The sequence below is a fragment of the Castor canadensis genome, chromosome 8 (genome assembly GCF_047511655.1).
Source record: "Castor canadensis chromosome 8, mCasCan1.hap1v2, whole genome shotgun sequence".
Taxonomy (NCBI): domain Eukaryota; kingdom Metazoa; phylum Chordata; class Mammalia; order Rodentia; family Castoridae; genus Castor; species Castor canadensis.
The window spans coordinates 139,037,291-139,181,469 of NC_133393.1; the positions used below are offsets into that span (position 1 = coordinate 139,037,291).

General features: G+C 39.0%; 1 protein-coding gene across 2 annotated transcripts; it reads right to left on the reverse strand.

Annotated features, from left to right (window-relative positions):
* Nucleotides 1–18,457: 18,457 nt before the first annotated feature.
* On the reverse strand, nucleotides 18,458–92,575 carry Igf1 (insulin like growth factor 1). 2 transcript variants are annotated; one of them, XM_074084252.1, is made up of 4 exons: nucleotides 92,214–92,575; nucleotides 87,092–87,248; nucleotides 38,875–39,056; nucleotides 18,458–23,800 (listed from the first exon to the last, which is right to left on the reverse strand). In XM_074084252.1, the coding sequence occupies exons 1-4, from the start codon at nucleotides 92,274–92,276 to the stop codon at nucleotides 23,741–23,743; spliced, it is 462 nt and encodes a 153-aa protein (XP_073940353.1). In that variant the 5' UTR covers nucleotides 92,277–92,575; the 3' UTR covers nucleotides 18,458–23,740. The 2 variants fall into 2 exon arrangements, with proteins under 2 accessions (XP_073940353.1, XP_073940354.1); XM_074084253.1 differs by lacking the exon at nucleotides 92,214–92,575 and adding an exon at nucleotides 90,419–92,164.
* Nucleotides 92,576–144,179: the final 51,604 nt, after the last annotated feature.

Sequence of the window (144,179 nt, forward strand, 5' to 3'; positions counted from 1 at the left end):
TTCTTTTTTTAAAAATTCTTTTGGCAGTGGTAGAGTTTGAACTCAGGGCTTCCCATTTGCTAGGCAGGCAGTCTACTCTTTGAGCCACTCTGCCAGTCCCCACATTTTCTTAACCCATTTATTAATTGAAGGGCATCTAAACTGATTCCATATCTTGGCTGTTATGAAGAGTGCTGTAATAAATATGGGAGTGCAAGTGGGTGTATTGTGTCCTGATTTAAATCTATTTGAATATATGTGCAAGAGTGGCATTGCTGAATCATGTTGACACAATATTTCTTTATGTCACTCTTAGGTTTTTCTGCTTCTCTTGTCCATTTTAATCATAATTATTTTAAATTCCTGGTCCACTAATTCCAATATCCTTGCCATCTCTGGTTTTGATGCTTTCTCTGTCTCCTCAAATTATTTGTGGTTGGGCCTGGAATGTAGCTCAATGGTAGAGGGCTTGCAAAGCATGCATAAGGTCCTAGGTTCAATCTCCAGCACTGGCAAAAAAAATTTTTTTATCTTTTGCTATGCCTTGTAATTTTTTGGTATATGATATACTTGATAAACAGAACTGCTACAAATAGGTCTTCAGAAATGCAATGGGAAGGGAAAGCTATCTATAATTCAGGTTAATTTTCATTCTTTTAGCAAGCCTATTCCCCTTGGCTGTGAACTTCATAGTGTTTTTCAATTTTTTTCCTCTCACTTTAGGTATGGCACAATGGCTAGAGTGAGTATTTCCCTTTTTCTACATGGAAGGCAAGACCTGGCTGGAATTGAGTATTTCTCTTCCTCCTGGTATCTTAAGCTCTAATAATACTTCAGAAGAATAGGCTCTGGTTAACTAGCTTCTCCTGAGGCCAGGCCGTTTTTGAGGAATGGTCTGGTGTATTTCACAATGCGGAGAGCATAAGGGTATTTTTCTCTGATACTTACTGTGGGAACCTGGTCAAACTCCTAGAAAAAAATCTCATGATATCCCTGAATTGTTAGCATGGAGTCTCCAGCAATTTGTCAATTACAGTTCAGGTTTTTCTACTCCTGCTTTGGTTCTCTTGACAGTTTCTGCTTGTGAGTCTTTGCTCTAATAAGCTGGGGCTGTCTGTATTCACTTGCTCCAATCTTGGGTACAATGGTTTGTCTTGGGGCCTCCCCTCTTTGAATCCAAGAAGAGTTGCTGATTTTGCAGTTTGTTCAAACTTTTGATTGTTTAGGATGGTGTTTCAACTTCCAACATCCTTAAATACAGAACCTGAAGGACCTGTGTTAAGAATAGAGTATGGAATTCAAAAGGGCACTGCATTAGTTTGCTAGAGCTGTCATAATAAAACACCAAAAGCTGCGTAGCTTAAAGCAATAGACATTTATTTGCTGGCATTCAGTTCTGGGGGCCGGAAGTATGGAATAAAGGTGTTGGCAAGTCCATGTAAAGGTGTGGTGGAAGACTCTTTCTTTACCTCTACCAATTCTGGTGGCTCCTGGCATTTGTTGGATTGTGGCAACATCACTCCAGTCTGTCTCCCTTACATAGCCTTCTTTCCTGTATCTATTGTCTCTGTGTCCAAATCTCTCTGTTGTTGCTCTCATAAAGTTACCAGTCACTGAATTTAGGGCCTGCCCTAGGACCAGGATGATTACATCCTGAGAGTCTTAAATAATGATATCTGCATAAACTCTATTTCCAGATGCTCACATTTATAAGTATAAGAGGTGCCTAGGGCTTAAACACATCTTTATTGAGGGACACAATTCAACCCATTCAGTAGTAAAGAACCAAGTTAAAATTTTGATGCACTATGGCAGGCTCTACATGATGGTGTACATATGAGAATTGTGGCAAGTTAGATTTGGGTTATATATTTTTTTATTGTTTTATTATTCATATGTGCATACAAGGCTTGGGTCATTTCTCCCCCCTGCCCCCACCCCCTCCCTTACCACCCACTCTGCCCCCTCCCTCTCCCCCCCACCCCCTCAATACCTGGCAGAAACTATTTTGCCCTTATCTCTAATTTTGTTGTAGAGAGAGTATAAGCAATAATAGGAAGGAACAAGGGTTTTTGCTGGTTGAGATAAGGATAGCTATACAGGGCATTGACTCACATTGATTTCCTGTGCATGGGTGTTACCTTCTAGGTTAATTCTTTTTGATCTAACCTTTTCTCTAGTACCTGTTCCCCTTTTCCTATTGGCCTCAGTTGCTTTTAAGGTATCTGCTTTAGTTTCTCTGTGTTAAGGGCAACAAAACTAGCTAATTTTTTAGGTGTCTTACCTATCCTCATATCTCCCTTGTGTGCACTCGCTTTTATCATGTGATGAAAATCCAATGCCCTTGATCTAATGTCCACATATGAGGGAGAACATACGATTTTTGGTCTTTTGGGCCAGGCTAACCTCACTCAGAATGATGTTCTCCAATTCCATCTATTTACCAGCGAATGATAACATTTCGTTCTTCTTCATGGCTGCATAAAATTCCATTGTGTATAGATACCATATTTTCTTGATCCATTCGTCAGTAGTGGGGCAGTTGGCTGTTTCCATAACTTGGCCATTGTGAATAGTGCTGCAATAAACATGGGTGCACAGGTGCCTCTGGAGTAACCTGTGTCACAGTCTTATGGGTATATCCCCAAGAGTGGTATTGCTGGATCAAATGGTAGATCAATGTTCAGCTTTTTAAGTAGCCTCCAAATTTTTTTTCCAGTGGTTGTACTAGTTTACATTCCCACCAACAGTGTAAGAGGGTTCCTTTTTCCCTCATCCTCACCAACACCTGTTGTTGGTGGTGTTGCTGATGATGGCTATTCTAACAGGGGTGAGGTGGAATCTTAGTGTGGTTTTAATTTGCATTTCCTTTATTGCTAGAGATGGTGAGCATTTTTTCATGTGTTTTTTGGCCATTTGAATTTCTTCTTTTGAGAAAGTTCTGTTTAGTTCACTTGCCCATTTCTTTATTGGTTCATTAGTTTTGGGAGAATTTAGTTTTTTTAAGTTCCCTATATATTCTGGTTATCAGTCCTTTGTCTGATGTGTAGCTGGCAAATATTTTCTCCCACTCTGTGGGTGTTCTCTTCAGTTTAGAGACCATTTCTTTTGATGAACAGAAACTTTTTAGTTTTATGAGTTCCCATTTATCTATGCTATCTCTTAGTTGCTGTGCTGTTGGGGTTCCGTTCAGAAGTCCTTACCAATACCTATTAACTCCACAGTATTTCCTACTCTTTCCTGTATCAACTTTAGAGTTTGTGGTCTGATATTAAGATCCTTGATCCATTTTGAGTTAATATTGGTATAGGGTGATATACATGAATCTAGTTTCAGTTTTTTGCAGACTGCTAACCAGTTATCCCAGCAGTTTTTGTTGAAGAGCTGCTATTTCTCCATCGTATATTTTTAGCGCCTTTATCAAAGACAAGTTGGTTATAATTGTGTGGCTTCATATCTGGGTCCTCTATTCTGTTCCACTGGTCTTCATGTCTATTTTTGTGCCAGTACCATGCTGTTTTTATTGTTATTGCTTTGTAATATAGTTTGAAGTCAGGTATTGTGATACCTCCTGCATTGTTCTTTTGACTGAGTATTGCCTTGGCTATTCGTGGCCTCTTGTGTTTCCATATAAATTTCATGGTAGATTTTTCAATCTCTTTAATGAATGTCATTGGAATTTTGATGGGAATTGCATTAAACATGTAGATTACTTTTGGGAGTATCGACAATTCTACTATGTTCATTCTACCAATCCATGAGCATGGGCGATCTCTCCACTTTCTATAGTCTTCCTCAATCTCTTTCTTCAGAAGTTTATAGTTTTCCTTGTAGAGGTCTTTCACATCTTTTGTTAGGTTTACACCTAGGTATTTGGTTTTTTTTGAGGCTATTGTGAATGGAATTGTTTTCATATATTCTTTTTCAGTTTGCTCATTATTAGTGTATAGAAATGCTAATGATTTTTCTATGTTGATTTTATATCCTGCTACCTTGGTGTATCTATAGATGATGTCTAGAAGCTTCTGAATAGAGTTTTTTGGGTCTTTAAGGTATAGGATCATGTCATCTGCAAATAGGGATATTTTGACAGTTTCTTTACCTATTTGTATTCCTTTTATTCCTTCCTCTTGCCTAATTGCTCTGGCTAGGAATTCCTGTACTATGTTGGATAGGAGTGGAGATAGTGGGCATCCTTGTCTGGTTCTTGATTTTAGAGGGAATAGTTTCAGTTTTTCTCCATTGAGTATAATGCTGGCTGTAGGTCTGTCATGTATAGCTTTTATAATGTTGAGTTATTTTCCTTCTATTCCTAGTTTTCTTAGAGCTTTTATCATGAAATAGTGTTGGATCAAAGCCTTATCAAAGGCTTTTTCTGCATCTATTGAGATGATCAAGTGGTTTTTGTCTTTGCTTCTGTTAATGTGGTTTATTACGTTTATTGATTTTCTTATGTTGAACCACCCCTGCATCCCTGGGATGAAGCCTACTTGGTCATGGTGAATAATCTTTTTGATGTGTTGCTGAATTCGGTTTGCCATATTTTGTTGAGAATTTTTGCATCAATGTTCATTAAGGAGATTGGCCTATAGTTCTCCTTTTTGGGGTGTCTTTGCCTGGTTTTGGGATAAGTGTAATACTGGCTTCATAAAATGTGTTAGGCAGTTTTCCTTCCCTTTCTATTTCGTGGAACAGTTTAAGGAGGGTTGGTATCAGTTCTTCTTTAAAGGTCTGATAGAATTCAGCAGAGAATCCATCAGGTCCTGGACTTTTCTTTTTGGGGAGACTCTTGATTGCTGCTTCAATTTCATTTTGTGTTATAGATCTGTTCAGGTGATTAATGTCCTCTTGGTTCAGTTTTGGATGATCATATGTATCTAGAAATCTGTCCATTTCTTTAAGATTTTCAAATTTATTTGAATATAGGTTTTTGAAGTAGTCTCTGATGATTTCCTGGACTTCCATGGTGTTTGTTGTTATCTCCCCTTTTGCATTCCTGATTCTACTAATTTGGGTTTTTCCTCTCCTCATTTAAGTCAGGTTTGCCAGGGGTCTGTTGATCTTGTTTATTTTTTCAAAGAACCAACTTTTTGTTTCATTAATTCCTTGTATTTTTTTTTTTTTTGGTTTCTATTTCATTGATTTCAGCTCTTATTTTTATTATTTCTCTCCTTCTATTTGTTTTGGGATTTGCTTGTTCTTGTTTTTCTAGGAGTTTGAGATGTATCATTAGGTCATTGATTTGGGATCTTTCAGTCTTTTTAATATATGCACTTATGGCTATAAACTTAACTCTCAGGACTGCCTTTGCTGTGTCCCATAGGTTCCAGTAGGTTGTGTTTTCATTTTCATTGACTTCCAGGAACTTTTAATTTCCTCTTTTATTTCATCAATGACCCATTGTTCATTAAGTAATGAGTTATTTAGTTTCCAGCTGTTTGCATGTGTTTTGTCTTTACTTTTGTTGTTGAGTTCTAGTTTTACTGCACTGTGATCAGATAGTATGCATGGTGTAATTTCTATTTTCTTATATTTGCTGAGGCTTGCTTTGTGTCCTAGGATATGATCTATTTTGGAGAAGGTTCCACAGGCTGCTGAGAAGAATGTATATTGTGTAGAAGTTGGATGAAATGTTCTGTAGACATCAAGTAGGTCATTTGATTATTGTATATTTTAGATCTTGGATTTCTTTATTGATTTTTTGTTTGGATGACCTACCTATTGATGATAATGGGGTGTTAAAGTCTCCCACAATCACTGTGTTGGAGTTAATATATGCTTTAGGTCTTTCAGGGTATGTTTGATGAAATTGGGTGCGTTGACATTGGGTGCATACAGGTTGATAATCATTATTTCTTTTTGGTCTATTTCCCCTTTTATTAGTATGGAATGTCCTTCTTTATCTCATTTGATCAATGTAGGTTTGAAGTCTACTTTGTCAGAGATAAGTATTGCTACTCCTGCCTGTTTTCAGGGGCCATTGGCTTGGTAAATCTTCTTCCAGCCTTTCATCCTAAGCCTATCCTTATTTCTGTCAGTGAGATGGGTCTCCTGTAAGCAACAAATTGTTGGATCTTCCTTTTTAATCCATTTCGTCAAGCGGTGCCTTTTGATGGGTGAATTAAGTCCGTTAACATTAAGTGTCAGTACTGATAGGTATGTGGTGATTCCTGTCATTTAGTTGTCTTAGTTGTGTGAAGGTTTGATTGTGTGTACCTAAGTTGAGGTTACTCTCTACTTTCTTGCTTTTTCTTTTCCTATAGTTTGGTGCTGCCTGACCTTTCATGGTTATGTTGGGTTTCACTTTCTGTGTGCAGAATCCCTTGAAGAATCTTTTGTAGTGGTGGCTTTGTGGTCACATATTGATGGAGTCGGTGAGTTCTTGCATTTTCTTTTCACAGGTCTTGAGTTGTTTAATTAAAATAGTTCTTCAGTTTTTACTGGATAGGGTTGACCCTATCCAGTATCATCTCTATAAAATTCTCATTGAGTTCCTGTAGTATGTCTTCTTTTAAACATTCTTGTGGGCTTCATTGGGTTCTTTGGCATAGTTTATCTTCATTTTGCTGGAGTCTGGATCTGAGTATCTGTTTTCTTCATTCCCCTCTGGTTCCTGTACTAATTTTTTGCTGTTGGGGAACTGGTTTCCCTGTGTTTTCTGTCTTCCTATCATTGCCCTTGGTGTTGTTATTGTCCCTGTACTGTGTGCAATTAAGTATTTTCTAGCTTGTAATAATAACAATGGTGATATTTAGGATGGAAGGGTGAGAGGGGATGGAAAGCAAAGAAGTTAAAGGAAAAGGGAAAAACAAATAATGAAGTAGAAAGAATAAAAACAAAACAAAGAGACAAACAAAAAAGTTTCAAAGATATAAACAGGGAGAGACAGTGTACTAATCAACTGTAAGCTGAAAAGGCATTAGAGAGACAGAGAAAGGATTGAAAATAAAAAATAAAAAGAATAAAAATAAAAAATAAGTAAATGAAAGAATAAAAATTATATATATATATATATTAAATAAAATAAAACAAAAGAAAAATAGAAAATAAAAAACCCCCTCCAAATTCAAATGTAATGAAGTTTCAGTCTTAATAATTTTGGTGTTCGTCCCTCAGCCTTCAATCCTGGAGATGGTGCCTCAGATGTTGTTCTGTAGTTGTCCCATCAAAGGGGACGCATAAAGTAGAACAAAACTGCACACACACAAAAAAACAAAAAACCCCACAAAGTGTCCCAAGTTCAAATGCAATACAGTTTCAGTAAGTTTTTCAGCATGCAGGTGTAGTTTGGTTGTTTTCTCATCAAAGGTAGGGAGAGAGAAAAAAAAGAGTCTGGAGACAGTTCTGTGAATGGTATCTGTGGCTGTGGCTTGCCTGCCAGCTGCTGTCAACCTGCTGTTGCTGGTGGCGTTATTTATGCAGATCTCAGGAGTGAGCTTAGCACTCACCTGGCCCTCCAGGCTTCATTTACTCAGAGTTCTCCTGGGCATGAGCCTCTGCTAAAAGCTTTCCCCTTTCCAAGCACACTGGGGGAGGTGACACGGCACCCGCTTTCTCAGGCCTGTGTGTTTATTTACAGCTCACGTGGGAAGTGGGTCTTCCCCCCTCTCCTGTGGAGTTTTCCTCCCTCCACCACTCTCACAAGCTTTCCCGCTCCTGGTTGCTGGGCACGTGCCCCTGCTCCCACCGGAGCCTCTCCGGCCAGGCCCAGCTTGTTTATTTACAGTTCCGGGAAGGATTCCCTTCCTCCCTCTTCCATGCTCAGGGCGCCCCACCCTCTTTGCTATGTGTCTTTGTTGCTCTTATTGCTTATTACTCAGTTTCTCTTTTTCTCCTGGGTGAAGGTCAGTCTGTCCAGGGGGCTATGCTGCTCTGGCCCAGGCTTGTCTGTGGGAGTACCACGGTACCGTGAAGCTCACCTGGTCTGCATCTTCCCAAGCCATCTGGGCACGTGCGACTGGCAGCCCAGGGGCTCTCCTGGTTTCTCCATTTAACGTGAAGTGGAGATTCTCTGTGCCGGCTGGAGGTGTGGAGAGGTCAAAGTTATGCCTGTTCTCGGTGGTTTTGCCTGCAAGGTGTGTCTCCAGCGTCTCTCCAAGATTTCACTATAGGAGGCTCACTTTCTGCTTCCTCCCTCTAGCCGCCGTCTTGGAATCCTCCAGGTTATATATATATATTTTTTGCAGTACTGGGGCTTGAACTCGGGACCTACACCTTGAGTCATTCCACCAGTCCTTTTTTTATGTTAGGTATTTTTGAGATAGGGTCTCATGAACTATTTGCCTGAGCTAGCATTGAACTGCAACCTTCCTGATCTTTGCCTCCTGAGTAGCTAGGATTACAGTTGTGAGCCACTGGCTCCGGCTTGGGTTATATTTTTTTAGAGAGAAACAGCCAGCTGTGGTGATGCATGCTTGTAATCCCTGGTATTTGGGAGGCATGGGTAGGAGGATCTCAGTCTATGGTCTGCTCAGGTCAAAGTGAGAGAGAGCCTATCTGAAAAAGAAATTAAAAGCAAAAGGGGATTCTGTTTAAGCAGTAGAGTGTGAGGCTCTGAGTTCAAACCCCAGTATCTGAGAGAGGTGGAGAGAGATAGATAAATAGATAGATAGATAGATAGATAGATGATAGATAGATAGATTATGGAATTTGCTTATGACAAGATCCCTTCAATTGGAACATTCTTGGTTCTGGTAGTGGATTAGGAAATCTGATGTGGCAGCAGCATGTAGAGAATGGAGAGAGAAGGAAGTGAGAAGTCTGGGGAATTGTCCATGTCAAGGCCAGTGGCATGAAATAGAAGGGAAGGAGAAAAGAGAACTGCACAAGATGTGGCAAAAGGTGAACTGTAAGAAAAGATGAAGATGTATGATTTCTTAATTCTAGAAAGTGGGAACAGAGTCTTCGATGGAAGTGAGAAAGCCAGTGTGTAGAAGAGCTTTGGAAAGAGAGAGCACATCAGTTTTATTCTGTTAAAATGCTGGTAGTATGAGAAGTTGGACACCAAGTAGAATGATGGCATGCTGCAAAGTGCTCCATGTCTGAATGGTTGATAGATACCCTCAGTTAACACTGTTGAGTAGAAATATGAAAGCCACAAGCACAAGCCATGTGTAAGGTTTTGTGGTTGTCACATTAAAAAACCAAAAAAACCCAGATGAAACTAATTTTGATAATATGTTTTAAAATCAACAAGCTAAATATCATTCTAATACACAGTCAATATAAAATATTAGTTATGTTGTATTCTTTTTTTCATGACAGGTCTTTGAAATCTTGTATGCATTTTATAATTACAGCACATGTTAATTTTCTCCAGCCATATTTTGGGAGTTCTATGGTGCTGTATTGGAGGTACAATTGGAGGTGGAGGTAGACAGGGGATTGTAAAGGCCAATTTTAAAAGAGGAAGTAAGTCTGGCAAGGTCTGCATGGCAGAATAGACTGGAGAATGGGATGGTTTTATAAAGGAGAGAATGCTACAGGATAAGGGAATGCAAGAGTATTGGGGAATTTTATTTTGTAAAAGTTTGATTTCCCCATTACTCTGCCTGGCCCCAGAAAAGAGGTGAATTAGTAGTAGTGATTTAATTCATTCTTGTTTTCTTTATTCCTCTATTTGAAATTACCTTGTTTATGTATTTTATCATCTATCTCTCCATTGCTGTAATATAAATCTGACTTCCCTATGACTACTCCCAGAGCAGTACCTCTCACACATTAAGATTCAAGAGATGCCTAAGACATAAAGGCCAAATCACTGCCTGCCAGAATTTACAATATCATTGGTAGAGGAAAATTACAGAGAAGAAAAACAACCTAATATTAGATTTGTAGAGAACTGGACTCCCAGTTAATGATATGGAAAAATGTAGGATATAGAAGTTCAATGAAAGAAAGATCCATAGGGTTTGAAGTAGCCTAGAAAGACAGAGTTGGATTGTGGGCTCTGTCTTATCAGATGGCTGCCCTTTGAATATTTGGAAGGAAAGGAGACTTTCCAGGTACGTGAATGACATGCAAAGGCAGGATGCATGTGGATAGTTTAGTTGTAATAGATATTGAGAAAAATAAGATATCAAACTACAATGGTAGCCACAGAAATTTTTGAGGTATGCTAAGCAGAATTTTAAGAATAGTATTTATTATGATTTGGAGAGAGAAGAACTGTTGGGTAGCTAGTGCAACTGTCTAAAAGATGATAAATGTTAGGCTAAGATGATGCCTTTGGAGATAGGCAGGAAGCAAGGAGAGATATGATAGTTATTTGAGCACTTGCTTCAGTGGACTTTGCTTTGATCTAAATATGCATTGGATGATTGAATGTGTTGCTAAGAACAACTTCAAGATTCTAAACTTAGTTTACTGTGTGATGGTGCCATAGATTGAAGGTTCCTTGTAGCAAATTGCTTTTAGAGGTAGGAACTAAGAGAGGAAAAATAGGTTGAAGTCAAAGTGCTGGAAGATATCCAAGTGGAAATTTCCAGTAAGCGTTGAGATGACTAAGGGATTCAGAGAATGTAGGATCTTTCCAAATCTTCTGTATTTTTTGCCTATATCGAAAGTGTTTACCTTATGTGTTTCCTTGGGGCTTGGTTGATTACATTCTTACGTGTGGTTTGAAGCTCTTCTGGCTTCAGACCTATATTTGTTTTGGGCATGGTTGGAGTAGAGTGCTAACGAGCCCAAGGTCATGAGTTTGATCCCCATAAGGGCCAGTTAGTTTCATGGAGAGGAAAATTGTTTCCATGGTTCACAGATTTTACCCCTAATCCTGTCTACTATGTAGTTTTGTCCCAAGAGGGCCTGGTGAGAAAGTGTGGTGGTTGTGTGCAATCCATTAAAACTACTGGAAGAAAAGTTCCAAGTGGGTTTATGTAGGCTGATTTTGTAGGAAGCTGTGTCTGCCTTCCTCCCTCAGCTCTTGGAACAGAGATCACATTTTCAGAGACAGCATCACGATCAAATGCACGTGGCACTGTCACATGCATATCCACTTACATCTGCCTTCCCACATTCATTTGCTTCTCTGGTAAAGGGCAGTGTGACGATCTAGAAGTGTGTGGTTCTTTGCTTCGTCTGCTTGCAAGTATTTGGATATTATCAGTTTGACTTTGAAAACTGGCTTTCCAGCATACAAATAAACACTGGAGAGTGTGAATGTGTCCAAAAACTGTAAGGAAAATGTTCACCGACAGATTTTCCTTATCTTATCAGACTGATTTGGTTTGCTGGATACTCTTACCGAGAAATCCAAGTCCACACTCAAAACTCTTGTGGAGTAGTCATGCAATGATACAGCATTGAATGTGAGGGTGCTGTGTTTTTTAAAGAAATGATGAGCCCCTAGAAGGCATCTTTGACCCAACTACAGTCACCAGTACTTTCCAGGGTAGCATCTAAAGTCTGTTTCTGTGGATACTGCATTTTCATAAATCAATCCTAGAGGTTCTCAAATTGCTTTTACTGTTGACTGATACACCACAGGGTTGCATAGGAATGACCCTGAAAAGGATTTGGAATAATATTGCATATATCTTGAAAGACTCAAAAGAAATCCTCACAGCTTTAGCAGGACATGAAAATAGGTTCTCTTTTCTTTCAGGGAATTGCAGTTTGCCACATCAAGGATATTACTATTATTTGAAATTATGAAAAAAATTTAAAGGCGAAGGAGCAAGAGACCAGACCATTAAGTACCATCTCAGCCATCAAATATCATTTAATAGGTTACTAAGAATAGGAGTGCTGTCTTAGAAGAATATGCTCTGAAATAAATATGACTAAAAGTAAAAGGCAGAATAAATACACTAATCCACAACTCCATTAAAACTGGTTGAAAACTTATTGGTATTTGGCTTGGGCAAAATGACAAGCAATTGATTATTTGCATTGTTCTTTTAAATTGGTTACATTGACCAGAGTAATTATTTGGCAGTATATAGAGAGCCAGAAATTATCAAGTGAATAGTTAGAAATCACGATACAGAAAGTTTGTAGTTCGGCTTACTGGGCTAGGCTGAGTTGGGGTAAAGAAAGAGAAACAATTATAATGCCACAGCAAGACGACGCTGGACTTGAAATTTTATGTTTGCTTTGTGATGCAAGGATTTGCACCAACACTTTCCCTCTGATTTTGCCAAGTGAGACTCAGATTAGGGGGCAAGGTAGTCACTTGTCAGTGTCAGATAAAATGAGGCCATGAGTCAGAGTATACATAGAAAATGGTGTGACAAAGCCAATGCAGAAAATTCCACCTTGGGAATCTTAGGTCCTTATTTTTCTCATTCTTAATAATGACAGTACAAGCAGTGATAATAAAAGTAATGACAAAAACTCCAGAAACCACACAAACAAGAGCTAATTAGCAGATGAGTGCTAGACAGTGTTAGTGGTTTCACAGCCACAGAGGAACTAGGAACATGAGAATTAAAACAATGTGTTGAGTTTTCCATAAAGCCAAATTCATTCAATGTAAAGAAATACCCTTTATATGGAGAATATATCCTTGACATGTACTTAAAATTTTTTTCCTGGGGGATAGGTGAGGAGGGGGTGAGGTGGCATAAACAATGTATACACATGTAAGTAAATGTAAAAATGATAAAATAAAAGGAGAAAAAATAGAAAAAAAATTAATCTACATCTCCAAAAGAAAAAAAATAAATAAAAAACACTTCCCTTTCCATGACAAATGGTAATGATAGATGATCATTTTTAATGTCTTTATTTTAGCCAAATGATGTGTTTTTGCCATCCTATGTCAATTTCTCCCAATTTCTTTTATTTTATAAAGTTTCACTATTATGAGAGATTTAGAAGTTGAAGAGCTATTGCATGATAATGTTTAATCCTCAGAATAATACGTCAGCTATTACTATTACAACCATTTTATAAAAGAAGAAATGGGGTCTCACAGAAGTTGTTTTAATTTGACCAAAGCACCTGGCTAGAAGTGTCAGAGATGACACAACCCCACATCTGCCCCATTTTAGAATTTATGTTTCTTACCACTACGTTATCCTTATTTGTAAGCACAAACCATTTCATGTATTTAGGTATTTAAGCAGAGAGAAGTTAATGGAGCGATGAAGAGATGAGTAGCTAAATAAGGCAGAGGAGCTAACCCAGAGATTAACAACACCAGGAAGTCACTATGCCTAGAGCTAAAGGGTCACTGAGAGGAGGTAGGTATTTCCATTTGGGAAAAAAAACATCTGGATAGATCTAGGTTCATCAGGAGAGACAGTGTGCTTCTTGGGCTGTGGGCAGGGAGCATGGACAGAAGAGTGGCAACTTCTGCTGCTGAAGATGGTACTGTGAAGCAGAGAGAGAAGGGGACCATCTTTTGCTTGTGCCCTACATTGGCTACTCTTGCTCAAAGCCTAGAGACCACAGGTCCTGTAAATGTTCCTTGTGAAGCAGAGCAGATCAAGGGAATGTTGGGAAGTAGATGTGAGAAAAAACAGGTAAGCAAGGAGCATATTCTCACATAAATCTGTAACGAATTATTTCACTGCAGCTTATTGAGGTCTAGAGATACCAGAAGAGACTTTTCAATAGTAACTGTCTAAGACAATCCATTTGGCTATGGGAGAGGAAACGGAATGTCTCTATTTCCAAATGACCTTTAAAGCAGAGAGAGGATGAAGAAATAAAGAGAGAAATTTGACTTTGGAGGTAGCTCCAACTTTTACAAGGGTGGCTGCAGTAGAAGTTCTGGGCCAAATAAGATAGAAAAGCACAATCCTGGGTTATGCTTCTGCTTCTTAGTGCTGTCTCCTTCCACCGCTTAAGCAACAACGTGCTCCCTTTCACCTTTTAGAAATTTGGGGTTGGGAAGAACAATTCCATGTTTATGGGGTGGAATGATGAATGCAACTTCAGCACTCCTATAGAGAAGTTGCCATGATTAGAGGCTCTGACTCCCAGGAGACCCTCTTTACTGTCCCTTCTGAAAGAGGCTGGAGGCTAGGCTTACCCACTTTACTTTAAGAAGTAAAGTAGAGTTAGGATATTATAGAACACTTACTTAATCTTTAACTGTCCCTCTTTTTAACTGAACAGTGGAACCTCCTGTCCAGGCCACATTGTCTACCTAACTTGAAATCCAAGGTCAAATTTTACTTCTGATGTACTGCTTTAATTGTCTCAAATCCAATTTACATCTGTTTCTGTTTTTAGTGATTGCTTTATTCTTTTCAAAGTCATCTCATCCCATCTCAGGGTGAAGGAAAGAACATTTAGAAACCAGATGTTGTATTAACCATAACCATTATCCTTTATTGGATGTCAAAGAGGTTTAATCTGTACCCATAAGCAGGTAAGGAAGAGACCAGTTTTCAGCTCAGCTCTAGACTTAGGATTCATCACTGCAGAGAGAGGAAAGGCCTTGCCATCCATCTGCCACTATAACCCAGGGGAGATTATAACTAATAATATCTCAGGGGTTCAACTATATTAGAGTCAAAGTACCCCCCTTTTTTTTTACAATGAATATTTTATGATATGCTGTTTAATATCCCAAAGAGAAATTCAAAGACAATATTAAGAAACACAATTTCCATAGAAAATCATTGCAATGATGTCAGGATACAATTTCAGGAAATAAAATGAGGCCAGTATGGTGGCTCAAGCTTGTAATTTCGTCTATTTGAGAAGCAGAGGTTGGGAAGATTGTGGTTCCAACCTGGTAGAGAAGTAGAAAGTTCTCAAGACCCCATCTCAACCAATGGCTGGGTTTGGTGGTATATACCTGTCATCTCAGCTCTGTGGGGAAGCACAAATAGGAGGATTATGTTTCAGGCTAGCCCAGGAATAAAGCAAGACTTATTTCAAAGTAACCAATTCAAAACAAAACAACCACCCCCCAAAACAAGGGCCATTGTAGTGACTCAAGTGGTAGAGCACCTGCCTAGCAAGCATTAGCCCCTGAATTCAACCTGTAGTACTATTAAAAAAGAAAGAAAATGAAAAGAGGTTAAAATAAAATAGCACACATTACAAGATAGAAATGCTCAGACACAGCTCTTTCAAAAAACATGATGAAGTAGTCCAATGTCTGTAGCATGTAGAGAATCATGATTGTGAGTGCCACATGTGCAGACTGATACAGGTACAGAAGAGACAGTTTGGAATAGCACAATGGGCATTGCCATTGTTGATGTGATGGTGGGCCATACAAATGGTGGGCAACACTTGGTAAATTTCCAAACAAAGGATAGTATATCCTTTCCTTAACTTACAGGGTAATTGCATTCCCACCAAATTCAGTTTAGGTTAAAATCATGGAAAAATATTTTGAGCTTATAAATAAATTGAAGTTACGTTCTAGAGCTACAAGAAAAGTCTGAGGGCCTAGACATGCCCAACAAATGCTAGTAACACTTTCCCCAGTCATTGCCAACAACCCCAAGTGTCCCCACATGTTTTCAAAATACCATGTCGGTCTATGCTATTCCTACCGGGGCCCCTGACCATGCTATGACTGAAGCTGTTTTAAAGGGAAGAGACTGTGGTAAGGGTGCATTTTTTTCTCTGGAAGCTTTGATTCAACCATTTCTCTTGAGATCACACTGCCTTTGATAAGCTGTCGAGGGATAAGCAGCTGGATTTTCGCCAAGGCTCTTGCTAAGATATTCTTTATGATCAACTTGTAACTTTGCTCATGTGGAAATTGTTTATGCCTAGATCGTATGAGGCGCCAAGGCATAACCTTGCTTTCTGAGATCTTCTGAGATTGGTTTACCCTTGAATGATCCAAACACAGTGCAAAGCACTGTCAAGAAATGACATTGCAACCTGAATAAGTGGAGGAGGGGCAGTGGGAATGTTGGAAGCCCAATTAGGTACATTGGCTGCTGTGCAGAAATGGTTATTTATTTTGATAGTATCAAACTCAAATATGGTTTATCACTCAAAGATATAACTGGCAATATTTCTGCCCATAGCATAGAAAACAAAATTTGAATGAGAATCTATTAGTCAGTATATACCATGCTGTTCCTAAGTCTGGGTTGTGGCATAAATGACAAAGTAGTAAAAACACAGGTTATATTATCTTCAGCTCTATATTCAAGTTTTTTTTTGCCTGTTTGTTATCCCCATTTCTAGTCTTTAAAATACAGTTCATAGTAGTGACTGATACACAGGGTTTTTTTTTTAATGAGGATGAATGAGTAAGACAAAATAGGTAGATCTGTTGGCATAGGGACTGACTTCCAGTTGCCCTCAGAAAATATTAGACACCATTATGGTTATACTGGTGGTAATATTCACTGATAGAGATCCAAAAGGAAGAAAACAATGTTATTTTTAAGAGAGGCAGTGATTTGACCAAGATGACCTTGAAGGAAGATGAAATTCCTCTAAAGGTAGAATTTCTCTTTTGTTTTGGAAAAAACACCTTTTGTATATATTCAGTAGTAAAAGGCCTGAGCCAATCCTGCTCCAACACCTATGGGCAAAGCCATGATGGAGGAAGATTGCTTGGCAGAAGAACATAACAGAATTTTCTTTCTAAGGAGAACGTAAGGATTGGGTGGGAAGTATTGTAGCTCCTGGGGGAGTTACAGAAGAGAAAGGCCACAGGAGTCCTGTGGAAAGCCAAAAGTTCTTTGATGGATTTGTGGTAATAGTGATGTTTGACACTAAGTTGGAAGCTGTATTCTACTGTGTGCGTTATTGCCTCCCACTGCGTTATCTATGAATCCTTTAACAAAAGGGTGTAACTAGATTAGCTAAGTATGACTAGAGGAAAAAGGGTATTACCTAGGGTGGAGAAGACCACCCTAGAAGACCATGGACACAGTTGATAAAATACCAAATGCATGGATAGAACATTGGGAAGAAGAGGGGCTAAAGAACATTAGTTCAGGGAAGAACTATGGAAATGGTGAAGGAGTGAATTGGGAGTCTGGATGAGCTGAGCTACCAATAGTCATGTAGAAAAATATGTGTTATTTCCTTAAAACCAAGTACAAAGCTTATTGGTCTTTTAAAAAATATTTGAGTAACTTTCTAAATAGTTAATGGCAGGTTAACAAAAAGGAAAATGGAATTAGATGTTTTACACAAGGGGAAATTTCTAAACTTTACATCTTGTATGTCTACAAAGGCTGTTGTCAGTTTGATATCTGCAGTATAAAAGTATTAGAAAGATTTATTGAAATAACAACTCAAAGCTGAGAGATCACATTCTTATAAAATTTCTTGGTAGGGGAGTGTATTAAATGCTATTTGTATGTTGTGTAGCCTCTATGATATGTTTGGAGCTTTTGTCAGAAAATCTTTTCCCATGAACTTTGCATCGTGGATTATAACTCACTGTTGGGACACAGTGAGTAGGGTCAGTCTCATAAACCTACTTTATTCTTCATGCATACTTATATTCTTCAACTCATACATCTCTTATGCATTCTTTGTACAAGTTCTTTCAATCATGTTTATTTTTAACTATAATCTGTAAGTTCTATAAGCTAGCTCCATCTGGTTGTATGATTAGTTTAATTTTTCTAAGTAAGTTTTCATGTTTATTTGTTGCAATGAGCTTAATTAATAAAAATGCTATCTAACAGTGGACTTCTTAAGGAATGACATGTTGTACCAACATTATACAAAAGAATCAATTAATCAAACATGATTAATTTTAATGTAATTACTAAAGAAAGATATACCATTTTATTATGACACTCTAGCCATACATTTTCAAAATGTGCTTATTAAACAATAAATGTAAGATAATGATTCAGTTAGTTACATTTTTAGAAGTCATTAGGATTGATATTCCTTTGCCATAAATGAATTGAATAATAATTTCAAATACAATCAACTTAATTTAATAAAAATATGCTTTTGAACTAAAACAGATACAATGAATGACCAATCATTATTTTCTGGTTTCGAAGTAGCAAGGAAAACTAATTCAGTGTCTGTAAGTTTATTTATCACACTTGGCCTATAAATGTGATAAAAATACATGAAGCAAAATACATGATGTAATCCCAATTCTCATAGTTCATTAACTCTCTTTGCAAAAAAAGAGATCTGACATGCTATTTGGGGCTTTTATGTCAACCAAATATAAGCTGCATGGTGTTTTTGATATTTGGAAGAGACATTTTAATGATACATCTACACAGATAGAGATGGGAATAGACAGTTCAAGGTTTCAGGGTCCCTCCTGCTGTGTGTTTAGCAGCAGGTATAAGATAAATATTCAAATAAAATCAGATTAAGGGATCAACAGAAGTGACTTTGCTATGAGTTTGGGAGTGGGATCAGTGGGTAGCTTGGAAGGGATTTTAGAATGTTATTTTCATTTTTTCTACTTTACATCAGTGCATTTCGGGCAAAAGAAATGAGTAATGTTGGTTTTTAGGCCTGGGCAATTTAAACCAAGGCAAATTCTAAGGATTGTGAAAGGTCATTTTGAAGGTGATTCAGCCTGAGTTTTTAAGTAGGAGAAACTATTTCCATCTCAATTGGCCAATGACATTCGTACCTTTTTTTTTTTTTGAAAAATTTAAAAGCAGAAAAATTTCCTTTTAAATCCATATCAATAACAGTTGAAAAATAGGGAGAGAAAGGACCATTTTTAAGCTTAGTGTACTCATACACCAAGGGAACATGTGAAATGCAGTTTTTAAAAAGGTTCCTTTAATTCTAGGGTTTCAGCCTTGTTCAGCCCTCTATAAAATTCTGAAGCGGATATTTAAAAAAAAAAAAAATAAGGACTTGGAGGAATAAAGATGTTTTCAAAAATCCCCTGGGTCTCTGTCTTACCTGTGAGAGTTTTGTTCCAGATAAGATTTGCTGATTTCAGTTGATACTTTTATCCTGTACCGTGTGTACTTAAAGCTTCAGACAGTCTTTTTGTTTCCTTTTTTTAAATAGAAATCACACAAAAACATATCTATGTATCATTTTCTAATACCTAACAGGAAAATCTTATAGAATATTAAAATAGCCACAAGCAAATATATACTATTGGATTAAACACTAGCATTGAAAACAAAACAAAAAAACCCCAAAGAATCAACAAAATTTCTTTTTGTTTTTGCTTTATGATCATTGCAGGGGAAGGGCATATTCACAATTCTCTATTGTATTGTAAAGTAAATGATGCCATAGCAGAAGTCAGATATATCTTTTGAAAACATTGGTGGGAAAGCCCATGTGATTTAAATGGGAATGCTCTTTCTATGAGGAGAGCCAAACAGGTTCTACTCTAATAAATTAGGACAATCTTTTAAGATTGAAAATAGAAAAACATTTTAAATAGTCTGATTCAGTAAGTCAAACATACATTTCTATCTAGACTATAGTTTAAAGAGTCTATGTGGGATTAATTTATCATCCTTCATTCCAATATGAAAAAAGAAGAAAAGGACCAAGTTATTTTGAACATTAAGATATTCTTAAAGACTATATAAAGAAAAAGCAAAAACCCAAAAACAAAAAACCAAAAAATCTTCACAGATTGTTAGCCATCTCTTTCAACAATTTCTTGTAAGTTCTCTTTTTTGTTAGTAGATAACCCCCATCTCATGAGGAAATACTTTCCAGCATGTCCCAATGAGATTTGTGATTGTTTTTTTTTTTGAGAGTGACTGCTCTTTGAGATGTGTGTGTGTATGCATGTGGAGGGAGAATGTCTTCTACAAAGTGGTAGTCAACACCAAAGAACGCTCAAGGAGGATGCAGCAGAAGGTATTTTTAGTAGTAGGTGAACCTATGTATTTTTTCTTTTTGTTTTTATTTTCTCCTCTTGCTGAAAAAGTGTTTTAGAGCAGAGCGCAAGCACACGCGCACGCATACACGCGCACGCACACACACACACACACACACACACAAATCCTCTTTTTAGTTTTGCTATTTGCTTATAAGATCTTCCCTCCATTTTTACTCCAAATTCTTCATTAAAGTGTTCAGATTGGAAAATATATTGCTAATTTTGTTCAGCTTGAGAGCCAACAAAATAATGGAGCCTTCTAATTAAAAAAAAAAAATCCATCTTCTGTCCCTGAACCCCCAAACTCACAATTTGGTGAACAATATTCTACTTGTAAGTGATAAAAAGTTGAAAGGTGATGGTGACTAGATCTAATGCTATTTTACTAAGCCATCTATCTATAGAATTGTTGTTTTCATACTTTAAAAAAATATGTCTATGCTTTCTTTTTTTTTCTTTTCTTTTTTTTTAGTCAAGTACTTTCTTAAAGAAACAATAGCACCACATTGGCATAGCCGGCCAAACAATAAATGGGAAAGCAAAATATGCTACATCTTTCATGTCTAGTATTCTCCCAATTGCATAAACTAGTAAGAGAAACCCTGGAGCCACAGGGCACTAGACAGTTTGATCTACACAAGCATTGACATTCCAAGGAGGGGAGGATTCTCAAAGGAGGCCTGGCTTTTTTGTTGTTTTATTTTAAACCATATTTTTAAAGGAAGTGTTTTCTTTTCAATATTCCATTGGACTCAGTGTGAGTAGGTATATGAGGGTGTGTGTGGGGGGGTGGGTGTGGAGAGAGTTTTTCTTTTACCCTAGAAGGGCAGATTCTGATGGAAAAATGCATTAACTTTTTCAGAGTAACACCTCATCTTAAGATGTTCAAATAATGCTTTATACTATTTGGGGAACTGGGATCAAAATTTGATATAGGTACTGAATATTTGTTAATTAAATTGGAAATGAAGTCTTACTAGGTGAAAGCTCACGCTCACCAATGGTTGCTGTTCTCTTGCCTTGTTTCTAAGTTCTAAAGCAATGTAACGCCATAGCAAAGCTTACAAAGCTTTGAGTTAAAGTTTAGGGTTCTTCCTTCTATCAATCCTGGGTCATTCTCCTGTGACATTGGATTATCAGTTGACTTCCAGAGTTTATGCAGATTTGTCTTCTAGTGTTAATTCATTTGAAAGTAAAATGGTGTGTTAGTACAATTAATTTTTATTAGTTGATTTATGATTTAGTTGAAGAGGATTTTGATTGAAAAATGGTTAAAAAATAACATGGTATTTCCTATTTAAGCTTTTGTGCATAATAAATGAATAAAACAGACCATAGACACTCAGAATTGCCATACCCAACTATGTCAGGAAACCCATAATTCTGTGGAAGGTTATAAAGTTTTTCTGGGAGTCAGCAATTTAAAAAGGTATACATTGGAAGCATGAAATAAAATTCAGAAGTGCCATCTTGGGGGAGGGTCCAGCATCTCCTTCCACTACATGTCTGGAAAAGAGGCAGAGGGTGATTCTTTTACATCTCTTCATAGTGATCAGGGGCTCCATTCAAAGGGAGTACTGAGGACTGGGAATTAAGATGCTCGCAGGCTGAACAGCCACACTCCATTGACTGGGATCCTCTTTTTGCATCTCTTCAGAGAGCCAGATCCCAGAAGCCACTTTTTTTAACCTTCCTGTTTTCTGAACTTTGAGGCAACTCAGTGAAGGAAAACTAAAGATGTCATTTCATTTTTCATTAACATTTCACAAGTATATAAAGGATAAAATTTGCATAAGATAACCAAACTGCTGGCTTTTCACTAAAAACTCTCAGGCAGATAAAAAGATTTAAATGTTCGATAATTCATTGATCTAAAAAGAAAATCTTGATCCATAGAGGGGGAACATTTGTGAGGTAACCATGAATTACTTGTCTTCATCACTGAATTTTCTTGATACCAGTGTTCAGTTGAATGTATAAGACACATCCACAGAAAGCTACAGGTCACTCTTCTTAGTGGCCATGAGGGAAACTTCAGGGTTGTGAAGGAAATTTTTGCAACTGTTGTTAGCATATCTTAACAAAATAAAATTAGTATATGTATATACAACCAAGAATAAGAAGTGAAGCCCACTAAAAAAAGAAACTTCATTACTTCTAATTAGATATTATTTCAGTATTTAAAATCTTGGGTCATTTCTATTATCTAAAGAAAAGGAAAATGCATTTCTCAAAGTGAATAGAGTATCATTTATAATATTAAAAGAGGTCTTAATAGATTGATAGTAACTGCCTGGAAGAATAAGTGAGCATTAACAAATAGAGTAACTAACTACCCTATCACTGGTAGAAATCTTTTTGTTTTTCTACTTTTTCCTTTTCTTTTCTCTCTTTTCACTTATCTTCATATTCTTAAGTTCAAATGCAGAATTTAAAATCAAATTGTTAAGTCAAATGTGTCTTCTAAAAGAGATTGAGCTGTGAATTTTAGCAATTAGTCATCCAATTGTTAGTTGGATAGCTTCACTGACAAGCACTAGAATATTAGGTGGTAATGCTTCTCTACCAATGATTTGTGTGAATATGTTGCTTATAAAATTCCTTGCATCCAACAATTCAAGGGCTCTGATGTTGTATCCTCTTAACCCAGGGTAAAAATCTGAAGTGTTATCTTTTAATCCTCATACCACCCCTTTGAGGTAGGTAGATGACATATTGCCCCCACTTTGCAGATGAGGAAACTGAGGCACAGAGAGGTGAAATGACTTGCCCAAGGTCACACAGTTCGAGTCCAGGATAGAGCTGGCAGGTGTTTGTTGCTTCAGTGATAAAAAGAAAACAGGATTGTTAAAATTCCTAGCCTTCTGCTATTTCTATTTCAAGGCTCTTCTCTGGACTTGCCGGTCAACTTTACATCACTGGACTTTGCGTCTTAAGTTCCTCTCAGAAGGCATAGTTAGGGACATTTTGCCTTCTTTCCCAAATGGATTTTTCAGTTTCCTTCCCCTTTTGCCCCCTTTGGCTCCAGGCTTTCCCTTTTGTTTTGCTTTCACCTTTTACCATTTTGACCAGACTCTTTCATATAACAAACTACAAAATAGCACCATTGTACTAAAAAACAGAGTTTTACATACTGTTTGATATATCCTGTATTACTGATATGCTAAATTTACATAGTGCTCTATATGGAAAAAATTAAAGAGAAGTGACTAATCAGGTTGTACACTAACTCATTTGAAGGAACGATTGAGCATTTAAGAGACTTTCTATGTTTTGAACATAGATCTAAAAATGGTTGGCCTCAAGTTGCAAATATTTGCATTATTTTTTTGTAGTATGATGTGGGAAAATAAAGATTCATGTCTAAAATAAATGCATCCAACTTATATTTGGTACAAACGCCACAAATGGAATCATGTGGATTAAAAATTTGTGGGCCCCTTGGCCACTCCTGGCTACTGCTTTTGCGGAGGCCAAATTTAGCAAATACAAATGCTATGACAGGAGGTGACACGGAGACAAGACTGTTAGACTGTAAAACAGTTTATGACGTGTAGAAAGATGTGCAAATAAGAAAACAATTCATAAACCACTTAGACAAGGTTGCTGAATGAATGACTCCAGCAGCCAAGATTCAGAGAGGAATTTAGTGCAACTGGATCTATACAACACCCATGCATTTGTGGATCTTGAGAGGCAGGGACTAAGATATATATATATATATATATATATATATATATATATGTATATTTCTTTATAGAACATTATTGATAAAGGATCAACAGTCATCTACCAACTCCAGGACCATTTTTGCAAGATGCAAAGCTTTGAACGATCACTCCTAAAGACAATGTTGGGATGTTTACTTATGTACTTGTGTATTTCATTGGGGGAAAATGCCCATCTCTGAAGTGTTATTAAACTTATTATTTTTTTTTTTGGTAGGTGTTCCAATGTTTCACAGGTAACTCGCGCAGAGCCAAGGATCCTGCGGTGACATGTCCTTCTTCACTCCTCAGGAAGGTCTTCCTACATTCTGTAGTTCTTGTTTCCTGCACTCCCTCTACTTGTGTTCTTCAAATGTACCTCCTACAAATAAGAGAGAAAAGGTGACATTAATTTGATAAGAGTTTATATACTCATTTGTATCTTTAAAAAGTAATTTATGTTTTAAATTGTATATATTATGGAGTACAACTTGGTAGTGATTCAATGTATGTATACAACGTGAAAGAACAGAGCAGTTAGCACTTTCATCTTAAAAATTTATCATTTCTTTATGCTGGGAACCCACAAACTCTGTACCAGTTCTTCATAAAATAAAAATAAATTGTTGTAGCTATAATCACCCTACTGTGCTGTAGAAAACTAGAACTCATCCCCCTAATTGTATCCAGCTATTTCTAACATTGGATCTCAACCTTTTATATCTTTTGCCTTACCAATCAAATTGAAAGGAGTTTTGAGCCTTAGTTTCTTTGAGAAAGACTTATGTAGTCATCCCAAATTTTAGTTAATTCTTCAACTAAGCCTCACTTGGGCTACTTCTATGTACACCTGGTGGTGTGGATATCATAGGTTGTTTATGATCATAAGGTGAGGAATAAGGGTAAAGAATTAATGTACATAACAGCACTTATACTAGACTGACACAAGATAAACACAACGTAAGTCCTAGCTGTTATACCCAGAGATGTGTTTCTACCCATCTGTGTCTATCATAGACTCATTGCTAGGAAGGGAATCCTAAAAATTCCAGTCTTCTGGCCTGTGGCATCTTTTTCTAGTGAGAAAAAAATATCAATCAGATTCTGCAGTTTTATGCTTTAATTTTTGGAAAACAGGGTATTTGTTTTTCTTTTGTTCTTTCTTTCCTCTCTGGAGAGAGGCAGAATTTTAAAAACAGAAGACTGGGAAGTTTTATAAAATCATAGACATCCTGAGCTGATCTCTTTTATTTTGTAGTGATATGAACTTGTACAAGTAATAATAGTCCCTGGTGCCTCAGTTTCTTCATCAATAAAATAAAGTAATAATGGTATTTGCCTTAGGGTATTAAAGGTTGAAGAGTTAATGTACATAGAAGCACTTATACTAGGACTGACACATGATAACACAAGTATTACTGTTATTATTATTATTTACTCGTTTCTGCTCTTATGTCATCTTTACTGGAAAGTACCAATTCCAAGGCCAAAAATCTTGAATTCATGGCTTTGGTGCTACCATTCACTCAACAATCTAGGGTATTATTATAAAAATACTGAGTTTTGTTTTGAATAGAAACCCTACAAGGGCAGAAACTTGTCTGTCTGTTCTCTGTTACAGCTCCAGTGCCCAGAACAGTGACTGGGATGCTTAATAAATACCTGTGGGACAAATTAAAATGAATGAACGAGTCTGAGGGACCCCCTCATGATGCATAGAACCAAGTCATTGTACTTTTCTTATAGTTTTTATTTTAGTCTTGAATATATTTAAATAGCAAAGTAGTTAGATAAATGAGTATGAGTTTGAAATAAAACTGAGAAGAAAATGGCTTTTACATGTACACACTGACAGTACTTCTTTGCTTGGTTTTACCTCTTGGCAAAGGATGTAATGGACAACTATTGGTACAGAAGGAGGTATCCCTTTATCCTTACAACACATTTCCATCAAGACCAAAACCAATACTTCTCCCATGATGTCTGGAATCTCTAAGCTTTTCCTGTGGCAAAGGTAATGAACACCCACTCAATCATGATGACGTTAGGAGTGTCAGACCTGAGACCTGGAGTGGGTGAGCAGATTTAATACTGAATCTGGGGAGAAACCACCTGCCATTCCTTGGAAGTAATACCTACTTGCCAAGATTCATAGAGATTTGGCAATATTTCTTAAACATGTTGTTCAGTTCTACCTGAGACAGGAGAGTTTTACTACTGAGTCTGTCATGAAAAGCAGATAGAACTATATTCTGTTTTGATGAAATGGAAGGAAGGAGGCATTGTTGTTTAAATACATGTATGAAGATAATGAACTCAGTGGCCATTACAAAAAAAATGGTATTGAGAAGAAACTGGGCACTTATAGAGTAGCTACAAATGCCATTTGTTTAAAATCCTGGCATTTTCCCTCAAATAGCATATAGCATTTACCAAGTCCATTTAACATGCATTTGTTGCTGTGCAAAGCATCTACCAGTAAACTTGTATTCCTAGTCTTGTATCCTTTGCTTTCTTCCAGTAGTTTTCTAGAAAAATGAAAGAAAGATGCATGGGACCACACAGTAGAATTACTAATGCTCCCAAGGTCCTCAAAACACTTCTGTGTGGATCTCCTGATGGTATAGGGCTCGTCAAAGTCCCCAAATAGCTTTAATTAGAGATACTACTTCCTGTCAAACTACTAACTGATATAACTATCAGGAAGCAAAATACACTAATTTGAGTTTTGTCTTTTATACTTTTTCCTAAGCATCCTAGCTTAGGGAAAAAAAAAAGATTTTTAAGAATCTGAAATCCTCAAATTAAGAAAATGCTCAAGAATGAAACAGTAACAATGCAAAGAAAGCCTCATGAGCTGTCTAATCACCAGTTTTCCTCTCTAGCTGAATCAATTACAGACTTGTAGAAGAAATCATTCGAGCATCTTCTGGGCTTCATTTTTCAAATTTATGAAGGCTGTAGAAAAATAATTGCAGTTAGATTGACCAATCATATAGATGTTTATCTTCTGATTCTTTTTTTTTTTTTAACAGAAGGTAAAGTTGAGCAGAGGTATCTTCTGTCTCTTTCTATTTTAGCATCACAGCAGAGGTATGGGCTGAAACTCACCCATGGCTACTCCAAGAAGCATGGTTCTCATGCGCACACGTTAAGTGGAGGCCATTCAAAACCAGCTGGAATGTCTTCTGGTTTGCATTTGGCTCACTTCCCAGGCTCTCACATGTGACTTCTTTGTTGCAGACAATAACAGTGACAAAACAAAAGCACTCAGGGACTTGGTCTCAGTTGCATCTGTTGCTTTGCTCATTGTCTTAATTTAATTACTCCAGCCACCCTTGACAATGGGCGACAAATGGAGGTACATTAGAAGCTGCGGGCCTCAGAGCTGGCACCATCTTCAGTGCACTTCTTCAAGGGTTATGAAACTGTCCCACATTCAGCCAAGCAAAAACTTTTCACTTCAACAGCTTGTCCAAGACAAACAAACCAGCTGAAACTGTTTCTAGTATGCAACTAGACAGATTTTTGAAAGGAAAACAGTAGTGAGTAAATAGTGTTTCCTTTTGACACCAGGGAAGGTAAGATTGTTATTTTTTTTTAATGTTGGTCTTCCAGTTCACTGGAGTTGGTTGAAGAAATTTGTCCTTCTGATGGAGAGGTTATCCAACTCATTAGGGAATAAACTGGGGAAGGGATTAATTTGCAAAGTACTGTTATTACACATTATGTACATATGCCCTGAAGAGCCTGTTCACTTTCTCCTGTTCCCTCTTGGTTCTTATTCTTGCTCCAAACGTTCCTCTGAAAAGGTTTCCACAGCCTTTTAGATGAAGAAGATCACTGAAGGCTAATAACAATGACAATAATAGTAATCTTGCCCAGCATCTGAAGAGGCTTCACAGTTGACTGAATACTTTGGCTTCTCCCACCCACTTGGTGAGGTGATATTATTCACATCAATCCCACATCCAAGCTGAGGCTTGCTAAGAGTTAGTGATGTGCTTGAAGTTACATAGGAACAAGATGATATACCTATAACTGAAGTAATAATAGTACCCATTACTTGAATATTTACTATGTGATGAGGATTAAATCATGCGTATTCATTGTATATGTTTTCTGATTTAAATCTTAGGGATAGGTACTAGTAGCTTGACCATTTGACTTTTAAGGACTCTGAAGCTTCAGTAGGGTAGAAAACTTGCCTAATTTCTTATAGTGAAGATGGGATAGTGGTTGGGATTTGCTCCAGTTCCTTCTGACTCTGGAGCTGATTGGCCACTCTGCTAACTACCTTCCCAAGAGGTAAAACAATACCTGATACCCCAGCATCAAAATCTCTTTCCAATAGCAAGTGAGAGATGTCATGAGGGACCCATGATGCCAGCCAGTGGCAGATGCCCGTTTAAAGAGAAAGCAAATGCCTTGGGGGTAGAAGACTTGAACTTAGGAGGGTGGGTGTCCTTCCTTACCACTAGTGTCATTTGGACCCTATTTGTATGGTTATTTATAGAGGTCTCATAGCACAGTATTCAGTTCGCAAAAGTGAACTCCCTGCTGGATATCATAACTGCTTCTTTCTTCTTCCCTGTCTTTATGAAATTTTGCCTAAGAGACAGAATCTTAAAGAAGAATGATAATAGGCTCTTTAAATTCTGGGGAGGAAGCAGTAATAGTTTCAATAGACTATATTTCCATCTCCACCCACTCCAAACAAGTTAAGTATTGTGTGACATAAAGTCTAGGAAAAGCCCAGCATCCTATAAAAAATACTGGGGAAACACAGTCTAGCATGGAATATTAGCAGCCTATTGTACAGTATAAAGTACTAACTTGACATTGACCTTCTCCCTAAAAGGGCAAAACAGGGAGAAAAGAGCAGTGTGATTGAGATGGCCCAGACATGAGCTCTTCACTTGTTCAAACTATATGCTATAGGTCTTTTGCTGGGTTGGCCGGTTGCATGTGAAACTGTGGAGGATGATTTAGATGTCTCAGAATCAACTTTGATATCTTTTTACTTCAGGGAGTCACAAGTTCAAATTCCAGGAGAGTTAGGTCAGTCTTTCATTTTGGGGAGCCACTCTGAGTGAGTGTCACGCAATCTACTCAGCACTTTGGGATGTCGCTTTAAAACCAAAAGACAAGGTGCACAATTGGAGAGACCTGTACTCCTCAGATATGTGTCTGCCTCTTATGAAGAGTAAGAGATGACATATTTACTAGACACAAGATTAGTCTTGTCCAACCTCATATTGTTTTCTGGAAACTACCGTAGCCCATCTGTTTTTGGGGTGGGAAAGGCTATTTTTCCCCTACGACTTCCCCTTGCTCACAATAGATTGGCCCCTCTCACAAGCTAACAGACTGAGCGTGGTGGGGATGCCAAGGCAGACCCGTTCCTGGGAAACACACTCCTTTGCTGATCGACTTTGGTGCAGTCTCCCTGATAGCTTTGCTGTACTTTCCTTGGATCTTATAGTTGATGAGGGCATTTTCACTCAACTCCTTTCCCTCTCTTCTTCACTCAGGGTGAGGTTTACATCACCATCTGATGGTTTGCTCAGGCCTTGAAATCTCCTCCTATTTCCTTTCACACAAGCATTCCTTCTAATAAAATTCTTGCTCATTTGGCCCCCACTTGATCTTTTCTTTATCATGCCTAGTTTGGACACCAGCTCCTTCACAGCAATTGTGTGACCTTTGGCAATCATTGCCTTGTTCTTATCAATTTCCTCTTCTGTAAATTAAAAGAATGGGGTGAGAACACCAAACTCAGCCATTATGTTTGAATGCTAAAACCCTTATACATTTACCTGGCAGAAGGAAATCGCTCCAGTTATGTGTTAGAGGGCCTGCAGTCAAGGATACTTGACAGATCTATTTTGTGAACTGATAGCAACATCAATGTATTTTATCTTGTGGGTAGTTAGAGTCCACTGTGGGTCAACCTTTGTTGGAGCTTTAGTGTAAATTCCGTCGTTTAGTAAAGCACTAAACGATAAGCTTCTTGAGGAAGGTAGCATGTTTTCTTTACCTCTGTATTCTCCCCAGACCCAAGCATGATGCTTTGATTTAAATTTCCTGCAGGAGTGATGGCATAGAGTTTAGGTCAATAGCAAGCATTGCATGGTCACTTGCTTCTTGTGCTCTGTAAAGAACAAATATCACACAACCTTTTCCTGTCTCAGAACTGACAAATGGCAGGTTATGGAAGAGTAAATATCAACTAAGAAATGCAAGAGGGAGTGTGATGCCGGGTTAACACACTGGTGTCCATCTTAGGTTCGCAGTCTAATTTGGCTTCTTGTTAGAACAAGACATTGGCAAGGCATTTAGCCTCTCTCAGTCTGAGTTTTCTTATCTGTACAATAGGAATAATTATAGTGTTTACCCTGCAGGCCTATGGTGATTGAATGAGGTGATTTATTGTAGCCCTTACCATAGGGCATGTGCCTAATAAATGTTATTAATGTCTCTTAAGAAATAGTTACTATTGTCAAAGCCCTTTCCATGGTAGGATACTATCCCTTTTCTGGCTGAGTGTGGCAGGGGTCATGGGGGTGGGAGAGGGAGAGAAGCTACTTTCTGGATTTTCAGAGCTCTCTTGAGTGCTGGGATAGCAGACTTGAGTTCCCACACCGTTTTTTTCCCTAGTAACTGGCATGCTCTTTAGGAATTTCCAGGACTCAGGGAGCTTGTATTCATCCTACAGTATTCCAAAATTATCCTGATTTAGCAACTTTCTTACTCTTCAACAGACACCATCTACCTCTATTTTGAATTTTTTTTTCCTGTGATGTAAGAAATCACCACCAAAATGGTTTAAAGCCTGGATTGAAAAGAAGAAGAAAAAACTACTGATAGGTACTTTCCTTCACTGGCAAGAGATATTTATGTTGTCTTTAATTGTCTTGAAGGATATTTTAAAATAGTTCAGGGTTCAGACTTGTTGATTTTACGGGCAGCTTGTTTAGTTAGCTGTTTGTGTTTGTGTTACATTTTTAAATAAAAAAAATAGCTCAAGCACACGCTTTCCCAGAGGGAGTCAGTTTTGGAATTGCTGCAAGGTTCAAATATAGCATTAAAAAAAGTGAAACACCAGATTCTAGCAACTTTACTGATACGTGCTAAAGATTCAGCACATTCTTACCTAAGACCTGGATTTGATTATTCTTTTTCTCTTATGGTTCCAAAATGCCATTGTTTCATGTGACATATGACTTACGCTAAAGTTAACTAGTATATGTGGTAGTTCTATTACCATGTCCTTAGCAGACGCAAGGCCCAGGGTTTTTACTTTTGGTGTCATTTAAACGCAATATGAGTTCACAGGGTTAGTAGGAAAGGGTGTGGCTCTCTTCCACTCATTCTTTGTGTGTGTGACAAATCTGGGCAGAACATTCAAGCTCTATGTGCTGAATTTTCCTCCTTACTGAATTGAAAAAAATTTTGGAAGTTTGGAAGACTCCCCTGAACTTTTAGGATGAACAAAATAACACTATGACAACATGAAGTGATTTGCATGTGTTTGAGGTTGAGCGGAGCCTTCAGCATATAAAAGTAAACACGAAGGATGCCAGCCAGTGCTTTTCCAAGACAGAAAATGGTGCAAGAACGATTCATGCGTGCAGTTTTTTTTAAAATCAGAATTATTGCATATGCCAAAAGCACCTCTACCTCCACCCTAGTATTCTTTTGAAGAAGGAAACAAATGTTATTTAAAGAGATAAATCAGAGCATTTAATAGCACCTGGTCATTCTAACACTGACAGAATAACAATAATGATGCCATGCATTCATTGACTCATTTAAGCTTTTCCCTTTTTCTAGTCCTACAATGCTTCATGAAACTATTCAAGCATGCCACACCACGACATAAATATTGCACGTTCCTAAGTCTACAACTTGTCAAATGATGAGGAATCCTTTCCAACCCTCAGCCTGCCATGGTCTTGCTCCTATTTATTTGGAATTTTTGTCTTGCCATAATTGTTATCTACAGCTGTGAAAATAGCCCATCATATTTTCACAGATGGCAGGGCTGGTTGGTTTTTGATTACTTAACTTCTTGGGGTTGGCTAGACAGAAAGTCCCATGTGGACATTTATATATTCTACACAGAATTTTGTAAAAACTTTTGGCATATAAATCCTAGCTTGAAAGCCTGGGCCATTGGGCCAGCTTGAGTTTGATATAAAATTTCTTGATCTCTCACTGGGAACTTTGGAGCTATTTTACCAAGGACCAGAGTTGCTGTCATGCTCAGCCTTTCACAGGTCTCTTTAACATCTCATTTTATGCTAATTCTGGTCATGTCAGTTAAAAGAGCCAAGGTAGACAGTATAACAAGTTGTTACTTTTTTTTTTTCCTGAAGTGGCAAGAATACATGCCTGCTCAAGTAAATATGTTCCTGTATCTGAACTAATGAGGATATATGCCAGAGTGAATAGTAGAAGTTAGAGGTTTATGGCTAAGAAAGAAGAAAGGGGTAGAAAGACATGGGGTAGTTTTTGTCAGTCATCCTAATCTCTAACAGAAACAGAGGCAGGACTGACCCTTGGTTCTGATGGGTGAAGATTTAGACTCACAGGTTTCTAAAGTTGCAAGTTTGTTCCATGGGAAAGTACTGAGATCTACAGACAAGGGAGGTCTATAGAGTTTTTGTAGATTAGATGGGAAGTGGATGAAGTCCCTGGATCCTTAGAGGATACAATAAAAACAAAACCAACTTCTTTTTGCTGCTCCAAAAATTTTCCTTTATTTCCTGGATAATATTTAATTTAAGGGTCTTTCAGAAAACAAAAGAATTTTGCAGTTTTTTCCTGAATTATGATTAATTTTTACAGAGAAATTTGCCTTTACTGAAAGGAAAGCTAGGAAAATGGATTTATCTGTGGTTTTGGGAGTCATTCACTTATAAACCCTACTGGGTGCAACAGAGCTATGCAAACATATGTGTGCATGTGTGCCTACATACGTTCAGAGTAATAAAGAAAACAATGTGCTTTCAGATTCTGAACTACTACCAATTAAAATCAATTGCACACATCTTTAGTATTTTTATGTCCAAGTGGCAAAACCTTACCCTCCTACAATTTCTGATCAATGATTCTGAAATAATAAGATAAAGATGGGAATTTTACAAAATGTTTTCTAGTTCTGTTACTCATCCAATAGCCCACAGAAACTGTAATTGAGTGCCAAGGATGAGCACTTTCTTAGGGGTTCTCTAGGACTACCAAACAGACCCATAGACCATGTTTCTCAACATTTTCTTGCTTTTCTCAATTTCTAGTTCTGTCTTCTGGAGTTTAAACCTAAGTTTATGGTTCTAAATTATCTCTTTCAGTTGAGGGATAAAAATGAGGCAGGACTACAGACATTAAGTAGTTCCACTAAACAAGGTCCCCAAACATATGGGCATCATAGAAAAACTCTGATTTCAGTTGGCCCATGAGAATGGAAAAGCTGATTTTGACCTTTGCATGTCTGGAAGTTGAGTGGGCCCTGAAGAACCTTTGCTAACTAGCATCAGTGCTTCCATCTTTAAAAGTACTTTTGTTTCGCTTAGGTCAAAGGAATCAATAGCTGGGCTTTCAACCTTGAGATGAACCTATAAACTAAGGAATTCTATAGTGGATATTCCAAACTCATAAAAGGAGACTCTGTTTCGTCTACAACTGTCAATCTTTCCTTCATTGCTACCAAGGGCTTCTACTTTACCTCCAGGCTATCAACTTTTCCCTGGATTAAAATCAACTCCATGTTATCTATTAAATATTGCAAAAGCCCTATTCATTCCAAATGGGCAAGTTAAGAGAAAAGACCTCATCTTCCCCCATGGATACTAATGGACTTGAGAACTTGCAAAATGTGTTTTTTAAGAAAATCTTCTTCCCCTGTTGGTTGGAGGGAAGTGGTCAGGAGATACTGGAGAGGGAAAGGGAGGAGTTATTTTGGGGGAATTATCTCTTTGCCTCCTTTTCCACCCTTACATCCTAACCATACCCACATTCAAGGCTGTATGAGGTTTTGTTTATTTTCAAGAGATGTTTGAAAGAAGATCAAATGCTTGGGAAGGTGCTGGATTGACGGTCCTAGAAACTGAAGTGTCCCGGAAGCTGTGTGAGCCCGGAAATATCCCACATTTCTATTTATTTTGGCAGTTTTACTTAAAACTAGTAAGAGCTGGAGTTCATGCTACAGTTAAATTTCCCCAGGCACCATGAAATGAAAACACATATTACATTTGATTTTAACTGGTTGAGAAAAATGGTGGTCATTGTATGACCCTGAAATAAATGTTAACAGTTCTTCACATGGGAATGCTGAGTTACCATTTAAATTGAAATTATTCAAGAATCAGGGTTTCTCCAAGTTAGAAGTGGTCTTAGGTCATCCAGTTCTCTTGTTCTGTTATGTGTTTGAGATTCTACTACCACGTCTCTGAAAAGTGTTGGCAAGCTTGGGCTTGATGCTTTTGGTGACATGAGATTTGCTTTCACTTCAGGAGACTGGTTTCTTTCTCATATGGCTCTAATTTTCAGAAGTAAGTACAGTATATTAGCTAGTACTTTAATAGTGTTTATTATATGAAAGCACCATTTTGAGTACCATAATGTATATGTATATATACACTCTCAGTACATCCTCACAACAACTGTATGGGGTAGATTCAATTATGACCTATTTGATAGATGAAGAAACTGAGGCATAGGTAAATTAGGTTATTTGCCCAAGGCTTCTCAGCTAGCTAGTGGGAAAGCCAGAATTTGAATTCAGGCACTCTTACTCTACATTGTGCTCCTAATACTATCTCTCCAATAATTATAATTCTCCTTCATGCTTCACACTGGTTTTCACATTGTAGATGCTCAATAAAATATTTTCCATTAATTTTATTTCAGGATGATGAATCCATACATATTCCAATTACTTTTATACACAATCATCCATTTGCCTTAGGAGAAACATTTGAAGTTGAAACATAGGACTTTTAAATGATGATTAATACTCTGCTCACTTGAAGAAAACACTGCAGGGACTAAAAGTATATAACATTCATTATAAAATATTTAGCAGCTGCCACGTATAGAAATAGATTCTTGAGAAAATTCAATTTAGACCAGAGAAGGACATTTCAAACGTATGAGACTTGTGCTAGCAAATCTCCTTTGTCTTTCCTGTTTTACTCTGTATTTGCCCTACTGTCCTATGTATGATGAGTGGAATCATTTCATCTCAGTAGTGCAACTTATTTTTAATGTCTGTCTTACTACCGCTATGCATCTGCCTGTATCACTCGTTAATCCTTCCTGCCATCTACTCACTCATCATCCATCTAGTCCATTTATCCATCCATCCGTCCATCCATCCATCCATCCATCCATCCATCCAAGTATACTAGGTCCTTGACTATTGATACAACAAAGAACATGAAAACTCAACAGTTGATTTTTTTCTATTTTCCTGGTTCCTATTACATGGTAATTATATGTAGGCATGCAAAAGGATGGCTGTAGAGTTGACAAACCTATTAAAAATGAAGTATACTTTAGTGCATAGTCTGGGAGTAGTTAAGTAGAAGGTTCTATTGCTTTGTTAAAGTTCTTCTTGAATCAAGCTTATGATTGGGCATAATTATAGTTTAACCATGCCTTCCCATGGGACATAAATTCTGAATTCTTCTGATAAACTGTTGTCCCTTGAAGAGCCATCTATATTTGCAGGCTCTGCTAAGGTGATGGATATAGTATTGACCAGTACCTAAAGCCAACCCCAAAGCATAATGCCTTAGCAGGAGAATTCAACTTCTCCTGAATAAGGTGGCTGACCAGATGGCTCAGGTATCAGCCTGGCTTTTGTCTGATCTGATAAATCAGCCTCCATTTTTCAACCATAGCAGCAGTAGCCTGACTCCAATTTGGGGCTTTGACATGCTTATGATTGGAACTTTTTCTCTTGGATTGAGCCTTGAGCATCTCCATTATACTGAAGGGATCCTGGTTTTCAGTGAACCATGGAAGAAAGGTAATCCTGAAGTAGAAAACATGGTAGGGACATGATTGACCAGGCAGAAAGGACATGCCTTTATATCATGATTTAAAGTAGGCTACTTTGATATTTCACTTAGGGATTTTAGTCGTTTTTTTAACTCCCAAGTGTCATCATTGTGCTCACAAGTGCTTGCTGAGCATTTCTCTCTTAGCACCTACAATTCACAGTTTGGATAACCTTGAGACTTTCTGTTTTATTCTCTATGGAAGACTCTGGTCTTACTGATTAAACAAGAGAAGTGAAGGAGATCTCTAAGACCTAAATACTGTAATTCTCTTAGCTTTCTTCACTTTCAGAGCTATCCAGCACTCTTGCTCTAATTTACTACATTCTGGCAGAAAAATATAAAATTAGTGGGATACTCATATGTTCATTTCTGCCCCCTGATTTCCTTTTGGACTTCTTTCTTAGTTGAATCAATTTGATTATGTGCTATTGTCTGATGGCCAGAAGGAAAGAAGCTTAGAACCTAAGCATATCTTTACCCATCTTGGGCTCTCAATGGCCTTGTCTTTAAAATGAAAATAGTGAACCAAATGACTTCTGAGGCCTCTTCCAGCTGTAATAACACAGTCCTAGTGTTTCTCATGGGACAGAAATTAACAGCATTTCATGAATCTGTGTATGAGGGGAATGGTGAGAGAAATGAGGGAAGAGGAAGACAGAAAAGGAGAGAAGAGAGAGAGACACACACAGAGAGATTTAGGATATATAACCAATTTTAGGATATATAGCCAAAAGGCTTATATATGTAAATGGTTGGCCATTTGGGCATCAGAAGTCTTCATAATTGACAGAATTGTGTCTTCCCTCCCCAAAGTTCATATGTTTAAGGTCTGAACCTCCAGTACAAAATACACTTGGAGGTTCTTTATAGAAGTACTCAAATTAAAATGAGGTCATTAGTGTTGGATGTCATCCAGTATGACTGACATCCTTAAACAATGAAGACATTTGAACACAGAGATATATACAGAGGGAATATCATGTAGATACAATAGGAAGGGAGCCTGAGACACATCTTTCCTTACAGCCCTCAGAAGGGGTGGTACTTTTTTTGTTTGGACTTTCAGTCTCCAGAACTGTGAGAAAAGATATATCTGTGGTTTAAGCCACTCAATCTGTGATACTTTGTTATGGCAGCCTGAGCAAACTAATACATCTTTTATATCTGATACCAAAGTGTACACAAAAAAAGGTTCATTGGCCTTTCAAAGGTTACCTCACAGGTCTTTATGTAAATACCTGTTGCCCTTTGGCCCAAACCCTTGACTTGACTTAGAAATGCAGCCTCCAATGAGCTTGCAGAAAAGGAAATCTGGGAACTTTTATGACACAATTCAGTCTTGCTAAGAATTTGGGGCTAATATTTAACTCTGAACATATATTGACACGGGCAATTTTTCTATAACAGATTTGTACAAAATTCAAAATGCATATCAATACTTAATTTTTATCTGAATTCTTTTACTCTTATTTATTTGGGGAGAGAAGAAGAAGGGTGTATCTTGTTGGTCTCTTATAATCTTTGTTCTTTTTTTCCATTCTTGTCACTTTCTTTGCACTTTCTCAAGCATTATGCTTTCTCCATGTTTATCAGTCACATTCTATAACAGATTACTTTTACTTCAAAACATGCATTATGTAGCTCCATCAGGGCTACTTTTCTTCATTTCCTCTATAGTATTTCCTGCTTTTCTGTATTTGTCTGCTCCTCTCTCATCCTTGTCTCTGTCTGCTTAGTCCTCCTCTCCTCCATTTTCCTGTTTTTGCCTCTGTGTTCACAGTTCCTAGCTCCAGTCCCCCTTCTCTGCTCTTTCTTGTTTCCTCTTCTTCTGACTTGCTTCTGTCCCCTCCTGTTGTTCCCCTCCTGGGCGTGTCTTTGGCCCACCTTTCCTTCTCCTCTGAAGCTTCTTTTTCTTGTTGGTAGGTGGGGGCTGAGACTGTAAACATCACAAAAAATAATTTCATTGAGAACAGATGGTTCCCACAATGTCCCAGAAGATAGAACCTTAGTGTCAGCCCAGAATGCCCAGGCTCCATAGAAAACAGGAGATCACACTGGTACTGGAGAGGAGTCTACACCTCAGTCACAATACCTACATTTCAGAATCTTGGAACTTATCTCTGATACCCATTTCCACCCCAATTAGAAATTGAGAGACACTTTGTCTGGGAAGAGAAAGAATGAACATGCCTTTGCCCTTTTAAGCACACATTCCTGCCTAAAAGTTTTTTCTGTGGAGGCTGATCCCTGACTCACTGTTGGCTACTGTGTTCTGTGTGCAACATGTCCTGAACGGTCCCCCTATAGCACTTGGGGTGGCTTCTTGGAGTGACATTTCTGTTAAATCACCATGGTATGCCTATAGCCTCAGCTGTGGTTTAGGACCAGAAAGCAGCAAAGGTGTCACTGTGGACTCTTGTACTTTTCCTACAATGTTAGTTTTGGCTTTGAGGATTAAAATTACATGTTGGCTTTTTTTTTTTCCAACAAAGTCCCCAAATAGACCTAAATGATTCCTTATTCCTTACTCATTTTCTTCACTTTCTCTTTTTCTCCTTTCATCTTCTCTTTAGTTCTTATTATTTATACTTGAGGATTAAACTTTTACTTTGGTCCTCATATTCATTTGTTCATTCCCTCATTCAGCAAAAGTCTATCAAGTGACTAGAGTGCATTAAATATTTTATGTACTTCTGGGAGTGTTGTTGGGACCGCTAAGGTTGGTTTACAGTATAACTTGTAGAAAAAAGATGCCTGAAAATTTTGACCATTAGAAATTTCTAGGTGTTTTTACAGTTAAGTAGAAATGTCTATTTTTAATGTTTTTTCTTTAATTTATATTTGCCACTGAACGTGAATTTCAAATAGTACCCATTACAGACTCTCTTTGTCTTTGCACCATTGCAGAATCCCAGGATTTGTACATTTTATTACTAATCATAATTATTAATCACAATCTTGACAGACATTAACACTGGTCTAACCATTATTTTGTGCAGGCATGTGAAAAGCACCTTAGAGTATATGCATGTTACTTAATTTTGACAACAACCTGTTGTGGAAGATATCATAATTTTACAGATGAAACTGAGGCTTGGATAGGATGTCTTATTTGGGCAAGGGGCTTCAGCAGGTGACTTCAGTTATTATTTGATACCAAAGTCCATGTGTAGTCTCTGATTTCCACCATTTTCCAGTTATCAGACTGTCAGAGCAGTAGAAAGGAGAAATTTCAATACAGAGTGACTGAAAGGATGGACATAGAATTCATCCTGTTGGTGGGAATCAGCCAAGAGACTATGGGTCAAAATTTCTGTTTTGGTTCACTCACATGCAAGAGACAGAGATGACTTGAGGATGGCTGAATCCCACCTGGCTGGCTTACCTTTTGAGTCTTGGGCACGTCAGTGTGGCGCTGGGCACGGACAGAGCGGGCTGACTTGGCAGGTTTGAGAGGGGCACAATACATCTCCAACCTCCTCAGATCACAGCTCCGGAAGCAGCACTCATCCACGATGCCTGTCTGAGGTGCCCTCCTACTGCTGGAGCCATAGCCTGTGGGCTTGTCTGTACATAGAAAACAGAATAGCCTGGCATTAGGGTAAAATCTGCTGTCACAGTCTGTCACACAGTCCCTATGCTTCTCCTCTTCCCTATCCACTCCACACACATCCTCCAGCATCCCACCTTCTTCAAGCTTCCCCAGAATGCCTGAGCCCACAGATTTTGGATTCCAGAGTTTCTCCTGGAATCTTTCCCACACTCATTAACTCATTCAACACACAATTTTGTATTTATTTGAACTCAGGGCCTCATGTTTTCACTATGCACTTTATGTGTGCTAATTCTTCCCATGTTCCCAGCAACCTATAGTCAAAAAATCTTGTTTATGCCGATACTAGACTTTTTTTACATACTGATTTAGATGGGAGGCCACTAGGAATACTGGTGGTATGCAGTAAATTTTCTTAAAATTTTTAAAAACTTTTTTCATTTTTAAAACTATGGAATATAGAGTGATATTTTGGCACAGGTATATATTGTGTAAGGATGAACTCAGAATTTTTAGGTTACCTATTTTCTCAAACATTTGTATAAGGACATTTTCTTCAAGCGCTGGGAAAACTGTCCTCAATCTTTGTAGCAAATCAGTATAGTTTTTATACATAGGAAAGGTCAATTGTTTGCTTTTTTACTTAACTACTGCCATTATAAAATCAGATTGAGCATGAAAGAGGTTTTAAATTCCAAAGGGATCCTCATTCTACTGATGTGAAAACTGAGACTTTCAGTTTTTCAATTGGAAATGACTTATTCAAATTTCAATCAACTTGCTGCTGAGCCCAGTGCCCTACTGAGAACAGGAGACCTGGTATATGACTCTTGACAAATCACTAAAACCCTCTAGGCTTCAGTTTGCCCATTTGTATAATGAATTTAACAACATCTTCCTTGTCAAAATTGAGGATAAACTGAAAGAATGTATGGATAGTGCTTAGCACAACATCTGACACACAATTTCTAAATAAATATTAGTTTCCTCTTAGTATCCTTTCCAGGGTCTTAGTAGTCTATAAAAAGTAGTCTTATTATTGACTGCATCCAGAAAACTTGGAACTAAGACCTGATAATAATACTAAAGGACTAGTGCCCTTGTCCCATCACCTCAGAGAGATCCCCACAATTATTCCTCTTTTCTTATGGAATAACTACTAGCCTGAGACAGAATGAATTAAATATCCACCTTTTATGTGATTCTAATTGCCCTGAGGAAACACCCTGAGTCAAATTTCTTTTGAAATTTGCATATCAATTAGACGTCTTTACTTGGCAAGTAAGTTTTGATTTGGTTTTATTTTATCTTGTCTTGGTTTGGATCCACTTTTTTATTGGCTCTGGAATTAAAAGAAAGAGCAAAACAAGTTTATGTGGAACTTAACATGCACTTGAATTATTTGTCAACTTTTTGTCATGGTAGATCTTCTGTCATACCAAATCTATCCTATACACCAATATATAAAACAGACAAACCATGAGACTTTACTGTCTCAGGCCTGATGAAGGAGTCTAGATCTTGGCCAGTTCTCATCTCCCTTATCTCCTGTGGGAAGGAGGCTGCCTGGGGGGTTTCTCCACTGATGTCTAAACTTCATGGAAGAAAATGTGTGAACCACTGATCCACAAGAATCCAATTAACTATCTGATATATATTCAGTCTTAATTCCTAACCCAAGAAACCATTAAATTAAATAAAAAAAGAGCCTTATTATCATGTAATAATGACAGCGTACTTAGAGATGGGATTTTCAAAGTCAAAATCCTTGTATGAATTTTGAACTTTCTCTTTGGTGGAGATCAGGGCCATGGTAATGGCTTGCTACCAAACTAGTTTGGCTGCCTCATTGTTGGCAAGGCCAACTGTTCATGGCATCCTCTAAGAACCCAAATGTTTTCCTGATGCTTGGCACAGGAGCCTGGTGGCTGCTTCCTCTCGTAAGGCAGGTTTATTGTCATTCTTAGGGCAGCTGGAGGTAGTAACTTAGGAGGGTTCATTTGTGGTCTCTCTGGGCGGGCTTTGCAGCTCTCTCTCAGAGTGAACCCTGTGGACTTCTCATCATTGTGGGGTTTGGGAGGGACCAGGCAGCTGGCCTCCATTGGAGCTTCAGCAGTGTTTTCACTTGCCATGGAGGAAAGACCAGCACAGAAGTGGACTCTGTTTTTGCTTGCTAGCCAGGCCCTGGCAAGCTGAGACGTGGCTGGTCCCCTGAGCAATGTAAACAATGTTTTTTTTTTGTTTTTATAATCTTTTCTTGGGACTATAAATTAGAGGAAAGATACAAATGGGCTTACATGGTTCTTTGTAATCCACAAAGGACTTCTACATACTTTTTGTTAACTGGCTAGCCAGTCAAGAGTGGTAGATACACTTGGGTTTTTCACATGGAGTAGGGTAAAAGGGGAAGGTGATGTGGCCCATTTTGTTCTAACCACACTGGTAGTGCCCTGCAGGTAGTGATTGTTTATTTATTTATTTTTTTGAGACTATAAATCTCAAATGGGAGCCATTTGTTGATTATGGGAGAGTAATTTGATGTTTGGAGGTGGGGCTGTAGGAGTGGTTCCAGAAACTTTCAAACTTGGCTAACTTAGAAACAACTGATTTCGAAACTCAGGCTCATGGGTTGAAAATGGAGAGTTTTTCAGAGGGTTGAGGCTGTTAGATCCTATTTAGCATTTACATTTCAAGTACCTCTAACTAAATCCTGCTTCTGTGACAGGAGGAAGACACCAACCTTCATCTTAGGATGGTAGAAAGCATTTTTTTTTTCTCTTCTTCTTCTACCTTTTTTTTTTTTTTTTTGGAGGTACCTTGCACTTGGTAGGCAGAAGTTCTACTTCTTGAGCCATGCATCCAGCCTAACAGAGAGCATTTCTATGCAATGTATATTCCATTCTATTTTTTTTTTTTTTGGTGGGACTGGAGGGTTTTGAACTCAGGATTTTAAGCAGGCACTGTACTGTTTGAGTTACATCTCCAGCCCATATATTCTGTTCTTGATGACCATCAACTCACTACAGGGTCTGTTTCCTTTTATGACATTGAAATCATCATTACAGCAAAAAATAACAGCACACACCTGACACCTGTTTTGTTGTCTCAGAGTTTGACATGTTTCATTGTATGTTGGATTTTGGAACAGAGAATTTTATGACCTTTTTATAATGCTCCACAAGGAAAGTTGATCTTGTGTCCATATTTGTTTTTAAAAATGTTATTGAAATAGTGGTATAGAGTCTTGGATTTTCCCATAAATGTAGTAGCTATGTTATCTATAGCTATCCCTATTATAGAGATTTTTTTTGTCTATTCATGATGTCTACAATGGACTCATTGTACTCTATTCAGAATATGTAAATGTAACAAGCGTTTACTCATTGCCTTTTAAAGTTTAATTCATCCTTTGAAGTGTCCTATATACTTGATTTCTGCTTCTATATTAGGATATTCAATAAATTATCATAATTTCTCACCAGTTGAGAGACTACAACTGTGGATCAAAGTTTTTATCCTTCATCTTCAAATGTCTCTTATTTCTCTTTTTTTTTTTTCAAAACCACAATAAAGATATTTGATGCTATGAGCTAAAACAAGAAGCCTGACAATGTGATTTGTTAGAAAGGCAATAAAACATTTTACTCCAATATCTATTTTGATAAAAATAGGTATTTTTGATGACCTTTCAATTATAGCTAATTTTAGGCATTTTGATTAGTTTTTAAATAAAACAAAATTAATTGTCCATCCTTGCCTTCAGTATACAATTTTGCTCAGATGGGAAGAATCAGAACTGGTAGGTGAATGAAAAACAAATAGTGGCTTAACATTAAAAAAGTTTTTAATAGTTTGAACTTAAGCATGTTAAATATATGGCAGACATTCTTGAAAAGTAATGAACCTTCTATTGCAGGTTGCAGTTACTGTAAGAACAGCTGTCAGAGATCATAGGAGCAGATTCCTGTGTTGGACAGTGTGGGTGATTGCTGCGCTCTTTTCTATTCCAGAGATTTTATAAAAAGATGGAAGAGAAAACTCATCCTAGGGTAAATATTCAATATGATTAGAAACCACTTATGTTGTCTTTGATAAAAATGTTTGGATTTTTTTAAATTGAGAAGATGAAAAATTTTTTTTCTAATAAGTATTTATATTCTCCACGTTGCTCAAAACATTTTTCATTCCCTTCTTCAATGGAACAACAAAAGACTGGTGGCTGGAATTATCCCTTCTATAATGAGGTACCATCTCAGAGTTCTGTTGTACTAGCATTATGAAGAGTCTATATACTCACTCAGCTGTTAGAGTGAACAGGCATGTATGACATTCTACAGATTTGTTTTTTCTTGCTGACAAACCTTCACATTGAAAATTTACATACTTATATATTTATTTTGTCAGTAGTTGTACCTCATAGGTTTCCTAGTATGTAAACCAAAATATTGCTTACCAGACCAGTTGACCACTTAACCTAGACTTTGCCTCTTCAATGAGGACATATAATGTTTAGTTACAGTGCACTGCTGTATCTTGAAAGTTGGCCAACAGATAGAATTCCAATGGTTAAACAGCTGGCTTCTATAATAACAGCACTTCCCTTTAAATAATGCATGGTCAGGGGAGTAATTCAATAATCTTCAGGGCAAACTTGCTAGTTACAAGGGTTTTGAGCAGAATTGTGGCATCATCAAAACCACACCAATTAGCTGAGTCTCACATTTTGTCATGGATGCAAGCAACCTGCTCTCCTCCATCACTGAAGAGAAATGTGTGATGCAAAGATTTAACTGGGGTCATCACTTTAGAGCAAAGAATTCTGGTTGTTCATCACTGGTAAAATTACCTCTACCGGTGCTGCATTGGTTTCTAAAAATGGAGTAGCGATGCTGTACTTGACTTCGATTTCCTTTAAAACTTCCCTTCTTGCTTAGTGAGAAAGTTTTACTTTAACTATTTTAACATAGTCATTGGAAAGAGGAAACATTGATTTGAAGAATCAGCATTTCAAATAACAACAAATTCAAATATTTTCCAAATAGGAATATTCTTATTTTCTTGTTACATATTTGTTACTCTTTGTGTTCCAAAGAATAAAACTATTCTCTATAAATTTGTTAGTGGGAGGAGGTTTCAAGATGGCTCATGTGTTTTGAAAGTATAATAAAAGAGGTAGAACAATTCAAGCTGGATTTTCAATTATTTGTATGCTAGAAAAAGCAAGTGGGATTATTAGTTAACAAACTAATCTGCATTTAACTTTGATTAACAGAGAATTGGCTGAATGACATTATTACAGTTAAGATATGCAGAAGCCAGAAAATAAGAGTTCTCATGCCAATTATTTATTTCAGACTTTCAGACACATTGATAATCTAGAATAACTCAGAATGGTTTCTTAGGGCAATATTTCTTTGTGGGCCATCTCATCTATTGAAAATTAATTCAATTAATATAATATTGCATGGATACTAGTTGGGAAGTTATATAAAATGTGGGTAATCTTGAAGCTGTCTACCTATTAGTGTTTTTTGTGGCTCTGAGGATTAAACCCAGGGCCTTGTGAATGCTAAGTGTGTGGTATACCACTGATCTATACTCCCACACCTATATTTTAGCTTTTTTCTTTTCTTTTCTTTTTTGAAAACAGAGTCTTGCTATGTACTTCCAATTGGCCTTGAATTCATGATCCTCCAGCCTTAACCTCCTGAGTGCGGAGATTATAGACATACACATCACTTTGGAAGCATTTTAATTTTCATTTCCGGAAAAAGAAGTCACTTTCTAATCTTTTCTGCATTTGATGTCTTTATTTGGAAAACCAACTCCTTTCATAAATTCCTAATAGAAGGAAAATTATGATAATACTATTATCCAGACCCAACATATAATACATTGAAGTGTTGATATTGCCTGAATTCATAGAATTCCCATTTAATTTAAAAACTCTTGAGGATTAGCATTTTACCTTTAAATTTTTCTATAGACATTATATTTATTTAAAGGAATTATTGAGATGTATGTAGTTATGTGCTTAGCAAAGATATGGAAAGAAACTCACTGGCCACATCATTATGCACTTAGAATAACATGGTGCATACACACATGCACTCAAACACCTCAGAGAATTAGGTGAATTAATATCAATATCAGAACTTTTGAAATTAGGATTTTTATAAGAAATTCATCTGTGTGTGTCTACCCCCTACCCTCTTATACTTTGCTAGTGGCCCCTGTACATTTCTGCTTTTTTGTAGAAGGATCTTTCTGAGTAAGATTGACCTTTGGAATCTGTAAAAATAGACACCGAGAAAATGTTCTTTTTTTCTATGAACTGTGTGTCATAAACTTTTCTTGAAAACCTATCAAATTTAGGCATTGATTTCATTTTTGGCCTGTGTTAATTTTTAATTGGCAGTGTTTGCTGGTCCTACTACCTCTCAATTGGACGAGGTCATCTTTTCTAGGAATCATGGCCCTATATGACCTGACACTACCCCCACCACTCAGCAGCTCTTTCTCAGCTACTAAATCCCCATAACTCCAAAGACCAAAGTCTTCCTGTTACCCAATCAAGTCAATGTTTATGTATCTATCCCTGGGTCTAAACGGAATGAAACAGAGTGCTATGAGCCTGTTCCTTTCTTGAGAGCCTCTCTTCTTTTGGAAGCCCAATTCAAGGGATGTGTGAAAAGGGTGCTATTCAGCTCACCTTGGTTTCCAAGGCCAGGGAGCTGAAGTGCAAAGCCTAGGGGCAAGAACAACTGGAGATTCAAAGCAGAAACATTACTGTTTTAGGACTCTTTGGAGAAATGGGCCCGACAGAGTGGGAAGCAATGTGATGTATTACTTTAGCCTGATACAATACCCTGGAGGATGAGCATCTTGCCAGGACAGCACAATTTACTAGCTTAGGTCCTTTTCCAGGGCTCAGAAGAAGCAGATATAGCCAACAAAATTATGCTTTGGCAAGAGAAATGCCTTTCTGCACAGAAATGTTGTCCTAAGAGAATTGTTTGGTTTATCAACCTTTAAGGTGAAAGATAATCAAACGCCAAGAGGTCATTTTTATTTTGAACTACTTCAGTGGATCCTGCTATATAAGTTAGCTACTATTTTCTCATTATGCAGGTTCTAGCAGAGAATACTAAAGAATCTGAGTCAGATCTGCATGACATCTGTCATGCCAATGATGGAGCCAAACAGCTCTAGATTCACTGCTTACCTTGGATTTGGCAGACAGCAAATCTTCTAAGACTCAGATATTCCTATGCAAAACAGACATAGCAAAACAGCTCCTAGAACTGTAGAGCAGATTAAGTAAGAACGCATGTAGAATGCTTTGTACAATGGCTGGCATTGAATAAAATATGTTGAATCACTTGACATAGCCAGCTTGCAGATATCTCTTCCTGACTTGCTATTAAAAATGCATCCCTCCACAAATTTGGTGAAAACAAATGACTTTTCTAGATAGAGGAGGTCATTCTGCTTTTTAAAAAAAAATGAATAATTATTCCCTTGGCGGGATATCCAAGCTTTATGTTGTGAAGAATGTCCTGAGTAGTTGTAATGTAGGGCAGACACTCTGTGGGAATGAATCCTCTAATCAGGTCCAATAAAACAATGCCTTATGGGTCCTCATTACTATGATTGCTCTCAAATAATCCACAGGTTAAAATCATTGCTTTTTCAGTGATGGTATCCATCCATCTTATTTCAAAACAATACTATGAGGTGTGAGATGGGTATGGGTGAAATACACAATCAGAACTAGCTCCCCCTACTCTCAGTCAGCGTGTGTACTTCCCTTCTCTCATTCTACTTCATGCCCCAAATCTCTTCCCCTACCTTTCCCCCACTTTTTCCTGCCATTGACAACCATTTGCACTCTTTTTCCTCACTGATGAATGTTAGGGAAAACGTTCACGCCATGCAGTTCATGGTAGGCTCGGAATTAGAGGTTGGTCCTCCCCTCCCCCAGTTTGACTGAAAAATGGGGCTTCTTTTTCTGCCAGGCCTGCTTGGGGACTAAGCAGTCACAGAGTATACAGTATCACCAGGGCTACTTAATCACTACTCCATTTTGGACTCATGCCTGAATGAGATGAAAATAGACAAGGAAAGAATGAGAAGGATGTTAAATAACCCCATATATGAACTTCAGTTATTTTTCTCTCTTCCTCTCTTTCTTTCTTTTCTATTTTTTTGGAGAAAGACTGTGATGAAAATTGTAAGCAGAGGCTGGCTCCAACCTCGAGATTGTAGCTCTGCCACCAGCATTATCTCCTATGCTTACACTATTGTTGTTAGTTTACTCTTTCAGAGGTGAAAAGAGAGGCCTTGTAGGCAAAACACAAGGCATTCATGAATAGAGGGCCTCACCCCTCTTTCTGGTGCCATAGAAAGATGAATCGGCCAAAGGGATATTAAAGCACATTCTCTTTTTTTAGTTTCACTCTAAAGATTATCATTTGTCTTTTCTTTGCCACTTGGCACTTGCCCTGTATTCTCAGGGGCCCTGCTCCCTGTCAGTCTCCTCACTCAGGTCTCTGTTTTTTGCTTGGGGCACATCTGGATATTTTCCCAGGGGTGGGTGTGACAGGGTCAGGATGGCAGGTGAAGGAGTGATGGCTGCCAGGGAAGTCTGGCATGTCTGAAGGGAGAATGTTGGGAGACGGAGGCCCTGTAAGGAGAGGCAGCTGGGTCTGCATCAGGGTGTAAACTGTTGGAAGACAGCCTCCACAGCAGCAGAAACAGCCCTTGGCACTACAGCAGAGAAGGAAGCAGCCAGAGTCAGTGACAGATTGAACACACGGAGAGAGGAAAGGAGGAGGGAGAGCAGGAGGAGATGATTTGGGTGTTACATGATATAAATAACTGCCTAGTGTGCACTTCAGTGCCCGTTAGGTTGTGTGTGACATCCCTTTCATACTGGTGTGTCAATAGTGTTCTTGAAAGGTCCTGGGGAGTGTTCCTATAGCACCCAGTTCCATGCCATTTTCAGAGAGGGGATAGAAAGAAAGCGGTATGATGTCTTGAGAACAACACTGGATTTCAGCCCCAGACGCTTTGTGTGAACTCAAAAGACACTCACACTCTCTAAGATTCAGTTTTCTCATGCAGATAACCAAAGTATGGACAATATTAAGCGCGCTTCCTTTCTGAAGACATGATTAAATATTATTGGGTGGTTATGCTGCCCACTTTTTGAATCAACAATGTATATATATGACATGTGAGTCCTTCTCCCTTATAATAGAGAAGTGTAGTGGCAAAGAAGGTTTTGATAAGCGAACCAGAAGTTTCCTCTTTGTTGGTTTACCTTTAGATATAAACAAGATTCACAGGGTGAATTTAAGGACAGTAGAGATCAGCGTCGATTTTGATGAAAGCAAAAAGGCACAATGTCCAATTTGGAGGTGAACTTGAATAAGGGGAGGAGACAAGACAGACAATAGGGATTGGAGAAGTCATTACAAGGTAGGATCCAAATGTGAATTGGAAGGAGGATGGGAAAGAGCCCTTGAGAGAGTCATTTGCTAGAGCTGCTGAAGCAGTCAATAGAATCAAACTACATTTTGAAAACCAGGACAAGGAATGGTTCTAATTTCTGTGGGCATTTGTAAATGAGATTTAGTGTGGAAAGACCATAAAAATTTTTACCATTACTCTCCACGAAGGTGCATTTTCAAGAGAAAATAAGTGACTCTCTCACCTCTAGGAGGGTTATTAATATTGTTGAGCAGAATGCTTAGCTTCCTAGCACTCAGTATAGGCCAATGTTTTATCTCACTACTTTCTGGTTGAATGTGAGGACAATCTGACTGTGACATCTGTCACAACATTGATCACCAGGGTTGAGTCGGCTAATCTGGCTGGCTAGGCAGATTTCCCCTTCCTTTCTCACTGCTCCATGGGTGTCCTTCCTGAAGCTGTATGCTCAGTTGAAGAGGAAGACGTTCCTTGGTAGAGGAGGACCATTTTTTGGTGAAGGGTATACGAGTAGCTGAGCTCCCTGCTAGAAAGTCTAAGCAAGCTCTAATTTCCTGATAACTGTCAATGGTGTATGAATCCTCTGAGTGATACTCACTTCCTTTCAGGTGAACACACATATGGTCTCCCTTGAAATGTCCAGCCATCACTCATTTTGTCTCATCTTTGATAGGGTGAATGAACTTCCAGAGAGGCCACCATCTATGTCATTGGTACCCAACATGGGCCCAAGGATCAAAATCAGGTGATAAATATGGTAAACATGGTTTTTCATAAGCCATTCCCTAAATGCTAACATCACTAAAATGCTTAAATCTGTAACAGGAAATTTTAAAGAAAAATTTAGCATTGTTTATCAAAATCCCAAGCAAGTATGCAGACTGAATGTTTCTTTTAGAATGTAATTACATTATTTTAGGAAATTTCAGATAAAATCTGGACTCATCAGACCATTATTTCTTTTCTTTCAGTGAACTTCTTTTGCTATAATTTTTCCCTTTTCCCTTCAGTATTTGATTGCTTTAAGTAAGATCAAGATACCTTAGGTATCTTTCCCAAATTATTTTTAGAACTCCCTGCATCTTTGCACTTTATAGCAGACCCAAAGTCAACTGAAGAGGTTTCTTAGTAATCTTTTGGCAACCATTGAGCCTGTTAGTTTTCAGCCATCATATTCTCAAAACCTCCCCCTAAACATTATTTTTCTGAATTGAAGAAGTGAAGAGGGAGAGGGAGGGAGAGGGAAAGGGAGGAGAGGGAAAGAGAGAGAGGAAGAGAGAGAGAAGGAGGAGAGGGAGAGAGAAAGAGGAGAGAGAGAAAGGTAGAGAGAGAGAAAGAGAGAGGTGGTGGCTAAGTTATAGCTTGACTCCAAGGTAAATGAAGTTCTCATCTTTACTCATCTTTATTGCATCTGGGACCAACATCAGCCTACATCCCAAACCTCATTAAATGCTTTTTAGCAAATATAATTATCCACCAAGAAAAATCTCTGATTCTCTTAATTATTTTACTAAATTCAGCATAGAAATATATTTTTGGCTTGTGATATTGGCTGGAGAATTCATACTCTTTTTTATTTATATTCTTTCTTATACTCTCAAGCACCCAGTAATGGCCACAGCACTCTGCCCTAGGGCCCACTGTGAGGCAATGGCCTCTTGGCCTCCTGGCCAATCACTCATTTCTGTGAATTTCCTTTCTGAGAACTAGAGACTGTTGCCCCAGAAGTCATTTTCCAATTTATCACAAAACCTATCCACAGTTGCAGAATTAGTTGGCCTCATTGAGAACAAGTAATGTGAGCCTAATGTGACACACCACTGAGGAGGATCCTTTGGAGTAGGGACACTGGGCCAGGATAACTGCTTGTGGGCCATTTTCTTTCCCCTGACAGTTGCCTTCTGTCTGCTCTCTTTGGCTCAGTTCTGGGTTTGGGACAGCTCTGTGAGCACTACTGATGCTAATACTTAGATATAATAAGCTCTGTCCTAACTCTAGCAGGACACAAGATCTAAATTAAAGGGCTAAATGCTCTCTTCTGATATACAGTCTTGATCAGGGCAGCCTCCATTCTTTTCCCAGTCCTATCCAGGATCTTCTTCCTTATAAACCCATGTAAAGATTCTCATCCTTGGAAGAAAGGAGAATATCAACTACATTTATTTCTTGATGGATATCATCTCCATAATCTGTGATATTATCAAATAGATGTGCATTTGTGTAAAAACTGCATATATAAATCTTTAGGTTGATGAAAAGAACCAACTCTCAAGGTTTTTAGAACTTTCCATTACAATAGAGATGGCAGGAAAGAAGTAAAACTTTTGACTCTAAGTAGTAGGAGTTCTGATAAGAACATATAGAGAGCATTTCATACATGTATCTTCACTGTATTTGTTAACTTGTCATCACTATGACAGAAAACCTAAGACAAACAATTTAAGGGAGGAAGGTTTCAGGTTTCAGTCCTGGCTGGCTCTGTTGCTTTTAAGCCTCTAACAAGGCACATGATGGTGGAGGAGACATGGAGGAGGAAAGCTATTCACCTCATGGAGGCCAAGAAGCAGGGAGATAGAGAGGAAGGATCCGGGACAAGATATAGCCTTCAAAGACATGCAGCCCAGTGACCTACTTCCTCCAATCAGACCCCGTCTTCTAATAGTTCATTTAACTAAGAATTCATCCTTGGATTTATCCATTGATGGAGTTAGAACCCTCGAGATCCAATCACCTCTCAAGAGCACCAGCAGCTGGGAACATGCCTTTAACACATGAGCTTGTGGGCACTTATTATTTGAACTATACCACTCACTCCTGAATAATAGAAAAAGGGGGGCTATTGGTTTACAAATATTTACTCTGCTTCTAAAGACTTGCTGATTTATTTTTCTTTTCAAGTAACTTGTCTGCATTTTTTTTTTTTTGCTTGTGCCTCGAGAAGATACTCTGGTAAAGTCCCTTGTGAAGTCCTTGTCTTTTCATATCTTCTCAGTGAACCAGTGCTCCTATGGTCTGCTGAGATTTGCCTTTGGCAGGCATTTTCCACAATGGGACTATGAACTGTCATAAATTCTTCACATTCTTCAGAACATCTTTGCCTTCTTTTGCCACATCTTTTTTCCTGGTACTCAGCAGGCCACAAATCACCAGCACTTCTCTTTCCAGGCTGTTGATGTCTTAACACTCTTTTTTTCAAACCAAATTCCTCTCCTGTCCTTGGCTGTGAGTCTTGGCTTCCCAGCCCTCTCAATCCCCCATCTGGGCTAGTCATCTGTGGCATCTCCAATGGTGTCTCCCTCAGAGACACCTGACCTGAAATGTTTAGTTTCTCCAAATGTCAGTGTTACTATGCAGGCTATGCTACCTGATTTGAAGCTTTGTTAAGCTCCCTAACATGATTTATACAGAGTAGTGTGGACAATACCTCCGTGAAAGCAAGAGCACTTGAGAAGACTCACACAGAGTAAACTAATTAGCCAACAAGAGAGAAGGTATTATAATGAACCCAAAGATAGAACCAAAATGAAGTTGGAAACTTTTCCATTAACACAAGCTGCTCTTTGACATTTAGAAAAAATCAGAGCCTTTGCAATAACATACTACCAAAGACTTCCCATTATTGAGTGCTTTCTGTTAAGTTATTACTTTTCATGTCTTGTTACCTTTCATGTAAATATTACTTTTCATGTCTTACCTCATTTACATCCTTGCAGCATCTGCATAGAGTAGGCATTATGACTATCGTCATTTTACATATTAGGAAGCCAAGTCTTAGCAAGGTTAAGCAGTAAATTGGCCAAAAATCATACAGTTAGGAAGTAGTAGGGCTGGGTCATCTTGAAAGTGGAAAAATTCTCTGGTGATGAAAGGTTTTGAAGTTGATACCATTACTGGGACTCTCAAGGCAACATGCTGCTAATATCCACGATGGATTTAAGTGAGGTCTTCTAAGGTGGCATGCCAACACCAGGGTTCAAGTACATGCAAGAGTTGTACTCCTGGCATTTTAGAGAATGCCAGAAGGAGTGCCAAACCTGGCTTTTTCCTTGAGAAAGAAGTCTATATTCCGCACTTCTGCAGATTAGGACATGACTGGATATTGGACGTTCACATTCCACCCAGTACACCGTGACCCTTTCACTTTCAGGCAGGAAGTCAGTTCAGTCATGTAGCCAGACAATCTCATTTCCAATCACCACGAATTGCATGAAGTCAAAATGACTTGAACAGACAGTGAAACAGAGAGATTTTTACCCATAACTTGCTATCCCATCAAAAATCACATTACCTTCATTTTTTCTAATTTTTCCTCACTCTCACCCAGACGCACACATTATTTTTACATAGCTACAGTCACAGTCTAAATGTAATGTAGTACTGCATTTCTTCCACTTAATGTTATGTTGTCAGTATTTCCCATATTGCCATGCGATCTTCGTACTAATAATTTTAAAACTGCATAATTTTTTTTGAGTAGATGTACCATCATTTGTTTCTTTAACCATTTTTTCTATTACTAGACATATGGGTTATTTCCAGTTTTATCATTATTTTAACTAATAAAGCAATGAGGGTCTTTGTACAGATAATATTATATTCATAGATCATTAATAAGAAAAAATTCTCAGGAGTAGAATTGCTGAGTCAAAGGATATTATTAGACAATCCTCCTCCTCTCCTTCTCCTCCTCCTCCTCCTTCTCCTCTTCTTCCTCCTCTTTCTTCTTCTTCTTCTTTTGAGACAGGATCAAACTATGTAGCCCAGGCTGACTTGAACTAATAATCTTCCTGCCTCAGTCTCGTGACAATCCTACTTTGCTGAAAGCCCACAATTTCACACAGAGAGCAGAAAGAATATAATCAACAAAGCAGATAATTATATCCAGATTTTCTCCCAGATTAAGGAAAGAGGAAGCCAAGGTAGAACACAAACAGGAATCTTACCTGCATCCCATGAATTAGAATAAATGAAACAATTTCTGTTTTCAATTACTAATATAGTTTCCTCTGAAGGAAACATGGGGTGTAACCAAGACATGGGATTGGCATTCAAAGATTAGTTAAGGAGAAGAAAAACCAAGCAAAACTAAATTGATGACAGGAGATCCTGGTTCTTAATTTTCAGAATCACCAAGTACCTATGAGATTTCTTCTCTGGGGAGGGTTCAAGGATCACAGTTGCCAAGGCAACATTATACCCCAGTGGATGGAATGAGGGAGTCTGCATCCCAAATAACAAAGGCTCTGCTTCCACACTCCTTTTGAACTGAGGTCATGTCTGGAGAACCTGGCTCCCACTCAATCTGGTGTCTCTCAACTTTCTTTTGGGGACATTTCATCCAAGCTCACATTGGCCAACCCATAAGGCCCTCCTTTCAGCACATCATTCCTTTCCTGCTTATAATCATTCAATCACAAACGTTTATTGAGCATCTATTCCATTTTTGACTGTTCTCAGAATGTGGGATAAGATGTCAAAAAAACAGGCACAAATGGGATAACAGGTCAGTGTTCCCTTATGACAGTGGTTACTGTGGCAACCTTAATGGAACCAGCAATGCAGGGATGCTGAACTCAACAGTTCACTGACAATTGCTCAAAACAAGTGTTGAAGTGTGAGTCCAGCAAGAGAGGGCTCCTTTAGGTCCCAGGGAGCATTCTGCTCCAAATACTTCATTTCCATTAATCTCTTTGAATATGTAACACAATTACTTTGTAAATAACAACTTGCACTTAACTATATATTTGCCTTTGTTCTCTGTTTTGGGAAGACTAGCCTATTTCTTCAACTTAGTTTTAAGTATCTTAAGGACAGAAACTGAAGCTTTATGCTTCTGTGTCTAGAATCATAGTTCTGGGCATGTGGACACTTCCTAGATGCTCAAGAGTAAGTGTATTGATAAGTCTGGTATAGAAACAGTACACAGAAGCAATATGAAAAACAAAATCTGTTCAATGAGAGAAGAAACCTAACATGAAGGACTGGGGGTGTAGCTCAGCGCAAGAACACTTGCTTAGCAATTTCCATCCCCAGCACTGCAAACAAACAAACAGGAACACACACACACACACACACACACACACACACACACAACAATAGCAAACAAAATAATAAACAAATAACAAAACAGGAATCAAAACCAAAACAACAAAAAGTACCCTTAACATCAGGGCCAGTGCCTGTGTCTCCATCTGCTTTTCTGATAAAGGGGGGGAATAATAGAATTTACCTTTATGGGTTATTATAAGTTAAGGTATAAAGATATCTTAGAACAGCATATGGCACACAGCACACACTTATGGAACACCATGTCCCATCACCCTACCTAGCATCACCATTATCACACAAGTGAGAAATTGTGTGGGGAAAGTGGTTAGGATGCAGGCTGTGGAGCCAACTTTCTAGAGCTAAGACACTGGCTCCACAATTTCTATCTATGTGACCATAGGCCACCATAAGTCTTGTCCAAAAACCTGTTTGTGATGAATGCATTAGTAAACATTCAACAAATGTTAGTTAACATTATTCATCAAAGAGCCAATGACTGGCCACTACATGCCTGGCCTCAGTGCTCAAAATGCAGAAAGGACAATGGAGACAGATAGTCCCTGCTTCCTTCCCACTTGTAGGAGCCAGCAGTTCATCACACGTGTCAGCATTATCGATCCATACAGCCAACTCACAGCTAACTCCAGAGAGCGCCTGGCAGTACAAATCATTGTCACGTAGCTTCTGTCCTTTAGCCATTTCAACAATTCCATGAAGTAGGTGGAATTATTCCCGTTGTATAGAGGAGCAAACAGAGTTAATGTGACTTACGAATCTGGAAGTTTCTTTGCTCTCAAATGGTAAGATATCTCTACTCATGTTCCTTTCTCCCAAGTCCCATGAAAGGATGAATTTTAGGCTCATGAATCTTTGGAAGTAGCCAGTGCCCAAGAGTATGCACTCACCCTGAAATGGGTGGATACTCAATGGCACATATCCACAGTTTTCAAAATTGAGTCTGCATTGTTATCACCTGGAAGGCTTGTTAAACCATGGACCACCCTCAGAGTTTCTGTTTCAATAGGTCTGGGCTGCTGCATGAGATTTTGCATTTTCAACAAGTGCTCAGATGATGGCAGTGCCTCTGTGTAATACTGACTCCTCATATGTGCATATAACACACCGTCGAGTACTTGAGCACCAGAGAAAATGAAGAGCCAAGGAGGACTGCAGTTCTGGGAAGGATCAGAACAGCCTTGGATCTCTTTTGAAACTGCCTAATAAAGGTATCCATATGTTAGTCTGGTAGAAGAATCAGTTTTATTACAAAACAAAGAGAAAAAAATCATAACTTTCCAAAGTAAGAAATGGAATGGAAACAAAAAACACATGTTGACCTTTTCACCTTCCTTGCATTTTTTGTTTTCACAGTTGGTATCATTCTGAATTTCAGTTAGCACCTGAAGAAAACATGTCAGGTTAGGGTAGGGAATTGGATCCTTAACATGTTCCCCAGTCAAATGGAAAGCTGGAAACATGGGGATGTCCTCTGATATCAAAAGCCACCTTTTCTAAGTACCAAGCTCAATTTATTTTAAAGCTTTGAAAATTATTAGGTGGGTATTCAAGCCAGTTCTGCTTAATTATTAAACTTAGCTTAGAAGACAGAGTTTATGAGAACCCACATCTACTTTTTTCCATGCCTTCACCCTTTATAACTTTCTAATGTAATACAGAGAAGCCAAAAAGGTGGGGTGGGTTTTGGGAACACCTTTAGGCTCACATTATCAGAACATCCTTTTGCAGGTCATACAAAACTCATGGTAAAGGAAAGTAAAAGGGAAACATAACACTGATGATTGTGTAACACCAACATGGTTATATAAACCAGAGGACACTCAATTTTTCAAAAAGAAAAATTATAATTTGTTATTTGTCAGTCAGGCTATACATAATTATCAGCATTTCTCAAGCTAGTGTTAGGATCAATCTTGCTGCAGAAACAGGGTTAATTAATCCAACTACTTCCATACAGAAGTGGCAGGAAAGGAACAAATGATGCTCTATTTACTGCCCAAGACTTTCTCATATGATTTTGCATTAGATTCTCATAGCTCTGTAGAAACTCCACATTGGGGAGGCAGGAACCATGGTTGGCTTAGTAATTACAACTTTCCTTCAAGTCCCTATTTCTATTTCTCTTTTAAGAAGAACTTAGGGGTTTAATGGTTCTCTTTCTGGTCACTTCCTTTTGTTTCCCTGGGTCATTTCAACACTACTTCGAGATTTATTTCTGGAAAAGATAAGAATGAAACTGATCTCAGCTATTCATTGAGAAGTCAACTGAGTATCCCCAGGGTTGGCTGGTACCTCTGTGCTGAGGATGCTCCCTATCCTCTGTAGCTGTTACCCAGAAGCCTTGTCATAACCCTCTGAGGAGGATTTTCCATAGGCACAGAATTATGCCAGAGTATTTCTTGTATGCTGAGCACTCCACCAGGACTGGAGGAAGTTTGAGAGATGTCAAGACACTTGGTCTGGGCCCAAGGAGCCCGCAGGCCACTCATAAACACAAGGTCATCATGGTCCAAGAGCCAAAACTTATTCAAATATTAGCATCAGACAGATCCTTAGAAACCTTTCTATCTTAGAAATCCTTAGAATCAGTTTATGGATGTGTTTGGAAGGAGGCCCATGAACCCTTTGCATACTGTATTATTGTGTATGTCTGTGGATTTTCCTAAAAAGAGGAAACTCGAAAGTTCAAACATTTCCAAAAGATGCTATGATCTGAAAAAACTGGAAAAGTATAAGCCTGGCTTCACAGGGAAACTGAGGCAGAGTGAGTAGTTCCTGACTCCCACTGCAGTCTTCTTTCTTTACACCCTTTAAAGACGTTCAGGGCTGGTCTGCACATTGAATGCTTGCAATTTGGAATCATATCCCAAATGCCAACTCTTCCTACAAAAGATTGATAAGGACCAAGAATCTCCTTAGCCCAGCATTCAGCAGAGCATTCTTCACATTGTTCCATGCCAAAAGCTTATCACCAACAAAACCAAGGTTGTGAGAAGGTCTGCAGTAAAGAAATCTGTCTGATGGCGCTGAAGTCCACTCTCCCTGCACTTAACAGACCATAGACTCCCATTTTCCAGAAATATCTGTTAACATCCTGGGAATTAAGGCACCTGCATCCTGAAATTCCTTCCATTTATCTCTTCTTTTGATAAATTGCATTAGAGAATCCTTTGGGAATGTAAATAACTAACTGAGGAACAATACATTATTAACCATTAACATCCCAGCAAAAGTTAGTTCTGGATCTGGAAGAAGAGGCCAGGAGGAGGTCTGGTTAGCTGATGGGGATGGATTCAGAATATCAGAACTCAGTTAAACTGTAAGGTTTTCAGGATCTTCTCCTCAAGGAGGCCTCCCCGTCTACCCTATCTAAGGTAGCCGTTGCCCTCAAGTCTGTCATTCCTATTGTTTTCTTCAAGACAGTTATCCAACTTTGACATGGTCCTATTTGTTGATCGATGGACTTGTAATTTTGCTACCCCCCTCCCAAACCTGTTGTAAATGTGAGGTCTCTGGATCTAAGGGCTTTTTATGTTCTGCTCACTGCTGTAGCCACAGTAGTCACAACAGCTTTGCATAGAGTAAGTGCTTAATGAATAGACTTTTAATAAATGTGTGGATATGTTAATGAACGGATTGAGAGACTGATTTGCACAGTATAACCAGTGCCTATCATTAGTGTTTAAGATCTTTTGAGCTCCGGTATAGGTGAATGGAGAGGGACAGTCTACTTTACTTTTCGTGTTTTAAGTCATGCTTGTGGGTATTGGGAGAAAGGAGTGATACTCAGGCTGCTTTAAGATTGATGTAAACTCAGAGTGCTTCCTTAATGATAACTAATACAAAAGAATGTTTTTCACATCATGCTGGGTCAGGGGAAGATCTTCAAAATGTTCAAAGGTAGGATTAAAATATGAAGAGCTCTTTAACAAATTGGAAAAGCAGAGTCATTACAAACAGTAAGATGTTTTAAATGGGCAGGAATGGGCTCCATCTGGCAGAGACAAGTGCTGTAGCAAAATAGCTGCAGCTACTCAGGGCTGCGGGCCCTGAGTGAGCAAGAAAATACTACAACACACTGTAATGTGAGGCAGGCATATTGTAGAGTTATGAAAGGAAGCATAGAAAGTCATCTTTCCCTAAAACTTGGCATCACTGAGGTTTTAATTAAAGTGGGAACTCAGATTTCATCCTTCTATTTTAAGACTCATTTGGAGAGATTGGAAAGGCTCCAGTAAGGAGTAATAAATAAATAAATAAATAAATAAATAAAAAGGATTAACTGGGTAAAAAATGAAGTTAAGATGTAGCCCAAAAAAAAGATAAGGTGAAGAGGTGATTTATGATTACACAGAGTATTTTTCCTAATCTCTGCTGAGAACTAGACAAGGGTAAACAGACTTAGTCTACATTTAAAGTATTTCCACTTAAACATTGGGAAGTATCTCTTGATTGTCGGAGAGAAACATGCAGACCCAGGGTGCTGTGGGAAGCGGTGCAATCACTGCTCTGGAGATCTTTAAACATAGGATGGCAGCCATCTGCCTTGGAAGGCTTAGATAGGGGCAGGGGACTGGACCTAAGGACCTCTTGGCTTTCCTTCCATCTTTGCTTCTATGTTCAGAATCGTAGCTACTAAGCAGCCCCATTCTTCAGTAATTCTCCATTCCCATCATAAGACAGACCCCACACTGTCTAAATCCAAATGGGCTTCCCCTGGGAGGATCTCGATTGTTCTTTCTGAATGGGAAAGAAACTGACAGTGTTGCTTCAGCTGCTTTCCCTTCTCCAGCTCCACAGAGAAAGGCCAGCTTTTGTCCTGATGGGGATCCCAAAATGCTGGGATTGGCCTGCTTCTCCATTTTGTGTGGGATTAGAAGATGGATCCAATTGGAGGTAGTCATGAAATGCCAGAGCTGAAAGACATTTCAGAGCTAGTCTGGAACCATCCCCTTGCTACTTAAACCAAGAACTTGGAAAATTAAATGACTATCTCCAGGTCATGCAGCTGATTTTTTTTTTTTTTGATGGGACTGAAATATAAACCTTCTGGCTCCTATTCCACGTGGTTTCCTTGCTACCTGTGTTTGTACTTCAGTTAGAATGAACATTTTTGATTCAGAGAAAATGTCTAAAATTGTATTTTCACTGGGTAGATTGCAGGCAAAAAAATGCACAAAGGGAAGGAGAAATTCAAATAGCTGAATTTCTGGTAGCATTTCTTTCCATGTTAGTGAGAAAACATAGGTCACGCACTTCTCTAGAAGGCTGACTTCCCCATATGTAAAGCAAAGCATTTGGGCCAGGAGTAGTTTAACACTTATTCCAATTGCAATTATGTTATGATTCTGTGATTTAAAATTTTAGTTACAAAAAATAATAATGGGTAGAAATTTAGCTGCTGGTCTAAATGAATGAGTTTTCCAGGAGATCATTTGTAATGCAGTTGGGGAGTGCTCAGTTCTTTTGAGACTCTAGAGTAGCAATTTTCTTATTTTTTTTTACTTTAAAAAATAGTTCACACATTTAACTTTTGTTAGGTAGGGGAAAGGCATTCTTCAGCTATCACCTGTACAATGAAATAGCCATGCCTATTCTTCTGAGTTGTCCTTTCCCTGAGCTTTGGATTAGTATACTAATGACCCATGGGAATTATTTACTGAATGCTCCATTATCATTCAGTAGCTCTAAAAGCAAAGTCAACATCTTTGCCATTGACCAAAGTCAAGTCAACCAAAGTCAAACCATCCTCTGGACTTGCCCATGTCCACACTATTGTTTTCTTATTTACCCAGCCTGCATTTTACAATTATCCGGGACTACTTTCAACTCTTTCACCTTTAATCAGGCAGGCAACATATTGCTTTAAGTCTTCCATTATCATAGGCCTCAGATCCCTCTCCTACTGTCCATTTCTACTGCTCCTAAAAAATTGCCACCACTCTTTCCAGCTTTTTCTTACTGTTTGGGTGAGCTAGAGCAAATGAGGTGGGTGACAGAGATGGTAGTTCTAGGAGTCAAGATAACCTGGAGTGGGAAATAGTTGGGAAGCAGACTGTGAAGTGGACTGACTTGGAAAGGAATGTTGTTCCAAATCGTCAGATCTGTTAGTCAGAGCCTGGTCTTCCCAGTGGAATGTGGAAAGAAGTCACTGGCCACTTTTTGCAGATATTGGAGAGAAGTGTAACTCAAGGAGACAAACATAGAGACACTTGGTTTAGACACATGCACTATCTCAGTTAGCTATTATAACAATCCTATGTGGTAGACACCATCATTGTTCCCATTTACTGATGAAAATACTAAACCTTTGAAAAGTTTATTGTTTTTTTTCCAGGTGACCCATCTATTGAATGGCCAGGCCAAGACTCAAAGTTTGGTCTTTTTGAGCACCGAGCCATTCTACTATATGCCTCTCATCTTGAGTAAAAACTTCCTGCCTAGACAGAAGTCTTAGAGTATGAAACAATGTAAAATAAATCCCACTATACCTCTTAACCTATTTACTTGATATGGCAATACCAAAAAAGGTACATTTTTCCCCCACAGGAATTTCCCACATTAGTTTGCTTGGCCTGATAAATAGGGTGAAGTAAAAAGGAAGCTCTTTGCTTTCTCAAAAGTCCACTATCCCAGTTCCCATCATTTTCTGCTCCATTTTCTGTTCTGCTTATCCTAATTGTTATCTCTTATGGCACTAAGAAGTTTATTAGTTGCTTCTGTCTTGTGCAAAACCATCCAACAAAGACAAAAATAAAAGGGCAGATGAGGATAAAGATATTCTCTTGAGTTGCCTCTCATTTGTCCTGAAGCATCTGGCTAATGGATAGGGTGTGAAATTGCTCAAGAAACAGGGCCGTCAGAGCTTTGTTAATGTTTTCATGCCCAAGTTCATCTAAAGCCTGGAGCAGAGCCAGTCTTACATGTGGGCAAAATGATAAATGTTGTTTTAGTGTCTATTGTATGTCCCTCATTGTGTTAGGCACCACCATTTATGTCAGATCATCCTACAGGAAACTAAGAAGTAGGTGTTGCTTCTGTTTTTTTTGTTGTTGCTTTTGGTGGTACTGGGTTTGAACGTAGGGCCTTATGCTTGCTGAGAAAGCACTGTACCACTTAGATCATACCCCTAGTCCTTTTTGCTTTAGTTATTTTTTAGATAGGGTCTCATGCTTTTTGTGCAGGCTGGCCTTGGACCATGATCCTCCTACCTATGCCTTCTGCATAGCTGGAATTATAGAGTGTGTTACCATGCCCACTTTGCTTCTATTTTTGACAGCATGGGAAATGTTTCAGAGATCATATAGCTCATTAAGTGATGCTGGCAGGATTGATGTCTGGATATGCCTGACCTGAGATCAGTGTTTGATTTTTGCAGTGCTTTGAGGTTGGGCACTCAAGTGATACAACTTTAAGAGCTCAGAAATATTTATTCTGAATGGGTTTTCTAGTTATTACCCACCATCTATTTTCCCTATTTCTATAATAATACAATTCCTATTGTTCAGATGACTATATTTTCCAGCATCCCATGCTACTATGTGTGGGCATATGCTCAAGTTCTATCCAATGGAGTATAAGTGAAAGTGCCATATGGCCAGTTTCTGGGATCCTTCCTTCAAAGATAGCCAAAATACATCATTTTCTTCAAAAAAAATTCTTCCTGAAATATGGATGTAATACTGAATCTCCAGCAGTGACCTTGAGCCATGTAGATGAGACGCATAGCACAAGAATGGTGAAAAAGAAAGCTAGACAGAGATGGATCCTTGGGAATTTTGTGAAACAGAACTGCTCTGCAGCAGCTGCTGAACTGTGCATCTTGAGACTACTATGTGAGAGAAATAGATTTTTATCTTGGTTAAGCCAATGTAATCCTGGAATTCTTTTACTTAGTATTTTCATGTTAACCTCTTTTGGAATGACAAAATCAGAGACCACTGGATGGTTACTGAAGCCTCAATTGCTTCTATTAATTCTTTTTTTCTATAAAATTAGTGTGTATTTATAGAGATTCTGGGAGGAAAAGTAGCAGATCACTTAGGGTACATGAATGGAGCAAGAGGAGGCACAAAACAGGCAATTCTGTAGCAGGCATTTGTGTGGCTGTAGGGAATGAGGGGTCAAAATAGAAAGGGCAAGGTAGAGTAAGGATCTCCTTGCTCTGGACAATAGGAATACAATATGTTTCCCATATTGTGTAGGGGTTGTTCTTTTCTAGAAAATTCAACATGGGTCTGTGGTTACACACAATGAAAGTTCAGATTACATTAGCATGTGATTAACAGTGATGATGATACCTTTGCATCAGCAATATGAGATTGAAACAGAAGAGTTAAAGTCAAATAAAGCATTCTTTCCACATTGCTTCAACTTCACAGGTAAAAAGGAGAGCACCTGCCATGAGCAGTCATTCATTGATTTATTCATTCATAAGTTCATTCAAAAAGCGTATTTATTGTTTTCTATAGCTCAGACATACTTCTAATGCATCAAATAGTAAGGAAATTTAAATCCATGGTCACAAGATCATTTCTAATCTATCCAGTCTTTTAGAGCTAAACTGGTAGTCAAGTAAAAAAGAGCTCATATCCAGAAGCAAGCAAAGCTACTGGTTACCTGCCATATTTAAGGTACTGTCCTAAGTACTCAGTAATGTGAAAATGGATGGGTAAACCTAAGCTTAGGTCTTCAGGGAGTTTGTGACCCAACAGGGAGATAAGAAAACCCATAAATAACTAAAATACAAAGCCGAATAAGGTTAAGTGCCTTAACAGGTACAGACAGGGAAGGTTTGAAGGAGGGACTCTGCTGAGTTACATGGTTCCTGTGATACCCCATTAATACAGTTTTCTGTCTGCAGAACAGGGGAGGCAGTAGAGGTTTTGTCCCCACCCTTGGAGGAATTTCAACACAGGCCTTTGTCAGAATGTACAAGAAGGAACTTCCTTCTCTGCAGAGGAATTTTATGAGTTGGAAAGTCTTTTCCAACCTTTTTTACTTTTGTAGTTCTTCTGTCTCTGTTACTCATACAAACTCTGACTCTTTTGATTACCTGGGGTTTCTAAGTCTTGCCATGTTATGTCCACTTGGCAGAAGTGAAGCACAAATGTAGAGATCTCTGAGGAATCCTGCCTCATAGATTCTCTTTTCATCTTGTCTAGTAATGTAGAGAGAGGGTAATTCCCAAGAAGGAAGTACTCAACCGTGTCAAATGTGAGGTCAGGAGATGAAGACTTAAAAAGCATTTTAGTAAGGTGACGGGTGTTTCTGGACTGAGAAAATCCATCTACAGTGTATGTTTTATAGGCGTGCATTTTCACATGGTAGATTCTCTAAAGGGGAAGCACTCTTTTCCAGGGCTCTTAAATTATTCCCCTGTCACTCTTTTTCTCTCTCCTCACTAAATTTTATGCTGTCCTTGCCCTGTTTACTCACTTGCTGCTCAAAGCTAAAAACTCTTGTGACTTTTACACAATTCTCCTAGAAACTGCTCCATGACAAAGAGTAAGAAAGTAGCACAAAGAACTAAGAGAACTGTTTTGGATGACAGGGATAGTATTTGCCTTTTGCATTCCTCTCTGACTTTCTTTGTGAAGCCTCTCTTACTTGGAGGGCCCCAATAATAGAAACATTAATAGAAACATGTCCACCACACAATGCTCCACTTGGAGACAAATGAACTACTGATGATTCTGGTATACATTGCATCTCATAAAATGCTGCTTTTCTGGACCTTTCAATCTTTTTCTCACCCTCCATTTGAAAGCTAAGTCTCCGTACCATCTAAGTCTCTGTGTTGGTGACTACAGATAAAACATTTGCCCTTTCCTCCCTCCCTCCCTCCCTTCCTTCCTTCCTTCCTTCCTTCCTTTCTGTCTTTCTTTCCAACACATTTGGTACACTTAAACATGTCCTCTTGAACTTTTTAAATTTCATTTTCTCAAATCTTCATGCTGGGTTGCCAATATATCTTTCCTTCTCTTCATCTACTTTGATTCATTCTTTTCAATTCTAATAAGACTCTAAAAATACCTTGGGTAGAATTTCAGAAGAATGGTCTTAGGTCTTTTCTCCTAAGCCTCTTTAATTGAAGTTAGGATTTGGGATGTAGGGATACAGAGTTACAGAAAAAAGATGAAGAGCTCAAAGTGAGCCTATCAGTGAGTGATGCTTTCTCACTGCAAGGAATCCAAAACCAGTTGCTGTAAGAAGTGTGTACAGACCAGTGCATGCTATAGGAGGAAAAAGTAAAATAAAGATGGGAGATTGATGAGGTAGATTTTCCAATGATTGGAAAGAGAAGAAAGCTTGGGAAATGTAGTACATAGTTCTATCAAGCTCTCCTATCACTGATTCCAGTCCACAGGGATCTCTTCCTTCCTTGCTCTTCTGTAGCCCTACCCATCTGTACCTTTCTGGCTAAATTCAAATACCTAAGAAGGGAATCCAGGCAATTCAGTTCAGCATCATAGCCCCAGAACCTCCTGTAGAATGTAGAATGTGTCATATAGTAGATGTTCAGTAAATATCTATGCACTTATCAATACATTTCAGCACTCAACTTTGCACCTCTATAACACTCAAGTGGTGTATGATTTGTCTTGCCAATTAAATCACTGTAGATCATTCTATAGGCATGTTGACATCCTTCTACAAGGCACAATTCTGTTCTTACTGTTCTTATTGACTCTTTGAGTTGGAGATAACTAATTATGAACATTAAAGAAAACTTTATAAAAAGATAACATTATCTTCCTACTGGCTAACTTGAGCTATGTAAGGAAGGAATCTTGGGTGAGAAAAGGGTTGGGTAAAAGAGAGAGAGCTAGGGTTAGAATATGTCAGAGAAATTAGAGCCATCAATGCTGCAAAGCAATTTAAGGACATGGGCCTTAAAAGAAAAGAAAAAAAAAAAAAAAGCCAGCACCTGCCTTGCTGAGCAGTCTAGTCTGGAAAATGCTGGGTTAGCAACACGTTGTACCTTGTGAAAACTTGTGACTTCATTGTGAAAAACGGGTTTTTAATTAAATTGCGTGTTTCTGAATTATCCTCAGGAGTTAAAGATTGGGGATCAAGAAACTAAGAACTTTATTAAGATAAAGGAAATCTTTTCTGGAACCCCACAGTCCTTTGTGAGACACTTCATCCAAATGGGGCTGCATTTTTATCTTGAAAGCCTTGTTCCCATTGGCCTTCTTTTGCAAGCACACACAGCAAAGTCTGAAATGGTGTGCTTGATCTGGGGTTGTCTACATTGTGCTTTTCCAAACTGGTTTTTTCATAGGTTGCAGGTTTTTAGGAGTGGGAGAGTTCCCTGTAAGAAAAACCTATTTCTTAGGTTTTTAAAATTAAAAAAAGGTTTTGATTTTATTTTGAATTTGGGAAGATAATTTAAAGACATATAGTGGGAGTAGGGGACATTTCTTCAGACTTCAACTAGAGGCTTCTGCTATTCAGTTCAATATGGGCTTTGTTAACTGAGCATTTTCTACCTTGTCCCAGGTTCTGAGGCTATCAAAAAGAATATGACATCAATTCTGGCTGAAAGAAGTTCCAAATGAACAAATACTTAACTCTAATATAAGTAAATTTGAGGAGATATTCTATGTGCAAGCATAGACATGCCCAGAGCATGTAAAAATAAACTCTTGCTAATGGAGTAAGAGGATGCAGTAAGGAAGAAATACATGAGTTTGGACTTAGGGGTTACCCAGTATTTCCACAGCTAGAGAAGAGGAAATGGAAGAAAGAACAAAGAATAAAGTCATGCTATCAGGAGTAGCTCTGACGGTTATCTGATACTATGGATTCCTGAATTAAGACCCTGGTTGTCACATTTAGAAACTTTGTACTCTTAGGCACATTAGGGACATGTCTGTGCCTCAGTAGCCTAATTTGTAAAGTGAGGACAATGATAGTATCTATTTCACAGAGCTGACTGAGGACTATATGAGTCAATAATACAAGTACTTAGAACGGTATTGTGTGTATAATAAGAGCTCAGAATGAGCTAGTTGTTATTGTTCAATGTAAATATCTTTTTAACTTATTTTGCACTATAACACCCAGACAACTGGCTGGATGTCTCATGTATCAGCAAGACACATTTCATACTTTGTTTTCAATGTGCTTTTTCATTGCATTAGTTTCTCTGTCCAGAATCATCTTTTCTGTTCAAGGTCTACCTTAAACCTGAGCTGTGATTTCCAGACAAACATGAGCACCTTCATTGTATTTTGGAAACTCCCCTTCTAGAACTCACTATTAACAAAAGCTACTGTAGACCCACCTGAGAGATTTACAGGGTCTGGGAAATGACAGGGCTTTCCTTTTTCTTCTCTGGATGGGAGTACATGTGGCAGGGAGAAGGGCAGATCTATCTTTCTGCTTTTCCTAGATTTCCCTGAAAGATGTTAAATCCAAGAAATAACAAGACAAACACTAGTATCTGTTGGTCACCTGCATGTGCCAATTTTGACTTAACTGAGTCTGAAGGCCAATGCCAATTTTATGAGTAAGTTGGTGATCTTCATGAAGCTCCCAAGTACTTTCTGGATCAGCCTCTGTAAGAATAGAAAAAGGCCTTATATCCTCAATTTTGAAAATTATTCAGGGATGCAGCCAGAGAAGTGATCCAACATAGATGGGCAATTCCTCATCAAGTGATCAACTGAGTCAGAGGCCAATATTGAATGCGGAAGCAGGCTGTTGGATTTGGCCCCAAATATTTTTGGGGGACTTCACAGATCATGGGGGAAAAATGTTTCCTATTTGCTGTTTACCTATCAGTCTGGGAACAAATTGGAGTTCTTGAAATGTGTCCACATTCCACTGCGTCAGAGTCCACCATTAATGCAGTGCTTGACACAGAGGTTCAGGGGTGTCCACACAAGGACCAGAGCTGCTTTGTCATTTCAGTTTTCTAAAGCCCAAGGAATCTTGGCTTGGGAGTGTGGGGGAAGGGAAGCAAAGGAAAGGAGGATATGGCCCAGCCACCCACAGTGCCATTCCTGGGTTTTGATTAAAGGAAAATATTGGCTCTGACATTCTCCGTTTGCAAGATCCAAATGAATTTTGACTTTTTAGAAGAGCAGAGGGCTCAGGTTTCAGGGCAGTGATCTTGCTTAGATTGCCTGACTCAAAACTTAAAGGCACTCAGCTTCTCGGGAGTTGAATGCATAGCAAGTGCAGTGAGCAAAGTGACATTGCTATGGCTGTGAGTTACACAAGAGCATGCTGTCAGTCTTCTGATGGGAGCTGGGCTCTTGAGCAATGCCACTTGCAAGAGAGAGGTCATACACAGAAACCCGCCCATGGTTCTAAGAATTTTATATCTTTAAAATTTTCCTTTATGTGTTGGGGCCCAGGCTTTCCAAACCCCTGATTAGTATTTTTCTAAAAATCTCCCTTGAATCTCAGGTCAGACAGTGAATTTCCAGTTGACAAGTTAAATTCATTAAAAAATATCCAACAATGAAACCAGAATAGAGCATTTCAAGTGGAGGAAGAGTTTCCCAAGGGGGTCCCTGCCGGGTACATCTGCTCTCCCTTCTCAGTCACCTTTTCCTACTGCCCCTTATTTAATATGAAGTCTAGGGCAGTCACACTTAAAAACCTCCATGGGACAAGATGGGTAGACTGGAGCAAGATGTACCTCATCCTTGCAGCGGGTGGGGGGCGGGGGAATGCGGGACACACTTTCCATGGTATTCCATCGTGGCTGGTACAGTACTGAGGCACCCTGCTGGTCCACCCTCAATCCCTCGTCCCAAGATGAACCTGGCAGACTGCATGATGGGAAGCTGCCATTTCTTTCCCTAGTCCTGGTAAGAGATGAGTCATGAGCGTGAGTGGAGCACAGGAGTTGGTTAACCTGACATAAAGAGTTGGTATCCCTCTGGATATTTCTCCCTCCGCAATGAAAGGAAAATGGTTTCATGTGTAATAAGTATTCAGTAGCAATGGCCTATGGGATGTGGACTTCCCCTACTGATATTTTCCTTCATCTCTTCAATCATATTCACTGCTAATATGTGTTTATTAAGGATCTACGTGCAAATAGCAATCTGGTAAAGAATCTTCTTTGTGGAATGGACAGCTTCTGTAATAGGACATGGTGGCCGTTTTGGGAGCATCTGAAGAATAAGATTTTCCTCTTTTTTAGTTCCTAATACTGACATTTTATTTGTTTGATTTTTCCACTTAAAGAAAAGGGTGTACTATATGTGTGTTGTCTAATGTGGAAGGTAAGGAGAGCCTGAGGAGCTGATGAAGCATGAACAAATGTACTTCAAAGACTATGAATTCTAAACTCAAAAGAGAAGCAAGTTTTTATTAGGGAAAAATCAGAGAAAACACCTGAGGAGGGAGAAGGTATCAAATCTAACTTTTAGCATATAATAATATTTTGTCAGGAGTTCTTCCCTCATTTCTGTTCAACTCAGACTTTCAGCTAGCATTATCGTCTAATCAAAAGGGAACAAATCTATTTATAATTGACATAAATGATAGTCCTATTTATAGTTCTCTTTGGCTTTCCATGTTTCTCTGTGGGAGATTTTCCCTGAAAACAAAAGCCTACTTTTTGAAGCTACTGTGTTCCAGGGGCAGCCTTGATCATTTCTGTTGCCCAAGAGATGTACTTAATTAACCTCTTACCCCTACTCGTGGGATGATGGAATGTGAAAAGTACTGACCAATAATATCATGCCTCCTACTTTTGCTCTTGTCATTGCAGTCCACAGAATTCATACATGACTCAAAGAACGAATGGCAGTCCCCAAGGTTTAGAGGAAGATGCATGAATACCATCTTGGCTAACTCATTTTTAGCTTTAGAATGTACTCTAGCCAAGCATTCCTTCAATTCTATTATCTTCACTCAAATTATCTCTAGAAGTTGATAGTGAGTCTTGATTCTCTGAGAATTGTGTGATGATTTCACAGGTATTATCTCATCTCATCTCATACTCACAAAAACCTCTTTTGGTGGGCAGGCAGGGATGACTGCACCCATTCTATAAGGAAGATAATTGGCTGAAGGCATTCAGTTTACAACCAGCTAATATAAGGCTCTTCAGGGTTTCTAGGTCTCCTCACCTCAATAAGAGCTCTTTATGATATTCAATTTTGTCTTTCTGGTACTATGGCAAATATTATTCCAAAGTGCCCAGATACTCACAGGTGTAATTCTATTAAATTCTGAAAAAAATTATTCTTCCTGCTTTGAGAAATACTTGTGCTAAAAGAAAGGGTGCTCACAATGCCGGTGTTCTCTGCAACAGATCCTATCTGAACTATGGGATATGGAGGTCAGGCAAGCAGGTTAACCTCATGACTCCAGGTAAAATTTGGATGTGTCATTGAACTTGAGTTGGAAAGATTGTCCTGGCAACTTCACAAAAAGAGGGATTCCGTTGGGAGCTTTCTATCAACTTTCTCCCGAAGTCAAAGCAGCTTTCCGACACAGTATTTCTGGCCTCATAGTCTACAGAGTACATCCATCCTTTTCCTTACTGAGGACCTACACAGACAGTGAGAGCATGAAGGTGACAAATTCCACCTTACTTTTAGACATCAGTGAAAGGCCTTATGAGACTGTGTAAGGAGAGGAGAACAAAAATTCTTGTATTCATTGAGCAAATCAAGAACTTGTTTTTGAAATCTTCCAAGTCCAGGAGAAACAGAAAAAAAAAAGAATAACATTTTATTATTTCCTTGAATGCTATAGGTTTATGGTAATTATTTACTGTATAGGCAAGGGTTGCTTTTTTTAGCCAGATAGAAGGACCTTAAGATACACTTTTATATTTCCCTTTGAGAAAATGGTAGGAGCTCATTAATATTAATGTACCCTTTGGTTTTCTTATTTTAGTTTTCTTGTGGCTTCTAGGACTATGTTAGGTACATTGTAGTCCATATAACATTGCTGAATTTAAGTACATTTAAAAGAGTGACTTTCTTCTTTTTTTTGGTCAGTATTTTACAAATGGCCATTCCAATCAAAATTCATGAAGTTGGATCCCTTTCTGGAGCTGAAATTTGACTCTATAACCTTGTGACTTGTTGACAACCCTCTTGCCAGGGCAGACAGGAATGAGAGTCCCTTTCTAGGTACTCAGAAACTTTAGAAATGGATGTTTTTGAATGTAGCAGGCATTTCAGTTTTTTTCTAGGGTATTTGTGCTTTACCTGGCATTGGCTCAGCTGGAGCCTCAGGAATAGACTGACTCCTCTAATTCTAACACAAGTTGAGCATACTAAAGGATTTGCTGATGCTCCTTGTGAGGCATGCAATAGTGTTTTAATCTGGAGATCACAGCCAGCTTCCAATAAAAAGGATCATGTTCTGTTTACCTAAATTCCCTCAGTAGTTTCCTTTAGATGCAGCATTTCTCACTCCCTACTTCAAAATGCCTGAAAATCCTTGGGGGCCTTCCAATTCAGCCATGTCTGCATTTCAAATGAGTTACTGCCTTCCTAAGGGCACGCACAACTACTCTAAGGCTGTGAGTCCAGAGAAAAATGGGTAACATAATTAATTCCATACAGACACTGACGTACTGTGTACAAGGGAAGTGAGGGGGATCTTACAGAGATTAATAAAACATAGCCCTCACCTTTGAGGCGCATATAGTTAACCAGATGGTGTAAGGCAGGAACACTCAACAAATACCACAAAACAGAACAGATTATAAGTGCTTAAAGAGTAATATTATTGCTTTTCTCTTTTAGAGGAGAGAGTTGACATCTGGTAGAAGACTTTACTGAGGAGGTGACATTTGAGAGAACAGGAGGAAAGTCCAGGAAAATAAAACAGTGGTAGTAAGTCATCTAGATTGGATGCTGGAATACGTAGGGGGCACTTGTAGATGCAATGAGTCAATTGAGTTAGTGACTCAATGAGTGAAGCAAGTCATATAAGGAAGTGAAGTGGGCCAGAGTAAGGCAATAGAGAGTGGTGGGGGTTTTGGTAGAGCAGAAAGCACATGCCAACATGAAGGGAAGAGTCATTTAGTAAATATTGGCAGATAATTCGCATTTTTGTAAAAACACTGTATTTGCCAAACAAAATACTTATGAATACTGGATATGACTTACAGACTGCTGGTTTGTGAGCTCTGCTGTGGGGGAAACATGAGGAAATACAATTGGAAAGTCAGATAAAGGTCTTCCATAAAATGCCTTGCTGTCAAATTGGGGAGCTTGGATTCAATTTATTTAGTCATGGATGGTCACTAGAAGTTGTTTAGAAAAGGAATAAAGTGATTAGAACTGTGTTTGAGAAAGATTAATCTCATGGGTGGGATGGCTGGTGTCAAGCAGGATTGGACACAGAGCAATCATTGAGGAAGCTGTTGCAATAGTTCTGGTGAGTGATGAGGAGGACCTGAAGAGTGAATGATGGGACTGGAGGAGGGACACATGTGTAATCGTCCAGTGAATTGGTAACAGCTGTTCTGGATCTTGGTGCAAAACAAACTACAATGCTACAGCTTGCTTTGTCTAAAGAGTTGGGTCTGATGGTCTGCACTGTCCTAAACACTCTGGGTGATTGCGCAAACCATCCATTGCATTGGCTGGAACCTGGCCTTCCCTGCTTTGTAAGGTCACTGGCCAAAAACTCCACTTGCTCTTGAAGAAATATCCTTTGATGATCTCTAAATTATTGAACGTTTCGTTTTTCAGATCTGGGTTCTTCCGTCACTGGAAGGACTTGATTATCTTTTAAGTTCTAGTTGAACTGAACCCTTGGTGTGTTTGAAGAGGGCTATGGAGTTCAGTAAAGACAAGGTTTGTACATTATTCCTATGATCCAGCAGTGATTAGCCTAGTGCATAAGTGACAGTGCAAAGGTAATGAATGCATGTTGAATTAAATAAAAAAGAAAGGTGCAGAGTTAATATTCAAAGAAGTCAAGCATATTTAGAGCAGATGTGACATGGGTCAATGTATGCTAAAGCTAGATGTGTATATAAATGAATAAATAGAGTCTGCAAGGACACTGTCACTAATGGGCTTGGGTGGGGACTTGTCATGTTCTAGCACCAGCCTTGCAAAGGCTGGAAGTTAGCTATATCTCTTCGAAAATCAGTTTTAAAGTGTTTCTTTCACCTCCTTATAGGTGATAGAAAAACTCTTTTCTTATTTTAAATCATTTCTCTTAAATCTCAATTAGAAACCTAATGGAGTTAATCCACTCAGACTCATAAGCAACAGTATTAGAAACTGGCTGATCATGACAAAGGAAGCAATATAAGTGAAAACATTTGTCCACTCAATGCAATTATGAATATTCATAATATCTATCTCTCTATATATTTATATATAATTTTTGAAGCCCTCTTTCTTGGCAATTGAAAAGATGTATTGAAAAAGCCACTGGCAAAACCTTAAGGACTGGAGCTCAGTTCCTGGCCCCAGTGATGCATTTGGAAACTGTAGCCAAAATAATTAGGAGTTTCAATTTCAAGTGCACAGAAAGTCAGGCCATGGGGTTATCCTTGGAGCAGTAACACATTTCCTCTGAGGAAAGGATTCACTTACTAACTTGAAGGAATGGGGACTCAATACAGAGAACCACTCTATATATTGATAATGACCACATGCAGATTTGGCTCCAGTGCCATTCTCTAAATATTCAGTGAAAGTTGAGCTCGATTAGTTTCTATTTTTCTCTTTTCTGAAATAAGTGCCACCAATTATTTTCTAGACTAAGTTTCCTTAGACCCTAATGTGCATACAAATTCCCTGGGTATCTGATTTAAATGCAGGTTAGGTTTGTTTTGGGTGTCTTGAGAGCCCCTAACTATGCATTTCCAATAAGCTCTCAGGTTGTCTTGCTCTTGATCTGTCTTCACACACTAAGCAAGATTGATGTTCACCCCTTAAAATATTTGCTAATCAAACCAAATTTGTTCATTATAAATAAGAAATTGTTACTTGACACAGAACACTATCTGTAGCCATAAATCAAATTTGGTTTCTTCTAAGGGATAGACTTCTCTGATTTTTAGTAGCAATACAGCAATGTTGCTTTTTTATGTGGTGGTCATCAAAGTCATTTACATTGAAGCCAATCAGCCACTTAGTGACTTTAAGTGGCCCATAACCAGTTAGAAATAAAACTTTCTCGGTCTTTAGCTTATACATGATGGTGCTTTTGTATAGTTACTGAATTATGGTTTTTCTGGTCAGGAAGATTTCCATAATTGCATGCAGAGCAGTAGTGTAAATAGTCTACATAAGTGCCAGTCAAACTTGGGGCACTAATACCTTTCACAAATCTTATAATCCATGTTACTTAGGGCCCATAGACTGTTGATCTTAAGGGAAACCAACTGTATGACTGTGCCATTGATCTTCCCAGAATTATCCGCAAATATCTGTTCCATACTGGGAGGCAAGAATCAGCAGAAAAGAACCTTTGGAGAGCCAGAAACATCTCTACACCAAAATTGAGAGTGGAAATATAAGGTGAATACAATTAACTGGTGGTTGCATCTATGCAGAAAGCATAGTCATTCCTTTAATAAGGAACATTTGCTGTGCTTGACAAAGTCACAGTGAAATGGTTGGATCCATAGGAAGGAACATACTGAAAATGGGTTTCAATTTGATCCTGTGTTTTTGCTCAATAACCATTGATTGAGGATGTCCAGCCAAAAATAATGAGACAATGAGCCAACAATAGTCTTACCCTTTGACCATATTAGATAGAATTGCAGCTGAAATTTGTTACGTGTTTCAGGAATAACAAAACAACCATATGGAACAAATATCTGGCAGTGTAGCATCTGATGAAACCAGAAAAAATTAGACAAATTATCAATTTCTCGCTCCCAAATTACCCTAAAAAGAAATTAGATCCATTTTCAGTAGCTTTTCCTTCAAATTTCTTCATTCCATGAGTCACCACTACCTTCTGCCAAACTAAATATGTCTATGAAACGACTGGAAACTTTAATGGAAAGAAACATAAAACTCAAAATACGTAGGAAAATTTAAGCTTCTTCATGGAAGACCTTCATGCAAGACTAGCAAGTAAGGAATGTGTGGAGACACAGAAAATGCATCGACAATACCTTTTGTTCTGGGTAGCTTCTGAGTTAGAAAGTAATTCGAAATGCACTACCAACCAGTTGACATGACTTCAAATTAAAATTAACTCAAAAGGAATTCACTCTTAACTCTTTTTCTTCCTTTTTAAAGCATCCAATCTATCAAACTACTAGGGTTTATGAGAATGCATGATCCCATAGTTAGGTTGATCAGATTTGGGATAATGAGGCTTAATGATGTTATTCAATGGGAGGTAGAAATTGGAAAAACATTTTTATGAATGGCTAAGGGCCTGAATTTTCAAAGACATCTGGTGTATTACACCAGCAGAATGTGATATAGTGTTCACTCTGTTTGGATTGTAGTTACCAGAACTACCTTTACATGAATTTATGAAGGCTTGGTGTACTATGCCTAGTTGTGCAAAGAGTTACAGACTGAGTGAGTGGTTGATTGACTTGTAGCCCAGGAGTTCTGTACCAGTGTGCTTTCTAATCTCATGAACGTCATACTTTTTCTGGGCTTTCGTTCACTGGATCAGATTGCTCTTGAGGGTTCTTTCTAGCTCTCCAGTTCTTCAATTCTGCTTTGGCAAATAGAAAGTATTTGTGATGTCCTCTGTGGACTGGTACTCCATCCATATCTACCCCTTTGCCTGGGATGTGGCGTTTGTTGCATGGCTTCTCTTATCTACTACTGCTCCTTTTAAATAACTCAGATGGAGCAAGAGAGCAATTGAATGAGGTTCTCTTTAAAATAGACAGACTCTGTTAGTGAGGGTCTGGTGGACTTTGAAAATTCCCTGCTAGTAGAATAAGCTTATTCTTGACCGAGGAGTTTTCAAGGGGATGGCAGTGCAGGATCCCAAGAGGAAATATCTCAAGTATACTTGTGGACTTTTTCCTTTATACACAATAATGATAAACAATAAACGTGGTAGCAAGTGAATGTCATGGGGCTTGTTCTGGAAACTGAAAGAAGGAAATAGACTTTGAATGACTTTTTCAGTATAAGATCTTGGAATTTTATTAAGTGCCCCACACTGGCTATGGTGAAGGACAGAAAAAAAACCTTAAAATTTAGCTCCTGGCTTTCCTAAAGAACTCAAAATAAAATAAAATGAAAATTCACAGTAGCACCAACCACTGTTTGTGTGGTTCAAAAGTAATTTTTTTTTGGCAGTACAGGGGTTTGAACTCAGGACTTTGTGCTTACTTTGCAGGCTTACTATGCTCTATCCCTAGACCTTTTTTGCATTACCTATTTTTCAGCTAGGGTTTAGTATTTTTGGCCCAGAGCTGATCTTGGGCCATGATCCCTCATCTATGCATCCCTTATAGCTAGGATTACAGGTGTGTGCCATTATGTCTGATTTATTTGTTGAGATGGAATCTCGCCAGAGTTAGCCTCAAACCACAATACTCTCCATCTTGACCTCCTGAGTAATTGAGCATGTGCCATAAAAAAGTATTTTACTATGTCAAATCTTGTATCTCTAGGCATATTGGATGCGAGGCTCCTGAGGGAGAGGAAGAACTTGCTCTTGGTGTCCATATGGTGATAAAACTCACAAATTTGATTTTATTGACAGCATGCTCAGAGAAAAAATTTAATTCTTCCAAGTCAGAGTGTGTGCTAAGGAAGCAGTTTAGATGGGCAATTGAGAGTGTAAATATACTTTTCTGATTAGGAATACATTCCCTCTGCAGAACACTGTGTTTTGAGGCTAAGCAGAAATCACCAATAGCTGAATCAAGAGAATGAAATCTTTTGCCTACACGTGATACCTCAGTGACTACCTAACCACCTCATAAAGGACAAACTCTCTAAGCAAGCTCAGTGTGATAACGTCATAATCTCCATCTCTTTTCTGTTTCTTCCAATGGGACAAAATAGGATATTACTGAGTGAGCTTTTGAAAGGCCATAGATTAATTCTTGGGAAGTCTAAATGCAAAAGTGGTAAGTGACTAAGTAATACCAAAAAGCTTTTCTTTTTAATTAAGAAGTTTGAGAAAATATACTGCCAAATTAACTTTTTTAGATGATTATTATTTAATAGTTTGTAGAAATTGAACCACTGAATTAATTTGCAGGCCATGAGTAAGGACGCAAGGCAAAGTATCCAATTCAATCCATAAATAGTGACATATTTGGATAGCCTTTTCATTTTCCAAAGCCTTCTGTACTTGAGTCTCTGAACAATTCTAAGGTAAAATATGTTTAATTCCCATTTCATGCTGAGGAATGAGAGACCCAAGGATGTTCAGTGATTTCTCCAAGATCACAGAGCTATGCAGTAGAGGAACTGGGTCAGGTTCAGACATGGAACTGCTGACTGTTTCTGGGCAATAAAATGAGTGTGATGATATTCAGACATGAAGGCACAAAAAAGGAGGAGAAAAAATGTAGCTATTACCTTTGAACTAGGCATTTTAACTGGTGAGGAATTGAGAGTTTATTTATTATGTGACTAACAAGGGTGCAGCCCCAAATATTGAGGTCAAAGATAACCAGCTTTTTTTTCATTTGCTTCAGATACTCACAATCAAATTGCCACGCACACAGTTTTGCCCTGGACCATTTCTGTCTGTCATTACCTCTTTTATTAAAACAAATGAATTCTATAGCTATATGGAAAAAAGGAAAGCCTACAAATATCTTTTAAATAGACTATGGAAAAAGCTTTGTATTTTCAGAGAAAAAATATTGAAAACCCCAATGACTCCTCTCATGGCTTTCTCCAGGTAATGGGTCATAGATTCGTGATTAATCAGTGACCAAAGACTGAGTCTACGAGTATCCCATTTAGGAAGCCTTCAATTAATTTCACACATGTTTGTTTTTTTTTTTCCCCCACCTCTGTGGTTGCTTCTCTTTCAGAGACTTGTCTAGTCCAGTAGTTCTCAGCTGGGGGTCGTTTCCCCCACCCCCAACACCAGGAGACATTAGGCAATCTCTGGAGACATTTTTGGTCATCACAACTAGGAGGAAGATACTACTGGCATTGGGTAGAGACCAAGTGTATTGGTAAACATTCTATAATGGCCAGGACATCCCCCCTCCTTCAAAAAAAAATTATATGGCCCCAAGTATCAGTAGTATATGGTTGAAAATCCTGTTGCTAATGGCCTTGCTAGGAAAGGTGAACAGGCAGCATAAGAATGAAGTAGGATTTAAAAATATGTTACTTGGTCTGATAAAAGGGTTGGGGGTAGGGGCAAAGAGGAGAGAGGAGAGTCTTCAATCAGTTTATTCTAGAATTCTAATGCTGTGCTCCTTTCCCCAGTTTCATGGACAATCAGGAGTTGGCTGCATGTGCATTGGCTCAGTGCAGTCTTTCTAAATCACTTGCTTCTGATGAAAGACCCATTTCATCAGGGTAAGTGGCACAGAGGTAGTGCCATCTTCCCAGAAATACCCACAGAATTGCTTGACAATTCTGTCATAGACTGATAGATTTTTAAAGTTTAAAATAGAGCCTCTAATATCTTTACTAGTGCCTCACAGAGGCTGCAAATGAAAGAAGAAAATCAGGAGTGATTCATAGAGTATTTGCTTGGGAGTCTGCAAAAAAATCAGGTGTAAATTTCTTTTGGCTTGAGACCGACAGAGAAATCTCCAGAAGAAAGGTTGATCCAACAACTCGTCAGACTGTTTCAGATTTTCCAGGAACACGGCTTTGCTAAGTCATTCCAAAGTAGCTTTACCAAAGTTGACATTGGAGAGAGTGACCAGAAAGTCAGAATAACACAAAATACAATAAGAGTCTTAATTGTGACCTTAACTGGACTTGAAATGTCTAAAGCACATCTGAATGTTTTTTTCTACCATATAAAGAGAGGCAGGGAATCACTTTAATTTGGTCCCCTTAAGCAAGTGACCAAAAATGTTAGGTCTCAGGTGAGCTTATGTGATCGAGAAATCCATTGAGATCTAATTGAACTTGATTGAAGGCCTCTCCTGGTCATTTTAATTTACCAGGTAACTTTGACATAGGCCTAGTTAACTGCTGCTACTGGAAGAATACTGAATTGGGATCAGAAAACAGAATCAACAGCTCATCACTTCTCTCTGGGTTTTCGTCTTAGTGTTTGACAAGATAATTTTTCAAGGGTCTCCAAGATTCTAGCAATCTTCAATTTTATTTCCTTTGAGAAATCAGGGAGCTAGAGGGATGTAAATTTAATCAATAACCAGATTTTTGAATGTCTTCTCAGGGGTTCAGAATGACCTTTTTTGGGGAATGGAAACCCTTATCCCTGCAGTACTGCTGAACATTTAAAGCAAAAGGTTTTAATTTAAAAGATTGTGTGGTCTCTGCTGGTTGCACAATTTCTCTATGTGTCTGTGCTTCAGCTGATCAAATATTGCAAAGCCATTAATTACCTTAGGACAAATGCAGAAGGCCATGTGCAAAGGTTCTGGTGAATTACATAAAGCAATATGCCAGATATAAAGTAAGTAGAGGGTTTTTCTTGGTATTTAAGGTTCAGTGAAAAACTGAGAGGGGCAGTTATGCCAAGAATGAAAACCTAGAGCTTGCCAAGAGCTTCTTTAAGTGGCTTTAGCCAATGTGAGACTAAACAACGCATTAAATAGGCGTACAACTTACTGAAGTTAGGGAATTGCATGTCAAATAACAGCTCTTTGCTATGTTTTAAACATGATCTCACATATAGATAAAGACAAACAAAATGCTGTGTTGTCATCTCTTTAGGCTAACAGCTAATAAGGGGGTTGAACTTTCCAAGCAACCAAAAGTAATTCTTTGGGATGTAAGAGCTTGTTGATGTTTCATGTAGGGTTGGAGGATAGAATTTGGCCACGGTAGCAGCTCAATACAAAGATGATCTTTTTTTTTTTTTTGTTTTTGCCACCATGGTTGTCAAAGAAGTCTGGCTACATAAAAAAGTAAAGAGGCTGTTATGGAGAACAATGAGGAACCTCATTGGAAGAGATTTTGTGCCTGTTTTTAGTGTGTCTGATTCTTTGGTGTGTGCTATGACGTCAGAAGAAAGGCTGCTGGAGAGATGAAGTCAGCTCCAGTGGAGCTCCTGAGGAATGCTGGCATGGCACATGATGTCTGGACAAGGTACTTGGAATTCCAAATACTTTAGAAGCTCTGGAATGTCAAAATGCTCTCTTGAATCCAAGATGTCTACCCTATAAGCCACAGAAGATATAAGGCATTCCAATACCCATGGTTTTCAAACAAGTAGTTGAGAGATAATGCACAGGTGGAAATCTTGGATCCAAAACCCCTAGCTGTTCCCACATCTCCTTTCATGGATAGTGGGAAAGACTCTTCCTCGCTAGCTCACTGTCTGCATCATAGTACCTCATAGTCACTCCCCCTTTACCACCACTTTCATTATATCCAAAGAGAGGTGTTCCCACTAGACAGCAGTTCTTCAGTAGATCTTTGAGAAAAACCAATAAAAATAAAAGATGCAAGAAATAAAACATTTGAGGTTTGATAGCAGAGGATAAAGGAAAGATGAAGTTGGCCAGAGGAAAGTTTCCCAGATATCCAGATAGCAGATCATAGTGCATACCCTGCTGCTCACAGGTGAACTGTTGTGTTCTGTCTGAGGTCCTGTGAAGACTCTTGTACAACTGCAGCCTCTAATCAAAAAGGTTTTTTTTTTGCACCCTGAGGAAGGACTATTAGTATTTTTCAATTTTCCCAGAAAGCAAAATGTAGGGCCACTACAAGGGTATTCAAAATGTAGGGCCACTACAAGGCCTCATTTCAAGGAAATGTTCAAAACACCTGAGTCACCCCAGATTTCCTGCTCCTTATCTCTCAGAAGAGGACTGGGGTTTTGAGAATATTTCCCTATGCTACAAGATTTTGGGCTTCTAAACAATGCAAATGACCAAACGAACACAATTTCTTGGAGACAAGAAAATCTTGGCTATCGTTCTGGATTCATCTAGTGAGGTAAGTCACAAAATCTGTCTCACATTTATTTGCCCAATGTAGCAATCATCTTTGCCCATAAACACTTGGGTAGAGACAAAGTGAGAGAGCCAATATAACTGGATTTTGAAAAAGTAAGTGTAATAGACAAACATAAGACATTCTTTTTTTGGCAGCATTGGGGTTTGAACTCAGGCTTCCCCTTTACTAGGCAGGAGCTTTACCACTTGAGCTACTCTGCCAGCCCCCAAGACTTTCTTCTTGTTCCTGGTGCTGATACTACCTAAATAATTGTTGATATTGGTAATAGATTTTTGTTAGCTGCCCCCAGGAAAGAAAATGAGTGTGTAATTAACTGGGTTCTTTAGATATCTCACCCTTTGCAGTGGACTCTGCAACTGATCCTAGAAGAGAATAAGTAAGTGTAATAGCTAACACGTGTGTGGTGCTTCGTACATGTCATGCAGTATACTAAGTTAATTTATTCCAATCAATTAACTCATTTAATCCTATTATGAACACTCTGAGGCAGATCCATTTTACAGATGAGGACACTGAAGAACAATGAGGTTACGTAGCTTGCTCAAGGTCTCCCACCTAGTATTTTGCAGGGCTGGGGTTCAAACTCTAGATGCTTAGCAGTAGAGATCACATCTTGGTTATGAACTCCTCACTGTCCTGTTATAATTCTTCCTCAGGAGAGGATGGCCTTAAAGAGCATTAACATGTCACAAAAATCCTAATTATTTTCTAATTTTGCACAGAAACCATCATTTTCTTACTGACACAGACAGGATATATTTAAAGAATAGAAGAAAATATTTGGGGTCAAGATAAAAATCAGGGCTTTGCTTTAACAATATCTGTGGCCTATTAGCTTTGTGGTAGTAATGAGGCCAGGGTCATGAGGGCAAACTCCACATGTACCAATTAGCTTCGAAGCGAATAGCTTTCCCACAGCTAGTGACCATATTCATCCCTAACTTTGACCAGCAGTCACAGAAATGCATGTCTGGCAATCTAAGGGTGCCAAGCAAAGGAATGCAAATGGCACAGCTCAAATCCAACTTGGTTCAAGACAGTGCTAATGAATTAAAACCACACTAAGATTCCACCTCACCCCTGTTAGAATAGCCATCATTAGCAACACCACTAACAACAGGTGTTGGCGAGGATGCGGGAAAAAGGAACCCTTTCACACTGCTAGTGGGAATGCAAACTAGTACAACCACTCTGGAAAAAAAATTTGGAGGCTTCTTAAAAATCTAAACATAGATCTACCATATGATCCAGCAATACCACTCTTGGGGATATACCCAAAAGAATGTGACACAGGTTACTCCAGAGGCACCTGCATACCCATGTTTATTGCAGCAGTATTCACAATAGCCAAGATATGAAAACAGCCAAGAGGCCTCACTATTGACGAATGGATTAAGAAAATGTGGTATTTATACACAATGGAATTTTATGCAGTCATGAAGAAGAATGAAATCTTATCATTCGCAAGTAAATGGATGGAACTGGAGAACATCATTCTGAGAGAGGTTAGCCTGGCTTAAAAGACCAAAAATCGTACGTTCTCCCTCATATGCGGACATTAGATCAAGGGTAAACACAACAAGGGGATTGGACTTTGATCACATGATAAAGCAAGAGCACACAAGGAAGGTATGAGGATAGGGAAGACACCCAAAAAACTAGATAGCATTTGTTGCCCTCAATGCAGAGAAACTAATGCATATACTTTAAAGCGACAGAGGCCAATAGAAGAAGGGGATCAGGAACTAGAAAAAAGGTTAGTTCGAGAATTAATTTAGAAGGTAACACACATGTACAGGAAAGCAATGCAAGTTAACTCCCTGCATAGCTATCCTTATCTCAACTAGCAAAAACCCTTGGTCCTTCCTATTATTGCTGATACTATCTCTTCAACAAAATTAGAGATAAGGGCAAAATAGTTTCTGCTGGGTAGCGAGGGGTAAGGGGGAGGGGTAAGGGAGAGGCAGGGGGAAGGAGGGAGAAATGACCCAATCACTGTATGCACATATGAATAAAATAAGAATTAAAAAAAAAGAATCTGCCTCCTCTTTGTTTAAGTGGGTGAATCTCCTATCTTTGGGATCCCAAAGAAATAATATACAAAAGATAAAAGAGGCTAAGTGTTCTTTGGTCACTACTTAGATCCATGGCTCTCTTTTCTTGAGTAGCATCAAATCCTTGTTAATCACAGCCTAGACTATAAGTCTGTTAAAGTTAGAAGAGATCACTTACTTTAACAAAATCTCCTTGTTTTATAGACAAGGACATTTCAGCACAGGAAGTTTAAATGCCTGCCAAAGTCATACAACTAATGAATGACAGGTCTGGGAACAGTTTTCTGAGCACTATATATCAGGAAAGAAGCTTGAATTAATAATAATAACCTAAATCTAGGAAGGTTTATGCAATCAATAAAAATGAAAGTTAATTGCAAAGTTTCACTTAAACTCTTTAAAAACAGTATGTTTTAACACATAAAGAATGTCATTCGTTTATTCAGACCTGTTCTTAATAACTACACATTGGAAGTATGTTTTACCAAAGCCATAAATCTGGAATAGCTGAAAGGGTATCCAACTTTCTTTTCTAATTGATTTACTTCTCCTTTTTCCCAGACCGCCTGAGGTAAAGCATATATAGTTTATTTAAGGGACTGTTTATAGACTCTTAAAACTAAAAAGGACCCTAGGAACTCTCTTTCTTTTGGTTGTTCTTAATTGAAACCATCCAAGATGGTTGGTTGTCTGTCAATTTTAAAATATCTCCAAGGAGGAAAATTCCACAAGCTCCAAACAACATGTTAAAATGGTTAATCACCATGGCTGTCAAAAATTATACCCATGGCAAACTTAACTTCTCCTATTTCATTTTACCTATTGCTGTGTTTCATGCAAAACGAGGCTATAATGAGACACCCTCTACAAGTGCTTCATCAGTCTGGCCAGATATAGCTAGCTCTCTCCCAATGTGCTTCACCTCTATTATGTCACTGTTTTCCTCACAGGACTATGAAAGTACAAGGCTGGTTGATAAGCTCTCTTACTATGATGTACAGGGAAGAATCAGTAATTAGCTCCTCACTGGATCTTTCATTTCATAAAATGTCTGGGGAAGATGCAGTAATTATAGAGGAACTGTTCCACTTATACCAGGAAGATGCTCACAAAACATGATCTAGAAGGTTGCTTTTGCTATGCTCCAGTGGAACTTGGGCTTGGAGGGGACTATGAGCTCATGCAAAGATTGGGTCACCCTATACAAAATAAGAACTATAAAATGTTTTTATTCAGAACAGTTCTAATAGGATTAAAAACTCTACTTGCTAAATAGTCTGTATTGACCAAAAAAACAGAGATGAAGACGAATTTCTTTTAGGTGCTTAAATTTCATACTAAGTTTGGAAATTGCCTTCCTCCATTAAAAAAAATCCATACTTCCAAAATAGAGTTGAAGCAGCTTAAAATATAAGGCATAGCCACAATAAAACCTTGAAAATAGGGATAAGAATCAGTAATAAGTGTCAACTGATGGGGACAGAAGTGGGGAAGAATGCTTCCTTCAAAAAGTAGAAGACTGAAGACTGTAAACACTTAGAGCTGACTTCTCCACACACAGTAAATCTCAGGGGATGAAAAGGAAACTCAATAAAATTTGTTGACAACAGTTAATTTCTGTACGAATAATTGGCTTAGACACAAAACAGACCATCAGTGTAGCTTGGGGATGAGCAAAATATAACCTCTTAGTTGTTGTGAGTATACAAATGTTATATTCAGTTAAAAAAAGGAAAACCAATTCTATCAAATAACTGGGTCAGCAGGAGGTATAAGTATGGTCCAAAGTATTTGCCTACTCTAATTCTTGGTAGTTCCTAAGACTAAAATCCCATATAAGCAGTTCCATTAGATTTGATTGGATGCAATATGGTTATTTCAATAATTAAATAGAAGCAACTACTATATCAGCCAAACATTGAACTTGACATGTGGATTCAAGGATAATCAGACATGGTCTTTGGCATCAAGTAGTCCCAGAGTATTGTTTGTGGGAGAGGAGAGCCTGGTAAGTTTATGGCAAAAATGATACAAAATATTCAGGAAAATCATCAGGACATAATCTCCTCTTCCAAGGTTATTTTTGTCGTATGACAATTGATAGTGCTTATGGGTACTTTTTTAAAACTCCCAACTAGATTGTGAGTCCCTTAAAGGCAAGGTCAATCTTAGTCATTTCAAGACATCTTATTCATGCTCAGGAAACTGTCTTACACACATAAAATGCTCTATCAATGTTTTGAAGTAAATTAAAAGCAATTCATGATGGCTAACTTCTCTTAGGCATTAACAGCATTCTCCACTTGACCAGAAAGCTAGCAAGAGGAACTATGTCAGGGAGGGGATTAACTTGAGTTACAGAATTCAGTAAGCAAACATATGAAACATATATTCTCAATGACAATATTGAGAACAACATATGACTTACAGAGGTGCTTTCTATCCAAAGTCATACTCAAAATTTTGTTTCTATATGTAACTTTCTCATTTTAGGTTATTAAAATACAATTTAAAAACATTTGCTAAACTTTGATCACTATCATAAAAGAACCCTTTTGTGCCTTGAAATTGGTTTCCCTCATAATTGTCTAATACTTGTATGTGTATGTATGTATATATATATATATGTGTATATATATATATATATATATATATAGAGAGAGAGAGAGAGAGAGAGAGAGAGAGAGAGAGCATACATTAACTTAGGACTTTCCATTCTCATTTTTTTTAATCTAAGGCAAACATCACAAGCACAGAAGGGTCCAGTTTCCATATAGCATGCATGAAAATCCTGGAGCATGTCGTAAAGTGCACACAATTCAACCTGGTACATAACAGAGGGCACTTGGAAATTATCTAGTGAACTGGATGAAAGGGAATTACACAAATGGATTACCAAGGCAGAAGAAAATCCTCTTGGGCATAATAAATGAGAATCACTTATTCATACTTTTTTTTTAAACAAAATGTGGATCAGTAGCCCGAATTATAAAATTATTACAACCTACTTTTGGGCCATGTTGATGTTCCACATCTACCTTCCATATAAAGGTAAAGCAAGTTTGCTACTGGAAAAGCACCCACCCAATGTACTCATTCATCTGCACTGCAACAGAGAACTGGATGGAAGTGTTCTATTGACAGAAAAACAATTGAATTCACTCAGTTAAAGCACTGGCTGGAATCATAGAGTGGATTTTGCCCATTGGAAAAAAGCACTTCTGAATCTCTGTAACTTGTCTTTTTTTTTTTTTTCAAATCCATGGTAATTATAGATCACCAGTCTCTCTACCAGCCTCCTCCTTCCTCTCTCCCCTCCCCATCTCCAACTAGTCTTTCTCTCTCTCTTCCCCCATGCTCTCTCTCTCTCTCTCTCTCTCTCTCTCTCTCTCTCTCTCTCTGCCTCTCTCTCACATATACATACACCCACCCCACCTACCTAGAGTAGCTGACATTTAGGAAGAAGATGAGAGACTTCAAGTGTGTGAACCATACAGGAGCTATTTGAAGCTTAGTGGCTTATTGAGGTAAGCTGTCTACACTTGAGTGATAAGAACCTTTAAAAATGATTCATGCTCAATTTTCTGGAACTCTCTAAAATCCCAAAGAATTACACAGAGTGAGCATCTGGTTTTAAAATTTTCACTGTTTTGTAATATATAGTGAGATGGATGCATGTGAGGTAGATTCTTTAAGTGACTAGCTCTCTCAGGTACCATTGATTTTTGTTTGTGTTTATTGTTTTCAGGCATTCACTCTGCTGTCTACTTTTTATTAACAGTTGACTTTTTAATTGCATGAGACCTACTTATGAGATAAGTGACTCTGCATTTGTCAAAGACCTTTTCCCCTATAACATATCACTGGAGAGTTCCAGAGAAGAGCTATGCCAAATGAGAATAATGACAAAAAAAATCAGGGTCACCTTGCATAGAGGACACATTGGTATGATGCTCCAGGTGGCATTGGCAACCTGGACATTTGCAATCCTGTACATTTGCAAACATGTCTTTGAGCAAAGTTCACTTTGTATCTGTTCATGGTGACTTCATATTGCATGGAAATATCTCAAACAGGCCCCTCAATTCTGTCCCCAAGTCCACATGAGTGGAAAGTCCTTACTACTTTACTCCTTTCATTGAAAGGAATAGAAGAAAGAGAGTAGACCATAATAGCTGAAGGAAGGCTCAACAGGAAGGCTGAAGACAAACTGTTGAGGAAGAAAATTCCACCATACACCTCCAAAATCTGCCAAAGCCCCATTGAAACAATAAGCTTACTTCAAGGTGAGGGATCTTAATCTGAGAATGACTGCCAGTCACAGTAATTGCTCAGCTATTCACACCCTCCCCACAGTTGCAGAGCCAGATACTCAGCAGCACAGGGAGAAGGGAGGCTACTTACTGAAATAAAAGCCCCTGTCTCCACACACGAACTGAAGAGCATCTACCAGCTCAGCCCCGCAGAGTGTCTCTGGTCCAGCTGTGGCAGAGCTGGTAAAGGTGAGCAAGCAGAGGGCCAGGTAGAAGAGATGTGAAGAGGACATGATGTGTATCTTCACCTGCCAAAAACAGAAAGAGGGTTAGGTTTCCTCCTTGGCCCTTGCAAGGGGAGTGAGGTCAGATGAGTGTGCATTGACGCTCAGCATCCTCTTGTTATTATTAATCAGAGTTACCTGGCCCAGAGGTCCAACAAAACACTTGAGGACCTACTGTGAGTCCTGGACTGAGCAGGTCTTGGCATCAAACAACCTGTGCTTAATCTGCTTGCTGCTAGATCCTTGGAAAAGTTCTCCTGAACCTCTTCTTTATGGGTTCCCATTACAATTAAATGGGATCAGAGATCTGCAAACAATCACTGTGTAAGTGGAAGATGCTATTTTGGTAGTGAGATCTCACATTACTCTGAGATTCTGGTAAAACTTTTCGGTCATCAAAGGTTAAGTAGTATCCAGTGTAGACTTGTGGCCACATGTGCTTTGCTAATTTAACTTCTCTAAAAATTGGCCATCCATAGATTGCATATGCATTCATTATTGACCAGAATATTAACCTAACCAGAATAGCACTCCTAGGCTGCTGGTTAAGAAGAATTTATTGTGGTTAAAAAAAAAACAAAACAACCAAACAACGAAAAAACAAAAAACTTGTGAAAATACTCCAGAGAAGAGAGAGAGAATGAATGAGATTTCTTCGCTGGCAATATCAGCTGTTAACACAACCACAAGTGGAAAGAAACAACAAACCAGAAACATGAAAAATATGAAAATGTAGGAATGAAAGTGATTTATGCTAAAGTGCTAAAGCAGGGCCAAAAAGGTGTGAAACATTTCCTCACCCATCATAAGGGTCATGGCCTATAATAAAAGACAGATTAACAAGAAGTATAAGTACATTGGTTTAATTAAAGTTTCATATGACATGAGATCTTTCAGAATGAAGAATCAAATACCCAGGGAAAACTGCTTTTTTATGCTTTAGTTCAGTGAAGCATGGACAGCCAGGTGGGAATGTCATCGGCCAAAAAAAGATATGATTTAATGCTAGTTGACGGAGGTGGAGAAAGCCAGCAAGGCTTATCTGTTCTGATTCTTCTTTGCCCTGCTGTGTACTGGACCCGTCTAGAACAAGAATTGTATGACCTACTATCAGACAAGGTAGGCCAAGCATTTCTTTATGGCCAGATGCTCTACAAACAGTCAGGGGAAGGTTAGAGTCAGATCCCTAGGTTTTAAAGATCTTCCTTTGGGAAAGAAAGTTTTTAGTTCCTATGGCCTGTCTTCCTTTTACCTAAAAGGAAGGCGAGAGAAGGTCAGAGACAGACTTCCAATTCCTTGTAGTTCAAAGTACTCAGCATGCCAAAGAGCCACACTTCGAGGTGTTGTTGTCTGAGCACCAACACTAAGTAAATGCTACTTCTGGATGCTAAGCTCTTCTCTTCAAGACCACTGTGTTTAAAACCCTTCTTTTTTGAGTCACAGGAATTCTGACTTCATCTCTTGGAGGGAATTATGTGTCACTGTATCCATTTTTTAAAACAAAATCCACCAAGGGACCCCTGGTTGGCACGAATTAGACAATGATTGGAGCCAAATGGCAATCCTTGCCAGAGGCAGAATTCCTGCCACTCAAGTCCCTGCCCTCACTCTATGAAGCAGAAAAGGTGACCATTGAATTTTTCCATATTGCTACTTGTGGCACCAAAATGTGGTTTCTTCCAGGGGTGTTTCCAAGGTGAATAGCTTTGCCTCTCACACAGGCATGCTTCCAGAGGCACTGGAAAGAGCCTCAGACAGGTCCTTAGGTGAGGCATCCTATTAAAAGGGTCATGGAGTTATGCTGGAAGTTATAATTTTAAAAAGAGGCTTTTTTGAACTTCACAGCAGGGGCAGGTCCTTTAACCCCATCACTGTTGGAGAAACAGATTCAGTCATTCACTTTCTGACACCCCTACCCTATCCTAAATGAACTCTCAACTTAATGGTTATGCCTCACTGGCAAAGTGTGTTCTATCATTTTAAACAAGATTTCAAATTTTATAGCCAGACCTTCAGCTCAGAAATTGGGGGGAAAAAATCTAACCTTTTGACTCTTGTTAACACAAGTAAATATTTAGTTAATGCTTGTGAGGCGGCTGAAGATGAAAAGTAACCTCTATTTGCAAATAATTATACATAGTGGCCATAAAATAGAGGGGGAGGAAAAAGCTCCATTGAACATGTGTGCCATTTTCTCAATAGAACCTTAGGATGAAAGCCCTCCACCTCCTACATGGCCAAAACCAAGGGGACTACATGGGACAAATTATTATCTAGCCCTCATTTTTCTTCCTTATACAAGAAGTACTAGTGAGTTTCACTTTCAATATCTTCAGTGAGAATTGAAGCGAATCCAAACCAACTAGACTTCATAGTCTTTACAAAGGACAAAGCCATATTTGATCTTACAGTTCAAATCTAGTTGACTCTAGTTCTAGAATGCATGCCACTGTACCAAACCTATTTCTCCATCCCTTCCTTCTTTTTTGAGTTTCTGATAATGCAGAAGGCCCAGCACCTGTGATGCTAGGTGCCTCCAAGTTCTTCAGTTTCTCTAAAATCCATGGGAAATATTACTCAAACTTATAGCCTTAGTGAATTTAGATGTCAAAACTATCATTTTAAATAGTTATTTCTGGTATAACACATTTACTTTCAGCAATGCACAAAAGTCTCTAGTATTTAAAAGGTTAAGATTGTCCTAATGGATTTTTCTTTTTCTTCTTTTTCCCACCACTGAATTCTGTTCTAGGACAAGATAGAACCTCTGGTGCATTTTCCTTTAGCTCAGAGAACAGTCCAGCACACCCACAGAGAATAAGAGAATTTATCACATTATGTTCCCAAAACAGAAAACAATAATGAAGTTGGTTTGGAGTTGAAGTTTAAAACAAGTGGCCCCATATGTTCAGCATTTCCTCGGGCTTCTATCTCGCCAGCCACAAAAGAAATGGAGAAGGGGAGGGGAAAATAGCATAGAGGGAAAGCAAGAAAGAACCTGCAGGAGAAGAGAAAAAAGAAAAAAAATCCAAAACCTCAAAACACACTTCCTAAAAATTCATTCACAAATTCACATTTCCAAAAACCATTCTTTTTACCTTAAATAAACAGAATATCAAGTGATTCCAGATGTCTGGGTCACAATGAAAATGCTCAGTAAAATGCAAGGGCAAAAGTCATAGGAAAATACTCACTGTAGGTGTCATCATTTTTGTTTGTTCCAGGTCTTTTACAGCAGGTCAGGGTGGGTACTATGAGGATGATGTGAATAGAAAACTGAAGACTTAAAAACATGTGCTGCTTTGTGGGTGGGGTTTGTGAGAGCATCTAGTTACATCTGGTCACCCAGGCAGGCAGGTATGCTCTGAGCCTTGGTAAACTGCCTTTTGTCCATTCAAACAATGAGCAAATTGCAGAGCTGGGAGTGGAGTCAATCTTTTCCCCTCAATCAACCCACCAATTTCCATTATGTGCCCATTGTAGCTGCTCCAATAGGGATCCTAGTCCTAGACTGCTCAATGACTCCCTCCTTCTCCTGGCTCAAGCATAGGAAATACCTTGAGACTCAGGGTGCAATCAGCCTGTCCTGCCTCTAGGCAGGACACCTTCACTCATGGAATCACTTTGGGAAGACCACACAGCAACCTCCAACCACTGCCTGTTGCAAGGACAGGAAAAGGTTAACGACGCATTACTAACTCCACTTCTGAACAGTTCAGCAGACGCAGCATGAAAAGTTCATTTGGAGACAATTTTCCAAACTTGTAATGAATGCTTAGATAACATTCCACAGCCTCTGATGATCCTGGAAGTAGGGAGGGGAGAAGCCAGCTGCTGGACCACGCAGTTCATGTGAGCACTGATTTCATTTCTATTAAAGCAAGGTGGCCGGCCGGTGTGTGCTGGTAGCAGAAGGACAGCAGTCAGGTGGCTGACCAGCTTATAACCTAAACTCCCCAGCCACTTACTTGACTAAGAAAAGTCTTAGCAGTGAAGCATTTGAAAAGCAGCAAGTGAACGCTGCATTCAGCCACTGGAATATTTTATGAATCGAGAAGCCAGTGACAGCGGCTTAAAAGTGCTTGCAAATTGAAAAGACACAAGTCTTGGAAGGATATAATTTTGCTGAGAACGGAAACTTGAACTTGAGCCAGTAATTAGAAAGGAGAAGTCGGTGCATTGACCACAGCAGCCAAGTTTACCTAAAGAGACTTTACAGCACTGAGTATAAAATCAAAGGTTCCCAGCACGAAACTCCAAATCCAAACTTCACCCAGGAAAGTCCTTTTCAAATGAGAAAAGTTGGATAAGCAGCTGCTGGGAAGTTTCAGTTTCCCATGTACAGTATGCATTTATTTAAATTATACAAATATGCAAAGGCAGCATTAGTTGTCAAATTCATTTTCTGAAGAGCAAATTAAACTTCACTCTAACTTTGACTCTCCGGGAATAAGTGCAGAGTTCCGGGTCCTTAGTTCCAAAACACAGATTTAAAAACTTTCCTGTCATTTAAAATGTAACACTTCCTTTGTGGCATGCCTCCTAAATAAAGCCTTGACAAATTACACACATGCATACACACACACATGCACACATATGACTGAACATGGTCTTTAAAAGACAACATCTGCACCTGCAAAAGAAAAAAAAAAATCCCAAAGCTCCTGCCCATGTTCTATAGCCCCTAGCCACAGACGGGATTTAAAGGACTCTTCTGTGACACCACCGGGAGCCCTGCAGAAGCGGAGGATTTAGCATAAGTACCTTGCAACAGTTTCTACTCATACAGATATCTGTGCAAAAACGTCTGTCTCCTGAAGCAGCTATTTCTCAGATCCCACAGAATTGCATATTCAGCAATTTATAAATAACTCCCAGTTCCGAAACAATGAAAAGTCTAACGTGAATAACAATCCTAGGCAGACGAAAAGAGTGAACAATTTCAATAAAATTCCCCAAAATGACTTCAAAAGAATAAGAAATATTTACCTTCAAGAAATCACAAAAGCAGCACTTAAATAATTGAGTTGGAAGACTGCTGATTTTTCCCATGGCTTCTGAAGTACAAACTCTGAAAATGAATTTGCTTAGCAGGAATAATGAGGCAAAAAGAAATCCAGAGAGATGAGAGATGTTGAGAGCAATGTCACATTTCAATTTTGAGGACTTTATTCCCTTGCGCAGGCTCTATCTGCTCTGAATTTAGCAGTGACAGTGAGATTTAGCAAACAGAAGAGGGATTTAGAGAAAATCCTCACATTTATCTACAAAACACAGACACTGTAGACAGGAAACAGCTGGGGGAACATTTGCCTTCTCTCTCTCTCCCTCTTCTGGCAAAGTTATCGACTAAGGACTTTTTTGGGCATGGTGACAAATAACATCATACCTTTGCATTTTAAAACTAGAGCACAGAAGCATTTTTTTCCCTTAAAAGAATGTGTGTTAGTGACAGGGGGAGCAGACATTAAAAGACTTATGCTGCCATAGAAAATAAGGGTCTGTTCTCTGATTAACTTTCTGCCAGGCGTGAAGACACACGTCTGCTAACACACCTCCCCAGAATTAAAGGACTACAAATAGGACAAGGAGGGCAATCTTGTATTTTAGAGCAAATGCAAAATTAACAAAAAGAAAAGAAGAAAAGACTGTCTCTAGCAAACGCTACAATATTAACCCTGAAATGCGGGGGTAGGGGGTGGGGGGGACTAGGTTGGAAGCCAGTGCTCGGGTGACCCCTTGTCCTAGTTGCCAAGTGAGGGGAATGATCTAATTTCCTAAAACCTACAGAAGGGCAGACAGCACTGGATTGGCTCTCTTTCCGATACTGTCTCGGGTTTTTTTTTTTTTTTTTTTTGCCAGCAACAAGGCAAAGACTATGCTGAGCTGTAAAACTAACTGAAAATAAAATCTTTTTCTTCATTCTTCTACTAGGCAAACTGCTGACAGTCACCTCTCCGTCCCCAAGGAAAGAGTATCTGAGGGGCAGTATATTTACCCATTATTCACATTTTTCTCCATAACTTGAACCTGTGTGTGTGTGTGTGTGTGTGCGTGTGCACGGTTGTGTTTTCTTTCTCTAGTTTTTGTGTATTCTAAATAACACCAGCTGTCTAGTAATACCCTCTCCAGGGTTATGATGTCGTTCAAATCCCTCAACTGGGTGAGTGGCCGGCAATATGGTCCAAGCCAGCTGTTTAGCTATTTGTAATATATACTTGCCTTTGCCATAGAGAATCAAGTTCTGATCTTTTGTCGATGTGGTTTGTACCTATTTCTCTTTGGTTTTGTGAGGCAGTAGATAAGAAAGTGGATTAAGAAATAAGGTTGCAAAAGCCCAGATCAGGCACAGCACTTTCCCTGGATGTCTCTCTAGGAGTGGTTTCCCAGGGGTGGTGGAAATAAACTGGACTTTGCCTCTGTCTTTCTCAGGATTATCAGAGGACGCAATGATACTGACGCATCGGCTAAACAGACGTCTGCTGGAAAGCCCAGTCTGCCTCTTTATATTGTCCTGTGGCCAAAAATATGTTGTAGAGGTGGATGCCCTTAAAGGAAAACCTGGTTGATTTTGCAAGGGGGCTGGGTTTGGCAAAACCTTCTAGGTAGATAATATGTCATAGCAATGTTTATCTTGCAGAAATGAAAGTTTAGAGATCTGGAGTTATGCTGTTTCAAGGATGCATAAGACTCAGCCTTATTTTGTGAGCACCTACTCTGTGCTCAACCACAGCAAGAAGAACAGAAAGAGAGAAAAACTTGGCTGTCATGTGCTGGGTTTAGAGCTCTTTAAAAAAATAAAAAAGAACAGTGTGCAGTGGGAGGGAACAATCGAATCTCTGGGAAGACAAGGAAGTGAAACCTTTTTGAAAATCTAGAATGGGGGAGGAGGGTCTTTGTTGTGAGAGACTTTGGGGTCCAAGATTGGGAAGTTTCATTAGATTGGATTTGACCCCAAGAATACACAAAGCTGCATCCCCAAGAATACACAGACATGTGCAACTGGGCAAGAAACACCCCCCTACTCCTGCACTTAAAGGCTTCCTTTCACAAGCTCTCCTGGTGCACTTGATTTATAACTTAATTTACCAAAGTCTTTCCCTTTTTTGTGGCTCGTAAAAAGCAACAAAACAAAATCCACCCTTCTGTTTTTGACTTTGGTGATACAGATTGTATGGAACCAAAGATCTGATCTCATCCTCTCCTAGGTAAGAAAGAACCTTCATTCCAAGTGTAAAGAGTCAGGCACTGGCTGCAATCTGAGTGCTGGGTCCCTTGCTCCACCATTGGGCACCTTCACAGGTGAGCCAGCACTTTGTCCTACACCCTCCCCTGCCATTGCAGCTTACTTTGATTATTCCAAAATGTTCTAGAATCCTACTACATTTTTCCAAGTTTGTGACCCCATCTGATTTGCTTTCTTGGCACGTGCTGTGTAGAGATTACCTTATCCTCGACCATGTCATCTGAAAGCTACACTGGGGACAGAACACATACCATTCCATCAGACATTGCACTCCTGCAATACGAATGCACTGACTCTCTTGGTTTTATAACCCCAATTACCCTTAAAGGATAATTAAGTTTTAATTTATGTCCCAGTTTTTATGTCACAATCAAAGAAAACTGAAATTTCAGTGAGTCGTAATTGTCATCAGCTGTGCTATGGAAACATTTCGATGTGAGCTATCAGTTTCCAATGGGGGAAGCAATTTCCTGAAGTGATTACGTTTATTTCAATTTGGAGAATGGTCTGTATTTTGGGGGGAGGGCAAGCCAGCAACAGAGCAGGGCAATAACTCCTAGAGAAACGTTCATTTTCTTTGCTAATTTCAGGAGTCAATACGAAAACTAAAGGGCACGTTATTACTTTTTAATGACTGAGTGTTGTACCTGTTTAGGAGAAAAAGAAATGAATCGGACCTATTAGTAAATCTAATGCCCAGAAAAAGTTGAGGTCAGGAAATCCACAGGAGAGAAATATCCAGGGTCATTCTAAAATTACTGAATGATTATAAAGTCTCCTGCCTGGAAAAAATCTGACAGTTTGATATGGGAACTGTGTGCCACAAAAATAGCTAGGATGTGCTCATCATGCAAAGATCCACTCCTGGAAATTCAGCCGTTCACAGTTTCACCTTTCGGGTGTGTAAGGCCTGTGGAATATAAATAATTCTTCCCCTCCAGTCTTCTACTTGAGTAACGTATTTGCATAAAGCTGCAGCTTCAGAAGACTTGATACCTTTTAAAAAAAAAATAAAATGAAGTTGTTCATTTCCAGAAAAGGCTGAGGGTCACAAAAAGGGGGAGAGGGCAAGACCCAGTTCTCCCTTTTTTTGCCTAAGCCATGCTCTCAGTCTTCCCTGTGTTCCATGGAGGGGCGATCAGTCCAAAAAAAGATCACTTCACATCCATGTGCGATACAACAAATTCACAAATGGTTTCCTTAATGTCTTTGGGAGCCAGAATGGACATTTGGGAATAAAGGGCCTTTGGAATCAAACAAAGCGTGAGGCCTAAGGTACTAGGGCAACTCACTAGGCAAAGAACTTGGGGAAACTACTGTTTCTCGCCAGTCTTGCTTTGTGGGGAGGGCTGTTCTGGGAGTGTATTCTTCAGTGTTTGAGGCGATGAGTCTGTGGATGTGGAATGCACAACTCAGGGGGGAAAAGCTGTGTGTCCCCCCTCACACCCCAAAAATAAAAAAACTCGAAGTGCTGCAAAGGAGCCCACTGTCAGCTTCAAGGGTCTGCTTAGAAGGACCCTGAGGTCTCCTGAAAGACTCTCTTTAGTCCAAAGGGGCTGCTTAACTGCTTAAAAGAGCATTTTCCCCACAGCTAGAGAAACGAGAAGTAGGGAAGAGAAATCCTTTCTTTAAAGAAACCAGTACTTTTTTTTCAGCATCAAACTTGGATCTTATTTCTTCTAAAATGTCAAAAGGACAAATGCTGGAAACAGAAACAAAATTGTTGTGGTTTTGTGAGCAAAGGAATTCTTCGTGATGGCAGAGGAGGAGGCACTGCATGGGGTGAGGATGGGCTGGTGGGAGTGAGAGAACTTGAAGCCTCACCACACTTACCCCATGTTGAAGAGAAAGTGGGCAAGGAGACACCAATTCCAAACCTCCAGGCTAGAACCCACATAAGCGCCTCCTTGGGAATAGAAAAATGTGCGCGCCCTCTAGTGGGAGTCTGGGAAACTGCCACTGTATGCTTCACCGCGGACGTGTGGTCTGGGAGGAGGGGGTGGGGGAGTTTGAAGAGCTGTGGATTTAAATATAAGCTGCCCTTAAGCTTTAAGTTGCACTTAGCTTTAGTTTTATTAAGTCTTTTTAAATAAAGAAGATAGATATCTGGCTCACGGGCGTTTAAATAGAGGAGGAGTGCTAAGGGGAAAAGGAAGATTCATGAAGGCACGGATGTCTTCTTCGTGCTTCTGGTGTGGCTCAACTCGTTTTGTTGAATGAATGACAGTCTGGAAAATAAATAGTGATAAAGCTAAAATACTTTAAAAAGTCATACAGTCTTTGAGGGTAAAATTACCAACTTTCCCATTTTATAAATAAGAAAAATGAAGCCAGGGTATTGGGGTTGCTGGATAGAAAAATGTCTTGTTAGATAAAAAATTTGATGCTTGAAAGTGAAGCTGAAACCCAATTTCCTTCTCTCTTCTGAATGCCTTCTACCACATCAGTTTTCAAAATGTGGGTTAGAACACCTGTGGTCAAAGACCATAGCATTAAATAATTGTTTAAGGATAGAAGTGTTTCCATTTTTAATTCCCTTTCTATCTTCAGTACACCAAAGAGAAAGCTTCAGTCTGGTGTTAGGCTGGTTTAAATGCTTCTCTCCCTTTTTAACAAAAAGAGAGTGGACTCCAAGCCCTAACTTGCAGATGGCATTTTCTATCCAGTATTTAATAATTTTTTTTGTTTTTATGGTGTTTATTTTTAAGAATGCCTCTATTTAGAGCAATATATTATATTATGTATTATAAATTATATAGTATTATATATGTGTATATATGTATACATATACATATTCTTTTTCAGTGCTAGAGATTGAACCCAAGGCCTTGCACATGCAAGGCAAGCACACTTAACGCTGAGTTACATTCCTAGCTGAAATAAATATTTTAAAGTTGGGTTATAAACATATGTATCTAAGTCTTAAAATATCAATTTAAGAAAAATAGATACTAAAAGTAAATAAAAATATTGCAGATGGCCAACAGTTATGACAAACAGTATGTAATTGATGTCTAGAAGTTTCGTGTAACATCCATTGTGTTGGGAAGACAAATTCAGAGCCACAATGCAAAGGCTGTGAACAAAGACCCTGTATATTTTTAGAATGCCACCTGTAAATGTACTAATTACATTTCTAGTTAATTTAGAGTCCCTTTTGGCCCATTGATTTTTCACTCCAGTCTTTTGAAGGACCTGAGGATATTGAAAAAGGCTCTTACTCAAAGAGAGACTAGCATTTGAATTAGCTCTAGATGCACAAGATCACCTCCAAGATGGAAAAAACAGCAAAGGCTATTTCAGGCAGAGGGAACAGCATGAGCAAAGTTACATAGGAATGAGGAGGTTTCAGGTGTCAGGTGAGGAGGGAGATGAGATTGTAGTTATGAGCTCAGAGTCCTGCACTGTGGAGCCCTTTTATTCTCCTTGCTCTCACCAACAAACTCCTTCAAATAGTTGAAAGACTGGAAAACAGTCTTAATGTCTTAATGCTTCCCTGTATGTAAAGATTGATACTTAACTAAATCTGTCATTAGTCCTGAGAGCAGCATAGTGTCTCAAGATAAATAACAGCAATAAACCCAGTTATTTTACAACCCAGTTCCATTTATGCAGCCCTGAGGAGGAACTGAGGTATAGACAGATGGCCTAGTGGTCTGTCCACATATTCCATTTTTGAAAAATTCAATTACAGTTCTTACACATTGGGAAGTAGATTTTAATAGAAAAGTGAAATGCTTATACTTGATAGGGATTTTCCACTAGAAAGGATGAAGCTAAAGGCCTTATTTCTGGGAAGTTCTGAACTTTGCAGGAAAACTGGTTCATCAGCTCATCCTACTCTTCATGTGGGTTAAATCAAGAAGTTTTATTGTGCTCTTTAAGAGCAAGGAACAGAGCCTCCAGCCTTAATCTTTTACTGAAAGGTGGCTACTGGGAAACCTCTCAGACTGCTTCCTGTTGGGATCCCCTGCATCAGCAGAAGTTTGAGTACTCAATTGAAAAGGAGACTCTGCATCTGGGGGAGCCCTTGCTTATGATACATCTGGTAAGAATATATCATTGGAAATTGTATGGACACCTCTGGCCAGTACAGACCCTTAAACATGGAATGAACACCTAGCAGATATTCAGATATATCTATAACATACTTTGCTCCATTTTACATCATCTGGTGAAGGCCTTGCATTCTTTCAGAGCTCAAAATAATTTTTAAAGCCAGTGGTATTATGCCTTTCTAGAGAAATATTATCAACAGGATATATACATTACACATGGAGAGATTTATTTTAAGGAATTGGCTCACATGACTGGTGGCTTGGCAAGTCCAAAATTTGCATGGTAGACCAGCAGATGAGCTGAAGAGCTGTCATTTGAGTCCAAAGGCAGTTTAATGGCAAAATTTCCTCTTCCTCCTTTAAGAAGGTCAGTCTTTTTCTATTAAAGCCCAATGTAGTTGGATAAGGCCCAACTACATTATGCAGGAAAATCAGCTTTATTCAAAATCTACTGGTTTAAATGTTGCTCTTTACATAATGACAACAAAAACAAAATCATAGGAACATGTAGAATGATGTTTGGCCAAATATCTAGGTACTGTGGCCTAGCTAAGTTGACATATACACTTAGGCATCATACCAGTGCTTTTTAAAGGTGCATTCACCAGTTCTCACCAAAATTGAGTCTACCATCACAAACATTGCAATAATCATCACCTTTCCAAACTTGCAAAATAATGCTCAAATTAATGGATTATGTTTTCCAATTCTAAGTTTTCTTCTTATGTATTTTTCTTCAAACTTTGGCCCCTGCACTTATTGTTGCTTGGTCATTGCTAAAAGGAAGTCATGGGGCACTTGCCTTAGTTATGTCATTAATATTTCACAAAGATTCTGCTCATGGTGACAGTGTATGGTGTTTTCCTACCACTAAGGGAAACAAATATGCATATAACACACACACACACACACACACACACACACACACACACACACACACACACCTCAAGCATATGCACATAAACACATACAGAACTGTACTTAGTTTCTTTAAAAATAAGAATTAACCTAGAAGGTAACACACACACACAGGAAATTAATGTGAGTCAACTCCCTGTATAGCTATCCTTATCTCAACCAGCAAAAACCCTTCCTTGTTCCTTCCTATTATGGCTTATACTCTCTCTACAACAAAATTAGAAATAAGGGCAAAATAGTTTCTGCTGGGTATTGAGGGGGGTAGGGGGGAGAGGGAGGGGGCAGAGTGGATTGTAAGGGAGGGGGTTGGGGTAAGGGGGAGAAATGACCCAAGCCTTGTATGCACATATGAATAATAACAAAAAAAAAATAGGAAGTGTGCTCATTCCCTTTCAGGAAAATGGCTGTTTTGGCAAATGGAGAGAAATTTCAGGCCTAGCATAGTGAATGGGTGGTGGTACTTTGGCAGAATGTAGAGGGAGTTTTCCCATATGCCTTTGCCTCCAGACGCTGATTCTGTGCCTGGCCTTACTGGAGCCATGACACAGAGTAGCAGAATGTCAAGTGGTTTGTGATGTTTTGAATTCTGTATTTTTTAATTGTTTTCCCATTGAGCAAGTATTACTTTTACAGTCAGGAAAAGCCTCAAGAACAGTTATTAAAAATTTGTTCATATGAATCAATTAAAGAAGCTTTATTATGCTCTTTGAGAGCAGGGCACATATCCTCAGCCTCAATCTTTTACTTAAGTGGTGCTTACCTGGGAACTAAAAATGAGACATATGTGCTTACATTTGTGTGGATGTGTATTTTGTTACTTACTTTTCCTCTGTACTCTTCAAGGTTTATCTTGGTCTTGGCTTGCTTCTTTGATATCCATATACACTTGTTCATCAAATCTCTTCCTCATCCTTCCACTTCTCTTGCAATGTCTTTAAGGCCCATCCTCCTTCCTTCTGTTTTCCTTTGGTCCATTCTCATTAGACTGGTGAATTCCTGATGAATGCATGGATTTCTAACCAATCTTCCTCCATAGCAATCTTGCCAATATCTGGTTGCTGGAGTTACCTTTCTCACATAACATTTCCATATGTCTCATGCTGTCTCAGGAACATAGAGTGGGTCCTCAGAGTCCTTTGATCACATTGAAGTCTCCCTTCTGCTATCACAACATTGTCTTCTTCATCAACTTCATCTCTTGCTAATGCCCAGCATGGCTTCTCTATAACTAGCGTGTTACTAACTACCTATAGATCATAGCTCTCAGTGTTGTGCTTAGTTTTCAATAGGTGCTCCATAAGTATTTGTTAATTAATAATGATAATAACAAAATTACCATTCCTGAATAACTACTTTATTCTTTATTTCATGTTATTTTAATGATCTCATGTACTTTAATAAAATATTCTGTTTTCATTTCAAAGTGCTTAGTACAATACTTCAAATATACCAGGTTTTCAAAAATAGTTATTGGATAAATGAGGAGAAAATTAAGCTAGGAGAACTTAAATGATTTTGCTGATGTTACATGGATAGTAAATTACAGATCCTAGGTTGGTGTAAAACATATACTGTCTCCTGATAGTGTTCCTACCCAAGTTCCTACAGACTTTCCACTACACTGTGCTGCCTCTAATAAAAGCAAGACAAGCAGACAGAACATCAGAAATAGAAAATTACTTTCCAAAAGGAAGAAGAGTATAAGCCAGAAGCTCAGGAAAAGCCTGACTTTGACAGGAAGCCACTTATACTTAGGCTCTTCCACTAAGAACAAAGGGCAGGCATTCTGGAATGTAGTATTCCTAGAGTTTTAGATGTGGAAAGCTGCAGTAAAGCAGCCCACAATGCTAAACATCTATCTACTGAGTCCCACTCTGATTTAGATAAACTTTGTTCAGTTGAGACGTTGGCCTCAATATTTTTCACTTAATGACTGTGAGTACTCTACTTTTTAGACTCCTAGGGTCTAGATTTCCTAAGGCTAAAGAAGCAGCTACAGTTCATCCTAGGATAGGTAACAGAGAAAATTCCTCTCTACCTGCCCTAGCCTTAGTTCAATTTGAGGATTCTTGGAAACCATTAGTTTTCCTGTTTGGCAGTTCCCAAATGGACTCATGAGAGGGCAGTTCCTGAAGTCTTGCTGGTTTTCCTGCAATTCAAGGAAGGATAGTTTGACCAGACTGTGTACTTACTGACTTGGATTTTGGCTTTTCCCTGGCATTATTTTTGGGTTTTCTCCCTCCTTTCTTTCTTTTCCTTTCTTGGCTAATGAATACTAGCTGAACTGGTTCCCTTTGATCAACAGCTCTCTGGCTTCACATCCTTGCTTCTTCACAAGGAAAATGGTGACTTCAGATTTGGATCTTGCTAGAGTTAGAACCCTGCCAACAAACTGGCAGGCTGTGTCCCAACTTGGGCTCCTATCAAGGTAGAAATCCCACATCCTAGACTACAGAGCTCCTCTTCAAGGTGCCAATATTGTTAAACTCACTCTACCACTGCAAAACGAGAGATAACCAGAAACAACTGTAGCATTGGCAGAGTTTGGAGAAACCTGGTACTTCTAAGTGAGGGTACCTGTTGCTCTTTAAGGGCTATCTAGGTCAAGCCTCCCAACAGCTGGACTTTTCCAAACCCCTCACTACTGTGGATTTTGCAGATGAAGCAATGTTTTCAAATCACAATTTACCAGGTGCTGCCCCCAAGGACAGCCTCAGTGGAGCAAAGAGCTTTTGGGCCCAAATCCGACCAACTCTCAGGACCCAAACAAAAAAATAACATAAAACCCAAGTCCTGGGGATTGAAGAGAATCTTTAAAGTGGAAGGGAAGAACTGGGAACATTTGCTAAGTGCAGCCAAGAATAACTAGATAAGAGTGGCCATCAACATTCAGCACCAAAGGTGATACATTTGCATGTTTGCAGTTTATAATTAGCAGTTCCATAGGATCTCTACTGAGCCCCTTTGAAAACTTTTCAGTGGCACCCATGACACAAGCATGCCAAAGCCAGTGCTGTGTTTGCCCTACACTGAGAGATTTTTTCTTTGTAAAAGGAAAGTCATTACTTCAATGAATGACTGGAGGATGCAGCTCCTCAGTGGGATAGCCCAACCACTCATGCTGAAGCTGGGGTCACCCCAAACTAAGAAAATTTCATTCTTTTGGAGCTAATAACCCACATAACCTGAAGAGTAAGCTTATGAGGTTCAGTGTCAAGTAATTTGGTTAAGGTCAGAAAATGGGCAGGAAAGGCCAAGTTGGGTTCACATGGTTTCCCTGAACTACAGCGTGGATCTATCATTTGTTTTCTTAAGTAAATGTCATGAGGCAAAATCATGACTTATCCAATGCAGCTGAAGAGTGTGATGTAACTATGTTAACACGTTTTGTAGTCTTAGAAGAACGCAATGGGATTGGGTCTATCAGGAATCATGTAAAGAAGCATACATTCCAGACGCTCATTATACCCTAGCTATTCATAGGGAGCCAAGGGGAGACCCATCTCCTTGCCCCAGAAGTTTGGTTTTAGTGATTGAGACAGAGACACACTTGAAATTTGATATGCGTGGGATTATAATGCTAAATCTCATAGTTCCAGTTAAGTGTATGTGTGCAAAACAAAACAAATATATAAAAAATCAGGAGGAGGGGGAGAAAGAGAGAAAAGAAAGGAAAAAAGGAAGAGGGTAAGAAGGCAAGCAAGTAAGAAAGAAAAAGCAAAGGAAATACTATCAGAATTTTCCATCTGAGATCTTGCATTCCCCTTTCAGTCTTACAACAGTGTGCTCCTTTCTATTGTCTTTGCTGGAAAGATTTAGAGGCATGGAAAACAAAGTCAGATGTGGATCACCGTATCACTATGTAACTGATGTGTGTAAAATCAGACCCTTCATGGCCTGCACTGTTGGAAAAAGACACTTTTATTTGTTGCTTAAATTTCAGAATTTCCTTTAAAAGGAATTAGTTTTAAGTAACTTCTAGTGAGTTCTGTTAAAAAGTATTTAGACTTCTTGACCTTAGAAATCTGTTTCATAATGTTTTTTGTCCTGGAGTGTGATGTGTTGAATCACACGTTTTTTTTGTTGTTGTTGTTGTTAGAGTTATATTCAATCTGACTTGAGTTTAACAAACAAAACACCTTGTGTTACATAACTCCATCTGTATTTCTGACCAAATTGGACTGATTACTATACTCTAACCATGCTTTGTCCAGTTTATGACTTTAATGTTTGCCCAAGGATTTTCATCCCCACCCTGTCTCCAACATTTTTAGTTGAAAAGTTTAATGTATTTATCACCTGACCTTCATTAATCCTCCTGCCATCTCTTCTGTGCCCCCAACCCCTGTCCTAAGTAGAAGTAATGGTTCATCCATGTGAACTTCCATATCACTGTTCATGTCTTGTCTTTTTATATACATGTATGTAAATGTGTATTCATTTATTCACACATTCATCTGCTCTTTCATTCATAAAATATTGAACATAATAGGCAACACTCTGAGAACTAGAAATACAAGGAACAAAATCACACATCATCTTTTTTCTCATGGAAATTACTGTCCAGTGCAGATAGATAGTTGTTCATTAATTAAATAATCACACTAGTGATGTTGTTAGTTTATGGTACAACAAAGGCAACTGACCAAAGTATAAACCAAGAGAGAAGGAGGGAGGAGAGTTTTGCTTAGGGAATAAAAATGTAGAGGTAAAAGTGTTAGTTATCTTTATCACTTATGGTCAGACTTCACTCAGTATTCACCTTTTTCTCCCAGAGTCCAAGAACAGCTGAAGGGACTCAGTCCTTTTTTAAAGCAAAACAAAACATCCTGGTTGAGAAATGAGCACTTGGATAGTTTAATCACGTATGCTTTTTCACTCATTTATCACATAGTCATGAAGCCTTCCTAAGTGGCAGATATTGTTCCAAATTCTTGGATACTATAGTGAATAAGACAGCATTCCTGACTTCATCAAGGTTTCATTCTGGTGAGTATATGTGTTTCTCTGTATGCATGTGTTGAGGAAGGGTGGAAAAATCAACACATAATGAAATAAATGAAAAGATAATTTCAAAAAGTGCTAAGCATAACAGAGAAAGCAAAGAAGGGTAACAGTATTTGGAATAAACAAATAGACTAACTTAGTGAGTGTTAACTCAGAGATTCAATGGAAATGACTTAAGATGACCCTGTATGAAGGGGAGGGACCCATTTCTGCCTCATTTCCCTGTTTTCTTTTCAGAGCCACTATTGTATTTATTGATGTCTTGTATGGGAGAAAATAATACCTTTTCCTCCCCTATTCTAGGTTTATGGCCAAAGCCCCTATAACAACACCAGATTAACAAAAGCATACTAATTTGTATATGTCTTACACAGTCCAGAAGCCTGAATAAAGAGGTGAAACCCTGAAGAAAAAAGTAAGCCTAAAAACAGTAGGTGTGGTAAGAGTGGTCAGTCATGGAGAAATATGGTAGGGGACAAAAAGGTATGATCTAGTGGTGATAAACTGGGTGAGGCCCTGTCCAGATTCTTCTCATCTCCAGATATAGGGGGTGGGGCACCTTCACGTGATGCTCTTATGACTTGATTCAGAGAAGAGTAGGGATAGTGAGGGAGGCCTGCTTCTGCTTTTTTTCAGGTGCCATATTTTGGGGATACAGTGTACTGAACCCCATCACTTTCATCTGCATGTTTCTAGATATATAGCTCTCTGCCACCTGTATTCTTCTGCCCAATACTTGGATTAGTTGGTCATGGTATTGACACACTTTGAAAAGATGGCTCCTAGAAAATCAAACGAAAAGTGGGTCCTGTGGGTTTTGACTGAACAACTTGAACCCAAGCCATTTTTCTAAAATATATGCAGAGAGTGGGCTAGAGTTAGGAAATAGTAGATAACTTTAGTTGGGATAAGATTAGAAATATAAGAATCTAGAGGTAGTTCATTTAACAACTGAACACGCAAAATGACCTTTCATAATGCTCTTATAATACTCATATTTAAAGAAATAAATGATAAACCTAAAATCTCAAGTTTGCATCAAATCTCTTACCTGGCAGAAAAACTTAGAACTCCAAGCTGAATCAAATGTTCCCCTCATCAGAAATTGTAGTTTCTGTAAGCTGAAGGCACAGAGGTAGGGACATGCCAAAATGTTCTTGAGAAATGAACAAGCAAATGGATTAAGAGTAAATCTCAGTTCACTCACATATCTGGTGCAAATAAAAATTTTAGTATATTTGCCATAGGCCAGATAAGGTTTCATTATGCCTGCCAGATGGTATTATAATGAACACGTGAAGTCTTACAAGTGACCTCTGTAATCTGACATCTACGTGACCACACTCCAAAGTCGATATTTGTATCTCATCTGGTACCCTCTTAGTTATGACCCTCAAGCCAAAATTTCCCAGCCCAAAATTCCAAAGAGCTCATTACAACCAACCATCCTGAGCCATATATCTTTATGCTTGTCAGCATTAGAACTCTGTTGTTCCAGGTCAGTTTCTGATTCCAGAGAAGTATCAGTTATGGTTCTAATTTAATGTAGTCATATTTATGGAACCTCTGCCATGTGCCCAGCCCCATTGGTAGACATTGTAGGGACACAAAGAAATATAAGACGTAATATATGACCTTGAGGAGCTTCCTCTCTTATTTAAGAGACACTAAGTATAAAGAAATTGCAGGTGATATAACCACGAAGTGTTAAACTGAATACATGGTGTATTTCTAAATTATATAGTTATTTCTGTGGTGGGCGGAGGGGAAAGAAGGGAACTTGCCTGGCCATTGTGTTCCATTTCCCTTGCCTGCTAACTCATCTCTCTTATGATATTGTTTTACGTCTTCTCCTCTCTCCAAAATTGTCAAAGTCCTCTACCACTGTCCTCACTGTTAGTTGAAGTCCTCATTGTGAGGTCAGAAAAGATCCTTTCCACCAAGCACATCCAGTCACTAACACATTTTTTATTCCACACGTATTGTTTTGCCTGTTAATAGTAGGCATAGAGGTGCATGCTTCTAACTGTGCCCAACCCTCCACTGATACCCTCTCTTACCTATTCAAAGACCTCACTGCAGAAATATTTCCCCTCCCTCCTGAATCCTTAGTTAGTGATCTCTTTCCTATATAATTTGCACCATCACATAAATATGACAGCACTTCTTCCATCTTGATTCTAACTACCACCCCCTGTCTCCTCTTCCCCTTACCACAGAATTATTTTGTTGAACTGTTTCCACTTGATATGTTTTAAATTTACTGCTATGGTAGCAGGGGAATTAGTTTATCAGTGTTTAAAATTTCTATAAATCTGTTTCCAACAGAATAGAAAATAAAGCGTTTTCCTTAGGGAAAAACCCCAAAGTACCCATTACAAGTAGGTACAACAGAAAGAAAATTAGGATAAAATAATAACATGTACATTCTAGTAAGGCTATACAACCAATTGTCTAGCAGGTGGATTAATAACCCTATGCCTCAAATTGGTTGTTTTTATGGAGCTCTGATTTCTTTGAGTCAATGAACATTGAAAATATAAATCATTGGTGGATGAGATATTGCTGTTTTTCTAGCCATGACAATTTTAGTCTGCTAGCAAGGAGTAATTTTTCTTGTAGAGCTGTAGCAAAATTGCATTGGAAGTAGGTAAATAGGTATTTGAGAAAAATCACTGATAATCAGAAACTGCAGTAGCAAAACTCAATTGGTAAACACTCAGGTGGTTTCTAAAACATTTGATATGGAGGCACTTAGAGGAGAACATAGCCACTTGACATATATGTCCCCACCTATTCCAGACAGGCCAGTCAGTGTCATATTTTTATTTTTACTACTGAGTGCTTGGGATTTTAAATAGCAAATACAGAAAACAATGACCAGCTTCCCTTTGTGTGGTCAAACATGGTTTCCTGACCTTGTAGAAGAGAGATAAATGAACCACGTTTCAAGATAAATACAAGAATACAGTGTTGATAGACTTGTGGAAATTTAGAATTGGAAGGGACCTGAGTCAGAAATAATTTCAAGTCCAACTGCCATTCTTTTGATATCTCACAAAAATAGAGAAAGAGGGCTCTGATGAGGAATAATGCACTGAATAATGAGTACAGAGAACCCAACTGAGCAAGAGAACAGAAATGGGCATTTTGCCTCACAGGTTCACTAGCGTGGCACTTTGTGGAAGAGGTGAAGGAGAACTAGGATGGCTTCTTGGACACATTGATGGGTTCCTACTTGGGAAAAGCATTTCTTCTAGATTTCTACACCTTAGATAAGAGAGGCAGCACTAAAAGAAAGGTAATTGAAGAACAGATTCACGGAGGACAGGCCAAGCTTCAAGATGATCCCAGATATCTGGAGGAAAGTACTATGTTGGAAGTAAAATATAATATCCTCAAAAATAAATGTCAGAGAGGTTGAGATAAAGACCTGAGTTTAAATTCCAGAAGCATCATTAAAGAGTTTTATGACCTTTAGCAAGTTACTCATTCTCTGTGAGTTTTCCTGTCTATCTCAGGTTGAGACACTGGGGTTGAAATCCCAGCTGTATCACTGACTTGTCACCTCAGGCAAATTATTTATTCTCTTTGGAATCTCTTTACCTATAAAATTAGGATATCAATACCCACCACACAGAGGTCATAAAAAGTGATAATAAGGTAAATGTTATTAATATGAGGCTATTGGTATATATTTAATACAAACTACTGACCTGTAAAATTCTCTAATTTGGAACTTTTTGCACTGTGCCATCTGCACATAGAGTTTCCCAATGACCTGTCATTGGTAGATTTGGGTCAAGGTCAAGGTGACCTGTTTCAAATTGATTTTAAAGCTTTTAAATTTATTTAAGCCTTGAGAAATAAACCAGAAAATATAAATGATCACAAAGCCCTTTGAAAGTACTGTCTGCTATAAAATTAATCATCTTTTTCATTAACACAAAGTGAACATCAAATTTAAACAGTCAACCTTAATATTTTTCCCCCAAAATTAAAGTTCTGAAATTTAATGTAAATCACAAATAACCGTATTAACCTTTCTGTCAAATTTACTAGCTATAATTTAGAGGCATATGGCATCAAGTGCTAGAACACCATGCTTAAATATTTATTTATTTGGTTATGAGGACTTGATGGTGGGAGATTTGCAGCTTTAATCTTTTTTTTGTCATATTAACTCTCTGGATGACCAGCTGACTGAAGTGGAGACATACATACATGTGGGTCAGGGAGGCAAAATGCAGAGACTCAAAATCCCTTCCGTCTACTTCAGGAAAATGACTTTCTTTAAAAATCCAAATAGTCCCAGAAGGTCACAACTCTCCAAGAGCTTCATATGAATTGCTTTGGGCTCCAAGTAAGACGAACGAGTTTCTCATGTATGTTAGCAAGACCATGTTACTTTCCAACCCTTCACTCCTCATCACTGAAAACTGCTTCAGAGACTAATGTCAAAAAGTAGGCTATAATCAGAATTAATTACTCACTTCATTCTAAAAGGCCACTCAGGCTAACCCCACATGCAACTGATCCTTTTTACATTCCATCATGGAGAGTCTCTGACGTAATCTGTAATATTTTCCCCAGACCTTTCTATTGTGCCCTCTGAAACTTATAGCATATCATCAGAAAACCCCCCATTTCTTCACATTCTTTTATTCTCTCTTTTGTTCTGAAACCCATCATTTATTGATTTTGCCCAACTCTCTCTGTGGGGCCTGTTTCCTTTTTGTCTTCTTATATTTTGTGCACAGCAGGGTCTGGAGATGTTTGATAGATATCCTTATTTCCTACAACTACTTTCAGATGTTTTTTGCTCTCTCTTGCTTAAACCTTGCCACCTCCAGCTCTTCTGGAGCACAAATTATCAGAACACATCAACTTCTCTTCCATTGATGCTGTTACTCATTGTCTTCCTTGCTATTTTCCTCTACTCCTTGAAGATTTATTGTCTGGATCACTGCCTTTCTTTCTACTACTATTTTTGTTACCATTCTTGAGTACATTAGCATCCATGTGGACAGTCCATCTGACAACCCAGCCTCTCAAATCCTTGGTTGCTTGCTCTTCTATCATCTACTACTTCCCGCTATCTCAGGTATCAACCCTTATTCTCATACTCTAGACTATGACTGAATTTCTTCCAAAACCCTCATTTTAACTATCATACTTCCTATGTACTACTTTCATTTTTACAGCCAGTTCTACTAGTAATTTACCCCAAAGTATTCTTTGTACCTCACTGGGCTCTCTATTCTTTGATTCTACCATGCTTTCCTGTCGATTATCCTCTCTTTCCTTCATTACTCCTTTATTCAACTTACTACCCATTACTTAATCCATTCCCTGTATGTCTGCACCTCCCATCATACTTATCAGATATTGGGGGGGATAAATTAAGTGTCTAATAAGTTCCTAGGTAATATTAACTTTTTACTTCTGAGAGTCAATGATGAGGAGATTTTGAGTAAAGTGAGATTTAAAAAGGGTTTATTGGACTTGAAAATATAGAAAAGGAGGACAGTATCTATCCTGTGTTAAGTGGAGTTGAGAATGATTGGAAGCAGGAAGAGTGGACAATGCTTTTAAATAAGAAGTTATCCAAGAAATGAGGAAAAGAAGTCACCTAGAGGGAGTCAATAGGGAAAGACTTCTTATTTAAAAATGGAAGAAATTTGGGCACATTTACTTGATGCTGTCAAAGAACAGCAGTGAACTTCTGAGAAGCAGAAGATAAAAGAGGTATGGAAGGTGAGAGCTAGCATAATGGGTTGGAGAAGGACCACGGAAAATAATGATAAGAGGTACCAGTAACCAAGGGCAGGAGCTGGAGGCAGATGTGGAGAAGTTTATGGATGGCAGAGCTCATTTTAGACTACCAAGTTTTTTTCATTAACATAGAAAACAGCCTCATGGGCTTAGAGCAAGAGAGAAAGTAGAAGACTAGGGATTTAAAGAAAGAGAAGTATGAAATAGCTGCAGAGAAGAAAGCAGAGCATGACCATGGATAAGCACAAGTCTTACTCACAGCACCCAAAGCTCAGCTGTGGTTGGGGTCCAAAGTGCAGCATGCAAAGATTTCTCCCTAACAATGCTTGGCTGCCTTGGTTTAGAAGCAGAGAAGGATTTGTTTAGAGTAGGGTTGACTTTCTTTCTTGTTTTTTTGAAAACGCTAATACCTCCATTAATGAGTGCTCTGGGAATAAAGCTCTTTACTATGAAAATAGTGTGAAAAACAAAAACATGTCCATAAATCATGACATTTGTAGCCTTATGACAAAATTGCTTAGTACACAGCTTCTTGTTTTGGACCGGACCCTAGTGTAGATCAACATGTAAAATCCTTGAAGATTATCTTCTGCTCCAGGTCCCCTTGACCTGCTTCAAATCTCTAACAACTCTTATTCTCTTCAGCCCAACACTTTAGTGAACCTGGGAAGGACAGATCTGATGGTTACTGATCAGTACTGTTACTAATTGTTAGTCAGTATTGTACTGCTGATTGTAGATTGTTGGTATCTCTCATTCATGTGTCTTGTTAGCCAAAGTTACGGATTTTCTGTGCTTTTGCTCTGACAGTGGAAGAGTATTGAAATATGCTTTCTTAAAAGAAGTTTCTGTGTTGCTATGGTTTGATTTGGTTTGTCTCACAAAAATCATGTACTGGGAGTTTAGTCCTCAATGTGACAGTTTTGAGAGGTAGCACCTGGTGGGAAATGATTATTAGATCATCAGAGGCACCATATTTGGAGAGATTAATGCCCATCTTGCCAGAGTGGGCTAGGTCTCAAGGGACTGGATTGGTTACTGGTAAGGCAGGTTGTTATTAGGCAAATTTAGCTTCCTTTTTTGCTGTGTAATCCCTCTCACACAGGTTCTTACCATGCATTGCCATCTGCTTTGCTATGACACGGCCTTATCAGAGCACACAAAATGAGACTACTCTTTGTTTTTTAAATAAAAAGTACCAAGCCTCTATTTTTTTTGTTATAGTAGCACAAAATGGTGTCAACTGAAAAGTAGAAGGAGTGCAGGTACCAGAGATGGTATATCTACTCCCTTGTGCTTGTATTGTACTCAGGGGCCAGACAGCTCTCTGGCACACAAAGTGTTTGGCAGTTATTTATGGAGTAAGTGAACATGTGAACAAATAGATGCATTAATTAATTAATTAATAAGCAATGAAAATGAGTTGGGTTGGGGATAGAATTAGAGTAAGGATGGGGAACAGATATTGTTGCAGGAAGTACAAATTATTATAGTCTTTGTGAAGAGTACCTCTTAGTTGACTTTTCTCAGAAGCTGACTCTGAGACAAAGACTTGAAGGTAAGTAGTTATCTGGGTCCATTTTGTGCTGTTACCATAGAGTACCTGAGACTGAATAATTAGTGAAGAACAGAAATTTATTCCTCACACAGTTCTGGAGGTCAAGAAGTCTAAGATCAATGTGCTCAGATCTGGTGAGGCCTTCTTGCTGTGTCTTCACATGGGAGAAGGGGAAAGGGGTGCGAGACAGCAAATCCATTCCTGCAAACCCATTTCATAGGTTAATTAATCCATTTATCAGTGTGGAGCCCTCATGACCTAAACACCGCCCACTAGGCCTTTCCTCTTAACAGTATTGCATTCAGGATTAAGTTTCTAACACATGAATTTTGGGAGACAAATTTAGGCTACAACAGTACTTTATGTGGAAAGTGATCCCAAGCAACCCTGGTAAAGAAATAAGTGAGAGGAAAGAGAAGAAAATAATAAAAGTGCATTAATGATGGGGTTACCCTTGTGATCAACTGAGTTTCAATCTCACTGGGAGCCTTTGAGAGGCTAAACAGAGTTGTTCCCTTCCAAATGGCAAAGAAAATGGGCTATTTATATATTAACTACAGTTTGTCATTGGGTAAGAACTTCTCTGGGGTACGTCACTCATCAATAATTATAGCTTACCCCAAGGTAGACATAGTACAGTACACACATAGCTGGAAAAATCCATCAGGAAGTGGTGGAGACATTTGAAGTAGAAAACCATGAAGGACTGAGAAAGGGGTATGATGGGGAATCAAGAGCAAAGCTACAAGACCAATTTGGCAGTATCTTTCAAAGTTTTAAATGTGCTTGCCCTTCCATGCAATAATCCCACACTGCATATGTACACTTACATACACAAAGATATTCACTGTAGAATTATTTTAGTAACAAAATATTGGACACAATTTCAATGTTCATCAGTTCAGAGATGGTTAAGTGATCTAAATTTATTAACACATATTATGCAAGATGCATAATTGTTTCAATGGAGTAATATGCCACCATACATGGAACATATGAAAGAGTAGAATATCACTGGAAGGATACACAGGAAAGTGGGAACAATGATTCCTCTGATATAGAAACTAAGAAAAAAAAGGCAGACAAGATGGAAGAATAATATTTTTTAAAACTATGATCTGCTGTGTTATCTAATTTTTAACATGTTTAAATGCAGCATATTTTAAGAAATTGAAATTTTAAGTGATGGAGTTGGCATGTGTGTATATGTGTGTGTGTGTGCGTGAGGGTGCCAATGGTAGTTAATAAAACAAAATACAAATTTCCCATCCTCACCATGCCCTACCTTCTGATTCCAAGGGAATCAAATATCAAATGACTGCAGCAATTTTCTGGAGCTTGTAGGTACTCTGGTGTTCGGGTTTTTCCATTCCAAGTCACTTATGAAGTGACCTCCTCTAAGCTTTCTTTGGCTATTGCATTTTCCAAAGGTCTCTGCTTTCTTGTGACCTAGAGACATGGTGGCTGAAAAATGTCCAGACAAACACAAATAATGAATAAATTTGGCCTCAAGCCAGACTAGATGTTCTTGATAACATGTTGCCAATAGAAAAGTTCTTATCCTTAAAGATAGCCCCTCAGGTGGTCATGGCTCTGTGGAGCAGGATGGTCACTCCTTGGGAATGCCCAGAATGTCTCAACATTTGGCTGGGCATTGGCATATCATGGAAGTAGCTAATTAGCAAATATCTTCATTTTGAGGAACTAGAGCTTTCTCTGGAGTGCTGAGGGTAGAGGAACTAATTAGCTATTATGAAACTTGTGAACTGTTTCTTCTGCTGTCTCAGCCTCTCTGTGAAGAGTGGGATTAATCAGCTAATTGTTCAATTTAATCAGTAAAGACAGCCACATCTAACACAGAGTGCCCAGACTAGATGGTTTCATTTTTGGCAAGAACCAGGGGTAGGGATAGAGGTACAGAGTCCCAAATTCTCGTTGTCAATGCCACTGAATAATAATGAAAAAATCACAGTTTTCATCTGGATTGTTTTAATGGCAGCCTTCATGTTGCTGTCCTTGACTCTAGCCATGCTACTTTTTAAAGCATTTTTCAAGGTGTGTCTGGAGTTAAATGGGAATTTAAGTTTGATGATTCACTTCTTGAAACCTTCTAATGGCACATTTTCTTATAAAGTAAAATATATTCCACTACTCAGCGTACTCAAAACCTTTCCTCACCCTGCCTCCAGCTTTTCTAGCTACATCACTTGCATTTTCCATATTTCCATCAGTGGACATTGTCCTCTATTTCCAAGCTCAGAGATACTGGTGTTCTGGATTCCCATGGCCTTATTAAAATCCTTCCCTATTGTAACCCTTATAACACTGTTTTGGTTTTTAATGTTTTCTTGCTTAAGCTCTTTATTAGTCAGCAAATTTTTCTAGATAAAGACAGTCTCTTATCTTTGTATTCACAAAATACAACACATATTCAATAAAAGTTGTTGACATAGATTACATTCTGTCTTCTTTTTCCCCATCAAGTGCTACTGATTGAATGTCACCAGACTGCCACCTTTGTAAACACCTCATTCCACTCTCAGAGTTGTCATCATGGTTAAGAACAGTGTTGAGGTTGGGTTTCTCAAGAAGACTTTGTAATGGAGATTTGCGTGCAGAAGTTTTGGGGGAGTTCTCCTGGGATTGGCACCTGTGGGGGAAGTGAAAGAAGCAGAATGGGAAAAGAGAGAAGTTAGGCTCTGGTGCAGTAGCAACAAGGCCTTAGCTGACCCCACAGAGAGCTCTTAAATAGGGACAGTCCTTTAGAGTTATTCCAAGTTGGGGTAAAAAGGCTGAGATTTGATATTCTGTGTCAACCAGACAGTGGATGCAGGCTGCCCCTGGAAAGGGGCATGACCTTTGTCCAGTTGGTTCTCTTCAGCCAAGGACAGTCACTCCAGAGACCTGAGAACTGATAGGTATTGATGGGCAACAGTTTCAGCATTTGCGGCAACAAGTCTTTCAGTGCTGAGTGGGGAATTGGACAATGCAGCCTTCTTTATAAGCTGTAAATATGGATTCTGGACTCAGAATGCCTGTATGAGCTTCACCATTCGCTATGGTTATCTATTGCTATATGACAAACCACTTCACGAACTAATGGCTTAAAAATAAACAGAAATCTATTTAGATCACAAACCTGCAATTTGGGCAGGGTTTGGTGGGGACAATTTATTTCTGCTCCACATGGTGTCATCCGGGATGGCTCATCTAAGATTGGAAGATCCACTTCCAGCTCATTCTTGTGGCTGGCAATTTCATCACGGACCTCTTTTCAACATGGCTTGAATTCCAAGCATGCACTTTCCATACCAGCTAAGCAGAGGCTGTATCACCATTTATGACCTCATCTTGGAAGTCACACAGCACCATGTTTTGAAAGAAGTCACACAGATCATGTTGTATGTAGTTTGAATGATTGTCCCCTCCCAAACTCATGGTGAAATCTGAGTGCCATTGTAACAGTATTAAGTGGTGACACTTTTAAGAGGTGATAGGGTCTTGACGGCCATATCCTCATGAATGCATTGATGTTATTATCATGGAAGAGGGCTCATTAGAAATGTGTGTTCATTACAAATTATCCAGTCTCAGGTATTTTGAGCAGAAAAAAACAGGTTATGACCGGTGTCAATGATCCGATGTTAGAAGAGCATAGGGAATTGAAGTTACTGTTGCAGTATTTTTGGAAAACACAATCTTCTATAATATGACTTCTGGCCACAGAAACTCATACCCATCCTTATGCAAAATATATTCATAATTCTCTCCCTAGATCCCTAAATCTCATTCCACTATCCCATCAGTTACAGCATTTGAGTACCATTCTGAAGACCTGTGCCAAAAGTGACAAGTTAACCGCTTCTGCACATTTCCATTCAAAGAGGGAGAAAATAAGGGGCACACAGTCACTATATGGCCACAACAGTTTTGAAATCCAGCCTGACACTATTCTTCGATTGTGTCTCATTCTACTCCTTAGGAATGGTTTCCTGTGCTCTTGGTTCTTTCTCTGACTCTTGGTTTTATTCTCTGAATTATCCTTTATCTTTTGTAGCCTAAATTTGCAGGTGAATAGTTTTCTCAGCCTACATTCTAGTTCAAAGCACTCTTTATTTTGTATAGTCCTGGTTCTTTTTAGTCCAAATTGACAGTGATTCCACTAGAATAATTCTCTTAAACTCTGTGGTAGGACAGGGGAGGTAGCTCAGTGGTAGAGTACTTTCCTAGCATGAGCAAGGCCCTGGATTTGATACCCAGCACAGAAAAGAAAAACCAAAAAAACAAAAAAAACCCAACACTTTCCAGGAGTGGCAGCATATGCCTGTAATCTCAGCATTTGGGAGATAGAGATGAGGAAGATCAGAAGTTTGAGACCACCTGGGCTACACAGAGACTCTGTTTCAAAAATCAAACCAAAACCAAACCAGTCAAACAAAAAACTCTCCAGGGCTTTTCTATGAATCATTCAGATGTGTTTCCATTAGACAAAAGTCACATCCACAAACCTATTTAAGGTAGGATCTTCTTTATCTTTGGACCCCTCTGGGTATTCCTAAGGAATCACCCTCAAGATTCTTGTAAACCCCATTCTTTAATGGGGTTCTTTCTTTATAGAATTCCATTCAGTTAAACATGTTTCTGAGGTACTACCTTAAATATTTCTGAGGTTTTGATAAAGAGATTTATAGTTATATCCTGCATTTGATCATCTTTGCTTTATAGCCATTTACAAATTTGAAAATCTTTTGAGAGTCTTGGAATGAGAAACAGTTTTATTTTCAAATTCAGGAAATTCTGGCTCATTTGTATATAACAGTTTGTTCTTTAGTTCATCTCACTTCTCTCACATTTTATCATAGGCACTGAGAAGAAGAATATTTTCAATATTCTTATTGGAAATTCTCTCAGCTAAATCATCAAGTCTTCTAGGTATATTTTCTTTTGGCCATGTTTCTCCAGGTGATTGCATTGACAATTTTCTGCCACTATATAACATGGGAACCTTTTCCCATGAATAGTGTATTAACTTTTCTTTCTAACAGTTTCCTTGAGAGCCAGGAGTGGTGGTGTACATCTATAATTCCAGTACTTGAGAGGCTGAGGCAGAAGGATCAAAACAGTACTTACAGGTTCTTTGAGGCCCATTAGGCTGTCTACTATCACAAAGCCAGTGCCACATGTTTTACATTTTTTATGGCAACATTCTATTCCTAGTACCAAGATTTCTTTAATATACTTATTGCTCCACAATAGAACACTCCAAAAGTTATGGGCTAAAATAAAGCTATTCTTTGTATGGTTCATGAATCCTCAATCTGGGCAAGGCACAGTAGGGATGTTTCGTCTCTACCCCACCCTGTTGGGGCAGCTTGTCTAGTGCTGGGGGATCCACTTACAAAATAGATTATTCACTGGCAATTTGGTCTTGAATACAAGTTATTCTCCTGGCGAGCCTCCTCATTGGGTGACTCGGGCTTCCTTATGGCATGATAGCTAGATTACAATGGCAAGAGTCCTGAAAGAACCAGGTCAAAACTATACCACATATGACCTAAGCTGGAGTCACAATCGTGTCTGACTGAGTCAAAAGAAGGCAACCTACACCCAAGCTCTTTATTAAAAGAATGTCAACGTCTCATTGTAAGAAAAGCATGATTTTTTTTGAAAAAACGTAAGTTAGCTCAGGTATGTTGCTTAACCTCTCTGTGCGTCAGTATCTTCTGAAAGTGTGGTATCTGGGAGGACACACACACTACTGCAGTTCTGACTAGCCCAGAATGGAGGGAACCCGCCCCTCTCCTTTTCCCTTATATGCTGGCTCTATGAATTGCAGCCCAGGGTCAAATCTGGCCCACTGCTTGTTTGTGTCAATAAAGTTTTACTGGAAAACAGCCACACACATACACTTACATATTATCTATGATTGCTTTCACATTTTAACAGCAGACTTGTGACAGAGACCACATGACCTGGAAAGATTCACTCTCTGTTCCTCTACAGAAAATGTTTCCAATTCCTGCTTTATATCTAATTATAGAGAGCACTTAAAATCTCATCTCAATTGAGCTTTATAGATGACCTTCTGGCTGCACTCTAGTCTATGGATGCATATGCTGAGGCTCACAGAGAATCAAGTGACTGGTTCAAAGTAATGACATTTAAAAAAAAAATCCTTGTTTTGTGCTGCTAAACATTTTACAATTATACTTGTTTTCCATTCATGCCAAATACAAAGGAAGATCTTATTTTGTTTACCAATTTATGTTGAAGAAAGTGAGAATGCAGGCTAAGTAATTTATCCAATTACATGGAAGCAGAGCTGAAACTGTAACTCAAGTCTTTCTGAGTCCAGAGCTCTTAGCCACAGCAACAGCCTTTCTAAAAGTGAAGTCTGCATTCCACTGGTCTCAGGGCCACCCGTCTGATACACATCACAGCCCATATATTCTACACTCAAGGCTCTTGAGCCTGGCTGTGTATTAGAATCACCAAAAGAGGCAGCTGCACAGGTGCCTGTTGAAAAATACAAATTTAAGTATTGAGAAAACCCAGGCATCTTTGTTTTTTTACAAGTACTCTTGGTGCCTCTATTCTTCTCAGGGTTGAGAACCATTAGTCTCCAGTCACTGGAACAAGATAATTCTAATTCCTATTTGGGAGTTCAATGGGCAGTATTGTTATTCAACTCAATCCTTCCATCATTTTCCACTTACTCCATATTACCAGTGCATCTATCAAAGATACCATGAGAAAGTCTGTTATGAGTTTTGAGCCAAATCCTTAGAGGGCTTTAAAAGAATGACCAGGAGGAAGGCACATCTGTCTCCACCTAGCCTGACTCTTCCTTCTGGAGTATATATTCTCCTCTCTAGTAGGAAGAATATGGGTCACAGTAACCAAGTCCTAACTCTGAAGCTGTAGAGATTTGCAGGGTTAGAAGAAGAAAATGTGGCAGCTTCTATGGGCTAAGGAGTAGCTTCAGTCCACTACAATGTTAGGTTTTTATCTTCTCCTTCTTCTGCTTTACTGGAACAGAAATATAAATAGCAACTCTAACTGACCAAATCTAGTGAAATCATTTTTAAGTCATCATTACACACATGAACTCACCTAAACTTCAGTATTTTGAAATAGAACAACATTTTTATCTCTATTTTATAGGTAGCAGTTTGGTTTTATTTGCAAAACTTGTGATTTCTACGTATATTACAGAGCTTGGGGAGTTGCTTAATGAAGAGGGCACAAGAATGGTAAGAAGTAAACTTTCTAATCAAGGTTCACGTTCACAAAGAATTTTAAAGTCTTGTTATGGGTTAGACAGTGGCTGTTGAAAAATTATAGAGTCCTTGGATGTGGGAAGAGATACTCTTTCTTATTTTGCTCATTTAACCTGTTGCAAAACTTGACAATGTTTTTGTAAAACTTGACAGTGTCTTGGATTTTTAAAACTTTATTTTGTAACCTAGATGTTAGATGAGGTCTCTAATTCCCATAACTGCTTATGTTGCAGCAGGATGACTAACACTCTGGTTTGCCCAGGACAGAGAGACTCCTGGAATGCAGGACTGTCAGTACTAAAACTGGCAAAGTCCTGGGCAAAATTGGATGAGTTGATCAGCCTGCTCATTGCCCCAACTTGGACACAGACTTCGTTACTATTTCAGAAACCTCATAGAAAATTATCTACTCACTCACATTTCATCATCAACATTTCTCATCACTTTCCTACCTCTTTCAGGAACAAATAGAATTCTCTCCTCTTGTGCAGAGAGGTTTTGACCACCCCCCCCACCCCAAAGCCTTGGCACCAGACATTCAAAGGCTCCAAGGCTTCAACTTCTACTCCAAATAAGCTTATCACAACGTTCCTTGAGAGAGACACTGCTCTCCTGAAGAGGAATGGTGAAGAATAGTTTTGGTCTCATCAGTATTTTTGTGTTACCTTGCTGTACATGGAATTGTTTTGTGAGGATTCCTCCTAATCTGGGATAATCTCTCCCCATCATCATTAGAATCCCAATGTACTTGCTACAGAGCATCATATAGATCAGGACTAGCTTTGTGGCCTGAGACAATTCCCTTGGTTTCTCTGAGCTTGGATGCGTCATCTAAGAAAAGGAAGGGAAGGGACAAAACAATGATTTCTCTCTCTTTTTTTTTAGTTTATTCATATGTGCGTACAATGTTTGGGTCAGGATGATGTTCTCCAGTTTCATCCATTTACTTGCGAATGAGAAGATTTCATTCTTCATGACTGCATAAAATTCCATTCCATACCACATTTTCTTAATCCATTCATCAGTAGGGAGGCACCTTGGTTCTTTCCATAACTTGGCTATTGTGAATAGTGCGGCAATAAACACTGGTGTGCAGGTGCCTCTGGAGTAACCTGTGTTGCATTCCTTTGGGTAGATCCCTAGGAGTGGGATTGCTGGATCATATGGCAGACCTATGTTTAGATTTTTAAGAAGCCTCCACATTTTTTTCCGGAGTGGTTGTACTAGTTTGCATTCCCACCAGCAGTGTACAAAGCAAAACAATAATTTCTAATATTCTTTCTTGCTTTTTATTTTTAATTATACTGGGGGTACATTGTGACACTTACAAAAGTTCTTACAGTATATGATAGTTGAATTCATGTCCTCCACCATTCTCCTTTATCTCCTCACTCCCCATTCCTGAACTAGTTTCCACAGGCCTAATTTTTCCATTTACATGTGTATGTGTACATATTTCCTCAACATTCACCCTCCTTCACCCTTTTTTTTATTCCTTCTTGTTTTGAAATTCTTTTGTATTATGCACTCAGTTGAATGTAACCTGTCACAGGAGTCTTCTACATATAGCCTGGAAACATGAACCTATGTAGGACAAGGGAATAACAAAAAAGTTAATTTTTAGACCTTTTCTTAACCATGATGTAACAATGACCATTAGTGTCTTCATCCTTCCCAGAAGTCCCTGCTGTCTGCTCTGGTCCCTGTGGGGTACTATGTAAAGAATTGTTTATGAGAAACAAAATGGTGCATCTCCCCTTCTCCTCAATTTTGAAACTATTGCAAGCACTTTATTAACCTTGGAGAAAATTTGGACGGCATTGTATAGATAAGCACAGGGGATGACAAAAGTCAGCAATAAGTCCTTCATGCAGATGTTGTGACTGTTAAACCTTTAGTATGTTTGTTTTTTAAAAAGCACCATGCTGTTTTATAATTAGTTGTTTTCATTCAGCAATATTTTAAACTTTTTCATTTTAATGTGAGATTTCTCGTGGCTCAATTGGATTCCATTTTATGAATAGTCAAAATTTACTTAATGAAGACTTTCAGGTTGGATACTGAAGGATTTCCCCCCAACTTTTTTTTTTTTATAATAAACAAATACTTAATGAATTACTTCCCTACCAGATATTCTCAATTCTGACTAGTGGAAAACTTCTAAGGCATAACATATATGTTTTGTGTTTTAATGTGGATGGTCAATTTGTCTTTTGAAAAGTGGATAGAAGAATGGTTTCTCTTGGTAGCTTTGCCAACAATTAGTGATGACCAGTGATCACATCAGCCAAATGCTTTGAGCAATGGCAAAGTCTAGAGTCACAATCAGACTTTGATATCCCTCTTTGATATTGATGTGTTTATAATACATCTGAAAATAGATCAGGAAAGCAAATTGCAATATTGATCATTTGGGGTCAGAGTCATCCAAAAGTATCGAAGTGTCTAAACATTCATCAGGAATCTCAACCTGGTGTCTGTGACTCTTATCCCACTTAATACAAGGGTCTGTTCCAACCTGGGCAAACTTGTTTAAACCAGAGGCCATTGCTGCCCTGAAGAAACTTGAGAATAATAAAAGGTTTATTTAAGAAGAAAGAGTGAAGGAAGTCTGCCCCTAGTGAGGCACTTGTCATATGGATATTATTCTAGAAATAGGGTGTGGATATTTTTGTACCCTTTATCAGTGAGGAAACTGAGAACTGAGAATCTCAAATCTCCCCAGTGTGCATTCAGTTAATTAAGAATAGACCTGGGAACTACACCAGAGTTTTTTTTACTCTAAACTAGTTTGTTTCTAACACAGAGGCCTTCCTGGAATGGGGGAATAAGGCTGGGATTACACATGAAATATAAAAATAATGTTCACGTAACAGTAAGATGCCTAGCACACAGTAGGACTTGATCATATTTTTGCTGAGGGAGTGAATGAGTGACCAGTAGCCCTTCTTATCCTTGGCTTCAAGCATAAGCCTTTCTCCACACACAGAGTGGTTTGGTTCCAGTCTCTATCTTTTCTTTTAAAATCTGTACTTATTTATGGAATATAGTACTATATCAAATCAGGATAATTAGCACTTGCATCTCATATATTATCATTTCTGTGTGGGGAACCTTCAACTCTTCTTCTCTGGTTATTTTGAAATATATAATTAATTGTTGCAGACTATAATTGCCCTATTGAGCTATATAACATTGAAACTACTCCCCCCAACTGTGTGTGTTTTGACACTAGTTACACACCCTTTCTCTATTTCTCCTCCCCTTCCTTTTCTCGGTCTCTAGTTGACCTCTATTCTACCCTCTACTTCTATGTATTCACCTTTTTTTAGCTTCTCCAAGAGTGAGAAAATGTGTTTGTCTTTCTGTGCCTTTCTTATTTCACTTAACATGATGCCCTCTAGTTTCATCCATGTTGTTGCAAATGACAGTATTTCACTCATTTTATGGCAGAATAATATTCCACTGTGTATACAAACACCCTCCCCCACACATATCCCTTTTTGTCCGTTTGTCCATTCATTTGTCAATGGGCAGCTTGATCAATTCCATATCTTGGCCATTGTCAACAGTGCTACAATAGACATGAGCATGCAGGTGTGGGTATCTCTTTGACAAGCTGATTTCATTTTCTTTGGGTATATATTCTATTTTAGGACTCTCCATGTTGTTTTCCATATGGCTATATGGCCAGTCTTCATTTTTGCATCTTGTCATGTTTTCTTAACTTGAAATTCATCCATATCAGCCTATATCTTTGTGTGCCATCCTCTGGTGGAGGCGTCAGGTGGCCAATGTGTTAGTCTGATGTGAACTTTTAGGTTCTGGTTATGTGGTTATACTAAATAGTTCAAATATGAAATTCTGGTGTTTGTTTCTATTTTAAGTATTAGTGAGAGAATCAGAACCATGTCCACTCGCTTCTCAAGGTATTGTGGACACTCCTTATCCTTCCATTCAGGAGTGGTAGGGCCAAGTTTTGCTTGCCTCTGATGTTACAGCACTTAACATAGTCCACCACTGGGGCACTAGCTGCTTTGGGAAAAGGTAGGTGAGGGGACGTGGGAAAAATTTTGATTGTGAGATATGAGAGTACATCCAGCAGAGGCCTACAAGTTCATCATGAAGGATGACTTTAGCCACAGGGATAGGGATAAGACCAGGACTCTAATTCCCAGTAAGTGAGGAAAGTGGGAGAAGTAGAAGAGAGCAAGACAGAGTCTACTTATGACCTGAGCAATAAATAACATGGGCATTTAGATCTAGAATAAACCACAACTCAGGAGTGAGCCCTCAGGTACAAGATAGGAAGAGGTGTAACCTCACAGGAATTAGCTATGAAGGCTGGGACCTATATAAGCCAGGATTATTCTAATATTTCCTAGAGTCTGGGGCCAAGATGAGCTTTAGTGTAGTCTATGTTGTAAATATTTCTGTTCCTAAAATTCATATGTTGAAACCTAATCACTAAAGTGATGGTATTAAAGGGTAAGATCTTTGGAGGAGGTGCTTCAGTAATAAGCATGGAGTCCTTATGAATGGGATTAGTGCCCTGACAAAACAGAATGAATGGGACTCATTTCTAGCATGTGAAGATACAACTAGAAGGCATTATTTATGAACCAGGAAAGGGGTTTTCACCAGATGCTGAATCTGCCAGCACCTTGACCTTAGACTTTCTAGCTTCTAGAACTGTGAGAAATACATTTCTATTGTTTATAAGCATATTAGGTTTTTTTTGTTGTTGTTATAGCAGTCTGAATGGATAAAGATTATAATATGTTAAGAAGTATAGCACGTACTGAGGACTAGGGTAGGGAGTAGGAAGGCTGATGCAAGGAGTCAGACTATCTGCATTTATGTGTTTATAAGTTTGCCTTAATTCATTTATCATTAAATAGTTACCGAGCGCATTTTCTCTACTAGGCATTGTACTTACTAGTTGTTGAGAATAGAATAGTGAGTATGATAAATTATCTGTCTTCATGGAGCTTCTGTTCTGATATGGAAAAGAGATAAACAAGAGAAGAAATAAATACAAAGATGATTTGTATGGTAATAATGTTATGAAGTAAGTATCCAGAGTGATGGGAGAGAAAGTAACTGAAGGAGGCCCATTTCTAACAGGGTTGTCCTAGGGCAATTGATGGGAGGTCCAACAATGAGGATGGGAACTGCTGAGGAGGATCAGGCCAGGTGAGGAAAAGGTAGATACCAGAATCTGAGATGGAAAGGGCTGCCTTGTTCTGGGGTCAGAGAAATGAAAGGAAGCCTGTGTGGGAGGGAAGAAGCTAAGAGATGAGCCTGGAGAGTGGGTGACAGGGAGAATAGGCAGGGATTTGGGGCCCCACCTGGGAGTGTGAGCTTTATTCTAAGTGCAATTGGAAGGATATTGGAGGATTTTCAGTGGTGTAATGTCATGACCAGAATTGTCTTTTACAAATTTTACTCTAGCTGCTCTCTAGGAATTGTAGATAGGCTATGAAACATCCAGTTAAGTTATTTCAAAGCTTTTTGGAGAGCTCAATGCTAGTGCTTGAGTCCTTGAGAGATCACTCAGAAAAAACACTTATGAAGCAGTCCCATTCTTTACAAATATCTAAAATTCATTTTGGATGGAAACATGGGTAAAATCTAATGAGAACTATTTGGACGCTATTACGAAGATTGCAAAAGAGACAGAAAAATATATTTGGAGGAATGTCTCCAAAGTTCATGCATTTTTAATTAAATTGATGAATGAATCATGCATCTCGTTTATTCACTGATACTTTTATGTAGCAAATATTCATCAGCCCCCAGGAACTGTGCTCTGACCAGGGATTTCAATGGAGGAATTAGTTTTCAATGGAATTAAGCAATGTGGCAAGATGACAGGTACAATAGTAATGTGCACTTTAAGTAAACTAAGAGGATAGATGTCATGTTAAGTGTTCTTACAAACAAATAAATAAACCCATCAAAGAACACAAGAAAATTTTGGGATGTGATGGTTTAGTAGCTTGATGGCAGTGATTGTATCATGGATGATACAACTCATAAAAATATAAACATTAACTATGTGCAGGTTTTTTAATGTCATTGCCTCAATAAAACATAAAAAGCAAAGCAAAGCAAACAAAAACAACTGAGCCAAGGTGAAGCATGTGAGAGAGCGATGAAACTTTATACGGGAAAAGCCTCAAGCTCTACGATGAGTGGGAACTTGATAAATATCGGTTGACAATTGACATCGAATAAGTCATTAACTTCTTTGGACCAGTTTCTTCCTTTGAAGAGAGGAGAAAAGCAGGCAGGCAGCCATAAACTCTGGAGTGGATGCGTGAAGCTTCTTTCCATGTTGAAATTCTGTGATGCAGAAGTTGTGTGGCTGGATCATGGTGACATCACTTGAGCAATCTTAACTAAAAGTAGGCCAACCAGGCACTGCAGGCTGTCTCTGAATGGTACAATGTGATGGATGTGTCTCTCCCTGTGAAGTCTTCTTGCCAAAACTTGAATAATCCTCTGGCCAAGTCCTTAGATCTTTCCCACTGTCTATGAGAAATAATGAGGAGGGAGGGGCAGTTGAATGCATCATAGGGCACAAGAATGTAATTAGCACAATCTGACTGTGGGCGATTATCCAGGACAAATGATTTTGTTTCTTTAACATAAAATACCAGGTTTTTGGTGAAGTGGGCATGGTCAAATTAAAGAAAATTCAAGAGACATTTCAACCAAAAACAATGGCAGCCCTTTTGTGGATCCTCGTTGCCACAACCTAAGTGTAAAATGCATTTTTGAAACACTCAAAGAAAAATGAACCCAAACTAGGATGATATTAAGATTTGCCATTATTTTTTTTAAGGATACGAGTGGTCCTGTGGTTTTGCCACAGGGCAGGGGAGGAGTTCTTAAGCATTTCAAGCTAAGACATTGATGAACCTGATGACATTATGCTAAATGAAATACACCAGACAGAAAAGGGCAAATATTGTGTGATTCTAGTTATGTGAGGTCCTAGAATAGTCAAACTTATAGAGACTGGTTAAATGTAGAATAGTGGTTTCAGGGACCAAGGAGGTTGAACAGGGAAGTGTGGGAAGATGAAAAAATTTTAGAGATGGATGGTGGTAATGGTTGCACAGCTATGTGAATATACTTCCTGCCCCTGAACTGGACACTTAAAATGATTGAAATGATAAATTGTATTTTTATGATTCCACAATTTAAAAAAGTCCTTAGGTGTTAGAGATAAATGCTGGAGTAGTCATAAGTGAATGACATGATGACTGAGATTTGCTTTAAAAAAATCTAGTGAAAAAACACAAACAAAAAATATGGAGGACAGAGAGGAAATAAGAGCAGGAAAATGTATAATTGTTGAATCTGGGAATGAGAACAAATGGAGGCTAATCATACAGGTCCTTTACTTATGATATATTAAATATTTTATAATGCAAAACTTAAAATATGTCTTTCATATTTTGGCATATTTAGTTTAATTTTCTGAGATGCTCTGTGCATTTATGCTCTTTTTAGAGGCATGAATGAAAAACAGACAAGCAAAACTATATAATGTTCTACATAACATGAACTGTCTGTGCTATGAAATTGGTCATAAAATAGAGCCAAACTTAGCTGGGAATAGTGGTACACACTGTTGTCCCAGCCTGGAATGACTAAGGGGAGGAGGATTGTGAGTTCTAGACCAGACTAGGACACATAGTAAGAACTAAAAAAAAGGCCCAAACTCAAGGAAGAGGACATGGAGATTGTCTTACAGTGAATAACTCCTCGTCTGTTATCCATGGATCCTTGTGCTGCCTCTACCAGATTGCTGAGAAGAATAATTATTATATATACCAGTGCTCTTTATTGCTGCCTCCACCTTAGAACCACTCAGGAGCTTTTAAGACTCTAATACTCAGGCCCCATTCTAGATCAACCTAGCTAGAATCTCTTGAGGTTGTGTGGGGAGCAGATTAAAGCCTAGGAGAACTGGACACAAGCAAGGCGAGATACAGTTAATTGCTTTTACCTGTAGGCCAAGATAGGCACAGCCCCCACCACGAAACAGGGAAGGGCAGAACAGCTGTGTCTCCTAAGTTGTGTTCAGAGAAGCGAGAACGCGGGTTTCTCCTGTTACAATGTCACGCCCCTCCCCATGGCTCCACCCGGTTTGCTGCTATAAAAGTCCCCTGAAGAAGGAAGAGGGGCTTTTGCTTTCTGCTTTTGCTTTTACCTTTTGGGGCTTCACTTTGGGCTTTTTGGTGTGGGAAGCTTTTGGAAGGGAAAAGAATTATTGAAGGGAAAATGCTAAAGGGAAAAGAGAGCAATTGCTAAAGGGAAAATGCTAAAGAGGGGTTGATAGAAAGTCTGCACTGAGAACTTTATAACATAGGCTTCAGAAAGCAAAGCTGAGAAAGAACTTCATACATAGGCCTTAGGAAAGCTAAAGCCAAAGAGAACATGGGACAGGGTACAGTGCAAGTCTAAGAACCAAGATTTGAAGAGTTATGCATATGCAGGTTGTAGGCGAAGCTGTTTGCAAGTTTGTAGCACCAAGGCTTTGAGAGAGCTAAAGAGAGATGGGACAGTGCAAGCCTGGGGGCAAAAGACTTTAACAGCAATTAAGCTAAAGCTGGGAGCAAACATGACAGTGCGAGTCTAAGGAAAGAGGTTTTAAGCAAGGTTTTAAAGAACTGCAAGGAGCAAGGTCTTAAAGAGTCAAGATAGAGAAAAAAAAGCAATGAGAGTTGTGCATATCCAGCTGAGTGTACAACACACCTAATCCCAAATTTCTGTCTACCCTGTATATTCTCTAAAATCTCCAGTTGCTCCCGGTTAAGCTCAGTTAGGTCCAGTAATAACCGAGGAGCAAGAGAAAAAACCTCGTTCCAGCAAGGGAGGGAGCAGGAGAAACAGCACCCTCTTCAAATTTGGGTGCTAAGGAGCAGTATTTCCTAGGTGATTCTAATATGCAGTCAAGGTCAAGATCTATTTGTATATTGTGTTTGTCAGCTTTCTGTTACTGTGACAGAATAAGTGAGATAAACAATTTTAAAGGAAGGAATGTTTATTTTGGCTCATGGTTTCAAAGATATCAGTTCATGGTCACTTGGCTCCATTATTTCTGGGCCTGTACTGAGGCAGAACATTACGACAAAAGGGTGTGGTGGAAGAAAGCTGCTTACCTCATTGTGGCCAGAGTAGAGACAGAATAAGAGAGGAAAGGAGTAAGGACAGGGTATACCCCTTCAAGGGCATACCCCTGATATATTTCCTCCATTGGACCCCACCTCCTAGAGTTTCCATCATCTCCAATATCCCATGAAGTTATGTACCCATGAGTGGATTAATCCATAGGTGAAATCAGAGCCTTCATGATCCAATCACTTCCCCAGACCCTCACTTCTAAACAGTGCTGCAGTGGAGACCAATGCATGAGCTTTGGGGGATATTTCAGATCCCAACCATAACATGTATGAACTAACTGATACATAGTAGGTACTCTCCAAATACTGACTGAAAATGAATCTGGAATGAATTACTTGCCATGCTGTGTTTTAGCCACTTGATAAAGCCTGTTACAGAAAAGAATTTGTATCTAACCTTTTCTCCTTCCTACTCAGGGAATCCAATTACCAGAGGCCATAAACTTACTTCTTGAGTCTTTGCCACAGCAGGCACACTAATGCCCAAGAGAGCATTGTAGTGGCTGTTAGCAAAAACCTGGAAAGATAAGAACAGTTTCAAAAATGTTTTGGGGGCATCACAAAAACTCCATTGTAATACAATGCTATTTGGAATAACATTAAAGAAAATTGATTTATGTCCACTTATCAAAGGAAAAATGAAAGCCTCTTGGACATGAGTTTTATTTTGAAGCTTCATCCTTTAATCAAATTGACAATAAAAGATATGGTCGTTCTATGAACTGAGGAACGATAAGCAACCGTTTCAGTCTCAATACATGGTGGCTGGTATTTACCTCTACATTTCATCCCTGGTATGTTGAGAACACACAGCTTTTCATTATCCTTAGCAAGAAATGGAGTCATTACCCTGATTCAGTTAACTGAATGTGGAGCGTAAATAACTCTACATATCTTCCATTCCTCACTTTGGTGCCTTGGAATTTGGAGAAAATATTCTTAGGGTAGTCGCTTCAAACAGACTGATGAAAAAACAAGTAGCCTACAATTTCATTGCTAATGAATCACTTCCATGTAGTGTTAGAATAAAAGATCCTAAGATTTAAGTGAAGTGAGGTGGGCCATCTGTTTCTTCAAAGTTAACCAGAGTTAGTAATAGAGGGACAGAATTGCCATATTTAACAAACAAAAAATACTGAACACCTAGTTAAATTTGAATTTTGGACAAATATTTGGAAATATTTCCTGGAATATATTTATATCAACAAAGTAGTCAGTTTTTACTTGAAATGTCAGTTAAACTGCACAGTCTACATTTTATCTGGAAATCTTACAACGAAGAAAAAGAGAGGTTCTTTCCCTCAGATATACAGAATATAAATATCTTATTCCAGGATGTCTGGGAGGTGCAGAATTTAATCAATGTTCAAGATTATGGGCCAAGAGAATGCTGTTGCAGCCAGTATCAAAGTCAGTGTATCTGTTAGCAATTGCTATATAATAAGTCACTTAAATATTCTATAGCTTAAAGTAATAATTGTTTGTTGTTGCTGACACTTTTGCAGATTCAATATGGTTTGCTTGTCCAGGCTGGGCTTGGGTGAGCAGCTCTGTCTCCAACTATAGTTCTGTGATTTGGTTAGGGTAGATCACCTTAAGGTTACAGCTGGTCCTCTTCTTCCTCTTGAGACTCGTGTGCTAACTGATGCATGGTCTTCTCATGCTGCTAACAAAGGTGCAAGAGTGGAAGTTGAATTGTGCAAGACTGCTTAAAGCCAAAGTTTGGAGCTAGCACACTGTCATTTCTACCCACATGCCATGGGCAGGGCAAGTTACGTGACCAAACTCAAAGTTAAAGGATGGGAGGTATATTTTATCCATGAAGGGGCCATGGTCAGAGTATGAATGCAGGGGGAGTGGAGAATTAGGGCTAACAATTCAATCTACTTTAGGCTGACACATGGAAATGGAGGTACAGGAAGAGTAAATCAAGTCCCTGATACCTTCAGAATTGAAAAAGACTCAGATACAAAAGGAGAGGATTGCAGGGGGTCAGTTGCTGAGGAGCTGGAGCTGGGCTATCAGAGCAGAAGGACTTAGAGGCAAGGGTTATTTGATTCTTAGCTTTTTTAGCTCTTGACTCCAACATTTCTATATTTGCCTGAAAAGATTTTTATGGACTGAGGTGAGATGGAATATCGAGTGGAGAGTTAATAGTCTTGGCTAAGAATACTAGAGGACAGGAGTGTGGTTACTCTGTAACTTACATGAACTCTTTGCCAACTCACCTTCCATTAATTACTTCTTTGGTTGAAGAGGACAGACACTAAGGCCACTATGAAAAACAAACAAACAAAACTCATTCTCATTCACTAGTGTTGGCGTCAGGAGTTTTTCCATTCAAGGAAGAGAAACTCAATTTAGGGTAATCCAAGATAAAAGGGGAAAATTATTAACATTTAATCAAAATGGCTAAGCATGGTAAGTTTCAGATAGTGCTGGATCTAGGTGCTCAGACGATGTCATCAGGAATCCATGTTTCTCCACTCCCAGGCTCCATGTACATCTGCACTGATATCATCCTTAGGCAAGCTGCTGTTCCACAATGCATGTAGCTGGTGATGTGTACTCTATGAACTTGGCAATCCAGGTAGAAAGATCCAATCACTTTTTGTATAGTTCAGTGAAAATCTTAGAATTGATTAATGTAGATCAAATGTCCATTTCTGAACCAGACACTATGACCAGAACACTGGTTTACTAGACGTGGGTGTTCTATACCTGTATGGTAAAATTTTACCACATTGACTGAGAGTAGCTGAGGGATGGGAAGATTGGGGAAGTACGATGAAAGGTGGGACATAGGTAGTGGACAAGAAAAAGGCAATAGCTATCTCATCTGTAGCTACTCATTTTCCTTAGAGTTAAAGGGCTTTTAGCCTTCCCAACTCTCATTGTTCTATCTCCTGCCACCTTCCCCCTACTTCATTCCACCTTTGCTATACTGGATATCGTTCTTCAAGGAGCATCTATGTGAAGGACTTGATGCCTCTTGCTTGGTCACTTGCTTAGTGAGACTCCCCTACTTTTAAATAGAAGTCTGATTCCCTCATAACTTCTCATTTCTTTTACCTTGAATGATTGCCCCCTTTCCTGGTGCTTCTCATATAATTTACTTATCCAGCAGTTTATTGTCTCCACCTTCACCTCTATTGTCTGTTTATTATATTACCAAATAACAGCTGCACAAGGGCAAAATTCCTTGCATCATTCACAAATATATCTCAAGGGTCAGCAACAGTTTAGGATGCACAGTACATGGACAATAAATCTATGTGGAATCAACCTGACTCAGGGCCTACGAGCAGGCATTATCAATCAACAGAAGGTTCCTGAAATTAGAAAGTTATGCTCTAGACTAGGCATGGTGGCTTATGCCTGTAAGTCCATCTACTCAGGAGGAGGAGATGGGAATGACTGTGGTTTGAGATCAGCCCAGGCAAAAAGTTAGTGAGATCTACACCTCAACCAATAAAAGTTGGAAGTGGTAGCATGTAACTGTGATTCTAACTATGTAGGAAGTATAAACAGGAGGGTTTTGGTCCAGGCTAGCCCAGGCATAAACATGAGACCCTACTTGAAAATAGTAAAACAAAAAGGGCTGGGGGCATGGCTCAAGTCATAGAGTGCCTGTCTAGCAAGCATGAGTCCTTGATTTCAAAACCCCAGCACTACAAAAGAGAGAAGGAAAGAAAGAAAAGAAAAGAAAAGAAAGAAAATTATACTCTATTCTTGAAAACACAAGATAGAACTTGAGCTATCAGCCCAGGCATGGTGTGAAGAGGGTGTGTGTCCCAGGTGCCTTTTCTGGTGGTGGTAGTGGTAGCTGGGGGGCAGAATATGACTAAGGAGGAGGAAGAATCAAGGTGCAGGTGATGGACATTGAAAAAGATAGAGCAGTATCTAAACAAGATTAGATCTTTGCAATTTATGCCTTATCTTAGAAGGAGAGAGTTTAGTTACCTAATCTAAAACCAGAGTGGACTATGAGCTGATTTAGAATCCTCCAGGTATGTACTTGAGGCCTCATTCCATCTACCTGAGACATCGCTTTGCTTCTTTCTGAGATATGAACAGCATTTGTTTGGCTCGAGAGAGCCCTGAAACCCACTGCCCAAAATTCATCTGGGTTTATGAGGAATAAATGCCTGTCTCTCTATCGCTATACTCAGGCCAATGCTATTGGGACGTGCTGTGGAGAGATGGAAAGTGGGCTGGACTTAGCATAGAATGAGACTTCTGTGATACTTGTAGATGAAGCAGGCATTTGAAAGAGCTAATGTGTCTGGAAGACCCTGTTGGAATGGTTATTTCTTAGAACCTTGTTTTGAATAACAGCATGTTAACTTAAACAACAACAATAGCAAAAGTTAGCAGTTCCTGGTGAAATCAGAACAAAGGGTGTTCTGTCTTCAGAACACCAGGTCCTTTCTTCACTTGGAGAACTCCAGAATACAGCCTTGGGAACATCTCTCCCTGCCAGTGACCTTATGCATTCATTTAACTGTCTAGCCGAAGGTTCACCCTGATATTTCAGCAAAAAGGCAGAGCTTATGGATTTATGATGACAACTCAGACAGGAGAGAAATGACAGCTTCAAGAAAGACTCTTTAGGAAACATCTGCTTTTCAGGTTTCACTTTTTTGTCTTTCTTTTTTCCCCTTTTCTCATCACAAGATGCTGGTGGCTGAGCTCTTCTCTGATTGTGTCCATGATTACTGTGTGGAGGTCAGCAACAGGTAGTCTGTACCCTCTGGGAAGGGGCAAAGAACACTGGGGAGGTGGGAAAGAGCCAGCAGTCAAGTAAAGGATGGTTTGTGTCAAGAGACACTGACTTGAGAAAGGAGAAGGCAAGAAAAAAATGACTTAAAGAGAGGAAGAGCTTCTTTACAAAGAACTTCTTTTCAAAGAGAACTTTTGAAAAAATGGTCTAGAAACTTCTAGCAATGATTATTCTTGCAGAGACCAGGAAGAGACAATTAGAAAGGACAAAACAGCAAATGAGCCTCTTGCTTTCCTGTGAATCACTCTCCACAATGTTTGGTTAGGTTATCTTTCATATCTATTATGTTAATTGAAACTTCTAGAAAAGACTGATTTAATTAAAGCAAAATAAATCACAGGGGCTTCGTTCACTTCACCTTTATTCTCTATGATCCAGGAATCAGGGTTTCACTTACCAGCTGTGTGGACTTTGGCAAATTAGTTAACCTCCCTTGGCCTATTACCTCATCTGGAAAACAGGGTTTATAATAGCGTCAGGAGAGGCTGGGAAGATTGCTGAGATATGTGTGTAAGCTGCTAATCACTGGTTATCACAAGCACTTAAAAATCCTAGACATTACTAGTATTATTCAAATGTGGTCCTAACATAGAATTCAGCAATGTTTGTCCTAAAAACATCAACTAACAGTCACAGCAAGGGATGGCAGCAGCTGTCTTCTGGGGCTACTGTCCCTGGTCCAGTGTCTGGGGCTGTGGCAGGGACAATGATGCATGGTAGATAGATGGTTCCTGAATGTCCAGTGTACCACAAAAGGGGAGGAGAAACTGTTTGGGATTGGAGCCATAGGAAAAGGCAGAAAACAAGGTTGAGGGGGTCACCAACACATCTGTTGTCGTCTTAGTAAAATAAATGACCTGCCTTTCATTGTGTCCTGAATGTATCTCAGATAGATCTGAAAAGAATAGAGGGTGTGGAGTGGCTCAAGGGGAACAAGAAAAGAAGCATTCTTCAATTTGTTTAAAATGCAGTGCATCCTGCCCTCTCCTACTTTACTTATCTTTCCTCTGAAGATGTCTGGGGCTGGCTAGAAAGGTCTTAGCCCTATCTAGAACCATCAACCCATTGAATAAGGATGGAAAGGAATCCTAGGGATCAATTTGACAGTATCTCAAGTAGTAGAAAGCATGACTTAAGCTAACTTCTTTATCTCATGTTAGAAGTTCAGCAGTAAGGTAGGCTCCATGTGTGGTTGATCCAGTAGCTCAACAATGCCACAAAGTTCAGGTTTTCTCTGTCTGTCTGTGCTATCATCCGTGGGAAGGGAATTGTGTTCTTAGACTGCTTTGTAAAAGATATTTGTCAGTAGTAGATGGAGGAAGCATGTTTTTTGTTTCTAATGAATGAGATTGGGAGGGGAGGAAGAAAGAGACCGCGACAGACAGAGATAGAGGCAGAAGAAGAGGAAGAAGGAGGAGAAGGTCTTAGCACACACAAGAGTACCTCTGCTGTCGGAAGCAGAGAGGATGAGAGGAGACACACAGGTGTCACTGGATCTGAAGGCTATGGCAGGAAGTTGAGGACTTTCCTACTTGGATGCTTCTCCAGTGTCTGAAATAAGAAGCTCAGTTTTATAGTAAGGGCAAGGGAGGTTCCCTCATCAAATCTGTTTGGAAACTGTGTTAAGGGTAAGCATTATCTGTCTTCACCATAGGCTCCAGAGACTTTAACACTCAAGAGTTCATTGTGAGTGTCCCTGAGTGGGAGAGAGGAAACACATTTCCCACTGGACCCCAGAGCTCTCTACATGCACAGTGTTTCATCACACAGTGTTTCCTACCACATCCTCTGGGAAATGCTGAGCCAGATCAATGCCTTCATTTTATGGTGGAAGACTCTGACATCCAAAGAAGGGAAGGGTCTTGTGGGAAATTGCTTAGCTAGATGAGGAGCTCTGGAAAACATGTTTGTAGGAAACAAGATGGTTTCTGAAGACCTTCATGTCCATAAGCGTAGTGTGCTTGCTCTTATTGACAGTCCTGCTCATAGCTGGGACAATCTGGTTCTACTTTGAAATATAGAATGAGACAGAAAGACAGCCATTAAAATTTTCTGTGTGATATCAAAGAGGTTGAGGCAGAACCCAAGTCTTCTGGCTCTGAGTTCAGCCTGGCTGAATTGAGCAACTCGCTTTGTTTCTCTGTGCCTGTTTCCTCAACTGTATAAAGGGGATAATCAGCTATCCCTACTACAAAGAATTATTGCACGGATTAAATATGATAGTACTTACTGAGGGCTTAGAATAGTGTGGCCCAAGTAAGTACCCTCAGTCTGTTCACCATTAGAGGTTGAGTATCCCTCAATTCTGTGGACCAGAAGTGTCTGGGATTTTGGAACATTTGCATATACACAATGAGAGATCTCGAGGATTGGACTTAAGTCACTTATTGGACAATATTCACTTATGTTTCATGTACAGCCTTTTCGCGTAGCCTGAGGGAAATTTTAAGCCTGGATTTTGACTGTGACCCTTCACATGAGGCAGGTGTGGAATTTTCACCCGTGGCATCTTGGAGATGTTCAAAACTTCTGGATTTTGGAGAATTTTGGATTTTCAGGTTAGGAATGTTTAACCTGTACTGTTACAGAAGGGCAGCTTCTTCCAACCCATAATCAAGATGGCAGAAAAACTTATTGCGGCCAAGGAAAGAAAAATGACCAGATGTGTGGAGTAAAGTAGAGAATAGTAGAGAAGGAATAGTCTTTCTATAGTTCCGGAAAGACCAAAATCTTCCTTTGGGATTTGTGAGACACTACTGTGGCTTTACAAGTTTTCACATGTGGCTTTAAAATGAATCCCCCCTGTTACCTTAAATTTTCTCAGTGGCTTGCAAACACATAGACTTAATGACTGTAGTGGCTGAGACAGGATTTGAATCTGAGTCCCCTGGCTTCTGGTCCAGCCTGCTTATTATTGCCACATGCACTTTATTTAGGATCTGGGTGTAACTCATGGAGAAAAATCTTCCTTCCAGAGGAAGAAAACAGATCTTTGCAGCCATGCAGATTGTGTCTGGGATTCAATTTAGTGTCTCTAGTTTCATGGGACACAGACTTTTGACCTTCCAGCTGCTGCAACCAAGTGCCTCAGTTCAAGGAACTGAGGGTTCTGATGGCAGCTCACAACCTCCTTCTAAGCTGTTCAGCTCCCTCTAAGGTGACATCATTGAGAAATGGATATAATGGGTAATTTGGACCTGGAGCTGAGTCTGAGCTAGCCACGAATGTCCATATCTCCAAAGTCTGGCTTGCTCACTTCTCCCTGCCTGGGAAGGTGGACCTCTCTTTGCTGCCTTTGTGGAGGGTGGGTTCTTATGGAGTTCAACCCTTAATAAACTGGAAAATCACCTACCAGATTTGTGAAACCATCACTGTGTAGGCATGTCTCTGAATTCTGACCCTGTCACTCTGGGAGGGATCCAGGTGTGTGTACGTATACAAGTATCCTGAGATAATTCTGCTGTTGGAAATTTGGGCACCATTCTCTGAAAACACTCCATATTCTTTTACCCAGACCTTTCAGAAAGAATCCTAGAGGAATGTATGTAGCGAGATTTTCAACACAATTTAGATGTTGGAAATCAAAGTTATGTGGAGGCTAATTTTTTTTTAAACCTGAGCCTCAGTTTCTTGGTCTGTTAAATTGGGTTCATGAGGGGGAAAACTCTCACCTGAGGTTGTCAGACAGCTCATATGAACTCAATGAAAATGAAGGTAGTTGCTATAAAGCTAGTGGCAGTGATGATTTTGTATTAAAATGCACGTCACGGTGCTAGAAAGGAACTAAGTGGCTATGTAATCCAACACTTCAATTTTCAGTAAGCGAGGCTGCAGCAGGTACCACAACTAGTTTTCTACTGTTTCCCTTGACTGAGTTCAGTCCCCCATGTGTAGGAGAGTCTGAATTTCTGTTGATAAGGACCCAACATCTCTAAGCTTTGAATGCACATGAATCATCATCCAGGATGTGGATTGGCTGACAACACTTCTATTTAGTCGGATACTAAATAATAATAAAGAGGAAAAACTGGTCATTAATGCAGAGAGACTGGGAAAAAGCCACTGAATAGCAGTATAAAAATAGCTTCAATAATTATAAGTCTTACAAAGCCTGTTGTGACGCATTCTGTGAGTCAAAAATGAAGTGTGTGTGACATGAAATGAATCATTCTGTGAATAAGAGAAGGAATCTTACTTATTTAAATGGGTTTTGTCAGCAGTAATGCTCTATCCTGAATAATATATGCCCTCAAACAAGTGATGGGTAGCTTTGTTGGTCTAATATAAAAGAGATACAGTTGTCATGGCTAGAGGCACGGTTCAAGCAGTAGAGTGTCTGCCTAGTAAACACGAGATCTCAAGTTCAAACCCCAGTGCCACCACCATACACACACACACACACACACACACACACACACACAAATCATGGTAATTAAGTATCAAAGTATTAGATTGTCTCTGACATTACTGTAATAAAAAATCACAACATACGTAAGTTCGTATTACCAGCCCCTTGCTCTTTAGGAATGGAAGGCTAGTGTCTTTGACATTAGAATTGGATGGATAGGAATAAGAACATGTTTTTCCCTTTTATCTCCCTCTAGAGCAATCTTTCAGTATTGTTATAATACTGTTCTCATAAGTTGCTTGTATTCTACACCAAAGTGGTCATATTTCCATACTTACATTATCTGTAATCATTTCCAGTATTTTTTATTGGAGGGCTGGAAGGAGGATGCTTATTTGGTGCGTGGGAACCTTGTTTCCAAACAACATTGAGACAGATATACTAAATTTAAAGTCTCCACTGACTTGTTGTAATAAGTTGAAGGCTGTAGACTTCAATAAGCAGATTCCTCTTTTTTTAATCCTGAGTTTAAAACAATTGAGAGAACCATAGAGGAAGCAGGCCAAAAGGGAGATCCATTTTTCTCCTTCTCGACCAATCTGCTGTTGAAGACATAATTCTAAACCATGGCTAAGTGGGCATACTAAGTTTCTCTTATGAATCAGGTAGGCAAGACTGCTAGTGGCTAATAATATTCTCTTTTTTCTTAGTAATAGAATTCCAAAGTTTTTATTCATTTATTTTTTGAGACAGAGCGTCACTATGTAGCCCAGGCTGGTTTGAACTCATGGTCCTTCTGCTTCCACATCCTGAGTGCTGGGATTGTAGGCACAAAACACATCTCCTGTGAATTCTCGTTTTAACAGGGCACGTGGTCACCCAGGAACAAGAAAAAAACTTCCTAGCCACCTTTGCAATTAGGTATATCCATATACCTATGTCCTGGACAATAGGCTTTAAGTGGTGCATGTTGTTACTAGGAAGTCCTACTCCAATTGAGATGTTCTAACAAAGCATAGACTGGGGACTATGATTTCTCATTCTTACAAAGGCAGGTCTGGCATCTGGTGGGACCTGTTTCCTGATTCACAGATGGCATCTTCTCACTGTGGTATCACCTGATGAAGGGAATGAGCTTTCTTTTGGGGGACTTTCTTTCTTAAAAGAGTATGAATCCCATTCCTGTGGGCTCTACCTAATGATCTAATTCCTTCCCAAAGGCCCCACTCTTAACACCATCACCTTCAGGTTAGGTTCCACAGGATAAATTATGGAAGATGCACACATTCAGGCTATGGTTCAATAATCTTCATCTTCCTGATGAGAACTAGAGTTGTCAAGAGACTTTTTCAAACACTGGTGGGTGGTTTCCTATGGTATCATCAAACTAACCAGCTCAGAGCTCCAGTTTCTCAAAGGTCTGGGTATTTCCACTGGAGTCGTGGTAGTTGGGAGGGTAAGAGGATGCATACAAGTTGGAGAGGAAGATGTCAACAAAGTCTTAAAAATTAGATTGACACTCAAGTGGTAGAGCGCCTGCCTAGCAAGCATGAGGACCTCAGTTCAAACCCCAGTGCCACCAAAAAAAAAAAAAAATAGGAAAAATTGGTTTGACAAAGTAGGTTCCCTAGACAATATGCTAGACCTTTGTGTTACAGGGATTCTGGTGGCTAAGCGCTAGGATAAGAAGTTTCATTTCTATAAGGTTTAAAATGCCAAGTGGAAGAGTTGTGAGTTTGTATTTTGGCAAAGAATGAAGCTCTAAGGATCTCAGAGCCAGTTATTGTTGTGCAACCCTTGACTAGGCATCATGCATAGAACATGTCATGGGACCTGAGACCTGCCAGGGCAGCAGGCTTGGCTAGAGCACCTCTCCAGTGTTCCACACAGCACTCAAGCACCTTAACTGCTAAGATTCTGATTTGACTCCCACCCACCCATCAGATCCATCTCTTGAAACTCTTCACCTTGATGTGAGATCCTAGCAATACCACAGTGCTTTTAGCTGCTTGCACATTCCATGCTGTTCCACACTTCTGGATCTTCTGCATATGTTATTTTCTGTCTGGATTAGTCTCATGACAGTCTTTGCTTAACTACCTCTATATTTTAAGGTTTGTCTAAAGTTTGATTTCTTCCAGGAATACTTTCTCTGTGAAGGCATCAGTCAGGTTAGGCCAGGTTGCAGCTAACACTTCCAGGTTGTAGTGATTAACACTATGTTTGTGTCTTGTATATGTTATGTCAATTGCAAGTCAACAAAAGGAAGGTGATCATCACAGTGGTCCAGTTCTCTAGAAGGATAGAGGCTCCATCTCAAAACATGTTACTTTCTTAGGCCAGGAAAAGAGAGCATGTATGTGATTCTTGAAGTCACACATGTCCCTCTGGTCACATTTTGTTGACTAAAGAAGCCCCCAAGCTAATCCTGCTTCCATGAAGCAAGTAAGTATAGTGCTCTCTGGGGAGGAAAAGCGGCTAGCACAGTTTACCACAGCCCCTCTCACCTTTCCCTCTATCTGTGGTGCTTATGAAGCTTATGCTTTGTGCTCTTCTAGTGTCCCAAACATACCTCTTTTCTCCTAACTCCTCTGCCTCCCTATGACTGCTCACTGTGTCTCAGACACTGGGCAAAGCCTTTTCCATCCTTTCTCTCATTCTACCCTCACTGTAACTCTTGGAGTCAGAATTGTTATCAGCACATTAATTCTCACAATATTCTTGGGAGGAGAGTCTATGACCTTCCCTACATGTGAAATTGAGCACATGGACATTAAGTAACTTGATCAAAGTCACTAAGCTAATAAGCAGCAGAGACAGGGCTTGACCCCAGGTAGTGTGTCTCCAGAGTTTTTCTTCTAAACTCCAATAATAACTATGACCCAAGTGCTTGCTACAGGGTATGCTCTGTTCTAAGTGGTTTACATATGTCCCTGCATTTGCCTCCTACAACAAGAACCTTTCAGTGTAGGTGCTGACATTTGGGAGTTAGAAAGCTGAGGCACAGAGAGGTTAAGTAATCTGTCCAAACTCATACAGAGATGAATGAGAGTTGGGGAGTAAGTTCAGAGAGTCAGGCTCCAGAGCCAGCATTCTCAGCTACTGTGTCAAACTGTCATAGACTTTGCTCATTTATAACCTATTGTATGGACATCTTTGATAGGGGGCCAGATGAGTTTGAGTCTGTTTTTGACAAAGAAAACATTCAGATGGGAATAGATGAACTATTCCATGAAGTGAGCTTTCTATTGTTTGGTGAGGAGTTAAGTGTGTGGTTATCTGTGGTTGATACGTAACTCTCAAATAGTCAAATCCAGTATTATGCCCAATTCCTCCTCACTAGGGCTTTGGGGTGTTTTAGTTTGATGTGGACATGAAAATTGTTTCTGTTCTGAGTTTGCTAAGATGCTATTCTATGTCTTGAAATGCCTCACAGCCCACATTGACCTATGCAGCTTGGTTTGTTCATTCATTTACACATGCATTCATTGACTCCTTCAATGGATATTTATGAAATCCTATTAAGTCCCAGACACTATTTTAAAAACTGGGGATATAGAAGGCAGCAAATAGATGCCAGGCTTAATGGAATGAGTAATAAGTGCTAGGGGGAAAAATGAAGGTTGGAAGAGAGACAGAACATGATGGGGGAGGGGAGCTGCTTCTTTAGACTGAAAAGATAGGGAAAACCTCATTCCGGTAGACTACAAAGAGAGGTGAGGATGAGCCATGTGGATCTGTGGAAAATATTCTGGATCAGAAGGAATGGAAAGTTCAAAAGCTTTAAGGCAGGAGTATGAGGATCCGGTGTGAGGGGCAGCAATGAAGCCAGTGTGGCTACAGCAGAGCAAGTGGGGCAGTGAATGCTGGGACAGAAGGGACTCAAAGAGCAGGAGCTGCACAGATCATCTATCTAGGGCTTTGTAAGTCATTGTGAGGCCTTTGGATCTTATTTTGAGTGAGTGGGGATGCCTCTAGAGAGCAGTGAACAGGAAATCACCATTCCTGAGCCACACTCAGGCTGCCACGTGGCGAACAGGAAACCAAAGGCCCATCAAGAGTGGTTGGTTGAATAAATTACAGCACAGTCAAACCACGGAATGAGCCATTACAAAGATTGATTTGGAGTTTGCCAGTTGATTTGGAGGGAATTCCATGAGGAAATGATGAGTGCAAAGCCAAGACACTGAAAAGTAGAGATAACATCCCATTTTTATAAAGGTTTTTTTCAACTTCCCATATGTATAGGACCATGTCTTTATAGATAAGATTATATAAGCATGGGGGAAATTATGCAGTGATACCTATGAGATAGTTCACAGAGACTACATTGGTTGTGAGGGAACTAATGTTTGCAAGCGTAGAGAAGGGACAAAGAAGCTGAGTTAAAAAAATTGCTTAAAAATTCAGTGTGTTTGAATTGATCACCTTTAAGCACTAACAGAACCAAAAATGTATGTATGCTATATGCATGCCTATAGATTGTAGATATGTATTACGTATGTTCTTCTTGTATATATTACACATATGTGGTGTGTATGTAAGACATTTTAATGTAAATGTGGCATCAGTCACATGACACAAGTATGACTATTCCATTTTACTTGGGGGAAATTAAGGCTCTATGAGTTCAGTGGCTGCCTAGGGCCACAAAGCCACAGCAACTTTATGGGAGGAGGGAAGTGCCCGCAGGGTGACTCAACAGCCTGCAGTTCTGCTATACCATGTTATTCCTGCAGCAAATCCCTCTTCCTGAAGGGGAGTAACTTTTCGTTAGCAAAAATGGAAACAGCTGCCACTTGCAAGTTTTCTATGAGGAGAGAAAAGATTTTCTGAAATCTGAGATCTGGAAAAATTCTCTCAGACCTGCAGAGGCTATGGTTATCACAATACATCGTGTTTTCAAGACTGTCATTAGTAGGATGTTCATCCCCTCCCATTGCAGACAAAAGTAGAGGACACTGGAAGTTCTTCTCAATGGAAAAGATAAATTGCCCATTAGGAAGGAAAACCAATAGAATGAAAGCCCAGTTATGAAATGAACAAATAAATACACAGAGCAAAGCATGTGTTGGGAAGGATGCAGGGAAATTGAGAACCTTGTGCACTGCTGGTGGGAGGTAAAATGTTCCAGCCATGGTAGAAAACAGTATGGTTGTCTTCCAAAAAAACTTATCATTGAATTATAATATGAACCATTATTTCCATTTCTGGGTATATACTCCCAGGGAATTGGCAGCACGGTCTTGAAAAGATGTTGGCCCTTCTCTGTGAACAGCAGTGGTATTTACAATAGCCAAAAGGTAGAAATAACCCAAACGTCCACTGACAGATGAATGAATAAACGAAATGTAGTGGATACATATGACAGAATATTATCAAGCCTTAAAAAGAAAGGAAATTCTGGTATGTGTTAACTATAAATGGACCTTGAAGACATGCTGAGTGAAATAAGTGAAACTTACAACGGCACAATTTCACTTGCATTGGACCCTAGAGTAGTTAAATTCATAGGGACAGAGGTTTTAATAGTGATTGTCAGGGGTTGGGGAGAGGGAGAAATGGGGAGCTGGTGTTTAATGGGCTCAGATTCATTTGGGGAAGATGAAAAAGTACTAGACATGGATGGTGGTGATGGTTGTACCATAATAGGAATGTACTTTTCTTTCTAAGCAAGTGCTCTACCATTGGAGCAACAACTCCAGCCATGTTTTGCTTTGGATATTTTTCAGATAAGCTCTCTCCCTTCAGCCCAGTGCCAGCCTTGGGCTGTGATCCTCCTACTTATACCTCCATGGTTGCTGGGACAGACATGTACCACCATACCTGGCTTGTTGGTTGGTTGAGATGGGGTCTTGCTAATTTTTTGCCTGGCTGGCCATGAACCAAGATCTTCCTAATTTCTGCTCTCTGAGTAGCTGGGATTTCAGACAAACAGCACTGTGCCTGCCATAAAATGGTAAATTTTATATTCTGTATATTCTACCATAATTTTACAAAAGAAAAAGAAAAGAAAGGAAGCACCATGTGACTGAGAATCCACCATTCCCGGTGGCTGGTTCCAGGGAAGATAGGGAGAACTTGGTAGAGCCTAAGATGGCCTCCCTCTTGGAATCCTTTATAAAAAAGGGACTGTATGCTTTTGTTTCATGTTTTACAACATCAACTTATTCTCAGTGACCCTGGAGGGGTGGCACCAGACGGCCAGGTCTCCTGGATATGTCCTTTTTCCTGCACATGATCTCACAACCTGATGAAGTGTGTCCAGATTTGGAGGCTTCTAGCAAAGGGCAGATGATGGTGGCCATCAATCACAGAGACAGGCCATGGAGACAGCCTCAGTGGGGAGCATCTCCTTCATAGGGAAAATGCTAGCAGCACACTCTGGCAGGAAAGAGGAGTATGGAGTTCTGATGGGAACAGAGGCAGTAATCATATTAGAATCTCCAAAAGTTCCAATGCTGGTTGTATTGAACCTTCTTTTAAACTTCCACCTCCCCCCACCTTTTTCTTTTTGTTATTATAATTATTAACACCTATTAACTGCACCAATAAATGGGTTCACTTAGCATTTCCACAGGTGCAGATATCTTGCTTTGATTATGCCCCATCCTAAATGCTACCTTTGATAAACATTTCTCCCCAGGGAGGAGATACAGTCATTTCATTTGGTCAGGAACAGCTTGTGGCTGGCAGCCAGCCAGATTGGAGACAGCCATCTCCAGTTAGGAGGAAGAGCTAACTGTGCTGCTCATTATTAAGGTTTCAAGTGCCTCTTGAGA

What these genes read in the sequence shown, in the direction of transcription:
- Igf1 (XM_074084252.1), bottom strand. Translation starts at nt 92,276, where the DNA reads ATGGGAAAAATCAGCAGTCTTCCAACTCAATTATTTAAGTGCTGCTTT. An exon ending in GCTTTTGTGATTTCTTGAAG is followed by an intron (nt 87,249 to 92,213) that starts GTAAATATTTCT and finishes TGTTTTTGGCAG; the next exon opens with GTGAAGATACACATCATGTC. An exon ending in AGACAGGGGCTTTTATTTCA is followed by an intron (nt 39,057 to 87,091) that starts GTAAGTAGCCTC and finishes TTCTATGTACAG; the next exon opens with ACAAGCCCACAGGCTATGGC.